At 39.2% G+C, this 114,708-nt stretch overlaps 3 protein-coding genes across 7 annotated transcripts; 1 reads left to right on the top strand and 2 right to left on the bottom strand.

Annotated features, from left to right (window-relative positions):
* Window positions 1-18,372: 18,372 nt before the first annotated feature.
* LOC121726391 lies at window positions 18,373-86,795 on the bottom strand. Of its 3 annotated transcripts, none has more exons than XM_042113737.1 (69): window positions 86,652-86,795; window positions 61,563-61,653; window positions 61,113-61,203; window positions 60,599-60,728; window positions 53,258-53,400; window positions 52,016-52,143; window positions 50,156-50,335; window positions 49,026-49,192; window positions 48,656-48,934; window positions 48,137-48,389; window positions 47,868-48,050; window positions 46,982-47,214; window positions 46,681-46,894; window positions 46,404-46,580; window positions 46,085-46,317; window positions 45,848-45,993; window positions 45,640-45,770; window positions 45,281-45,469; window positions 45,000-45,211; window positions 44,684-44,916; window positions 44,459-44,589; window positions 44,138-44,326; window positions 43,316-44,058; window positions 42,959-43,211; window positions 42,698-42,880; window positions 42,313-42,572; window positions 42,066-42,237; window positions 41,602-41,768; window positions 41,034-41,280; window positions 34,880-35,017; window positions 34,586-34,797; window positions 34,317-34,450; window positions 34,103-34,233; window positions 33,789-34,007; window positions 33,363-33,708; window positions 33,112-33,251; window positions 32,788-33,015; window positions 32,213-32,348; window positions 32,017-32,128; window positions 31,708-31,926; window positions 31,478-31,598; window positions 31,177-31,367; window positions 30,926-31,064; window positions 30,637-30,838; window positions 30,360-30,555; window positions 30,006-30,203; window positions 29,739-29,900; window positions 29,299-29,410; window positions 28,874-29,124; window positions 28,504-28,652; window positions 27,941-28,085; window positions 27,074-27,217; window positions 26,861-26,960; window positions 26,528-26,673; window positions 26,079-26,285; window positions 25,553-25,733; window positions 24,936-25,048; window positions 24,536-24,683; window positions 24,254-24,361; window positions 23,498-23,649; window positions 23,236-23,363; window positions 22,502-22,716; window positions 21,619-21,760; window positions 21,296-21,393; window positions 20,918-21,066; window positions 20,528-20,710; window positions 20,142-20,287; window positions 19,786-19,898; window positions 18,373-19,399 (listed from the first exon to the last, which is right to left on the bottom strand). In XM_042113737.1, the coding sequence occupies exons 2-69, from the start codon at window positions 61,626-61,628 to the stop codon at window positions 19,208-19,210; spliced, it is 12,279 nt and encodes a 4,092-aa protein (XP_041969671.1). In that variant the 5' UTR covers window positions 61,629-61,653; window positions 86,652-86,795; the 3' UTR covers window positions 18,373-19,207. The 3 variants fall into 3 exon arrangements, with proteins under 3 accessions (XP_041969671.1, XP_041969672.1, XP_041969673.1); XM_042113738.1 differs by having other exon boundaries at window positions 42,066-42,234; XM_042113739.1 differs by lacking the exons at window positions 53,258-53,400; window positions 60,599-60,728; window positions 61,113-61,203; window positions 61,563-61,653; window positions 86,652-86,795 and adding an exon at window positions 52,579-52,673.
* A 5,884-nt stretch (window positions 86,796-92,679) lies between these two features.
* Window positions 92,680-107,156, top strand: LOC121726392 (TNF receptor-associated factor 5). Its single transcript, XM_042113740.1, has 10 exons — window positions 92,680-93,136; window positions 100,959-101,072; window positions 103,049-103,179; window positions 103,563-103,776; window positions 103,945-104,086; window positions 104,474-104,640; window positions 104,944-105,139; window positions 105,800-105,915; window positions 106,227-106,382; window positions 106,869-107,156. Exons 1-10 carry the CDS (start codon window positions 93,071-93,073, stop codon window positions 107,073-107,075), a joined length of 1,509 nt encoding a protein of 502 aa, XP_041969674.1. The 5' UTR covers window positions 92,680-93,070; the 3' UTR covers window positions 107,076-107,156.
* Window positions 107,157-108,110: 954 nt separating this feature from the next.
* On the bottom strand, window positions 108,111-114,412 carry LOC121726339 (NEDD8 ultimate buster 1). Of its 3 annotated transcripts, none has more exons than XM_042113656.1 (12): window positions 114,011-114,412; window positions 113,601-113,860; window positions 113,100-113,182; window positions 112,872-112,993; window positions 112,138-112,295; window positions 111,711-111,907; window positions 111,226-111,350; window positions 110,177-110,497; window positions 109,776-109,856; window positions 109,107-109,212; window positions 108,951-109,020; window positions 108,111-108,635 (listed from the first exon to the last, which is right to left on the bottom strand). In XM_042113656.1, the coding sequence occupies exons 1-12, from the start codon at window positions 114,137-114,139 to the stop codon at window positions 108,509-108,511; spliced, it is 1,779 nt and encodes a 592-aa protein (XP_041969590.1). In that variant the 5' UTR covers window positions 114,140-114,412; the 3' UTR covers window positions 108,111-108,508. The 3 variants fall into 3 exon arrangements, with proteins under 3 accessions (XP_041969590.1, XP_041969589.1, XP_041969591.1); XM_042113655.1 differs by having other exon boundaries at window positions 113,100-113,200; window positions 114,011-114,410; XM_042113657.1 differs by lacking the exon at window positions 109,107-109,212 and having other exon boundaries at window positions 108,504-108,635; window positions 113,100-113,200; window positions 114,011-114,411.
* Window positions 114,413-114,708: the final 296 nt, after the last annotated feature.

Here is a 114,708-nt window from a genome sequence, read left to right as displayed (position 1 = left end):
ACTAATATGTATTCAGTATTTGTTGTTATAGCGGCAACAAATATACACAATCTGTGAAAATTTCAGAAGTCTAGCTATATCGGTTTTTGAGATACAGCCTGGAGACAGACAGACGGACAGACAAACGGACAGACAACGAAGTCTTAGTAATAGGGTTCCGTTTTTACCTTTTGGGTACGGAACCCTAACAAGATGACAAAATAAAAAAACCCTGCCAAGTGCGTGTCGGGGCCACGCGCAATATAGTAGTACCGGGTTCCGTAGTACCGCTAGTTTTTGATAATTTCTGTATGGTCAATGAATATACATTCATAACGTGTTTTACACTACTAACATTAACATCGTCTCAGTTACTTTAAAGGAATTTGAACGAAAAGTTCCTTTATACGTAGCCGAATACATTTTTTTAGTTGATCGACTATTACTCAATGAAATTACTTATGAAGTCTTCTTAGCCGTGATAATTTTCCTTTTAAATTCAGCATATTTCCTAGTCCCGTGAATTTTTTCACATTTCCAGAAATGTGAAAAAATTCACGGGACGGGGGGACGGGGAAAAATAATGATTTTTTCACTTTAAAACTTCATATTTCACAAATGCATCCCTAAATCGGTATCTCTAAATCGGAACTATCTAATAATATTCATTATGTTTTTTTAAAAACCTATCCAACGATACCTCACACGGTGGGGTGGGCGTGAAAATAAAATGATCCCCGCTTCATGTGTAGCGGTGGTACCTTAAATAAAAACCGGCCAAGTGCGAGTCGGACTCGCGCACCGAGGGTTCCGACAGCTTAAAGGTATTATAGACCTGAGTATTTAGTATGAATTTCAATTTAATACCTCTACGCGTTTATGAGGAAATGGGTAGTAAGTTTAAAATTATTAAAAAAAAATATATTATGTGATGTAACTAAAAATTTATGGTTTTCGTAATTTTTCCTTTATCTATGCTATAAGACGTTGCTTCGTACCAAATTTCAAGATTCTGAGTTCACGGGAAGCACCCTGTAGGTTTTGATTCCTTTGCAAGTGTCGAAAATTTGCGGCATAAACGGCTGTATCTTTTGATTGCGTTGGCTTAGAAGTTTGATTTTTTCACATCTTCAAGGGACAGTAGACCTGAGTAATTGATATAAATTTCAGCTTCATGCCTCCACGCGTTCCTGAGAAAAATGGTCTTGACAGACGGACAGACGGACAACAAAGTGATCCTATAAGGGTTCCGTTTTTTCCTTTTGAGGTACGGAACCCTAAAAATGGTTTTTAAGAGGATACCACAGCGGCTAGAGAAATGAAAAAAAAGTACGTGTAATATCTATAGCTGTCTCCCTTACCTCAAGCCTATACCGCAGAACGCGATAGAGACAACTGCAGAAAATCCAGAAAATCAACGATTCGTTGTCCCCTGATTCCTTCTCCAAAACTTAACCGATTTAAGTACTTTTTTCATTAAAGATTAAAAAAAGGCTTGAGCTGTGTTCCTATGTTTTGCTTTTTTTGTATAATCTATCCAAATCTGTTTTCTGGACGTTTGAACACAGTGGAAAATTTGGCCATTTTTTTGGGTTTTTGAACGTTCATATCTTATTTAATAATTAAATTATGAAAAAAAAGAAAACATAGGGACATTGTATTAGTGGCCGTAGATATTCAGGAAAAAAATTATAACTCTACTAGCATTATCCAGGGAGGAAACAGGGGACAACGTTTGTATGGAAAAAATGGCGGTGTGGAATCCTCTTAAGATTTTATATAAGTACCAGACGTACCGTGCGGCGCAAATAAGATATTTTACTGACAAATTAATCCACAAAAAATAGCCTATGATCCTTTAACGGCCGTTCCCAATATTTGATCTATCTCTGGTTTTGCCCTACTAGAGATAGGAATAGCTCACAATTGACATAAAATATATGTCTCTAATGTCTAATGTGAGCTATTCCTATCTCTAGTAGGGCCAAACCAGAGATGGATCAAATATTGGGAACCGCCGTAAGTGGTCTACTTCTTATCTGTGCCAAATAACATAAAAATTGCTCCTGTAGTTCGTGAGATAATAATAATAATAATAATAATAATAATAATATCTATGGACGCTTCACACCACGTCAGTCTGGCCCCGTGGTAAGTACCTGATGGACTTGTGTTACAGGTACCAGACAACGGAAATATATTTAATACTTTTATACTATACACATATTTAAGATTTTTTTATTATAAGATACACATATTTAATACACATCCATGACCCAGGAACTTTGAAAACTTTTTTTTTTGTTCCGTCGGCGGGATTCGAACCCGCGACCCCCGGCTTGAGCCACCAACGCGCTCACCGCTGAGCCACAGAGGTCGTCAAAGCCCTTTCAAATAATTTCCTCCGTTTTTTCCACATTTTCCTCTATTTATTCGCTCCTATTAGTCTTAGCGTGATAAAATATAGCCTACTAGATGACGTCCGCAACTCCGTTGCGCCAAAACTCGTTTATCGCGACGGAACCGTACATTTTTCCGGGATAAAAATGTCCTTTCCAGGGACTCAAAATATTCTCATACCAAGTTTTAGCAAAATCGGTTCAGCGGTTTGGCCGTGAAGAAGTAACAGACAGATAGACACACTTTCGTATTTATAATATTAGTATGGATAGCCTTTCTCGATAAATGGACTATCTAACACTGAAATAATTTTTCAAATCAGACCAGTAGTTTCTGAGATTAGCGCGTTCAAATAATCCCTTTTTAATAATTTCCCCCGTCTTTTTCTAAATTTTCCTCTATAACTTCGCTCCTATTAGTCTTAGCGTGATAAAATATTGCCTATAGTCTTCCTCGATAAATGGGCTATCTAACACTGAAATTATTTTTCAAATCGGACCAGTAGTTCCTGAGATTAGCGCGTTCAAATAAGCCCTAGCAAATAATTTCCTCCGGTTTTTCCACATTTTCCTCTTTTTCTTCGCTCCTATTAGTCTTAGCGTGATAAAATATAGCCTGTTTATAGCCTTCTTCGATAAATGGGCTATCTAACACTGAAATAATTTTTCAAATCGGACCAGTAGTTCCTGAGATTAGCGCGTTCAAACAAACAAACAAACTCTTCAGAATTATAATATTAAAGTATAGAAGTACCATTTTGTTGACATCCTACTTCCTACTAATATTATAAAGGCGAAAGTTTGTTTTAATGTATAGATGTGTTGATGTGTGGATGTATGGATATTTTTTACTCTTTCACGCAAAAACTTATAACTTTCTTATATTCAAAGATTACTCCGCCGTTCGTGAACCGGTTTTCAAAATTTTTCTTTTGTTGTATAGGGTGTAATCCCAATGTGGTATTATATTCACAAAAGTGGTGACTTGATGAAGGGATCCATAAGTAATCGAGGGAACTCCTCAAAATTTATTTGGTAACTGGTGGTAAGTGCTTAGAATACTTCTCACAAAACCGAAGTCGGTTTCTACTTCTCACGAAACCGACTTCGGTTTTGTAAGAAGTAGTATCTAAGCATACGCTACCAACAAGTAAGATTTTGCACCGAGGTATACCATGGTTCGGAAGCTTCGGAAAGTGCTCCTGATTCTTTATAGATACAAGTTTGTAAGTTTCGGCGTTGTTTTAAGAATGGAGAGCATACGCTACTTCGCAAATTACATTCATCATCATCATCATTATCATCACCATCACTACCATATTATACCATGCGTCGTCGTGATTATGTCGAGCCTATTATGACCCTATTATTGGTACTTTTCATAGTCTTTTAGATTGAGACTCGAGTTTGCCAAGCGATAAAAAATCAATTCTAATATTATAAAGCTGAAGATATTGTTTCTTTGTTTACTTGAACGCGCTAATCTCAGGAATCTGGTAAGATTTAAAAAAATCTTTCAGTGTTAGATAACTCATTTATCCAGGTAGGAAAATGTGGAAAAAAAACGGAGAAATTTATTAGAAAGGGAACGAACTACTGGAGCAATTTTTATGTTATTTGGCACAGATATAGAGTAGACCACGTGAAGGGACAAAATATTTTAAGCCATTATTTTGCGGAAATTATACGGTTTTCATAAAATTCCTAATTTAAGCGGGCGAAGCCGCGCGGGTCATCTAGTCATTAATATGTACAATGTACATTCATGCTTGCTTGCAGCTCTTCTGATGCTGCGAGTGTCCATGGGCGATGGAAGTTGCTTTCCATCAGGTGACCCGTTTGCTCGTTTGCCCCCTTATTTCATAAAAAAAATGCTGATTTACAGCTTTGGAGGTCTAATAGTCTCTGAGCAAAACCGCGGACAGACAGATCGAAATTGATCGAAAATTATTCGAAAACGTATTCACTATAAACAAACACTTCGGTTGAAGGAATGTATTTTACACATGAATAATAATTGTGGTTACTAAAATCTCAATTAATTTCGATACTGCATTCGGACATCATTCAAAATAATTAAATAAGTACTTAGTACATTTATTTATTTTAATATTATACATCGAAAAGCATACAGATACATTCGCTGTCTGGTTAACATGAAAATTGAAAACATATTGAAATGTAGTAATAAAAGTTCCATGTGTTTTCATTTGCTGATAATTTTGGTAACTAAGTACTATATTGTAACTATAGTAACTAGATGACGCCTGATGAAAATTCATTTCCGCGCGGGGACTGTAGTTTTTAACGCTAGCGAAGCCGCGGGCAAAAGCTACTTAAAGATAAGACATCATATCAGAAAGTCAAAAAACAATAATAAACGACAAAGTCACATTTTTACTGCCCTGTTGATAAATTATGCGAAGTAGCGGGAGTAAGTGCGCGGAAACGGCGCGACGTAAGCAAATAAAATATTATAATTAATATTAAAATTATAATTAAACATACTTAATAAATTAAAAATATTATATTGTAATGTATTATAATTATTATAACTAAAATCTATTTTTAGTGTCTTAAGAGTGCTATGGGACTACGGCAAAGCCAACAATAAGGGCCGAATATAAAATTCCGATGATTGATTATAATAATACTAGTGACCCGCCCCGGCTTCGCATCGGGTATAAAATATATAGCCACTGAAAAAATGATTAAAATCGATTCAGCAGTTTTGACTTGTATTCATTATTACTACCAGTGGTCCGCATTGGTCGGTACCGCCGCAAAAGCTACTTCCCGCAATTTTGTAATCTGTAATATCTTCGAAAATTTTCATTTAAATCATATGCTGTAAAGGGCCATATAGATCTACATTAAATCAAAAATGTATTTGAGTTATTTAATTGGATAAGGATTAATGCTGTCTTTATTAAAATTGATTCGAAAATTAGCCGCCATTATTTGTCGTAAAAAGAAAATGACAAAAAAATGTTATTGTGGATATCCATATGAGATAGACATAATATACTATCGCGGAGTTTTCTGTAGACCTTTGCAATATGTACAATACTTAGTACATTATTTTGATAAATCTCGTAGGGTTCAGCTTGTGTTTGCAATGTAAGCGGAAAAAAATGTAATAATTATTTACTACATCACATTATGCATTAGAAACCCCAACAATAACAGTATTTCTCCACTATTTAATGAATGTTATTATTTTTTTTATTTTATTTATTTAAACATTTATTGCACACAAGACAGTATTTACATAGAAATTGACACAGAAAAACGACACAAAGGACTGCTTATTTCCAAAGAAATTTCTTACAGCAGCCCTACGGAGAGAGATGTGACATAAGACATCAGATAGGGCGTGCACAAATACAAAATTAAACTTTGAATCTATGTTATATACTTACATAACTAATTATATACTTTCATAATTATTATACCTATAACCTTTCTGTTGAATCACTCAATCTATTAAACCGCATCAAAATCCGTTGCGTAGTTTTAAAGATTAAAGGGAACAAATTAACATGAGGGAAAAAGGCGACTTTGTTTTATAATATGTATAGATAGATCATAGTATAGCCTAAACTAGGTACCTACTGATCTGATTTCACTGAAAAGGGTGTTAATTTGGTAGCGGCGCTCCCCAGCCCGATATTAATCTATTTTCACTCATGCTACATCCTAAATAATATAATTTCAAAACTAGTATCGTCTTATTGGTTATTGCAAAGCCACAACCTTCAGTCGACTGTCGAGTTCAGTTTGAGTTTGGTCCGCAATTTCGATTCAGTATGAAGCTGAATCGTCAGTCGTCACCGAATATTCAGTATTGAATACAGTATTACATAAATTGCATTTGGTCCAATGCGACCTCATTTCTTACTTGTCAGACAATCAGATAGTCAGCTTGCATTGTCCTTATTTTTTTTAATGAAATATGGGGCAAACGAGTAAACGGGTCACCTGATGGAAAGAAACTTCCGTCGCCCATGGACACTCGCAGCATCAGAAGAGCTGCAGGTGCGTTGCCGGCTTTTTAAGACGGAATAGGGTAATAGGGGAGTTTAGGGAAGGGAAGGGAATAGGGGAGGGTAGTGAAGGGAATAGGGTAGGGGATTGGGCCTCCGGTAAACTCACTCACTCGGCGAAACACAGCGCAAGCGCTGTTTCACGCCGGTTTTCTGTGAGAACGTGGCATTTCTCCGGTCGAGCCGGCCCATTCGTGCCGAAGCATGGCTCACCCACGTATAAACTGTTGTGGACCTTATGATATTGTCCGAAAGTGACCACTCTTAAAAAAAGTTGCCAATTTGAGAGCGATCGATCGCGCCGGTGTCTCGTTTGCGCTGTAAGTACTTAAAATAAAGTAATATTCTAACATTGCAACACTGTATTCTCTAGTTACCTAGCTGTTACCCATGTGAGCGGAATCAAATTCAAATTGTTTATTAAGCATACAATTATAATATACAATAGTATAAAAGCTAGGTAGCGTACATCACGTCGTCTAATCCCATGCTAAGTAAAAACTTGTGTTATGGCAATCAGACAACAGATGCACGCCGAACAATTTTATCCTAGTATATATTATTTACACATTCACACACACAATCACACTACACTTTATCACGTAAAGTCTCTTTCGGCGACGCGATGCGCGCTTCGTTCGGGAGCCTCCCCCGGAACCTCCGGTAAACTACACCGGCGGGCCAGAACTCCTCCACCTCAAAGATGGATAAAACTTGAGTCGGCACTCTCACCACAAACGTAAACAAACCCGAAACACGGGTAAGTAACATTTGCCAACAAAGACACCTCTTGAATTTTAGCTGAATGTTGATTAAAGAAATATTAGTTTAATGCGATCTTTATACAACTTGTGCCTGTTAAGTATAATATCAGAAAAGGGACAAGATCTTAACTAGGAAAATAAATTGGTGAATACTAATAATATTATTTTGTTTTAATATTATTAGTTATTACCTTGGCCCGTTTTAATTGAACACAATATACCTACTGTAGCGTACTATAAACAATCTGGCAATGACACACAATTTTTGCATTCTGTGATAGACCAATAGATACGTAAATCTATTTATATCGACCCCCACAGAATATTAATTGCTGGTGGGAGACAACCAAAATAATCACAGTGATTTGGCGTAGACGGACGACTAGCACAGCGAGAGTAGGTGCTGATTAACTGTCATACTATTTTCAAACCGACTTCCAAAAAGGAGTAGGTTAAATGTTCGTCTGTATACTGCGTGAAATTTTAATGGTTGTTTTCCCGCAGTAAAATGATTCTATCTTAGATTAACGGTCGTATGAATAAAAACTTAACGAAGGTTTACAACAGCTTTATAAGCCTGTTGTAAAATTTAATATGAATAAAGGTTCTCTAACAGTGCTCTAACACCTTTTTAAGGTGACAGCTGTCAAAAAATAGCGCGCCTGTTTTAAACCTATTTTAAGAACATTTTAAGCATAATCGATATGAATAAACGTTTGCTAACAGTTGTTTAGGCGCGAAACGTCAAATAGGAGTTCGCAAACTTTAGTGAAGCCTCGGACCTACTTTAAGACCATTTTAAGAGACTGAAAATGGACGCAATATCGAGTATTATCGCGATTTCTGACATTATTGCAATTTCAAGAATCAGTAAGGGTCTCTACAGACGGACCGCATTTCAACTGCAATCCAACCGCAAATTGCAGTTCAAGTGCAGTTTAAATCCAGTTGACACGATTACGGGTCTACACAGATGGATCGCGTTTCAACTGCAATCCAACCGCAAATTGCAGTTCAAGTGCAGTTTGAATGCAGTTGACACGATTGCAATTCGACTGCAATAGAACTGCAAACCATACAGTTTACTCGACTGCACGCCAACTGCAACTGAACTGCAATCCGACTGCGCGTTTAGTTTGCAGTTCTATTGCAGTCGTATTGCAGTCGTGTCAACTGCATTCAAGCTGCACTTGAACTGCAATTTGCGGTTGGATTGCAGTTGAAATGCGGTCCATCTGTGTAGACCTTACAATAGAACTGCAAACCAAACGCGCAGTCGGATTGCAGTTCAGTTGCAGACTTGCAGTTGGCGTGCAGTCGTGTGAACTGCATACTGACTGCATCTAAACTGCACCATCCTACCCGCCCGCACAGTCCGCTCTCCAGCAGTGCAGTTTGGATGCAGTCGGTATGCAGTTCACGCGACTGCACGCCAACTGCAAATGAACTGCAATCCAACTGCGCGTTTGGTTTGCAGTTCTATTGCAGTCGTGTCAACTGCATTCAAACTGCACTTGAACTGCAATTTGCGGTTGGATTGCAGTTGAAATGCGGTCCGTCTGTATAGACCCTTAGATACATTGTGTCAAATGCACTAATTGTAGGCCTCAAAAGTAAAACAGAATAAAATAGTATTTTTAGTTATCTTCTCCTTCTTTTCATTATTCTTTTTCTTCTTTTATTATGGCGGCCTTAGTGAGTTGCCAATGTCAAAGTCTACTTTGCTCTATGATTTATAAAATCCATAAAGTACATTTATTTTTTCTTTACTCTTTATTTTTGACACATTGAATACAATTTTTAATCTGTGGAATACAATAAATTGACACACTGCCAACATTACCAAAAAAAATTCTTATAAAACGTCATCTAAAGGTATTTTACTTAGCGAAGGCTTAGCGAGCGTTTATTCATATGGAGTGTTATAAGACGGTTTTTAACTTTAGTGAACATTTTAGTTAGAAAGCTGTTAAAACGTTCACTAAGATTTTTTTATTCATACCACCGTTAGGATGTATTTTTTATTCAAGCCATAAAAATTCGGCCGGGTCATAGCCGCTCGCGTCTATCGGCATATAGTTGCCATAGTACGTCATACAAAATTTTTTTTTTTCAAAAAATTACATGCAGCATGATTCGATACTATAGGTAAATCGTTCTTGTAGCATCCTAGAGACACTGGCTCACCAACACACCCAGTACCACTGCGGAGCGCACGTCTATCCACCGTCACTGTCACTATGCAACTGAGAGGTATTGACTACTTGACAGATGATTTATATAGACTGCATCCCTACTACTGGTGTTTATGAGACAATGTTAAGTATCTACTATGTAGATACACTGCGCATACACTACAGTTCTGCTGCGGGAAAACAACCACTAAAATTTCACGTTGTATAATATTATAGTAGGGTATATACGTACATATTTTTTATTAAATGGTTTACAATATTGACGAGAAAATGAGCAATTGTCAATGATATATATATGTCATTGACAATTGCTCATTTTCTCGTCAATATTGTGAACCATTTAATAAAAAATATGAACGTATATACCCTACTATAATATTTGCATTGGCATCACTGAAGTTGTGAAAGTGTTTTTGCAGTGGTCAAAATCCCGGGCTAAATACTTAGGTACGCTGAATTGAATAATGCAGCAAAACTCAACGCAAGCATAATTTTACGCCAATTTTTTGTGAGACGGACACTTATTGATGAATAAAAATACTAATAATATCTATGAACGCTTCACACCACGTCAGTCTGGCCCCGTGATAAGTACCTAAAGGACTTGTGTTACAGGTACCAGACTACGGAAATATATTTAATACTTTTATACTATACATATTATATTTAAGATTTTTTTATATCATACACATATTTTAATACACATCCAGACCCGGGAACATTGAAAACTTTTTGTTCCGTCGCCGGGATTCGAACTCGCGACCCCCGGCTTGAGCTACCAACGCGCTCACCACTGAGCCACAGAGGTCGTCAATATCGTCGTCAATATAATAAAAATACTCTTTTACGTACGCCACAGAGGTCGTCAATATCGTCGTCAATATAATAAAAATACTCTTTTACGTATGCCAAAAAGCGTCAGTGGATTTGCATTATTTAAATGTCCGTTGTCAGTGGCTCGTTTGCGCACAACCCAAAATAAGAGGAATCGCTCGCTAACTGCAGGTGACGACGTAGAATTTGCATGCTAAATGAACGTTGTATGAATTAAACACAAATATTTCAGCTCCAACTCTTTACGGAATGTTGGAGCATAATGTAATTAAAGCAAATACTTTCAAATTAAGTATATTAAGTATTACATTACGCTGTTTAATTTATTTATACTGTTATTTTATAATGTACCATGAGTATTTCCCCGGCTACGGCAAAGGCAAAATATAAACAATTCAAAATGTAATCCTTAAGTACTAATAAAAGTACTTACACTGACTGTAACTATTTAAGGTCCACTACCTTTGTCTGTTATGTGACTTTTCAATGTACCGGAGAAAGACAAGCAAACCTTGTATCCGGTAGCGCCTACTGATCCGCTCTATTTAAGTGAATATTTTAAATAGAGTTTAAGTGATGTTTTGCCCTAATCATTTATACGTGGTAGATCATAGCTTATGTCCATTATACTTTGCTAAATATCACATTCTGGTCAAGACTTTTTAAAAATAACTGAAATAATAATCGGCCAAGTGAGAGTTGGACTCGTGCATGAAGGGTTCCGTACCATTATAGAGCAAAAATAGACCAAAAATTGTGTTTTTTTTATGGGAGCCTTAATTTTTTATGTTATTTTAATATTATTATTATATTATTAATTATTGAATTTTATATTATATTGAATTTTATTTTAAATTATAATTGATTGAAGTAGACATAATATAATTAAGGCTTTTGTGAAAATATCAAGTGCCTACCTGTTGCCATTATTGATATCGAGTAAAAAAGGCCAATAAAATCACGTTTATTGTATGGGAGCCCCCAATATTCATTTTATTTTGTTTTTAGTATTTGTTGTTAGAGCGGCAACAGATATACGTACACAATCTGTTAAAATTTCAGAAGTCTAGCTATGACGGTTCTTGAGATACCGCCTGGAGACATACAGACGGACGGGCAGACGGACAGACAGACGGACAGACAGACGGACAGACAGACGGACAGACAGACGGACAGACAGACGGACAGACAGACGGACAGACAGACGGACAGACAGACGGACAGACAGACGGACAGACAGACATCGAAGTCTCATGAATAGGGTCCCGTTTTCACCCTTTGGGTACGGAAATATTATCTGAAATAGCTCATAAGATTAAGTTGTCAGTCTCAAAGTGGCTTGCCACTCACGTAAAGAAGCGGAGAATCAGGACCGAAACTGTAACTTATAAAATATGCAAATGTTTTATGCTCCCACTAACCTACAGCTGATAAGTGCCGGATAGGCTACTTATTTATCCATTACTTATCAGCTGTAAACTGTAAAGACCAACATTTTTTTTCACTTTTGTACGGGGAAACTTGTGACGTTGGGGCGCTTGCCTATACAAGAATGAAAAAAAAAATGGTCTTTCAGCGCTGCTACTTTCAGTCTTTCACAGTGACCTCTTTACAAAGAACACGTACACAACCTAAAGTACTTATTTTTGTTACATTCTGTATAGTATAGCATATTATAACATGTCTGTATAGCAGTCTTTGCCGTCCCGTTACCGCGTCATCGGTAAGTAAAAGAACGTAGCAATAAACATATTTTTTTTCTTTTAAGTTTAAAAAAATTGTGCGAACTTGAGTATAACTTATGGGATTTGCATCTGTGTCTTGTAAAAAACGTGAGAGAGCCATGCTTCGGCATGAATGGGCCGGCTCGACCGGAGAAATACCACGTTCTCACAGAAAACCGGCGTGAAACAGCGCTTGCGCTGTGTTTCGCCGAGTGAGTGAGTTTACCGGAGGCCCAATCCCCTACCCTATTCCCTTCCCTACCCTCCTCTATTCCCTTCCCTTCCCTTCCCATCCCTACCCTCCCCTATTACCCTATTCCCTCTTTATAAAGGCCGGCAACGCACCTGCAGCTTTTCTGATGCTGCGTGTCCATGGGCGACGGAAGTTGCTTCCCATCAGGTGACCCGTTTGCTCGTTTGCCTCCTTATTTCATTAAAAAAAACTCCCTTGTTTCTTACGAGAGTACAAGGGTCTAAAGGTGCCTATTTTCGTTTTACCGTATTTAACGTTACGGCGCCGGATCGTTGCCGGGCCGGTGGCCTGGTAAATGGAAAAGCGGCAAATTAATATATTCCGCAATAAATGTTCAAACTTCTAATATTATGTCTGAATATCTTGTCCTTAATCACGCGAGACGGCTGCGAAAACTTAGGTTGTGGAATACACCTACGAAGTTTTCAAAGTAAATTTAACGAACAATATGACATTTTGAGTAATGACTGGAGACAATTTTGAATTACTTTGGGTATGTAGTGAGTAATTTTGCCACAATAGCGAGCATCGAACGAGTGTTGGAGACTTCTAGAAAACTACTATAGTCTCTACTATGTACTCTACGCCAGTCGTTCTAAGTGTGCTCCGCGAAGCCCTGGAGCTCCGCCAATGCCTTGTAGACGCTTCGCGAGCGATACCTACATAAATTGTTTTTAGGAATATCCTCAGTCACTAACTCGGAGACAATAATAAATCATTCAAAGACAAAACATTTTTTTTTTTACTGGACCCGGGTCCGTCAAATAGTGTGGCTTCTGATTCGTGGAATCAGAAGCTTGTAATTGGTTTTCTTTTTAGGATTCTAATTAGGACATTCAAATTTAGTAAGGTGAAATAAGCCCTTCAGCTAAAAGTTCAACTACACTGATTTGCAAGGCTGTTTAGCTACAACCGCAATCAGAAAAATTCAATGATTATAGATACTTAACTTCAGTTTTAATTAAGCTTTGACATGAACTCCATACACTTCTGAAACATAAACACTTAATTAAAATAAACTTGTATAATTCCTCTAGGGTAATCATTAAATGACAAATCTCTCTAAAGGCGAAACTTCACTATAGTCAGGACAATTCAAAGTGGCACCAGCGGTCATTGACCTTTCTAGTCGAAGATCTATATGAAAAATACTCGCATTGCATTCTGTTAACTTAAGAATAAAAATCTTGTAAAGAAACAGACTATTATTTTTTCATCGGAACACGTCATATGGTTACCTCTTCGTATGATAATCTCCAACTATTTATGAGTTTCAAGTGGTATAATTCATACTGTGTTCAGTGTTCACATCGTGTGTGCAAAATACGATATCACCCTTAGGCTAGAAACATCTGTCACTTCATTGTCAATCGCGGTTCGTATAAAAAAATTACAAGTTTTTTTGACAGGGAGTCAATGACCGCTACATACAGAATTCCGCGATTTGAGAATAGTGCGTCACTACACGACGCAACACTTCATTTCCATAGAATGTCTGTAAAACGTCAGATTCACGTTTGTATAACGTCAGTTCTATGGAAGTGAAGAGTCGAGCCTTGTCGTGTCGCACTATAGTGACATAGTGATATCAGCCAGTCTTCCGTAGCGGTTATTGACCTTTTAAGTCTAGGAGCTATATGAGAAAATATTATCGCACTGTGCTTAGTTAACTTAAAAAAGTTAACTCTTCTAAAGACACAGACTAATGACTATTAAAGATTCATCGAAAAACCTCTTGGTAACCCGAAGAATGATAATATTATCAACTTCTTATGAGTTCGAAGTGATATGCTTCATACTCAGTTCTCATCGATTATGCAAAATACAATATCGCCCTTAGGGTTGATTCAGACCGCGACGCTTAGATGCATATTTTCTAAATTTATATGGATTTGACAGATTCGCAAGACGTCTGTCATATCCATACAAATTTATGCCGCGCCGCGCCTCGCCTCGCCTCGTCGCGTTGCGGTCTGAATTGACTCGACTAGAAACATCTGTCACTTCATTTTAGTGTCCGACCGAAGGTATATTTTTGGTCGAAGCCGAAGCCGATCAATCGGCAATCGCTACAACCTTCGGCCGAAGCCGAAGGTTTATTATCTAATAAATAAATCACGAAATCACAAACTTTTATCACCTTCAATATCGAAGTTTTGTATTGAAGGTATATTGAACATAACTGTATTTTAAAAAGATAAAACCGACTTCAAAACGACCGACCTATACGTAATTGAGAATTAAACTCCATACCTCCAAAACTACTAAACCGATTTTGATTAAACTTGCACTATTCTCTAAGTTGAACAATACGTACCTAATACAACAAAAAAATAATTACTGAAATCGGAACGGTAGTTCCAGAGATATGCGAACACAAACATAAAACCATACATACATACACTTGTAATTTGGCACAATTGTTCAGACGCTGACACAGATTACAGACTAACTTAGATAAAAATTGGGCTGTTCTAGAAATATTAAATACATATGCGTCGAATTGATAACCTCCTTTTTTAAGTCGGTTAAAAATTAATAACTGAGAGTCGAACGATTAATAATTAGTGGACTACAAATAATTAATTAAGTTTAAGGAATGACTCAAATGTGTAGTTCGAAAACGGATGAGAATTCGGAAAAAGTGTATTGAATCAAAATTATACAAAATGTAATAAGTTTTTTTCGTCGTAGAATGTTTTTTGTTTCAACGCATCGTTTTTAGTTATTAGCCAAAAACCAAAAATTGAGACTTTTTCCATGCTTTTGTCACTTTCCTATCACTCCAGCTCACCTCCTAGACTTCAGGACTTTTAGTATGTTTTGTCCCTAAGACCCTTGAATAAGTTCCAGCAAAAATCTCTGAGGTTCCCGTTCACGCATTCTACAACTACTTTATTGACTAAACTATTGTAAAAAAAAAAATCTTTATTATTTCACAAATAACAATAATTGGACCAATCAATCAGTCTTTGTTTTACTCGACTAGACCAAAACTAGAGTAATAAAATATAAAATAAACAAATACTTAACTTCTTAATAAATAATTGAATGATTTATTAAGAAGTTAGTGTTTGTTTATTGTATTTGACAGTGACTCCTAGACCCCAGTGGCCTCTGTCCTCTGCATACACGACCGGTCCGTCGCTCTCTCACGGCTCACTCAGTCTTTCGTTCAATTTCGACGGTTGCTCGGACCTTCAGCAAAGCTTTCACCGAAGAAGGTTTCACCGAAGGTGTTTTTTTTGGCCGAAGGCAGCCGAAGCCGAAGCCGAAGTTCCGGTCGGACAATACTTCATTCTCAATCGCGGTTTGTATAGAAAACGATGAAATATGACAAGTTTTTGGGCGGGGGAGGATTCCTCAATACGAGAATAGTGCGGTAAATGCGACTGTGTTTACAGTATATTATATTATTATCAATATATTTATTTACTTATTTGTGTACTTACCCACGTTATATTTCTGATTTTATTATCCATATGAGCGTCATATTTTGTGTGTACAAGTCAATTTAATTTTAAGTCCAAGATTATAATTAACTGTGACACGACGCGCGACGATTAGTTATTGCGTCATAAAATTAATTAATTACACAATAATCTTCAAGGTTTAGATGCTTCATGCTTTGTTATGTAATTTAAATAATATTAGGTATATTTTAAAACAGATATTAAAACTATCTATAGAAATAAGGACAATGATTTTATAACGACTTTAGCTTATTAGTTATTTATGTTACGTTATGTTTTTAATAAAGTAAGTAGAAAATCTAACATTTATTTATTAAATTAATTGGAATGGGCTGGCTCGACCGAAGTAATACCACGGGCTCACAAAAAACCAGCGTGAAACAGCGCTTGTGCTGTGTTTCGCCGAGTGAGTGAGTTTACCGGAGGCCCACTCCCCTACCCTTTTCCCTTCTCTACCCTCACCTATTACCCTATTCCCTCCTAAAAGGCCGGCAACCTGCAGCTCTTCTGATGCTGCGAGTGTCCAGTGGCGACGTAAGTTGCTTTCCATCAGGTGACCCGTTTGAGCGTTTGCCCCCTTATTTCAATAAAAAAAAATTAATTAATGACTAGAAAATCTAATAATCTGAGAAAATCGCTAAAACGTAAAATTTTAATTTTTAACTTTTCGCAACCACTAACCAAAGCATTAATACTGGCATGCGCTGGCAACAAGGAAGAGAAGTTAAAATACTCGTAACTCAAATTGAAGCGATCTAACAATTACTTAATTAGTTTGGTGCCCATTTCACCGACGTCTGTTAAAATTAATAGTTGATTAAACCAGCTTAGCCCTTTAAGGTAATGAAAAAGAGGGTACGATGTTCACACAAAGTACAATAAACATTAGCAGGCGTTGGGAAATTGGCCTTCAACGAGTTACAATGAGCGCTTCCCTCGATTAAACTTTCCAATTAACACTTCCAATAATGTTTGGATAAAATATTTCAATAAGAAAAGCGATAATAGATTTCACGAAGTAATTTTAACGTTCAAGTTATAGAAATACGCTGAACATTTCGAGGAATAAGGTCAGTGAACGTTTTTCTTATTGAACAAATATGTTTAACCTTAGTTTGACCTTCAATGGCGTTAAAAAAAAAAATATACGTTTATTGCAGACTATCACAGCCCATAGAGGTTAGTGTTAACAATAATCTTATTCCTATGTTAGTTAAAATATAAAGTTTTTATTTAAGTATCTATATGCCGTATTTACGCCACGGTACCGGCGCACTGGGGACATGGACATGGACGTGCTCCCAGTGCGCTGCTATCGCGCCGTCGGCTTGCCCACATATCGCCTTCAGTATGCTGTTGTCACTCCCGCTAACCCTGTACATCAGTGACGCGGTACGCTTGCGTAAAACTGACGGAAAGTCGTCAGTTCTAGCGTCAGCGAACATGCCAGATGCACTGCAGTATCGCGGGAGTGCCAGCAGCATCCTGAAAGCGTTATTGTATTGGACACGAAGAGCGTCAAACGCCCGCCTCGTATATGCCACCCACAGGGCGCATGTATACAGTGGTTGACAAAAAGCTTTAAAAAGTGCAATTTTGACCTCCACTGTACACCGCGCAAACCGGCGGGCTAGCATATTGCAGCGCACGGCTAACGCTCTTCTTGCCCTCTCAATATCATCATCATCTCGGAGGTCCTCGTTTATGATATGTCCCAGGTATTTAAATTTCGATACTATTTTAAGCGCGGCCCCATTTAAAGTAACAGGTGGAACATGCACAGGTTTTGCTTTACCCACCTTAAAAACCAAAAGCTCACTCTTGGAGACGTTATATCCGAAGGTCGTGTACACTCGCGTAGGTCTCACAAATAGATAGCAGGCGCCTGAGCGCGCTGATTGACGGGCTAAGCAGCGCCATGTCGTCCGCGTAACTGATGCTGTTCATGCAAACACCATCAATCGAGCAGCCGACACCGGTACTGCTCAGCTCCTTAATCAGATCGTTCATGTAGATGTTAAATAGGGAAGGCGAAGTGACCTTGTCTCAAGCCACACTCAAGCTTGTACACCTCGGATAGCTCTCTACCCCACCTAACCTGGTTAGTTTGCTCGCTATACCAATATTCGAAAGTGCAGATGAGCGATTCGGGTACTCCTGCCTTTCGCAATTTAGTCCAGAGGACCTTGTATTTGACTAAATCAAACGCCTTTGATAGGTCTAGAAAGGCTGCGTACACTGGAGTCTTTCTATGTGTATAATACCTAACGGTGTGTTTGAGGGACAATCACGTGGGCTCCGGCCTGACCAAGTATAACATCTCGCTCGGTCGGAAGATCTTCCTTTGCGCCCGCCACGCATTCCCACATTGGTGACCCTCGACAGAACACGCCTCCTTCATCATCATCACTCCCCGCCCCTCCGCACTGGATCCCGTGCAGCAGCTTCACAGTTCCGACTCACTGGGACTCCCTGGCACCGGCGACTCTAGCGACAAGACTTCAAGATTCGACCTCCGGTCTTCGGGGGGGAGTTATATGGCGGTACCCACAATCAGCCCAACATTCCTGCATCGCGCTATCGAAGTTTTCTAAGCGCGTCAGTATATACAGAGTGTAACAAAACTAAGTGATAATACTTTAGGGTGTGTATGTGTTCTTCGTGCACAAATCGTCATTGTGATTGGTACAAAAATAATAGTCATCTTTCCGATACCAAAAATGTTTTAATTTAAACACAATGTAAAACATATAAGTACATATCACAGTCTCCTCGCTCTAGACAACATAATATTTTACAAGTGTTTTACACTTATATTATACTGGCTATAAAATATTATTTAGGTAACATTGGTCCACGTACGTATTTTTTTATAAAAAATCTTAAGATATCTTGTTCATTATTCTCTGTCATGTCTTCCCTATCTACATTAAGTCTACTATATTAAATCTAAGAGAATTTTTGGTCGTTGTTGAAGATGAAACCAAAGTTATATTATGATTTTTAAGTTATAAATAATGTTCAAAATGTAGCTAAAAAAAATAACTTATTAATTGTAATAATAAAACGAAAATATCTAAAATAAAGAGGATTGCACGTTATATCAGTAAAATAAAATCAGTATACAGGGCCTGAGATTCATAAAACGATTGAGCAAACATTATCTATCTATTCACTCCAGCAGCTTGTATCTATCTCAATTTTCTAAAATATAATACGTTGACACCAAAGATCTAAAGTGCGGCCGCGGAGCACGCGGATTCAACTCATACGTTCTCATTTTATGGTTTATGGTTTTGTGGTTTGACACACAAATTATGTATTTATTCTCACTCTTTCACTCGCATACGCATATTTTTTGTGTCAATGAGATAGGAATAATATAACATTTATGTGTGACTACGACGACCGCACTTTAGAAGGCTATTTACAACCTCGGAAAAGTCAGTTTCGGAAAAAAATAAATAATCATTTTTATTTTCCTAGTCGGTGTGAATAACTGCTGGAGTGGTCGTCATAATCCTAGTCACAGCGGCGTAATCACAGAGCCGTGACCACGTCGTCGTCGCGAGTGCCGTAGGGGCCGACGCAGGGGCCGTCACGGGGGCCGTCGTGGAGGCCGTCGTGGGGGCCGTCGTGGGGGCCGTCGTGGGGGCCATCGTGGGGGCCGTCGTGGGGGCCGTCCCACTCCTCGAGCGCCACCGTCTGCTTGTCCGAGTAGCTCAGGAACATCTGCAATTCGTGTTAAATATTTAACGTTTCTACAGCTGTTGTCTTCACAAAGTTTTAACTTTGGGTGGCAGCATCTGGCATCAAAAAGTCAAGCGGCAAGTTAAGTCACCTAAGAGATTGTATTGGAGTGACTGTTTTGTGTGTACGGAACTTTTGGAGAAGATTTTTGCCAAATTATACCGTTAAGTGTCGCGACTACTATAATCCGCTTAGCTTATCCGTGATTTTTTTACGTGTGACGTGTTATCGGATATGTGCGTCTGTGTATAATATTATTATAGTGTATAGGTACAAAATATAAAATATTCCCCATTTTAAAGTAAGTAGTAATCATCGAGGGTTTGAGTATATTATGAGTTATATCACTAGTACCAGTGGTATAGTACCTGGTCGAGGTCGGTGCGGTTGACGGTGTAGTCGCGCACGAGGCCGGCCGCCTGCAGCTCCGACAGCAGCCGGAACACCGCCGACAGCCGCGTGCGCACCTCCTTGCCCTCCACTGTTAGACAAGTTCATTCAGTTTAAAATTGCTTTAAAGCTAGTTTAAATTTAAATTCTATTAAACTCGACAAAGCAAACGACGGGGTTCTTTTATCTGATTCAATCAATAATAAAACTTAAAGAATATAATTCTATTATATTCTTTAAGTTTTTTTTAAATAAAATACCACAAAAGTTAATATAGCTTTGCTTAGCAGAATTATACAATATAATTCTGAAGAAAAAATGGTGGAGTACGTACCTGTGGCGACCTCCGGCAGCACGACGTGCAGCGCGGTGTCGTGCAGCAGCTGCAGCGAAGCAGGTGCGCGAGCCGCGATGCGCCGCCACGCTGCGCGCGCCGCACCCGCCGCCGTGCGGCAAGCGCACACCCAGCCGCCGCCGAACCTGATAAGTAAACACAAATTACTAAATGTTAATAACTAAATGTTAAAAAGTAGAGAGAATGGTTTTGAGAAGTTTCTGTTTTTGGTAAAGTGCACACCTGCTTATAATATCTAGTCAAGTGAAAATTCATAGCACCAACTCCCATGGGTCTCATCGTTCAAATGGTGGGGTGGCGTTGCCCTCCTTTCGGATGAATATTGAATCTTAATTATTAAGTTATGATTTGAAAAAAATAATTACTGTTTGAGACAGTGATCGAGCGGCGCGACGGCCCGAAGACGCGCGCGGCGCATGAGCGCGACTCGTGTGGCGGCGCGGCGAGCGTCCGCGAGCGCGTGCGTACTGAGCAACGCCGCGCGCCCCGCGCCGCACGCCGCCGACACGCCGCGCCACACGCACCCGCGAGAACCCGGGTCCATGCCGCTGTAAACATATTTTGCTGATGAGAAATTTAATGACTACGCGCTACGTTACAATAATTTACAAACGGATTTTATTTATAAACAATAACAATACCAGTATAATAAAAATTCTAAGTTTTAGGTGTACTAAGACAAATTCTACATTGATGTTATGTTATTGTTCTACTCAATACGTAAGTTTTAGATGAACTAGCACATTGCTTGTTACCTGGTGGGCTCGTCGAGCAGCACGAGCGGCGTGCGGCCCATGAAGGCGATGGCGGTGCACAGCTTGCGCTTGTTGCCGCCGCTCAGCGCGCCGCTTCGCACCCCCGTGTACTTGCTCAGGTCGAACATCTCCACCGTCCGCCTTATCACCTGCTCAAACATCAGCTAAAGTCACTATTTTGTGATATTAGGCTCACTAGCGTATGTCTGAGATATGCTAATATCATAAGATGTCAATATAATATTATCAAACATTTTCTTTCGTAACAACGAAATAAATAACATCTACGAAGTTTGAATTAAAGAAAATGTATATGACTTTAATTGACTACTATGTAATAAATACAATATGTATATTGTATAAGAAGAAATAACATACCTCATCAGCATTATCTATACCACGCAGCCGGCAGTAGAAGCGCAGCGTCTCGTGCACCGTCAACAGCGGATCGATCGCGTCCTGCTGCGGACAGTAACCTGCAGGAAAACATCAGGTTATAGATATTATGTGGGAAATAACCAGCAACTAAAACGGTGAGTATAAATAGTTGACTTGATTGTTGCTCGATCTTCTTTGCGTATAAATTCGTTTATCGTGCGATAATCGCACGTTTTTCACGATTAAAAAACGTGCTGTCTCAATATCATTATATCAAAAGCGGTTTGGAATGGAAACAGACAGACAAACTGCATGCTACTCACTAATAAGGCCGCGACACAGGTCCCTGGGCGTGGCAGGTACGCCGTCGAGGTGTATGAGGCCGGCGGTGGGGCGCAGCTCGCCCGTCAGCATCGCGAACGTCGTCGACTTGCCCGCGCCGTTCTCGCCCAGCAGCGCCGTGCACTGTAACACACATAATATCTCTTATTAGTAAAGTCCACACTCAGTATAGAGTAAGATTTTTGTTTGATAAGTTGGAAAAGTCGCTTCACGGATAAGGATAGAATATGTATAATATTATAACGTCTCTTTCAATATACGGTATTAGTAATATCATCGTATACCTTTACTGAAATATTAATTCAAAGAAATGATTTGACACTGCTCCTGACCTTTTGCTTATCTTTCGCCACACACACATACGTACACAAAGTTTGACTAAACAAGCTTTAAGCCGCGTCTCCACTAGGCAACATTTAGCGCGCGACACGTGACGCTCAACATGTACGGCAACGCTGCACAACAGCGCGCGATGTTGCCAGCTGACGCGCAACATGATGCGCGGCTTGTTGTTTGTTTAAAGAGAATTGCATCAATTGTCGTCAAGTGGAGAGAATGTCCGTAGTGTGGTCTAACGAACAAGTGCTCAAATTAAGCGAACTGTACCAAAACTATGAACGTCTATGGGATACTGCTCACAGATACTATAAAAAAAAATTATAACCACTGCCACTAAAATCAACACAAGTTCCTCTGGCGACATGTTGGCGACGACTGACGTAAAGTAGATGCGTAGACAGACAACGTTGTTCATCAAAAGTCCCGCGCTGACTTTCAACATGTTGGGCAACTTGTTGTCCAGCATGTTGCGCGTGAATTGTTGCTTAGTGGAAACGAGGCTTAAACCTAGAAGCTGGTATCTACCTGTCCGCGCGGTAGGCCGAGCGTGAGGTCCTTGACGGCGTGCTTGTGTCCGTCGCTGGTGCGGTACACGCGGCTGAGGTGCACGCAGGCGGCGGCGTCCCCGCCCCCCGCGCCAAGCCCCGCCCCCGCGCCGCTCCGCAGCGATGACGACGTCGTCCACCGCTTCAGCGATCCCGTCTTCGCGGGATCCATGTCAGTTTCTGTTACCACGTAACCTGTGACAATTTTTTTATGAATTAAGGGGCCACACGAGCAAACAGGTCACCTGATGGAAAGCAACTTCCGTCGCCCATGGACACTCGCAGCATCAGAAGAGCTACAGGTGCGTTGCCGGCCTTTTAAGAGGGAATAAGGTAATAGGGGAGGGTAGGGAAGGGAAAAGGGTAGTGGATTGGGCCTCAGGTAAACTCACTCGGCGAAACACAGCGCAAGCGCTGTTTCACGCCGGTTTTCTGTGAGAACGTGTTATTCCTCCGGTCAAGCCAGTCTATTCGTGCCGAAGCATGGCTCTCCCACGTAAAGCAAAATATTAATAATATGAGCAATGATTTGTTATCAAACAATTGGAGTGGAAAAAATCTTGCACTAAAATGCTCCTTCGTCACCACGTGCTGGGGCATTTACACATGCGTAATTTAGTGTTACATAATTATTTACATAAATATTGACCTTTCAAAGCATCATAAATCATTATTATTATTAGTTTTGTATTTGCAAGTGTATAGTGCAGTTACCCGCGTTGATGTTCCCGATGGTGCGCAGGCGCAGCGGCTCGAACGAGCAGCGCACGCGCTCCGCCTCCGCCCGCACCTCGTCACTGTCGATGGCGTACTCGTGCGCCGCCGTACGCTTGCGACGGAACCTGATACAAGACAGCTATTATTAGGAAAAATATTGCTCAGAAGGTATAGTCATATGCCGACAATTAGGTAGGTACTAATTTAATGTAAAAAAAAATATGAAACTTCTTAGAGCATTGTAAAAGCAATTGATTACCGCTGCATCAGGGAGTCGAAGCAGTCATACTCGACGGCAAGGTTGAGCGCGATGAGCGCGGTGCCCACCACCACCAGCGCCGACAGGTGCAGCGTCAGTAGATCTGACCACAGCGGGTCGCGGTACGTGTCCAGACCGAACTGGCCCAGCACCTATACGTGACACGTCATGTTAGCTCGGGAACGACAGAAAGGTTATAGGAGATGAGTTATTTATAGAACGATTCGAAAAACATTCCGACGTTCAAAACGACTATGTTTATACATACTTACTTTGAATAAAAATTATTGATTTGAAAAACTTTCGTGATATTTTGAATTGTAACAACAAGACGCCAAGACGAAAAGTTGTAAACATTTAGTGCAGTAGTAAACAAGGGCGTCGCCAGCCGATGGCGCAGGGTGGGGCAAGTTGACTTTACCTACTACAGTCTACAATTCATACTTTACTCACTCTCTATAAATGAGAAAAGTACGTATGAATTGTAGGTAAAGTCGACAGCACATGAAACTTTTCACTTGTACTACGAGCCTTACATCTATTACCAGATTTTAATATTATAGTGGTCGTTGCTTTTGCATTATATTTGGCAACGTTTTTTAGAGTCTCTAGGGGGGGGGGGGGGGGGCAGCTGCCCCTCCCTGCCCCCCCCCTGGCGACGCCCTTGGTAGTAAACGTATAAGTGGCGAGATAGGTTGACGGAATATTTGCGTAATAATATCCAATAGCATAATATTATTTTATGTGGAGACTAACCTGTGCCTGAATGGTGTTCTTGGCGACCTCTAGCAGGCCGTCTGCGAGCGCGAACTGCGGGCTCAGCATGAACACCTTGTGCAACACCCAGCGCGCGTTGTCCGTCGCCTGAAATCAAACGCCCAATCAATTCATGTCAAGTTTGCTGATTTATTTCAAAACGTACCCATGTAGCACATTGGCTGTTGCATTGCTTTGCGAGGGTTCGCAATCGTATGTGTTTGTTTTATGTTATCGTAAGCTCAAAAAGGATTTAATTTTGTTATATAGCTCTATACTCACGTCAGAATCCGATATGATGTCCAATATGAGCAGCACGGTGATGCCGGCCAGGCCGACGAAGCAGTTGCCGCAGAACAGCATCATGTTAGCCAGGCTCGGCTCTGAGAACAGCTTCTCCAGCAGGTGCACCAGACCGGAGCACGCGTATCTGGATACACATGTATTAATTACTTGGGTGTCCTTGAATTCTATCATAAAACTCTATGTATACCTTAGGAAGCTATAGGCTGGGGTCAAATTAACTAAAGATTTGTTTTATGCATTTCTCTCGTTCTTCGACAAAATATGATTACCAAAACCTAGGCTAACGTAAGTGGACCTTTTTCCTATCATGAAATTAGATATCTGCAAAGTGTGGAGAAATCAGTAGCACAGCGAGGTCTGGTACAAGAAACCTTACCCATACAAGAAGATGAGTATACAGATGGCGGGCAGGTTGTTGCGCTCCACGAACACCGGGAAGTGGAACAGCTCCAGGATGAGCGCGCTGATCGCGATGTTCACTAGGATCATCTGCGGAACAAAAAAAGATCTTTACACCTCTAGTATACCGACGCTGCGAATCGCCAAATATCTGCGAAACAGGAATAGAGCGAAATGCAATATAAGCCATTGTCGTGTGGCGAGTGAGACAGCATATCGATTCACCGCTGTTTGGCGTTTCGCAGCGTCGGTGTATCATAGAGGCGTTAAACCTCAAGAACCCCCTTGGCTATCATTTGGCTTATCATAAAGACGCGTAGACATATTATAGACATTAATAATTCTATTAGTCCCTATATTCCTACGTCTTAATTCACACATCATAAAGGTTTCTTTGTATAAATTGTGTTCTGCCAGTAATAAATTGCGATATTGAATATCCTAATTTAGGATTGCGGTGCTCTAATAGGATCGCCACAGCTACATTTCTCGTTTCATCATGAGCGTAATAAGAGGAAAAAAGCTCCCGATTTTGTCGCAATGATGTCACTTTTATCAAATATTATCATCGCGTTGAAGGCTCAGCCAACTAACCAGCAGATCCCAAATAAGCGCGGCGGCCCAGTAGAGCGCGGGGCTGACGCCGGCCAGCAGCTGCAGGCGCTTCTCGCGGGAGCGGCGCGCGGTGACCAGGTACACGGCGCCGCCCGCCGACACCAGCGAGTACCCCACCACCAGCATCGCCGAGATGCCCGCGTCCGCCACGTGCTGGTAACTACCGGGAATGAGGAACATATTGTTAGGAAGTTTATTTTTTATTTTCGCGTCTTACTCACTGGCAATACACACTAATTATAATATATATAGTTTAGAACCGGCGGAATCACTTATCGAGCATAGCATTCTCCTTCCATTTTTGCCGATTGTGATTGCCATTTTAAAGTTGTGTAGACTGTAGCCTATAGTCTATATACAGTATACAACTTACCGCCGATAAATTGGCGCCCGTTTCTGTAACGTTCTTCTCAGGACCGCCTCTATGTACGAACTCTGCCGCCCATAGGCCATGGCCTATACTATTCTGCCTATACATAAATCCATAACTGGTTCCTCTACTCACACAGTGTCCTTATTGATCTGCTCCTCTGATATCTTGAGCGGGTGCGTGTGCAGCGCTATGTCGGCGTCGGCGTCGCCGGTGAGCGCGCGGCGTGCGGCGGCGTGCAGCGCGTTCACGTACGCCGGCATCGCGTGGTGACCCTTGTTGTTGTACCACGCCACCAGCGACGTGCTCCCGTTGCGTATCGCGCCAGAGAAACCTCCGTAGCTGTGTAAGCAGAAAATTGGCAAATTGTAGACTTTTTGAAATCAGTCATAGGATAGTGTTTAGTATATTAATTAGTTTATTAACATATTTTTTGAGTTTTAATTATTTCTACCTATACTAGTCTAATGCTGGTGCAAACCTGGTATCGCCTAGATTTATTTTATTAATTAACTTTTTTTCATTTAAATTTTAGTTAAGCTAAGCAGTAAACAGCAAATTTTGTGAGATGTCACATTTTTTACCGCTTGTTGATGTACAGCTGCTGTGAGTCGACGAGCCAGCGGTTGAGCGTGTGCACGTCGGGTAACACCATCGTCTGCGGGCGCGCCGGCTCCTCCGTCACGTCACAGAGCTGCGTCGTGTTCATACACTTGCACACGGGCGAGTCCTGGTGAGTCAAGGTCAATAATAGATTAAGTAAAAAGTAAGCTCTTAAGAGTTAAAAAAAGTGTTTTGTCGCTACCAGATATTTTTGAAAAGTAGTTTACCAGACAATAACTTCAATAGTAAGATTAAGTTAGGTAGGTTTCATAATAACTATATTATGCAATTTTGATAACGTTTGATTTTGTTACCTTTTCCGTCCAGTTTCTGAACTCTGTGTCGAATCTGAGCGTATCCAAAATTTTCTGTGCCATTGTCGAGTCGCCGTCTCCTTGTATCGACGGATTCATCCTGTGTTTAAAATGCATTCGATCTATTATTATCATAATTAAGTGTATTACTATTTACTAGTGAGTTTGAACATCTATAGACTGCAGGAGCTCCAGCGGTATAGTCATACTTACACTACAAAGTCAGTTGTCGGCTCGTACAAGTGTCTGTCGAGGCGGAGAGACAGTTCGATGTCGGCGGGCGGCCGCACCGTCGAGAACGCCATCGCCAGCGTCACGAAGATGCTCGGTAGCCCCACCAGCAGGAACAGCAGCCATCTGAACAACACGATGGATATTAGCAACTATTATAGTCACCAAACTCACCATTTAGTAACTACTCCTTGACTCGCTTACGAAAATAAAGATCTTGCGCTCTAATCTCCTATTTTTTCTGTGGAAACGAGTCTTTGCCTTACCAATATAGCCATAGCATTAATATATACGAGCGCGAGTGAAGGAGTCACCTTCTCTCTCTTCTCTCTTCTCTCTTGCTTCTCTTTTTACACGCTTTATATTAGCTTCACTAATTGTAACTAAATATGTATGTAAGAAAACAAAATCTTAATTTGACCCACTTCCCGGTCTTCGATTTGTATGAAATTTTGCACTCGTTCTGAGTTCTGATGACAATACGTCATGACTAGCTAAGAAATGTCATTACAAATCCAATATGGCGGCCTGCCCTGCCAAGATGGTGGACAGGCTATTTAAAATATAGCCGGCGCCAGACATGGGCTTCAAAGTTTGAGCAAACTTTGCACAAATAGGAAAATGCCAGCAATAACTTTGCATAAATAGGCAAATGTCAGTGCCACACTTGGCGAATTTGCGTATTTGATCACATGTCTGGCGCCCGCATATGATATTGGTATCAAATGAAAGGGTCCTGACAGAATTGAGAATACGAAAAAATAGTCACGTGACTTAAATCCAATATGGCGGCTTAGTGCGTGCTAAAAGCGTGAGTAAAATTTTTAAACTATTAATTAATTTCTTTACCTGTTCCGTGTGTAGTGCAGGAAACGTATGTGCAGCAGCGCGGCGAGCTGCTTGGTGGCGGGCGCGCGCAGCGGCCCGTCCGCCGGCACCAGCGGCGTGCGGTCGCTGCGCACGCTCGACGTCGACGCGCTCTTCGATGACACTTCTGAGGGAATAACGGTATGTTTTAAACTTAGCTCCTAGTTTATCGTATATTTCGCTGTTTTGGCTTGGTTGTCTTTTATAACAGCTTTCTCGCAAAATCGGCATTAACGTATTTTTGCCGAAATATGAGTGGCGGCCACAAAGGAAGATCTTCCGATCGTGCGAAGTGTTATATTGATTTCAGCTTTCGTTTTTCAAATTTTAATTTAATACCAACGGACTTACAAAAATTCGATAGCGCGATGTAGGTCTGTGGCAGCAGTTATAACTTGTGCCGCCAAAAAAATTAAAACGTGGCGCCGCCACGTTTTAATTTTTTGCAGTCTTTTGGCAAACTACAAAACCTAACTGCTGTTTTGAGAAATGTATAGATGTTTAATGGCTAATGGGACAGATACAAGGGTCAAGGCATTTTGTACCGTTATCCGTTGGCACGCTGGCGGCGGCGGCGTCGGCCTGGTTGCAGATGTTGTAGAACACCTGCTCCAGGCTGCTGCACTCCATGTCGTAGCTGGCGAACTCCAGCGCCACCTGCTGCTCCTCCAGCGTGCAGCACAGCTGGGGGAAACTGCAACACAATAAAATTTCATACAAGAATTTGAGAACAAAATTGTAAATAAGACGAACTTATTCAGAAGACTAAAGGCATAATATTATTATATTGCCTTCTGAATAAGTTCGTCCCGGGTCCCAAGGCAAGCTTAGCATGCCACTACGGATTAGAGATCACCCGCCATAAAATCCTATAAATACGAATGCCATTACAAAAATACCACTGATGGTACTCACTCGTTGCTGACTCCATCTTGGTCATAGAAGGGGAGGTTGATCTCTACTTCGAGGCCGTTGGCGTCGACGAGGTTGGCGTTCCGGACGACGCTGCGCGCGGTCGCCAGCAGGTTCTTGGTCTTCTCTTCCAGGCAGACCTCCTCCGAGCTGTCCTCCTCGCTCCTCGTGTCGGAGTAGGTGACAGTCAGCTTGTACCCGCTGCCCAGGGACCGTTTTATTTCGATCGGGGATCCCGTTGTGTGGATTTGTCCCTGTAAAAATTACGCCATCGGTTGCGAATGCAGAAATTCTTTTGTATTGTATAGATGTTTCTAAAACCCAGCATAGTATGGAAAAGTCAATTATTTTACTTCTCCCGTTTCGGCATTCAACAGTGCAGATCATTATTAAATTTTTTAAATTGGTTTTGATTCTGGTCTGGGTACCTTGTGCATGATGACGATCTGGTCGCTGAGCAGCTCGGCCTCGTCCAGGTGGTGCGTGGTCAGCAGGATGGTGCGGTCCGCGCGCAGACGCGTTATCATCGTCCAAATGTCCCTGGGAGATTAGAAAATACTTGAACAAAAATAATAATTATGGAGTATATTCGAAGCCACCATATTTGATACTTGGAGCATCTAAGCACTTATTCTAGTGTTGCAGTTTTAACTTCCACTTTCCAGCACTGTATTAGTGGTATCCACAGGATCTTCTGCACGAGCCACTCAGCTCTAACAGACTGAGCAGATTCCATCTAAATAAAAACTGGCCTGGGTTAAACTTAATCGTGAATTGTAAAGAAAAAGAGAATGATTGATTTTTGACAACCGATAACTGGGTGACACTAGTCTGTGTGTGAAGTCCTGAAATGAGTCTTAACTCTTACCTCCTGGCGGCAGGGTCGACGCCAGCGGTGGGCTCGTCGAGCGACACGAGGTGCGGGCGCGCGACGAACGCCAGCGCGACGCACAGCCGCCGCCGCGTGCCGCCCGACAGACGGGACGCCGCCTCGCGACGCGCTTCGCCCAGCGACAACACATCCAGCAGACTGCGAACAAGGTCAGTAGATTACAACTAGTTATAATAGAAGGGCTGTTATTGACATATGAAATCTATCAATATAACATTTACATTCCCTTCGTAATGTATTTACCTGTCGACCTCGTCCTGCACCTCACTCAGCGGCCGCCCGCTCTTGAGCTGCGCGTACAGCGCCACGTGCTCCTCCGCCGTCATGTACTCGTACAGCACGTCGCGCTGCGGGCACACGCCCAGCGTCGTCCGCGATCCGTCCGCTGATCGCACGATCACGTGACCCGATGTCGGCTTCAGCATACCTGTTAGGATTTTCCTGTGAAAAAAAATTAGAAATGAGAATTAAAGCAACTGAAATTAAGATAAAATAGGCTGCATGGGTAGGACCCCTGGTGTCGACAAGTTTGGAATATGTTATATGAGCAGCGATTTATGTGTGTCAATTTGAAAACTATTTTGCTAAATGGCTTACACTAGAGTGGTTTTCCCAGCTCCATTGTGCCCCAGCAGGGCTGTGATCTGTCCCTTGACCAGCTCCATGGAGACGCCATCCAGGGCGAGCTTCCCACTGCGCGAGTTCCCGTACACTTTGGTCACGTTAACTATACTGACCCCCGGCTTCTCGTCGACCGCTCGGCAAGTCGTTATGTTGCTCTCTGTTCGTATACCTGAGAAGCAAAAAACTTGAAATTAGTACCATGATTCGTGTCTGTAGCAGTGGAATTCAATTTCTAGAAATAATGATTTACCGAGGAAGTGATCGAGTATCAGGCCGATGATAAAGTACAGGAAGGTGTCGAAGATGATCATGCAGGTGGCGATGCCGATGCTCATGTTGTCGCCGCCGTCGGGTGAGTCCCACACCTGCGGCCAGCCCGCGCCCGCGTTCGTCGCCTCGTACCGCGCCAGGTACAGCAGCGCGTAGCACACGGAAGATGAGGACGATAGACTCTAAAATTGAAGCAAGCGAGAGCAATTTAGTGACGTAATCTTACTAAATATTGCAACGGATTTAAAAAGGTCTCGTTTTAAACTCACCACAATTATTTTCAATGAGTTAGTTAGAACGGCTTCCAAAGATAAAATGATGACGAAAGGCATGAATGTGCATAAAAAGGCAATCCCTGTGCAAACTGCTGCAAAACTGGCCGACGAAAATAACTTGGATATCATGTAGCTGAAAAAATAAATAAACAATTAGTTGTGACTTGAGCGTAATGAAAATTTAGCGTAAAGAAAATTTCTTATAATGAATAAAAAACTTTAAAGAGGAACTTTTAAAAACAAACCAAAAACTAAGTGCAGAGCAGCCATAGATGAGGAACAAGGCGAACACGAGGCTGGGGTCGGTGCGCGGTAAGACGTTGCCGAAATATAAAATGGCGGTCATGACGGCAACCGTCACCGACATCTCCAGCGCGCACGCCACGAACCACGACAGCGTGTGGTAGCTCAGGTTCACACCCATCACTGACATTAGCTGAAATACAGAAGATAGTTAATTACTAAAGAATGCAACTGCATAAGTTACCTGATGTTTATGCTTGTGAAACTGGTTAAGGTTAAATGAAGGAAGGAACAGAAGTTTACCATGGTATTGCCTGTCTCCTTGTCCATCACGATGAACCTCACAGCAGACGACACCGTCAGAAGTAGGGAGAAGAAGAACGCGACGATGAGAGCTTGAGACGCGTACAGGGAAGTTTGGAAACTGCAACGATAAAATCAAATTGGTTGAGTTTGAAAAGATTTGATAGCAAAATATAATTCAAAAGGCGTTAGAATAAAGTGATGAGTTAGTAAATTACACGAAAACTTACAAGTCCTGCATATAACACGGATACGGCATCTGCTGAGTGTACGTTGCCCAACTCATCGGCGTTTGTTCGTTACCTTCTGCTGCTCTCTTCTGGATCCTTCTAGACTGATTGATGGATAGTTCTATGATTGCCTTTTCTATCGTATCCTGTATTTGTATGAACCCGCGGAAATATCTCATGTCTTCCAAAAAGTTTGCCTCGGGTCCCGGGATCCATAGACTGCACGGAACATCAAAAATGTTATTAAAATTAATTTAAACCTTCTTCAAAGCACAATATAATTCCTTTATAATAGGAGTTTTTACTTACTAGTTTTTCAGTCTTCTAGTGGTTGGTGCATTCTCAATGTCCATCCTTATTTTGTATTCTATATTAGAAGGTATTTTTGTATCTTTCTCAGATATGTTCATGAAGACGAGACCTGAAATAATAAAACAATTAATGGAAATTTCCTTAATATTTTGTAACTTCTTATGTATTGCATTAAATCCTGATAATATCATACCAGCAGAAAATTCTCGGACTCGCGTTAGTTTTCCTGCTTCATGACCTAGTTCAGTTTCGTTGGAGACAGCCCTGAAGCGGTTCAAGTCGAAACATCTCAGCATGTTTGAGGCTTTCTTTATCATACCTGTGATGTCCTGCAAATTGAATTATATTTAGTTACAGAATACTTTTGGCTATAAAATATTTATATTTTATATTTTTTATATTTATATTTTATACGTGGGAGAGTCATGCTTCGGCACGAATGGGCCGGCTCGACCGGAGAAATACCACGTTCTCACAGAAAACCGGCGTGAAACGGCGCTTGCGCTGTGTTTCGCCGAGTGAGTGAGTTTACCGGAGGCCCAATCCCCTACCCTATTCCCTTCCCTACCCTCCCCTATTTCCTTCCCTTCCCATCCCCACCCTCCCCTATTACCCTATTCCCTCTTAAAAGGCCGGCAACGCACCTGCAGCTCTTCTGATGCTGCGAGTGTCTAAAGGCGACGGTAGTTGCTTTCCATCAGGTGACCCGTTTACTCGTTTGCCCCCTTATTTCATAAAAAAAATATCATCAAAATAGGTTATTCTTACATTTATATCGCCAAAGCTTTCAAACAATTTTTCGACGTCGACGTCTGGGGCCGACACGTTGCCTATGACATTGCTCAGGAGCTCCGAGTATTGCGGTGACGAGAGGAGATCCGTGAGGCCTTTGAGTCCGTCGCGGTGATCGCTCAACTTCTCCAGAGCCGGGACTGTGTTGGCGAAGGAGTGGACTATGCTTACTAGTTTAAACATAGGAGCGAAAGTAGAATTCGCCTGAAACAAGGGAAATAAAATGAAGAAGACTTTACCAAGTCTGAAGAGGTCTTGATATGCAATTCTGTTTATTATTATTAGAAGCATCCTTTATACCTTCTGTATGATTTCCTTTACAACTGGAACATCAGGAGTGTATAAAATCTTGCCGAAGAGCAGCGGCTTCGCGTAACTCCATACTATCTTTCCACCGTCCATGCTCGTTACCTGTGTGTATAGATCTCGGCAGAAATCCGCTGATGAAAAGGAATTTTTGTATCAATAATTGTGTGTTATAAGTTATAACTTATATAACCATTAATTACCATATTACTACGAAGTTTAGTATTAAGTAAATGTTTACATACTTGGCATAATTTTAAGTTGCGCAGGGTCTGGCTTCGTGTTTTGATCTTTAAGTTGAACTATCGCCTTGTAGAAGCGTCCTAGTTCCGTTCGAAAAGGCTTGCCGCACATCATTTTCCCTGTGTTTGCTAGTAAATCAGATCCCGATAGCAAATCGCCGAAAGATCCACCGCTCTTCAATTGCATCATCAGCGGCTCTTTAGATAGTGAGTCCGCAACATTGCCGAGCTTATTTTGAACTGTTGGTATTATTTCCGTCATTTCACCAAACTTGTTAAAAACTTTGTCGCCTTCCTCTTGTGTTAGGTTTGATACTTTATATAGTTTCGACAGCAGATTCGTTTTTAGCTACAAGTAAAAAATAGTTAATAAGCTATCGTTCTGGCCAAACACAAGTATTATATTTCATTCGCCTATTTTCTATATACCTTGTCAAATATGTAGGTGTAGTTAAAATTCTCCAGCAGCACCGGTATCATCTGCTTGGCTTGGGCGTCGGATATTCCGCACAGCTGATCGGCAACCGCCCCGTACACGTCGTCTACGGTCACCACGTCGATGTTACCTGGTACGATCACTGAAGCCATCTTGTCTACTTGACACACGAAGCTCTTAATTTGGTACTTCCCTGATTTGGGTGCAAATATCTGAGGAGGTAGTTCTATGTTATAAATAGTTACTCCTTTACTGCCTATTTACTGAAGCTTCAAATACAAGGTATTATAGCTTCCGGAATATTTACCGGTTTTAGTCGAATGTAGCCAGCGTGTATTCTCGGAGCAGCGATTGACCAGAAATTGGTATTGTTGATTCCTATTTGACTGAAACCCTTTTCGATGCCTTCTGAATTTGAGAATATCTGTGACAGATTGACTAAAAAAAGAAATACATTGAAATCTACTTCTGAACAGCAACGGATTTAATTTCAAATGAGGCCTTTACGGCTTTATATTTACCCTTCATGTCTTGTTCAATGACATATCGCTTGAGGTCACGTATTATGGTCAGGCCCGCTGCGATGGCGTTTATATCGTGCTCCAGCGTTGTGTTGTGGAAGATCACTTGCAGCTCATCCAGCAAACCTACAATACTGCAAAGGTGTGAAAGTGATAGTCAAATCGTATTGCGTTGATTACCATGATGGTTTAGAGATGGTTTTAGACTTTAGGCTTTACTTTTCATTTTTTAGCATCATTTTTTTTTTCTCAATTGAATATCCTTTTACCTGTACAGCAAGCTGTTGAGAGAATCGTCCATCATGATCTGTATGCCGGTATCTATCATTGAGGTGAGGTTTCCCGCCAGAACTCCCTCGAAGTCCAGCTGGCTCGCCACGCCCATGAGCCTCGCTAGATGGTCTAGCACCACTTCCACGTGGTAGAATATGTTCGATATGAAATTGAATTGCCAAAATTCTTGCTGCTGCAGTTTTGGTAGCTGGGGAAAAAGTATAACGTGGTTATAGTAATGTTTTGTACAAATTATCAAAAACGCTGCTTATAAAATAGATTCTTCTTACATTATTTTGTATAAGCGTCTTGTTGAGATTGTCTGAGATGATGTAGGAGAGCTTGCTACAATTGTACTTTTGACAAACATCAATCCAAGAATCTCCTTCCAGCGTTAAATATTCTTGAACCGGTTGCTGCATCGACATCTACAGAAATAAAATCATTTAAACATATAGATGTAATAGAATTAAAAATTCTCAAACGAGAGATATATACAGGTTGTAACAAAACTAAGTGATAATATTTTAGTGTGTGTATGTGCTTCTTGTAGAGAGTTCACGGTGAAAGTAGCAACGCTGAAAGACCAAATTCTTTTTCACTTTTGTATGGGCAAGCGCCCCACCGCCACGAGATTCCCCATAAAAATGTGAAAACAATTGGTCTTTCAGCGCTGCTACTTTCATAGTGAACTCTCTACAAGGAACACACGTACACCCTAAAGTACTATCGCTTAGTTTTGTTACAACCTGTATAATCCCAGTCTGGGTTTGCGCCCGTCACGTTCGGACGCGCTCCGTGTTACGATCTCTGTGACGTCAATTTTCATTTCATATTTGCGAGTTTTTTTTTGTTTCCGAGTTTAAATATTCTGAAGTATGATTATTTCGTTTATAATTATTAATAATTATCAAATCAAAAGTGAACTTATGTGAATAGTTTTGTTTCTTTAACAAACTTTCGTATTATTATTTTTTTCGATCTACCCGCATTGTGTTGTAATTATGAGTGAAACTGAGGAAGAAGGTACGATGGAGCCTGCACACAATGAGATGGCTGCGGAGGCTGTTAACATAATAGTGCTGGAATCTGGAGAATATGAAGGAGAGGTAGACTTAGAGTGGGATGATGCAGGTATGTCAGTAGGTCATAATAATCTCGACGATGTTGGAAGTGAAGCGATGTTGCAGCCAGGCAACAAAAGGCGACTAGCAGGTAGTTCTCCAGAGCCGCTAGCTGATGATGGCTTTACACTGGTCACGAGATATAAGCGCAGGAACCTGCAGAGAACCCCTCCATCTGCATCACCTAATCCGCCAGCTAATTTACGTAATAATTTTGAAGTTTCTATAACCGCCAAGACCGATTTTCTACCGAAGCAGTTAGCGTTTGCAAAACTATTGGCTAAATACAATATTCAGGGCATAGAAACTATCAAATATAAAAGTCCTTTCAAACTTTTAATTAAATTTAAATCCGAGCTAGACGCAAACAATTTTCTGAATAATAAGATTACACAGGATTATGAGTGGGTTTGTAGAAATACTAATGAGTTGCATTACTGTTATGGCGTGGTCCGGGATATTGACATTGATATAGAAGATAAGGAATTGAAAGAGATTTTCGAATGTGACACGAAGATTTTATCCATTAAGAGGTTGTTACGGAAAGATTCGGATGGTAAATGGATAAAGTCTGAAACCGTTCGAATAGGGTTCGAAGGTTCAAATCTTCCAGAATTTATAAAAGCTTATGGGTGTCGAATGGCCGTAGATTCTTACATGTATCCTGTGACTCAATGCTCTAAATGTTGGCGATACGGTCACGTCAATCAGATTTGTCCATCTAAGACCCCAATTTGTCCTAAGTGTAGCGGGAAACATGAAAACTGCGAAACGAAAAGTTATAGATGTGTTAACTGCAAAGGGAATCACTTATCTTTTATGAAATCTGCTTGTCCTGTATTTAAGAAAGAAAGAAATATTCGGATGTATATGGGAAATCATATGTGCTCTTATAAGTTTGCATTAAATAAGATGAAGGAAGAGACACTGAATAAGACTTCGACCAGATTGGAACCCGAGATGCTTTTTGTTAAACCTATTATTTCCCACGCCAGGACCGACGGGGCTTCGGCTCCCACTTACAGAGATGTTACTGTTGGCGACTATGCAGCCGTTGAAACTTTACATGATAGTGATGATGACATTATGGAATTAGATGAGTGTGTTTCTTCGATGCCTAATCAAGAGTCGTCTACCACAACTGAGTTCAAGAAAAAGAACAAAAATAAATCAAGGAAAAAAAGTCTAGACGTCAGACGCGATAACGAGGATGTTTTTCATACATTTCAGATAACTAGTGCTGAAATCCATACTGAAAATAAGCAAGTTTTAAAGTCTAGCTCTAGTACTAATCGCAAGGAAAGGAAACGTTTGCTAGAAAGGATTTTGGATAAAATAAGAGAAGTTTTTGTAGCAGAAGGAAGTTTAAAAGATAAGTTTAAAATGTTGATTGAATTTTTCTGGTCCGAAGTAGTAGATGTTTTACAAGAATATTTGAATTTTGAGACGGTGCTTAAGTTTATGGGAAGAAACAATAATGGCCAGTAATATCAATTCTTTACACAGCGGTATCAACATTTTTCAATGGAATGCTAACAGTTTAAAACGTAAGGCCAGTGACTTTGAACTTTTGATGTCACAAGACAAAATACATATGGCTTTTGTGAGTGAAACGTGGCTTTCATCTAGTGTAAACCTGAAATTTTCTGGTTATAATATAGTGAGAGCAGACAGAGACGATTCATATGGTGGTTTGTGCGCCATAATACATAAATCAATAAACTATTCTGAACGAGTTTCTAATATTTCTAACTCTGATATCCAGATAATCAATATTGAAATTTTTAACGTACCTACATTAAAGCACGTGATTGCTGTGTATTGTCCGCCTTCAATTTCTACAAGTCAACAGGATTGGGATGCGATTTTCAATACATTCAAAACAGGTTGTCTTATAATCGGAGATTTTAATGCGCATCACACTCTATGGTCTTGCAAGTCCGATAGAAGAGGTGAAGCTGTTTATAAAGCTATGTTTGAAAATGATTTTATATGTCTTAATGACGGTGCGCCTACTAGAGTGAAGTGGGTTAACGGTAGCCTTCAAAAAACCTCGCCTGATATATCATTTGCTTCCACAGACATTGCTGTCAATATGAGTTGGCAGGTTACAAATGAATCCTTAGGCAGTGATCATCTAGTGTTAAAGTTAAGTTGTGGTTTTTATAAAACGAACAGATACATTAAAAAAAGAAATTATAAAGCAGCTAACTGGGTAGAATATACTAAAGAAGCAACGACAATGTTTATTCATGAAGAGGTGAATGATGTCCAAACGAGCTATGATAGTTTTACAAATCAAATTAAATATTTGGCTGATAAGCACATCCCTTGGATTAAAATTTGTCAAGACCCCACATCAAACTTCAAACCCAAACATTATTGGAATAAGGATCTTTCAAAGGCAGTTGCTGAACGGCGTCTTTCATTGGCGCAGTTACGGCGTAATCCTACACCTTCTAATTTGCTTCCATGGAAAAACAAAGTATCCCAAGCCAAATTACTTATAAGAAAAGAAAAATCTAAGTCGTGGAGAGAATTTTGTTCCAGTATCAACCACGAAACATCAGCACCCGTTATGTGGAGAAAGATGCGATGGATCAAAGGCAACACTGGACGCAGAGATACTGTAGATCCTCTTAATGCTGAAAAGCTATTGCATTCCTTGACCCCTGATTATGTTGCCGAGCAGGAGCCAACTTTGCCAGAAAGACAACCTTCCATTATAGAATCACCCATCACTCTCGCGGAGCTTCGTAACTGTTTAAAAAAGAAAGATACATCTCCAGGAATGGATAATATATCATATACTATGATCTATTATCTTCCAAATAATGCTAAGTGTATGCTTTTAAAAATTTTCAATTTAATTTTAATGTCAAGTAATGTACCTGATCAGTGGAGAGACATACAAATAGTCCCTATTCTTAAACCGGGAATGGATCCCACTCTTGCCTCCTCATTACGTCCTATCTCATTAATGTCTTGTCCGTGTAAGATATTCCATTTGATTCTATTAAGAAGATTGGAGTGGTTTATTGAAAGCCAGGGCCTCCTTCCCGGCACGTCGACTGGTTTTAGACGTGGACAATCTTGTGTTGATAACCTAGCTTTACTTACATCACATATACAATTAGGTTTTGCCAGAAGAGAGCCAACAATCGCTTGCTTCATAGACATTGAGAATGCCTACAACAATGTAAATATAACTGCATTAATTCATATCTTGCAGGAAATTGGAATCGGTAATTTTATTTGTAAATATTTATTTAATTTTTTGTCTAATCGTCGTTGTACAATTGTTTTAGATGATCTAAGTAAAGTAGTAGCATTATTAATTAGATGTACAAACCAGGGACTAGCTCAAGGGGACCCCCTTTCTCCTAGTTTATTTAATATTGCAACTAGAGGTATTTCTAGAATTATTGTAAATAATAATGTTTATAACTCCCAATACGCTGATGATTTCGTGTTATACAAAACAGTTGTAAATGGTAATACTCTAGAAACAGTTTGCTCTCTTAAGTTAGCTATAAAGGCCGTGATTAACTATTTAGATAGTATTGGTCTCCAATTATCCGTATCTAAATCTAATATTTGTGTATTTAATAGAACTAGAAGAAGTTTTTATATTGATATTGAGATTAACGGTTCATCTCTTAACGTGGTGGATAAAGTTAAATACTTAGGTTTATGGCTGGACTCGTCCTTAAGATGGAGTCTTCATGTAAATGAATTGTGTGCTAAAAGCTATAAATGTTTGAACGTCTTAAAAGTTTTATCGGGTAGGTCGTGGGGAGTTCACCCTCAATATATTCGCCGTCTTTATATTTCTCTTGTAAGGAGCCGACTTGACTATGCTAGTTTTATATATGGTAGTTGTGCTAAAACACATCTTAAAAAGCTCGATATTCTACAAAACAGAGCGTTGAGAATATGTGGCTCTTTTATACGTAGCACTCCAGTGTTTGTTATGCAGAGTGAACTCTCCATTCCTCCCTTACATATACGTAGGTACGTGTTGGCGAGTAGGTTCTTGCTTAAATTTAAGTCTAGACTAGGCAACGATTTGTTATATTCTTTAGATCAGTTAAATTTAGTACGAAATTATTTTAGGAATACTAATCTCCCAATTCTAGCACAAATTAACTCTGAATGGAGTAATATTAATGTATATGTAAGTGAAAAGTTAGAGGCGTATTCATTAAACACATGGGTGTCTTCAATAGATGTCGAAGAACTCATTGTACATAAAGTTGGCGACATGGCTCCAAAACGGAGCTTATCTGATTGTGAACTTAAAAATTATTTTTTGCAATTCATATCTGATAATTATTCTGATTGTTATAAGTTATATACGGATGGCTCTAAATGTACTCAAGGTGTCGGAGCTGCCTTCTTCGATCCCCAATTAGACGTTTCACAGAAGTTTAAATTACATAGAGATAATAATATAATGACTGCTGAACTTCTTGCTATTAAGGAATCACTAACTTATGTTAATAACTTGAACAACAATAACAGTATAGTTATTTTATCAGACTCGAGAAGTGCTCTCCAACACCTTCGTCGGTGCGCCACGAAGCAACGTGGCTCTCCGATAGCCTTCGAAGCTTTGGATTTACTCCGGCATGTTTCTGGAAAAGTTTCAATTAAACTGCAATGGGTTCCAGCCCATGTCGGTTTAATTGGAAACGAAACTGCGGATGCGCTTGCCAAGAGTGCAGTTATGGATGGTCCCGTGGTCTGTTCTAAACCTTTTGTAAATGAGCTTCGTCATCAGATTAAGGAAAAGGCGCTCGAGAAATGGGAATACCATTTCGGCGAGGAATTACAAAGAGGTGTTGGAGTTTGGTACGGAACCATCCAGAATAAACCAGTATGGGAGCCTTGGTTTATTTCGTGTAATTTATCGAGAAAGTTGTTGGTGTCAGCCTTTAGATTACGATCTGGGCACATTCCAGCAAATAAATTTTGCTACTTGGTTGGAATTAAGCCTTCGCCTAATTGCGATGTGTGCGACAAGCCCGAAGACCTGTATCATGTTTTGCTGGAGTGTGCTCGGACTGCAGAGCTAAGATCAAGGCTCTTAGGTGACTTTGGCTGCCTGCACAATGGACGGATCAATAGTGTACTTTCGGAGCCGTTGTCCCCAGAGGCAATAAAATTATATAGTTTTTTGGATTTGTCCCTTATGTAGGGAACACTGTATTCACCTATGAGGCTGACATTAACACTGAGTGTTAAAAGCCTCTGTAAAATAAAAAGATTAAAAAAAAAAAAAAAAAAAACCTGTATAATTACATTATTATGTACGCACCGCTTGTAGATTTATTCTCGAGTTTTCAATGCTGGTCAACAGCTTTTGATCCCTGACCAGCGCAGACAGATGTGTGGTGAAGTTGTTCAGGACGTATTTGTTGAAGGCATCTTGTGCTCGAAGGTTGTGCGCGACGTCGGCGTAGAGCTGCTGCAGGAAGGGCACGTCGTTCATGCCGGCGATCTCCCGCAGGTGCGCCAGCTGCGAGCGGATCAGTTTCGCCGCTGACGATACTACTCGGGCTGACCTGGGTAGTTCGTGAATGATACCAACCATTATAAAGGATTCACCTATTTTAGAACCCTAAGAATTGCAGTATACCTACATAATAATAATAATAATAAACTTTTAATTTGTGTTCTTATGTACTTACTAGAAGAAAAAACATAAAAACACATAAAAAAGACAAAAACAAAATAAATAACAACAAAAATATATATAAAAATTACAAAAATGTGCAAAATGGGCGGTCTTACTGCTTTAAGCAGTTTTTTCCAGACAACAAACTTACATAATGAAAACTCAAGGTCAAATTAAGGTAGATTGGATAATGTTGTAGGTTACTTACAATGTAATGTTACCGAATATATTCCTGGTGGCATTCGCGGCTAAGCAGTTTGTGATCTTGGTGGTGCCGGCGGTCATATCCTCCAGGAGATGCAGTTTGAACTGTTCCAGGAACTCGTTGATGGATTTGTTCAGTTCGTGGTTCGTGTAGTTTCTTGTAGATATTAACTAAGAAGAGAAAATCCATACTTCCATACTTAATATTATAATTGCGAAAGTGTGTCTGTGATTCTGTCTGTTCACGCCTAAACCGCTGAACCGATTTTGCTGAAATTTGGCATGAAGATACTTTGAATCCCAGGAAAGGATATAGGATACTTTCTATCTCAGAAAAATGAACGGTTCCTGCGCGATAAGCGAGTTTTGGCGCAACGGAGTTGTGGGCGTCATCTAGTTCTAATATAATGTATATAGCCATTTAAAATGTAATATATATGAATTGGCGTTTAAATTAAGTTACATTACCTCCGAGAAAGCCATATCCCAGTGGAATTCGTATTTGAGCGTATTGTGTATCTCCTCTAGACTCATGTGGTCAGACATCTGACAGAGCAAGTTGTCGTACTCCTGCTTCTTGTACAGTTGCAGGTTGATCTGCTTGAACCACGTCGTCAGCTTCGAGCAGAGAGTGCAGCGACTGAATTATTAAAAAAGTTCTTTGTTGTTTTTTACCAATAACTTAATATTTTGCATACTTAAATCCGGTATTTACCTGCTATTCAGAAACAGTGTGCCAGCATCGACGAAATTGCTGATGACCCCAAAAGATATTCTCGTGAACGACTCTTTCGTTATCATTTGTAGCATCTTCTCCTTCAAGCTGTACAGTTTGTTATCAGTTATCCACTGCGGGCGCGTGGGATCCTTCGCACCGTCTTCGATATCTTTTATCCTCGCGCTTATTTTGTCAACATCGGATTCTATCTGGTCATAGTTTACTTCGTTGGAGAACTTTATTTTATCGATAAAATCCTGCAATCAATCAAAAATTTCACTATTGGTAATTACAAAAATGTATTAAAAAATATCTATTATCCATAAAAAGAACTACTAGATATGAGCATTGAGCAACCCTATTGGCAAGGGTTGTACGGTACCTGTGCAGCGAAGTGTAGCGGCGGTATGGCGGTGATGATCTCGTTGCGGTCCGTGTCACAGATGTGTCGGTGCAGGTGGCGCAGTGCGCGCGTGTTATCCGGCAGGTAGTCAGCTACTGAAATGTTCGCCCGACAGAACGTTGCCGTGTTATTTACGTTTATGTCGTGCATGAATCTCGCTATCTGCAAATGTATATTAGAAACATTATGATAATCAATTTTGGTTACAATATCTTCTTAACTATTTACAACATTACTTACGTGTATTCTATCTACGTTAGCGATGATGTCTTCAGCAATGGGAAAGATATTTTCAATGGTATCTAGAACTTCGTTTACAACTGCCTCCGTATTGTACAAGCTCCGGAACTCCGACCACCAGTCGCCGCCCGACAAGAAGCTCACGATTACATTGTAATGTCTCAGTTTGTTATGTAAATATTTCAAATACACGGGTATTTTGAGGTCGTGCGCATAGTTAACTGATGTTTGCAACGCATCGATCACTTCTGTCCTGAAAATAAAACAACGAGATAATAATAACATCCAGTAAGATTTAAATAAAAAGATGAATAATAGATGTAGAGGTAAATTCTCGAGAGTAAATATTAATTATACCTTGATTTTAAAAACTCCGATATTTCTCCAATGTCAGCGTTCGATTTGTCCTTGTTTAGAACCCAAACAAAATTAACTAAACTATTTCTCGCTTTTTCTGTGTTTTCGTCGAACATGTCGCTTACTGGTTCGTAAAGTATAGTATAATTCTTTGAACAGATTTGAGCTTTGATCCTGTCGTTGTCGAGCACAATATTTGTATTATTGGCTTTGTTTTTCCAGCTTTCACAGGTGTATTTCAAAGCATCTAAGATTGTATAGTTTCCGTTATTTTCCCAAAGCATGTAAGTGATCAAGTCAAAATGGAAAGCTATAAAATGATGCGGGTTTCGAATCGGTATTTTCTTTATAATATTTAGCTCGTAAGCGATAGTGCGTGCATCTTCCTCTGTAGCATTCAACGAGTCAATAACATCTGTAACATTGAGCTTGTCTATGTAGTCCGCGAATTTGTTAGCTACAGTTGCGATATGCGTTAAATAGATCGTTGCATATGTTTGGATTTCGGTAACGTTGGCAAAGGACACATACGAATCATCAGTTTTGTTAATCTTAAATGTGAATATAGGGTCTAGAGTACTTTCCATTTTTGCTCTCATTTTATCTAATGTAATCTTTTCTTTGAATACGTTCGTATTTAAAGAGAGTTCTTTAGCGTAGTCGGTGAGATCCATAGCTTTATCGTACGCTTCTTCGAAGGCACTGGAGAAGCTCGATATGTTCGATTTAAAAAGGAAATATTGCTGGAAAAAATTAAATATAGGGTTTAATAATGGAGTTTCGGATAAAATAAAGTGATAAAATGAAGTGTTAATCACTTACCGGTTTAGCAATAAGATCTAGCAATATGTTGTCTCCGATGGGAGTGGAGAGCCAGTAGAACAGCGACGGACAGAGGAAGGGCTCCAGATGTCTTATGACCGCCTTGTCGATGGCGCTCCCGGGGCCCGGCCTGATCGACCTCGTCACGTCCTCGCAGTCCCAAAACTCAAGTTGGGAGGCGCGATAAACCTTAAAATTAAATAAGGCGTCATGCTGTCTTCAAATTTTTTTAAAAGAGTTTGAATTCTTCTCACATTTAAATTTCAGTACCTTAAAAGATTTTTACACCATTCCTATAAATAAAAATTGGTCTCCACTTACCTGGGACATAAATCCCAAATCCAGATAAGAATTGACTAGAATAGAAACAAAGTCTCCAAATCTGTCGTACAGCATAAACATGCCAGTGTTACTTGTAAATCCTAACATTTTTAGGATTGAAGCGTTCGGTTCTAAAACAAATATTTTTTTATGTAGTTTGGCATGTTTCAAGCTCAATGTTGTAATATGAATTACTTAATTATTGTACAAACAAAACAAACGTACCATTTGCTTCTGTTAAATATCTGTGTAGATCTTCGGAGAAGGCTCCGAAAGTCATAGAGACAAACTGCATCGAGCGCACTACACTCAGCCGCAACAGTCCTCTACATTGCTCGAAACCTTCATCATCAACACAAGTAAAGTATTTCTTCCATAGTTTGTTCAGAGTTATATTCGTTTCTAGCAAAGGAGTGTCTATTATGTTCATAACTTTGTCAACTTTAGTTAAAAGCTTTCTGAAAAGTAGTTTAAAAAATTATTATTTTACTATAATACATGCAAAAGTATGTAAAAGTAGGTGAGGTTTTATAGTACTTGCCTAAAATGAGCTCTGTCAGTATTGTTAACAGCGGTAATGATGTATTCCAGAGCAGCTGCGAAATCTATATTATCGTCATCTTTGTCCACTAAAAACGTTTCCTTGATTATTGAATTTATACTACTCAAATCCTTTACGAATAAATCGAAAGTAGCCGAGAACTTCAGAAATACGTGATCGGGGTAGACGATGGTTGAGTTCCACGGTTTTATCTGAAGTAAAATAAAATTTGTTAATCCTGATTCTACTTTTATATTATGTAAGGTGCTTTATTTACTTACAGTAGATATATTTTTGTCTGTTGTGTATTTGGCCCACTCTTCTTGCAAGGTGCTGTTGAAACAAGAAAGAGCTTCTACGGATTGTAAAGTCTTCGCTGATGTCTTGTTGAAGGTCAGTATCTCGTACATACTAGTGACCGAACATGGCCACGACGGTGACGCATTTAATATTGTTATCACTGGTTCAATCTAAATAATTAAAGCATTTTATTTCATTAACTACGTATATTAAATTCCTAATTACGTATATTATACTTGTGATATCTTTGGATTTTAAAAACGAAGTGATTAATAACTGCAAAATAACCTTCCCCTAGAGCGTTAAGGTATGTTACAATAGAATCGTTCAATATACTTACATCTAAATCATATCTAGTCATTAGGTCTGCCATATCGTACACCAGTCGTGGGACGTTGGGTGCAATTTCTTTTACCAGTGCAGCTGTGAGTGGCGGCATATCTGAGTGAACATCCGACTTCGTTAACGTGTCTGTACCAATAAAATATGGATTAATAAAACGAATGATGAGGCATTCATTTCAAAATTTATCATGAGTTAAAACTTACTAGAGATCACACTGATGACGTCATGGGCGATCTGCACAGGACCTTCTACTATACCGAGGCCATATTTCATTTTCAGCCAAATCTCGTGCGTCATGTTGAAAGCTGCGTGGTCCATAACGTCCAACAGACGAAACCCGAATTTTAGTCTAAAACGTTTCGAAATGAAGTATAAAAATCTATGAAAATATCTTTAATTATATTTTATTAAATAGGTAATGTAAAAAGTAAATAACTTACACGACATGCATAAGACGATCGAGATTTCTTATATTGAACCAAAAGTTTATCGCCTGCTTTAATTCCATCTTAATTTTTTTATGTAGCTCCTCATCCATACCAAAGTTGTTGTACTCGAATATGTAAGTATAATCATTATAAAGTTTTCCATAGAGCTCATTTAGCCCTGTTATTAGTCTATTCCAATCTACGTCATCAAGTGAATCTTCCTTCATGTTTTCCAATTTTTCAATCTGGTAAAAAGTGATTTTACAGTTAATGACCAATTATTAGAACAATCATTTTATAACAGTTTTACTATAACTAAAAAAATACCTACAGTTTTTGCAATAATAGACTTATTTGTCAATCCTTTTTCTATAGCTATCGCTATATCACATAAAGCAGCAGATACTTTTTCCCCGTTAACGTTGGCACCAAATTCCAGGTATTTAGAAGCATTTTCTTCGCCATTACAAAATATTTCCTCCCAAGGGGTAGATAAAGATAGATAGGACTGAAAAAGATGTTACTTAAATAATATCGTTGATTGATTTATTTACATTTCTTTATTTTCATATTTTAATATTATTATATTTTAATTTAATTAACAGTACCTTCTCTTCATTGCGAGCTGTAGCTATCACTGTTTGTAGAATCTCAGGGTACAGCTGTTTCGCTCGGGTTGTTACATTGCTTGGTACGGTATTTAGTTGTTCTTTTAACGCCTCTATTACGACTGTAGCCTTCTTGAGATGTGTTGCAATTTTAAAACTCAGTAGGGGATTCTGCGTCACCACTTCCTTTGCAAAGGTTCCGTGCATGGTTATACTGTATAAGATAAAATAATAGTGACTAGAAATAATGTACTTTATAAATATAATTTTAAACCCGTGTTTAAAAAATGTTTTTACTTACAGCATATGCTTGGAAAGCCTAGCTTTTTCCGTTATAACTTTCATAATCTCTGAATTTTTGGACACATTTAACACTTTACTCCAATCTAGTTTTGGTTTTTCAGCGCGATCCATTTTAGTCAGTGCAGTTGTGAAGTTTTTCAGTACTTCGAAATCTTTGTCTATTGTATAAAGATAATCAGTGGTGTCCTTTCCGAGTGCTTCTAATATAAATATTGCTGCCATATTGTTAATCTGCAATGAAAGGTTTTATTTTTTTCTCAGATTTAATAATAATATAATCATAGAATATAATATATATATACAACTTGATGAGTGGCAGTCTTCCACAGTGCGTTTTTCGCGTAACTTTCTGCCGCGCACTGTAAAACTATGGAATGGGCTGTCACCAGCAGTATTTCCGGACCGATACGACCTGCAAACCTTCAAGAAAAGAGCGTATACCCTCTTAAAAGGCCGGCAACGCACCTGCAGCTCTTCTGATGTTGCGAGTGTCCATGGGCGACGGTAGTTGCTTACCATCAGGTGACCCGTTTGCTCGTTTGCCCCCTTATTTAATAAAAAAAAAAAAAAAAAAAAAAATATATAATATCTGGACGCTTCACACCACGTCAGTCTGGCCCCGTGCTAAGTACCTGAAGGACTTGTGTTACATGTACCAGACAACGGAAATATATTTAATACTTTTATACTTACTACACATATATTTAAGATTTTTATTATATCATACACATATTTAATACACATCCAGACCCGGGAACATTGAAAACTTTTTGTTCCGTCGGCGGGATTCGAACCCGCGATCTTCAGCTTGAGCTGCCACACACTCAACCTATTGAGCCACAGAGGTCGTCAAGAGATTTACATTTGACTTTAACTATACTTACATTATTCTTAACCTCCTTGATTCCAAAGGATTGAAGCAAGTCATTGGTGAAGTTGGCCCACGCGTCGGTACAAAGCTGAGTCTTTAGCTGCGTTGAAGTATCATGTGATACCAAAAAGAACTTCTCAATACGATCTGTGTCACAAAACATCTGTCGCGGGCTGCCTAGCTTGGTTACCATTATCTGTAAAATATGTTTTATTATTATTTTTACTTTCTTCTGTCGGTAAATGTAATTTATATAATATATTTCTGTCGTTGTTTTCATACCTGAGTTCTGTCCACATCAGCAAGGGCTTCTAGTCCATTTCCAAGCACCGCCGCGGGCAAGTTAAGTAAAATTTTAACACCCTCGGGGTTCCGCAAGGACGCGTTGTAGAGCCACTGTTCTATGTTTATGTTAATGTCAATAACTTTTTCTGCGCCTTGCAACAGCTTGGCAAGCATCGTGGAGTACAATATTACCTCATGTTTGGCGTCGTTGGACAACCATTTGATGAAAACATTTGCCACTTGGGGTAATCTGAAATCAAGTTAACGTGTTATCTAATAGTTTCTTGCATTTCGATGCAATTATTGATACTCTTCAACACTTACTTGAATATGTTAATTTATTGAAACAATATCGTTATTATTTAGTTCTGATTCAGAACTTTGCAGGGCTCGAAATCACTGCGCACTCAAAAGCCCTGCAAAGTTCAAAGATACCTTTAGAAAAACTAAATTCTATATTCTTATCTACACACGCAAACGCAGTGATATGTACCTATTTACAAATTGAGTACTCACATTTTAAAAATGTCAAAAGTATCGCTCTCAATCAAATCAGTGATAGCATTTCCTATACTGTCTACCGTCTGATATATTTTCCCAACTTGCGCCTTAATCTGTGATCTGATACTAGTCTTGACCTCAGTATCCTCGTCATCCGCGTTCGTTCTCGATTTCCTTACAAAGCTACTCAAGTACTGCATGCCAATGATAGTGGTGTCGGCGACCTCTCGTATAGATTTGTAGGATTCGGTTTCACCAAAGGTGGGTTTGAAGGCCTCCAACAACCTTGTAATCCTGCAATAGATTTTTTGATAATAAAAAGCAATTTTGTGACTGATACAATCTTCTCGGTATGAAATATCATAATGCCTTTATTTTTGCTTACATAGTCAGGTTGATGTAACTGAAGTCGACGTCTCGACCGGAGAAGATCATGGGCAGCTCGGAGGGCAGGAAGCTGTCCAGCGACGTCATCCGCAGCGCGCCCGCCACCATCTCCGCGATCCGCACGAGACGGTCGTCCTCCGATAGCTTGTAGTACATCTCGCCGAGCTACAATACATGATGGTGATACTATACATTGTGATGCTAAAGTACCTACCATCGAGGAAATTGACCTCCACTGACCTCCATTATTTAATTCACATTGTATAATGGAGGTCAGTGTTTGCCGGCTGTGTTTGATGTAACGCGACCAAATTACGTAGGTCCCCCATCTGCCTTTCCTAGGAATCAACTTCTCTGATACATAGTTTGATACATAGACTCTGATACATAATGATGTTTGATGAGCCAAACTGACAATTCCCGAAGCTGGTGTGCATCAAGTTTTACGTTCATGTGAAATGGAATGTCATCTGTGTATAAACAGAAACTAAGATGACTTTAGCTAATAATAAAACATCTAATGATGGTAATAAACTATTATGATATTTCATAATAGTGTAAAATACAAAATATTATAATGAAAATGCCAAATTGAAACAGGTAAAGCCAGTCATAGGTATCAAATGGTTTTTATATTCAATTAGCATGTCTATTGACGATCACGGATCAATATATAATATTATTCCAAGACAATAAAGGAGGTGACAAAATATGTTAAATAAACTAACTATTATGTCCTAATCGAATTAGTATGAGATAATTATGTTGTTTTGTAATTTTCATATTTGAAAATTCTCGAAAAAATTTGCAAAAATCGACATGAACAAAAATCGATTAGATAACCGCAGCTTTGCTTAGAGTTCTAGTGCTAATCATGGACGTAAAAAAGTGTGTTAGTAAAATTGACGGATTGCCATGATAAAGTGCATGATACATTAGTATGTAGATTAGTTAGGTTTTTTTGTTTTAATCATTATTTTTAATTATAATTTATAACATCATAATATTAAATCAATATTCAATTTTGAAAGAAATCAAGAAAGAAGATTATAATACTTTCAGCTCATGTATAGCTTAGATTTCTTTCGAGCTTTTTTAGCGCATAGTTCAAGAGGTATAAACATTTACCATCTGCACGTATTTGCCCAGGTCCATCTCGAACAGCAGGTCCATGACGAGGTCCTGCAGCAGGCCCTTGTCCGCCTCGCACAGCCGCCCCACCAACACCTGCAGATGCTGCCCGTCCTTCACCTTGAGAGCCCGAGACATGGACCCTCTGTCGCATACTTCGATGCCCCCTTTGAAGAGCTATAAATGCAAAGACTCATAAATTATATTAAGGGGCGACTAACCCTAAAGTGTCGATTTTATAATTCATTTTTATACTTGAAAATAAGTCCCGAATTGTTTCATTTTATAAAATTAGATACTACATTATATTTCCGAGAATTCGATCTGAGCAAAAACACAATATCTTAAAATTTTCTCGATAGAAAAAAATCACAAAGATGCATCTAATTTTCAAGAATTTTTCATTTATTGCCATAACCGTGCATTGAACTAAGTTAATATTTTAACACATTGTATAAAATTCTATCATTGAGAGATCGACCTAGCGGATTTTTAAAATGTTGTATATTTATCGAGTTAATGAGAAAAAAACTAATTTGGCGATGAATCCGCGTCGTTCTTCTTCACCTGGCATATGAAAGACGGGCGTGAGTATGACGATGTTTGATTTTTGGGGTTAGTCGCCCTCTTAAATTTAATAAAAAAACGTTTTGCTTCGCCACGATTCGGTGGTTTCTATTCAAAATCTACCCCTAAATTACCTTTTAACTGTCGTTAAACACGTAAGGGAGCATACCCATACTACGTGACCTACTTTTTAAGATTTTTTGACCCCCCCCCTCCCGAAGCGATTTCGCTTCGAAAATTAGCCATTATAATATTTTGTCGTTAAAAGTAAATGACAAAAAACTGTTATTGTGGGATATCCATAAGAGGTCCATAACCATTGCGGAGTTTTCTGTAGACCTTTTCAATGTGTACAGTACTTGGTACATTATTTTGATAAATCTCGTAGGGTTCAGCTTGCGTTTGCAATGTAAGCGTAATAAATGTAATTATTTACGACATCACATTATGCATTAGAAACCCCAACAATAACAGCATTTCCCCACTACTTAAGAAATGTTATTAAACATTCCTCTTGAATAACAACAATAAAACCGCATCAAAATCCGTTGCGTAGTTTTAAAAATTAAAGGGAACAAAGGGGCATGAGGGTAAAAACGTTGTTTTATAATATTTAGTGATAGTCTAAAATTACAATAGAACAATCAGAGAAATTAATTTCTAGGCAGATGGCGGACCTAAGTAATTTGGTCGCGTTTAAAGTTAAACCCAACCGACAGATCACAATTAACATTGAATTGACATGATCCGACTACATGACGTTGGTCTGTCAACTGCTTAGGAATCAATTTCCTCGATGATAGGTACCTACTATTTTAGTCACGACTGTAGTTCAAATTGTAATCGAACACCAAATATAGTAAATGTGATCACCAAACATCAATATGTCTGAAAAGTGACAACAGTGCCTGTTTTTTTAATGGCTGTTGGCTATAAATAACCATAATAAATGCCAGTGTCCAGTATTAAATGACGAGAAAACAATTTTTCGTATGACGTTTCGCTCGGCGAAATTGACTACGTGACAAAACTCTAGACCCCCTCCCCCTTCTCGTGACCGAGCGTAGTATTTTGAAGACCCCCCTACCCCCCCTAAATAGGTCACGTAGTATGGGTATGTTCCCTAAGGTACGCAACATCTTCGTCTCGGCAGTTACTGTCGGTAGGCCTAAGGCATTTTAATTGTGGCAAATAAAAAAAATTTTGTTCAAATTATGTGACTAACGTTGGTATCGTGAATAACACTCAAATTTTTTAACAAACAAAAGAGGAATTTAAGTTAATACTCACAGCATCAATACCAATCTCGGCGTCCATGATACTGCCCATAACATATTCGGGCACGCCGAGCTTCTGCGACAGGTAGCGCTTCACCCGCGTGGGGTTGCGGAACAAGTCCTTCACGAACAAACCCTTTCCTGAAAATTATGTTATCTTTTTTATAACATTCTACTGAACCATATATTTACACCTGTGATTTACACCAACCGGCAACCACTTCTTAAACTGTTTCCTAAAAATATGTTTTTTTTTGGACCTTTATATCATCAGAAGAGCAAAGAATTCCTTAGTATTCTTATGTTTTAACTTTTTTTTAAGTTTTTACGCTTGAACATAACCATATAATTATTATGTAACTTGGTTAAGTATTCTTATGTTTTAACTTTATAAGTTTTTACGCTTGAATGTTACCATAATATGTAACTAAGCATCTGCACTTCTTCCTTCCTTACGGTTCTCTACCCGTCGGCCATTTATTCATACTAAGATGCTTTAGAGAGATCCCTACTGCAATACGCTCACTTCACATCGATCGATGAAATTATAAAGTATTTAAATATCTTGGTACTCACTGACGATGTGCAGGAAGGCGGGCGTGTCGGTGACGTCGGCCAGCGTGGCCAGCAGCTTGAGCGCGTCGGGCACCGTCGCCGCCATCCCCGTGACGGTCGCGTTGTCGATCAGCGGTGTTATATGTCGCGGTACTCACTGACGATGTGCAGGAAGGCGGGCATGTCGGCGACTTCGGCCAGCGTGGCCAGCAGCTTGAGCGCGTCGGGCACCGTCGCCGCCGTCCCCGTGACGGTCGCGTTGTCGATCAGCGGTGTTATATGTCGCGGTACTCACTGACGATGTGCAGGAAGGCGGGCGTGTCGGTGACGTCGGCCAGCGTGGCCAGCAGCTTGAGTGCGTCGGGCACCGTCGCCGCCGTCCCCGTGACGGTCGCGTTGTCGATTGGCGGTGTTATATGCCGCGGTACTCACTGACGATGTGCAGGAAGGCGGGCGCGTCGGCGACGTCGGCCAGCGTGGCCAGCAGCTTGAGCGCGTCGGGCACCGTCGTCGCCGCCGACCGCGTGACGGTCGCGTTGTCGATCAGCGGTGTTATATGTCGCGGTACTCACTGACGATGAGCAGGAAGGCGGGCGTGTCGGCGACGTCGGCCAGCAGCTTGAGCGCGTCGGGCACCGTCGCCGCCGTCCCCGTGACGGTCGCGTTGTCGATTGGCGGTGTTATATGCCGCGGTACTCACTGACGATGTGCAGGAAGGCGGGCGTGTCGGCGACGTCGGCCAGCGTGGCCAGCAGCTTGAGCGCGTCGGGCACCGTCGCCGCCGACCCCGTGACGGTCGCGTTATTGATCAGCGGCGATATCTCCCGGTAGATCTGCGTGAAACTGTACAAATGACTGATTAGAAAAAGAAATCCTCCGATTCCAGTCACATGAAGAGAAATCTCGAAATATCGAGAAAAAAATCTAACAGGCTTGGTATTTCTTGTACATGGAATCTCGGAATCGGCTGCAACGATTTTCATGAAATTTAGTATATAGGGGGTTTCGGGGGCGATATATCGATCTGGCTAGGAATCAATTTTATAAAATGTCTTTTTATTCGTGTTTTATCGATAATCGATAAACTGAAAAATAAAAAATATGACTCTCCCTAACATCTATTGGTGAACAATAATACTATTTTGTGAGCAACTAATTGCTTTAACGACACAACAACAGCTAAAGCTATTCCAGCAGATGGCGTTGTTAAGTAACACGAAGTCAATGAGTGTTTGCTATACCGAGCAAAGCTCGGCAAACCAAAGTGTTACATCAAGCTTCGCGTTGAATTACCTTATTAGTATATTCTAAAGGACAAGGAGAAATTTTAGTACACACCATAATATTGTTCAGAATTTAACTAGATTACAGGCATGGGTGTACAGGTGTAGTTTGCAAGTTTTCTTTAGTTATAAATACTGATAAACACGGTTATCATAACTCTTTATAATAGTAGAGGAGGGGAGGGTGCTATTTTTGTAGTCACTCGAGCGTCATGGAGACTTAGTAGGTTTTGTACATTAGATAAAACTTATTAAAAAAATAATAAGGTTCAGAAACTGCAGCCATTTTAAAGTTTTGTAAAAGAAAATATATTCAGAAAATTCCTTATTTAAGTCAGTTATAAATATATTTTAGACAGCAAGGACATCATTTAGTTTAGTGCAAAATATAACATCTGCGAAGCTTAGTTAGGAAAATATAAAACTTTACTTTTTTATATTTTAAAATGTACCTACAGGCTTACCAACCCTTTGAATCGTCAGTGCTTTATATGGAAACTTCTTTGGGGTATACTGAACATCCAGTCTTAATCTGACAGATCCGATGACATTTCAATGTAAAAAAAAAAACCCACCACATGAGAAATCTGATTTCTATACCATGATAACTAGACATGTCGGACGCCTATACAAGCTTAATCTGACACGCTGGAGCTACTCCCGAAATCCCCTCTTCCCCTCCCCAACTATAACGAAGATTTTAGATAATATCTATGACTGCAGCTACGTCCTCTAGCCACATAATATTATCAATTATTGTATTTCTTCATAATATATTTTTGTTTGACGCTTTCTATTAACCGCATCGTGATATTTTGTGGTTTTACGGAAACTGAGAATCAAATGTCTGCATTGGAGGTTTAATAATATCTCTCGTATAGCCGCAACTGGTATTAGTATACATTAAAATATGGATGAATTAAGTAAATTTAAAATTGTAGTACCTATTAAACAATGTCTTTGAGATGCGTTATAATCCTACTAATATTATAAAGGTGAAAGTTTGGATGTATGTATGGATATAATATGGATGTATGGATGTTTGTTACTCTTTCACGCAAAAACTTCTGAACGGATTTTAATGAAACTTTACAATAATATAGCTTAATACACATCAGAATAATATAAGCTACAATAATTTTCTTAACATTCAAAATGGAGGAGGTGTTATGTTGGTTCTTTTTATGTTCAACGATTACTCCGCCGTTTGTGAACTGATTTTCAAAATTTTTCTTTTGGTATATAAGTTATCATCCCAATTTGGTACTATATGCACAAAAGTGGTGACCTGATGAAGGGATCCATTAGAAATCGAGGGAACTCCTCAAAATTTATATGGAAACATATGGCGACTTAGGTTTCGTGAGAAGTATTTTAAGCATATGCTACCAACAAGTAATATTTTGCACCAAGTTATACTATTGTTCGGAAGGTGCTGAGAGAACTCCTGACTCTTTACAGATACAAGGAGTTTTGACGTTGTTTTAAGAACGGAAAGCATATGCTATCATGCAAATTATATTCATCATCATCATCACTATCATAAACCATTATAGAACCATGTATCGTCTCGTTTTGACCCTATTATTGGTACTTTTCATAGTCTTTTATTCTGTCTGTCTATGTCTTTTATTAAACGCTAGACGTATAAATATACATTTCCACACACCTTTAGACCAAGACTTTTCATTTCGTCTTATCACACAGCATAATCCAAACACAACAATTTTTACATTGTAATTTGGAACTAAACAGGATAAAATATTTGTTGTTCTTAAGGCCCTGTATTCCCAAAAACGGACGATTTTCAAGATTTAAAAGTGACAGTAGACACAAAAATATAGTAATTTAAATTCTGAAAAAAATATATGCGTTAGTTAAGGATCTAACACAGTGGAATTTATATTCCATTACACAATATCATGAATTTCACTCGATAGAAAAAAATCCCAAACTTGCCTCTTCTTTTATCGAATTTTCCATACTATGTCCAAATTATTTGGAATTTTCAGATAATTTTTGCACTGAATTAAAGACAAAGAATATATCTAGGGTGATTCGTTTTTTTCACTCGATTTAATTGACGTATAAAAAAACGACGATCAAAAAACTATACAATAGCAGGCGCAAAGGTTCGGCTGGTACGCTTTCAGTCACACACTTTTTTGGGAATACAGGGCCTTAAGAGGATTCCACACCGCCACTTTTTCCATACAAACGTTGTCCCCTGTTTCCTCCCTGGATAATGCTAGTAGAGTTATAATTTTTTTCCTGAATATCTACGGCCACTAATACAATGTCCCTATGTTTTCTTTTTTTTCATAATTTAATTATTAAATAAGATATGAACGTTCAAAAACCCAAAAAAATGGCCAGATTTTCCACTGTGTTCAAACGTCCAGAAAACAGATTTGGATAGATTATACAAAAAAAGCAAAACATAGGAACACAGCTCAAGCCTTTTTTTAATCTTTAATGAAAAAAGTACTTAAATCGGTTAAGTTTTAGAGAAGGAATCAGGGGACAACGAATCGTTGATTTTCTGGATTTTCTGCAGTTGTCTCTATCGCGTTCTGCGGTATAGGCTTGAGGTAAGGGAGACAGCTATAGATATTACACGTACTTTTTTTTCATTTCTCTAGCCGCTGTGGTATCCTCTTAATTCAAAGTTCAAATTATTTTAATCCGCGAACGTGCAATTTTTTTTTGTACATTGAGGGGCACAGGCTTAGCTAGAGCCCAAAATGATGTACAAAACAAGTATCACCAAGGTAGATAAACTACAAAATTGAACAATAAATCACAATACGATGTTGATTAATATAAAAATAATAGTCATAAAAGTTTCCCAGAGGCAATAAACAAGACGAAAGGAAATGACGTTAGACGATTCTCAGTGCTGATAGATGTTAATTGATATGTTACAATTATTTATAACAACTGTGTAACAATTTAACGTGGTACCTATAATACCATCAGAAAAAAAAATTGTTTTCAATCGTGTTTCATTAAACAACAGAGAAAACCATCTGTTGCGCCAAAATAATGATTAAAACAGTGGAGCGCCCTGAATCAAATATTCTCACTCTAAATCACCCTTTCCCACAGTGGGCGATAACGCTCCCTAGTGGGTGCTAAAAGCCTAAAGGGGGGCGGTGTGGGACCCAGAGAAAATATCGGCCAAGTGCGAGTTGGACTCGCGCACGAAGGGTTCCATGCTATTATCGAGAAAAAATAGGAAAAAGTAAAAGTCCCTTACTTTTAATAAAGATAAGAAAGTAGGTAAAACAATGGGGGGGGGGGGGGGGTATAAAATAATATTTTGTTCTTAAAGTGGGCAGTAGACAAATTAGTTTGGGAACCCCTGCTCTAAATTGTTGTTCTTATTTAAAATTCATTCGAGTAATTTATTTTACGGTGGTGCAGGAGCGAGAAAAATGGTTGATCTTGAGAAGTCCTTCTGGATGAAGGACCTCTCAGGATCAACCATTTTTTAGGACTAATATTGAATGACAAAGAAAATCAAAACCGTGTTAGCACTCGCCTATTCAATAGGTATTATTTAAATATCTGTCAATTACAATTTACTAAATACAAACATTTTATATTTAAAACTAAATTATTTATTTTAAAGTTCCTGTAAACAAAAGCAGGCTTTTAGGTTAATTGTGTTAACTATCTCTGGGTCTACGTTAGACCGTCATTACTCATTACGGATATGAATTATTTCTTTTTAATTGTTTTATAACAAAGCCTTTGAAATTATTTAAATTATTCACGTGCTTAGAGCTAAACAATAAACATCATCTTTCAAACATGACCAATGTTAAATTAAATCTGCGGACCACTAACTTAAGGTAAATAAAGACCTAAGGAATTTGACAAGGCTATAATCTAACTACAACAATGTCTAAAACTGTCTCTCTTTTGTTTAATTCCAATCAATCACAAAATATTTATAAAAATGATGACCGTCTCACTTGTTATTACACAATGCCACTCCCATATTTTAACGTCTGGCATAATTTGTGGATCTCCCCTGGAACCCATACTAATCTTAATATATATATTTCTTGTGTGCGTGTGTATGTGACTGAACTCCTCCTAAACGACTGGACCAATTTTGATGAAATTTTTTGTGTGTGTTCGTGGAGATTCGAGAATGGTTTAGATTTACAGTTTGGTCTACTGGAAAATGTTTTTTCAATTAATTTCTTATTTATAAGGAGTTGTTGATTTTGGAATGTTTTACATTAGATCCGGCGGACGGCGCTATCATCGCATTCAATATTATTCTATTTCAATTTTAGTTTGTCCTGACAGATGGTGCTACGATTAATTTGAAAAAAATTTTGTTATTCAATTCATGTGCTGATTAAAATATTAAATGTAATTATTTTTTAAAGAGTTTTGAAGTGTGTATAAATAATTTTGTGAATTCAGATGTTTTTTTAGTTAATTTTTATTTGTAAGGAGTTTTTGATTTTGGAATGTTTTACATCAGATTCGACGGATGGCGCTTACTCCGCCATTTGTTAACCGATTTTCAAAATTTTTCTTTTGGTATATAGGGTATCATCTCAATTTAGTATTATATTCACAAAAGTGGTGATCTGATGAAGGATCCATAAGTAATGAGGGAACTCCTCAATATTTATAGGAAAACATGTGGTGACTTCGGTTTCGTGAGAAGTATTCTAAGCATATGCTACCAACAAGTAAGATTTTGCACCGAGGTATACCTGGTATACCGTGGTTCGGAAGGTGCTGAGAGAACTCCTGATTCTTTATAGATACAAGTTTGGGAGTTTTGGCGTTGTGTTAAGAACGGAAAACATATGCTACTATGCAAATTACATTCATCATCATCATCACTACCATATTATACTATGGATCGTCCCAATATTATTATAAACCTGAAGAGTATGTTTGCTTGAACGCGCTAATCTCAGGAACTACAGGTCCGATTTAAAAACTTATTTAAGTGTTAGATAGCTCATTTATCGAGTAAGGCTATAGGCTATATCTCTATCTTAGCGTGATAATTCACGCTAAGACTAATTCGACCGAAGAAACTCAGGAAAATGTGGGGAAAACGGGGGAAATATTACAAAGGGTTTATCTCACGAACTACTAGAGCAATTTTTATGGCAATATTTGGCACAGATATAGAGTAGACCACGTGAAGGGAGTAGGGGCATAAGCTATTTTTTATGGGAAAATGTACGGTTTCCGTAAAATTCCTAATTTACGCGGGCGAAGCCGCGCGGGACATCTAGTATATATATATATATATATATATATATATATATATATATATATATATATATATATATATATATATATATATATATATATATATATATATATATATATATATATATATATATTTTAAAAGCTTGTCGCGAGACTTTACAATCTATCAGTACTTGATAAATTTATTAAAATAAAAATATAATATCAATTTACTCAGTTAACCTTTACGCCGAGTGAACCATTTATTTATTTACAAATCGCGCGACAAGCTTTTATTATCATGCAAATTGTATAATATATTGAGGATTATAACTTAATAGCTAAAATTTTTAAGGAGTTTATTTTCTTCTTTTTAGACTATTTAAATAAAAGCTTTTTTTTTAAGTTTTTTGTATATTATTTATTACAAAATATAGGTAGTAGTCCTAATGTCGTTGCAAGTAAGGTCGAATTTCGACCATTGGGCGATCTCTAGTATTTTATATGTCTGTCTGTCTGTTACCTCTTCACGCCCAAACCGCTTAACCGATTTTGCTGAAATTTGGTACGGAGATACTGGGAGTCCCGGAAAGGACATAGGATACTTTTTTTTTAAATGTACGGTTCCGCGAGATAAACGAATTCTGGCACAACGGAGTTGCGGGTATCGACTATCGACATAGTTAACTATAAACAATGAAAGATAATATGAGAATGCTGCTGGGGATTCCGAGTGTTTCAACATCTAGCATCACGCGCTAATGTTGCGAGTGATTTTCCACTACCAGTGGAGGTCAAATTCTATAATTTATTGATAACACCATTTTTGTTTTTGCTTCACAAGTTTTTATGCGTTGTGACGTGTTCAGACTATTTTACATTTAAAACGTTTACTCCCATAATCCATTAACTTCTATGTACCATAAATGGAAGCGTAACTTACATTCACATGATTATTATTGGTGTTAGTTCTTTTTTTTATTATTTAATGGTTTTATTTGCTGCATATTAATTTTACAACGTCTTACAAAAGCTTTAACTTTTCAATTTTGTATTGCTTTTAAATCTTGTGCTACGTCAAGTCAAGCCTGAGTACTGAGTCAAATGCCTTCGCCAGTTTCGATAGCGAAGTAAGATTTGACTAACAACTTCACTATACAAACTGGCGAATGCACTTTGAGTAGGGATCCTGTTTTGTCTCGCTCCGATGTCAATCTATCCGGGACTCGGGATCGGGACTGTGCCTGCCTATATACTAAGTTTGTTGATACCACACTTACAGCACTGCATTGCATTATTTAAAACAGAATAACGCGACAGTCTTAAGTTTCCGGAGTGCCTACTGGAGCGCGGAATACGCCTGTGCCCAGTGCTCTGTATCATACAATTTCGTACACTTCAAGTATCCTACTGCAGTTCCTAGTAGGTAAGTATCCTACTGCAGTTCCTAGTAGGTAAGTATCCTACTTCAGGTATCCTAGTGTAGTTACCGTAATGCGAAGTGTGAACAATGATTAGTTTACCTGGCATTCTCATAGGGGGGTATTTCCTCATACTGGTCCAAGGGCTCGCATTCGTTGTTGACGCTACACACGAACGACTGCAGGAACGGCAGAACTCCAGCGCTGGGCAGCGCACGCGCAGCGAACTGACCTGCACAACACCACAGAATACATATTAGTACACACCACACACATTTTCACCAAGAACAGGACAAATGTAAGAACTTATGGACAAGTGTCAGTGATGTTAAATTTCGCGTTGAATGTCCAGACAGTAACCGATACCGATGTGACTTGAAAGAAGACTTGAAGAGGACTTATAACCAGTTCCGGGTGTTTATAATCAGCAGCGCCTGGACATCAAGACACATCGGTATATTGAGTACCTCTGCCCCGTACCAAAAACCAGATCATGATGAGATGTGATCAGATGGATTCACCATCCAATAATTTATTTATAAAACAATGTTCAACTTTCATAATAATAGTAGGAGTAGCCTTGTAAACTTTAAAACTAGGCTAGTGAGCTACTCACATGTGGGATGCTGTACGTTGTCGATGTTGGAGCGCACTATGTACAGCGACATGAGCACCAGCGCCGCCCACACCACGCCCGCTAGCGTGATCTGACAGTTGACACACACATTTATAATTATTAATTACCAAACAATGCACATAATATGAATAATCGTAAATACTCTTAAAAGTTAATCGACTTTTTTATGAAGACAAGAGAATCTTAGTCCTCGTAGTCACTAAAACCTCAATCATATCAAACCCTTGAAGCAAACTTGCGCTAGTTTGGCTTAAACCGATTTTATTTGCCACATTTTTTCAGGGCCCGGTTAGTTAGGGAAGCCAGATGGCTGATGGCACCTTGCAATGTCAATAGATGCCCAAAATACGTACACATACACTGCTCTGAATACAATGTATAATCCCTCAAATGACGTACGTTAAGGTGTAAGAAGGGTAAGGTACTGACCGGTTTCCTCCTCCGTATGAGGTAGTCCTTCCACAGCAGCAGTCGCACCTGCTGCGCCGCCGCCATCCTGGCCGCGCTTGCCCCACCATCACTGCAAAGTTACCATAACGTTCTTATTTTATATTTTGTTGTACAGGGTACAGGCTAGATACGAAGTTATTGTACTGTACCAATAACTTTATGTTGGTAGACTGAATAAACTTATACTAGAAAGTAAGGCGTAGTTAAGTTGCATGTGTGTGCGTGACGCTGTGTATTTACAGGGGCGAAGTGTAGTCAGCGGCCTCAGTTTGTGGTTCGCAAAGCTGATGTTTATGTTCTTACGTGGCCTAAACTTAAGATACCTAGTCAGGTTCTAGGTAGGTACTAAGATTTTATAAGTTTTATCGTCATCTAAGGTCTTCTAGTACATAATTATTATTATATTATATATATATATATATACTTTATTGCAGTTACATACACCAGTATGTTACTGCTAGCGACAGGCTACCGTATAATTACACTACAATGTGTGTTTAACGATGCACGTTAATCTTTAATTATTGATATTGTTTCATCTCGTCTGTGTTATATCAGGTGCATGGCGTAATGAGGAGCAACTATAATGTAAATAAAGAAAGATACGGACCAAATAAATATCAATGTATCTACATTTATTTACTCGTACCTCGTTGAGTCCTGTACTTAATCAATTTTAAAATTTTTATTTTAGAAATATGCTGTAAATTAACCAAATTATTTTTAAAAATAATAAAACTATAATTTAACGTTAATTTGAACAGCAGAACAAAGTTTTTGGGTCAGCATTATTATTTAAAAATTTGATTTTAGACATCATCTAAGATGCCTACAGACTTTTTACATTATCATAAGTAATTAGTATGTTTGTGGGTTTGTGTTGTGCAAACAATCGAAGTAATTAAGTTTCTGCTAACAATACAATGGTTCTCAGGTTACAATTTATCGGCTGCCTCTGGTCAACGACCAAGCGACATTCGTGGTTTTTTTATTTATTTTTATCATTAAAATATCAATATTTAATACATAATGCTATTAGGGACCTAGTAGCTAGGCGGGACGAAAAGGATTTAAAATAGCATAAAAACTGTTCAATTTCCTTTTGACAAAATATTACTTAAATATGATTACAACTCACAATCCTTGAAATGAATACTTTTGTAATTTTTGTCAATTAATTGTTACTAGCTGTTTGACCGAGCTTTGCTCGGTATCCGATGAAAATGACATTTTCTAGAAATGATTCCTAGCTAGATCGATTTATCGCCCCCGAAACCCCCTATATATATACCCCCATATATATATATACAAGAATTGCTCGTTTAAAGATATAAGATAATAAGCGACAGAAGCTAACTAATAAATAATAATGAACAGAGCGCCGGAAGATGTAGATAATACTAGATATATCGAGATGACCGAAGGTCTCCCTCCAAGCGAAACACTCCCAGCTAACTAGGTATACCTAGTATTTACGTCCATATCTAAGATTATAGGCAATAATGATATCATAGCTGCAGCTCTACATCTTGGTGCATATGGAACAGGCTGTATATTCAAGTTTGTTTGTTAGTTAACATTAAATACGCCGAAAACTACTGGACTGATTGCGCTAGATCCATACATTTTATTTCATTTTTTTATTTTTTTAATAAAATAAGGGGGCAAAGTCAAGCGAGCAAACGGGTCACCTGATAGTAAGCAACTACCGTCACTCCCGACATCAGAAGAGCTGCAGGTGCGTTGCCGGCCTTTAAACGGCGACATAGTCTATGTAGAGTTACATAAGAAGAGGAAAAATGGTAGGCGATATCATAACACGTGAGTCGTTACATTTTCATGCGGAAGTCGGCACCTACTACACGACAAAATTGAAGAAAAGAGTGGTAGAGGTAGAGGGGTATACCAAGAAAAACTATAGATTAGTCAACTATTAGAGAATGCTAATGTCATAAATATAGAGAACTGAAAGTGCTAACGGAGGACACAGAGAAGTGGGAGCAGCTACATCGTTATGGGTTTTGGGAAGAAGATATAGAGATTGAAGATAAAGTGTACTACGTGTAAACGTGCGCGGAAAAAACCTTTTTATCGCCAAAAATGTGACGGTTTGCACAAAATTTTATTTTTCCGCGAACGGAGTCACGTGAGACGTCTATGCTTAATGAATTACCTATTTATGAATTGAGTATCACAACTCATATTTGATTAGTTCCGGTGATGACATAACTCTAATGGTCGTTTACAAAAACGCCGTGACTTGCATCAAAATCATCAAATAGGTAGCGATGACGGCGTGTTATGATCATAATAATTAATAATAATAATAATAATAATTTATTTATTTTCTCCTTCAATTACTAGCTAGGTATTAGGCTTTGTGATAATTCGGTTATTTCCTGGTATTTTCGGTTCATTATTGTGTTACAATACCTATAGTTTTTATTAGCTTCCACACTAATTTCGTATTTTGCACATAATATTATTACCAACTTTGTACGAGTAAGTATATAGATTTTATCAAAGAACACGAACATAAAATCATACATACATACACTTTTGAAATTTGGCACAAATTATGTTCGGAGTTTGGACACTGATAAAAACTAACGTCCTTTTTTGAAGTCGGTTATAATATTGCTAATTACAAAAACTTGCAATTTTGGGAGAAAAAAATTACACGAACGTCAGCAGAAAACGATTTCCGCCACCTCCAAGCGCCGCGCTGTTAGTTATTACCTACGTTATTACACATCTCCGTTTGGCTTCTGTCACGCAAATTCATATTTAAAAGGTCAAAACGCCAGTAGATGATAATTTATCGCCACTATATCTCCAAAATTTCGCCACAATGCAGCCACCGAAAACATCGAGAACACGTCGCACTCCGAACTCATCACAACATCTAGCGTGCCCCCGACTCTACCTGCCTGAAATCCCGCCCCTTGTCGCTGGCAGCCTTCGCTAGGCCTTCCCCGGGGTAACCAGGGATCTCACCTGGTAGGGTAGACCGCCAGGGGTGACTCAGGTGAGTTAAGAAAGGCCGGCAACGCTGAAAGTAGAGGTGACTCTACCGGTCACCCAACCTAGGGACTCGTCCCGCCCCAATACCGCCTCATCTTTAAGAGGTGCAGAAGATCCCTCGGCAGGGGCTTAGCCCCGATATCGATTCCCCATTTCTCCCCTTAGGGGGAAGTGAGACATTTTCCCACGAGATACCTATAACCTCCTCGAAGTCGGTTTAAACGATCTGACCGTCTAAGTCGCGTCGCGTTTTTGAATAGGAACCTATTAAAAAACATATTTATTACTTTTGGAACAATTTTGATTACATTTGACATGGATAATAGAGAAGAGAAGCGGTCTGAAGACTCCTCCTTCGGACTGCTTCTCTTCTCTATTATCTATGTCATTCGTCTAGTGTTTTTCGCTATAAAGTATACCGCAGTTTATTTTGGGTACACAGACTCTCGGCTTAGATCTAGTAGATATCCATACTTTAATAATATTAGATATAAATGTGAAATTATGTCTGTCTGTTTGTTACCTCTTCATGCTTAAACCGTAATGAATCGATTTTGGTGTAATTTGGTATGGAGATTTAATATTTCGATTTGATGGTTATTAAATATGGATTGTTCTATTTGTAGGACAATGTTACCAGTTCCGGCCGATTAACGAATTTTGGCGCAACGGAGTTGCGGGCGTCATCTAGTAGTTAGTCCTACATGAGAATGACTTAACTGCGTTTAATTAATAAGTGATTGTAAAAATTGACCGGAAAAACATCGACATGTGTGTAGATTGTGGAAATTAGCGGCGATCACGTAGCGACGTACCTCACGTTGTGGTAACGGCAGGTTTACGTGTCTCGCCGTCATTCCATCTAATTCTTTAGATAAAGAAAGCAACCTACTATATTTTATTTACTCATCAGTAAACAATTTATCCGCCTTTTGTCTAAAAATTATTCTATAAATGCGATGAGACCATATCAAGTAGTAGAAGATAATTTATAATGTTTATTATAATAATAGATTATTGGTGTCTATTATAAAAATCATTACTCATCAGGTCAGAACATACTGATTAATGATTATACGTCTCAGTTAGTTAAAAGCGATGTCAATTACTTTGCAATTAGCAGTTGCTCTTCGTAGAGTTCTCTACTGTTACCACGTAGTTGATTTACGAAGTGCTAATTTACTTAAGCTCGACAAGGTTAATCGATAATTTTATGTTTATCCCTCTCATTTTTCCTATTAAAGAAAGAGGAAGCAAAAAGAGGTTTGAATTGAAACTAAACTGTGCAGTTTGACCTCACGATTTAAATCGATAGCCTCTTGCAGAAGTCTCGTGCAATTTTAAGTATTACCGCGTATTTCGTAACGTTTATTTGCGATAAAAACCTAAATACTGCTTATTAACCAAATATTTCAGAGAAACAATTTAAATATACATAAAATAAGCGTTAACAAGCTCCGAAGTGCTTCCTGTTGACGGCGACAACTCGAGCCGAGTTTCAAACAAGCGTTGCAGGAAGAGGTTTTAAGTTTAATGCTTTTTTTAACCGACTTCCAAAAAGGAGGAGGTTATATGTTCGTCTGTATATATTTTTTTGTATGTTCAACGATCACTTCGCCGTTTGTTGACCGATTTTCAAGATTCTTCGCTATTGTTTAGGGTATAATCTGAATTTGGTACCATGTTCATAAAAGTGGTAACATGATGATGGGATCCTTATGTAATCGAGGAAATTCCTCGCTATTTATATTAAAAACCATAATTTACCTGAATGAAATTGTGATTTCGATTCGGCTGAAGTATTTCAATTTAATAGAAAACATATTATTATGGGCTTTTGGATAGTAAATTTCACCAAAAAGTTAGATTTTGCAACAAGATATCTGATATACCATGGTTCGAACTTCGAAGGTGGTGAACAGATCTCCGGCCTCCTCATACTCGTAGATACATGTTTGGGGGTTTCGACGTTGTTTCAAGAATTTAAGGCATATGCTATATAAACATAAGATTAATCATCATCATCGTCACTACCTTTATACCTTGCAAAATCACATTACGACTATTATTATTAGTATTATTAGTGTTTTTCATAGTTTTATACATCGAGGCAGATGTCTTTGATCATTATTCCGCTGTTTGTTGAACGATTTCGAAAATTCTTTTGTTGTATAGAGTATAGATGTGATATTGAATGTACTGTCACTTCTTGGTGGAAATTCATCTTCAATTAAATAATTATACACTTTCTTGCACTTATTCCACTTTATTTTAATATATTTATTACAAAATTGTTAAATACACGACCGGTTTCGAAAAAATCATCATCAAATCGCATTTTATGAATTGTTATTATTATTATTATATTAATTATGGTTATAGGACATTTAATTGATTTACTGATATATTTAATGTAATAATTGTTTTTAGTTTATCAATTTTATAGATTCCAATACATTTAAAATTTAATTTGCGATTTTTGGTAGAAAATATTTTTTATGGTATAAAATGGTACTGAATGGTAGAAAAATTTCGTGATCCTGACAACCCATTTTTTGTTCACAAATTTTTTAAAAATTTAAAATTACCTGCAGTACACCTGATGATGATTTTTTCGAAACCGGTCGTGTATTTAGCAATTTTATAATAAATATATTAAAATAAAGTGGAATAAGTGCAAGGAAAGTGTATAATTATTTAATTGAGGCATAGAGTATAATCCGAATTTGGTACAATGATTACGAAGGTGATCATCTGATTATGGGATCTATGAGCGATCGAGGGAAATTCTTGAAATTTATTAAAACACACGTGGTGGTTAAGATGTTGTTTCTAGTAACTCAAACATGAGTTCCAAGCAAGTGAAATTTCATACGAAGGTGTTTCTGGATCCAAAGGCACTGAACAGAACTCCTGAACCTTTAAAGATAAAACTTTGGAAATTTCAGTATCGCTTAGATAACATTTGCCACAATTATGCTTAGATAACATTTGCCACAATGCTTACAGAAATAATATAATGTGAATAGTTAACTTTCGTAGTGGTTGTTTAGGTACGCATAAGGTGGTCTTGTAGATAACCAAAAAGAGTAAAATTATTATTTTTTAACAAAAAATTGAAACCGGTTTCCAAGGTAAAAACAATATTCTTCAAATGATCTAAACAGTATGAAATAATTCTTATACTTCATTAGTGCCTTTTTCAAAATTCGACTAAAACTACTACTATTTCTGCACCCAATTTTCATTCTTTTGAAGTCGGTACCGGCGAAGTTCTATGTCAAGGATCTCAGTTCTGAGCTGGTACCGACTTCAAAAAAATGAAAATACATATTTCAATCATCATAAATCATAATCATCATCATAATAATATCTATTAAGCGACTTCTTGTTTGTTTTTAGTTGATAGTTAAAACGAAAGTTTTTCGGGTACAGTCGTATTAGACATCCGAAATAACAATTTCGGATGTCTAATACGACTTGCGAGTAGAACGAAAAATGTAAATAAAACGAACTTGACCTACTGTGTAATGCGATGTTATGTCATGTCAGTGACCTTTCCCATGTTCGCGGGCCTGCATGCTAAGTCAAAATTTTACACATAATATTTAGCGTGGCGTCTACTTTTACATACGTTTAACAATTTATATTAGCCAGCCATTTATATAACCGGTTTCTTAAATAGTTAAATTGAATATCTAAACGGTTTCTTTTGCCGGAGACTAATTTATGTACATTTGATCACGGACACCGCGTTCGAGTGAAAAAAAATTATGCCCCTGAGAAATCACATTATGGAACTTACATAAATTATTTATCATGTTAACTCTGGGTTTTTTCATTCTCCACTCACAATCTTTTATTTATCGCTGGCCGCCAATTAGTTAACTATAGTAAACAGACGCAGCACATTGAAATGTCAAAATAACCTGTCGTGGCAATTTCTATACACTCAGTTTTTTGCAGCACGTAGGCGTATTTCACTTACTTATAGCTTTTGATTTGATTCCTAGAAACCTAAGCTCAAGAATACTCCCATCATGTAAGTTGTTTGTCGCTGGTTTTTAATAAGACGTTATGCAATGATTTTAATAATGTAATGATTCTACAGAGGTTGTCGTGAGCCAGCCACGATCGTGTCAATTCGACCCTCGGAATCTAATGATCGAATTAAAACCACCATTATTGTTCTGCGAATCTGTGCTGAGCATTTTCCTTCTTTGTCTTGAAGAGCTAGTTATGATAATACCTAAAAATGTACCTGCTACTGCATCGAAGCTAGAGAATAATTTAGTGGAATTTGCCACGGCAATAACAAATAATAACGATTAGCAAAAATAAATTTGACAAAAATGTTATTCCAGTATAAGCTCCGAACAGAGCTTATAGAATATAGTTAAAAAGCTTATTTTCTTATATTTTATATGAAGCAAATCAGTAATAAAGATATTAAGTATTAACACAGCCAAAAGATTATAAAATGATTATAGAAGCTCACTCCCCCTATCTCTATCGAAAAAGTCAGCAACCCTTCTCTCTTTTCAAATGCCATTAAATACACTCTCTTCAGTTCTGGAAAAAGGAGAGGCCGTTTAATTCATTTGAGCTCGCACGTGGAGGAAATTTACTCCATCGTAGACCTTTGGTGGTCATCAAAATTGGCCTGAGATTTTTAGGCCTAGAAACGCCAGTAACAACATAATTTGTAGCATAAACTCTTAAAGTTCTAATAATGAAGTGTTTTACCTCACTATCTAAAATACCGAACTTTGTAATCGGCCTTAATAACATATCGAGCGTAAATAATTAGAATCATGTCTATCAATATAGCCATATTATAACATGTATTGATCCAGCCGGCAGCCGCTTCATTGTAAACGATTACACCGTGTAGTGAGGCCATACCTATTGGTATTGTATGAGTACTAACTGCTAGTGAAGTATGAAGCTCGATTCTTGTAATTTACCAATTATTACCTACCGTAATTACCGTATATTTCAATATCAATAAGTGCATAAATCTTTAGTATGTTTATAAGAATTGTACAAGCGTTGACCGAAACTAAAGGACACAGTCAAGTTTGTAGAGAAAGGTGTTGCCCAAGTTTTTTTAATTAAATACTTCCCTAAGGGTGAGGCCAAACGAGCGTAATTTTGTGAGGCGTGAGTCGCAGAATTTCGGTTGGCGGAAATATTCTACTACATTCAGTTTCATAGAAAATTCTTACTTCACACGAGCGTAATTTTGTGCCCTGTAAACGATCACAATGACAAGCGCTTCGAACAAAGCTGTACACTATCAAATTGTTTGACAAACACGTAAAATTTGACAAACAATTAATTATTGAACGTTTACAGGGCATTCGAAAAATACTAATTACGGGGAGAGGCCCCGTAATTAGTATTTTTCCAAAAATACTAGTTTAACTTTTTGCAAACAAACGGCATTCAATCAATGAACCACGTGTAGCTATTGTATTATGCGTAGGTTGTTTACCGCGAAGCCTGCACCGCAAACTGTAATTTAGTAATTAGGGCGGATGGAACAAATTTGATGATGTTCACAATAGCTTGTTGTGTATTGCGATCTAATTAGAGTTTTGTACTTATTTATGACAAACGCGCTCGTTGCCGGCCATTGGTACATAATATAATAATATCTATGGACGCTTCACACCACGTCAGTCTGGCCCCATCCTAAGTACCTGAAGGACTTGTGTTACGGGTACCAGACAAGAAATATATTTAATACTTTTATACTATACATATATTTAAGATTTTTACTATATGAAACACATATTTAATACACATCCATGACCCAGGAACTTTTGAAAATGTTTTGTTTCTTCGGCGGGATTCGAACCCGCGACGCCCGGCTTGCGCTGCCAACACGCCCACCAACTGAGCCACAGACGTCGATATTGGTACATTGGTACAGTTTTTCGGGGTAAAAACTATCCTTTGTCCTTTCTCGGGACTCAAAGTATTAGCATACCAAATTTTATCAAAATCGGACGTTCGTTCGCGGATTCTTGGAAATCTATTGTTATTCTATTGTTCTCGCGGTCGCCGGTGTCCTTCTGGGGGTTGATAGGTTACGAGTGAAGAGGTAACAGATAGACAGACACACTTTCGCAGTTATAATTTAAGTATGGATAATGCTTGTCAGCCTTAACAGCCTATTACATAAAACCGAAAGATTTATTCCTCTAACTCATAGGTTCTCAACGTGGGCGATAACGCCCCCTTGTGGGCGTTTGAGACTTTCGGGGGGCAGTAGAAGACTTAAGGCAGTAGAATTGGGATGGCGCAGATGGGGCGTGGGTAGATTAAAAAATATAGTTTAATAAGACAAAAAAATACATTCAAATCACGTACTAAAGTAAAATAAAAATTAATATCGTTTAATTTTTATTAATGTAGGTATTGTAATCATTTTTATTACGTGTGCACGTATTTTAGCAGGGCGAGCAATGGATTAAAATCATCATTACTAAAAACTATAAATTAAAATGTACCACAATCGAGGTTAAAGTACAGAAATTAACATTAAATAAATTTTAATTTCCAAAAGATACTTAATATTTGTTGAAATTATAATAAAATAAACATAAGTATACAAAACATTAATTAATAATTATTAATCGATGTTTTGTGTATGTGTATAATATAAACTGGCAAGCGAACCGGTTTGGGGCCGCGGTCAACCCCTACCATGAAATTTCAGATTTATTTCACTAAAGTCTAAAATGGCTTATTACGAATGGTTTTTATTATTTCAAGATGAAATAGATTAAATTAAATTATTTTTTGTAATATCTTACATTTAAATAATAATTTAATCGTGGCTGTTTTAAATTCGCGACAGATGGTAATTAAAATTAAGATGGGGGGCTCTAGAAAAAAACATATTCTCAAAGTGGGCGGGGAGCAAAATAAGGTATAGAAACTATGTTCTAACTGATGTTGAGAGTTCATACCTAATTAATATTTTAAATTTTTTGCACAGATATAAGTAAATAATTTTCGGTTTTCGACTCGCTTGACTGGTTTATAAGATCGATTTTAATTTGTTTACTAGTTAAGTAGACGTTAACGATAGCTCGCTGGCATCATAATTCGTACCTAATATTTTTTTTTTGCAACCGCGATAAAATTCCAAGGTAATGTTTTTACGATGCAAATTACTGGGTACGTACACAACGCTAAATTCTGCACCGCTCATCCGAAGTAAGGATTATTTATTAAAGTTATTTTAAATAAAATTATGGATGTTCATATTATGATAATAACTGAATCTTATATCATTAAACGAGCAATTCTTGTATATGTATATGTATACATATATATATATATATATATATATATATATATATATATATATATATATATATATATATATATATATATATATATATATATATATATATATATATGAGAGTTCACTGTGAAAGTAGCAGCGCTGAAAGACGAAAATTTTTTTTCACTTTTGTATGGGCAAGGGCCCGAGCGTCACGAGTTTCCCCATACAAAAGTGAAAAAAAAAATGGTCTTTCAGCGCAGCTACTTTCACAGTGAACTCTCTACAAGGAACGCGTACACACCCTAAAGTTTTATCACTTATTTTTGTTACACCCTGTATAATTAGAATCTCGGAATCGGCTCCAACGATTTTCATGAAATTTAGTATAGTATAGGGGGTTTCGGGGGCGATAAATCGATCTAGCTAGGCATCACTTTTAGAAAATGTCATTTCATTCGTGTTTTATCGAATACCGAGCAAAGCTCGGTCAAATAGCTAGTAATTTAAAAATGTGCACGGTGTGTTAACGACAGACAAGTATTCTGGCAATACTTCTCGACCCAAGTATTCTTGTAATTAAAAAAAGGGAACAACAACTAACATGAGTACCTACTTTAAGAACGGCCTTCTTAGAATTGAGCAAATGTCAGAAAAGGATAAATAAACCTAAACTGACAAGACTCTCCAACCGAAAAGCAAGTTGCATTTTGGGAGTGTCGGCAGAAGTTGGAAACGAAATATAGTTTACATAAATTTACGCCGCGTGTTAAAAAGAGGAGATAATATTACTTCTAATTATAGAAGCGAATTTACCTATTTTTACACATTACAAAAAGTTGCGATTCAACAAAGCTTTCTGGAGAACTTGATTGCAGTGTGAACAATGCTCGTAGAGGTTACACACCTCCGGTCTATCTATTAATTATTATTATTTACGTACCTATCTAATATATTAAAACTTGTTATCTATGACATTGATCGCAGGACAGAGCGAAACATCGTACAGCCAATAGCCATATTAGGCTGCCTTCACATTACGTCGCAAGCAGTGCGGCGCCGCGCGGCAGCAGTCCCACTGCTTGCGACGTAATCTGAGGGCGCTCTTACGGTCAATTCAGACCGCAACGCGACGCGTAGATGCAATTCTAAAGTATGGATTTGACAGATTTCAATTGCGTCAGACGTCTTGCGAATCTGTCAAATCCATACTAATTTAGAAATGCATATCTACGCGTCGCGCTGCGGTCAGAATCAACTCGGGTTGATTCTGACCGGAACGCAACGCGGAACGCGCAAAAGATTCATTTCTAAATATATATGGATTTGACAGAATCGCAAGACGTCTCACGCAATTGAAATCAGTCATGTCCATACAAATTTTTGCCGCGCCGCGCCTCGCCTCGCCTCGTCGCGTTGCGGTCTGAATTGACCGTAGTCAATTTGGTCTTTTTGGGTACTACGTAGTCGGGAGCCGCAGGGCGTCGCGTCAAATCTCACAATATGTGTATGACATCACGCTACATCTCACACAGGTTTGTAACAGCAGGACGTTCATATTCCATGAAGGCTTAATGAAAAAATATATATATAATATTATAATAATATTATATCAATCAATGTTCCGAGAATTAGCAATATAAATTACTAGATGTTCCGCGCGGCTTCGCCCGCGTAAATTAGGAATTTCACAGAAACCGTACATTTTCGAATAAAAATAGCTATAAATACACCTTTCACGTGGTCTACTCTATATAAGTGCCAAATATTGCTCCAGTAGTTCGTGAGATAATAAACCCTTTCTAATATTTTCCCGTTTTTACCACATTTTCCTGAGTTTCTTCGGTCGTATTAGTCTTAGCGTGATAATATAATATAATATAGCCTATAGCCTTACTCGATAAATGAGATATCTAACACTGAAATAACTTTTTAAATCGGACCTGTAGTTTCTGAGATTAGCGCATTCAAGCAAACATACTCTTCGGGCTTATAATATTAAGTATAGATTTTTTTTAATTATCGCTTGACAAACTCGAGCCGCGATCTAAAAGACTATGAAAAGGCTCATAATCATGGGACGATGCATGGTATAATATGGTAGTGATGATGATGATGATGAATGTAATTTGCATAGTAGCATATGCTTTTCGTTTTTAGAACAACGCCGAAACTCCCAAACTCGTATCTATAAAGAATCAGGAGTTCTGTCAGCACCTTCCGAACCACGGTATACCAGGTATACCTCGGTGCAAAATCTTACTTGTTTGTAGCATATGCTTAGAATACGTCTCACGAAACCGAAGTCACCACATGTTTCCCCATAAATTTTGAGGAGTTCCCTCGATTACTTATGGATGCTTCATCAGATCACCACTTTTGTGAATATAATACCAAATTAGGATGATACCCTACATACCAAAAGAAAATTTTTGAAAATCGGTTAACAAACGGCGGAGTAATCGTTGAACATAAGAAAACGAACATAACACCTCCCCCATTTTGAATCCCCCATAATCACAAAAAAATTGTCCTTTTAGCGCTGTTACTTTTTCAGTGAACTCTTTATTATTTATATAAGGGACACATACACAGTACATCACCCCACAAGTGATAATACCCAAAAGTATTATCACTTAGTTTTGTTACTCCCTGTATAATAATACAGAATGCAACAAAACAAAGTTTAAAACAAAACAGAAATATACATCCCATCCAAACATTTCTTGTAAAATGTAGCCGAGATGACCACATAAAGTTTATCCTGTGAAAAAGATATGAGATCTCATGTATATTCTACACGGCCTAATCTACCGACCCTAACTTCAACAAATTCTACATACAAGTAAATAATATGTATGTATGGCTTCGCCGTTTAGCTACCGTCATGAAGGTGAAGCGAATATTTAGTTTCTGATCTGAAGTTAGTAACGAAACAGCCGAGCTTGTTTAAGTTATGGTCAGTAGATTTAGGCCGTGTAGATTCAGAAGCTTGGCTCTACTTGAGATCTCATATCTTTATCTCAGGGTAGACCTTAATATGTGGTCGTCTAGGCTACATTTTACAAGAAATTTCAGTTTTTCAGTTTTTTTAGGGTTCCGTAGTCAACCTTGTTGACTACGGAACTCTTATAGTTTCGGTCTGTCCATCCGTCTGTCTGTCCATCTGTCCATCTGTCTGTCCGCGGTTTTGCTCAGAGACTATAGGACGTACAAAGCAGTAATTTGGCATCAATGAACATATTATTGATGCCGACAAAATGATACTTACATGAAATAAAAAAAAAAAAAATTATGGTGCCTTCCCTGACATATCAAGTGGGGAGGAATTTTCGCGTCCACCCCATCGTGAGGGGTGTCATTAGATATGTTTTTTAGAAATATAATGAATATTCATAGATCATTTTCCGATTTAGGGATCTGTTTGTGAAATATTAAGTTTTAAAGTGAAAGAAAAATCAGCTGTACGATTGCTTCTGGAAATCTGAAAAAATTCACGGGATTAGGAAATATGCTAAATTTAAAAGGAAAACTATCACGGCTAAGAAGACTTCACAAGTTATTGAGATATAGACTATAGTCGATCAACTAAAAAAATGTATTCGGCGAAGTATAAAAGAACTTTTCGTTTAAATTCATTTGAACACAACTGAGATGATGTTGTTAGTAGTGTAAAACACGTTATAAAATATGTACATTCATTGACACATACAAAAATTATCAAAAACTAGCGGTTCTACGGAACCCTAATATATTGCGCGTGGCCCGACACGCACTTGGCCGGTTTTGTTTTTTGGTTCTTGTAAGTACTTAATAACATAACATAATAATAATAACATAACAACATATCTATGGACGCTTCACACCACGTCAGTCTGGCCCCGTGGTAAGTACCTGAAGGACTTGTGTTACAGGTACCAGACAACGGAAATATATTTACTTTTATACTATACATAATATACTTCAGATTTTTGTTATATGATACACATATTTAATACACATCCATGGACCATGACCCAGGAACTTTGAAAACTTTTGGATTCGAACCCGCAACCCCCGGCTTGAGCTACCAACAGCCCATAAACTGAGCCACAGAGGACTTATTAATAGGTTTTTTAGATTCTGTCTGTAATTCCCATGTAAACTCTTATGTCCCAATTCATAAAATTGTATTATAAGGTTATGACTTTATAAGTTTACGAGCTTTTGCCCGCGGCTTCGCTCGCGTTAAGAAGTATTATTATATACAAATTTCATCCCCTATTTGAACCCCTTGGGGTTGGAATTTATCAAAATCCTTTCTTAGGGGATGCCTACGTCATAACATCTTCCTGCATGCCAAATTTCAGCCCGATCCGTCCAGTGGTTTGGGATGTGCGTTGATAGATCACTATGTCAATCAGTCAGTCAGTCACCTACTTTATACTAGTTATATTACCTACACCAAATTTCAGCTTCCTAGCACTTCAGGAAGTAGCCAAACATTTCGATCGAGTCAGTGACGAAATCGGTGTATTTTAAATATCAATAAAATCTAAAGTATTAAAACTATTCAATTGAGACTTTGTATGTTGTATAATAAGTCTATTATTGACATCATAATATTATCCTGAGAATATGAACTATCTGGTACATCGGAAACCAACTCTATGAGGGTTCAAAAAAAAAACGACGAAACACTTTGAGAAAAGGCAGGTAGCGCCTTTGTGCTTCGTTTGGCTCGTCTCGGCGGATAACAATTCTTACACATTGCTATTTATTGTTGCGATTACGAGTATTTACCATCTTTTACGTCAACAATATTTCATTAATACTGCAGCCAGCAGAGAAACGTTTTCCATCTTTTATGGTGCTCCCTCATTGGGAGTATTCGCTTGCAATGTAACGTTGCAGAGTCGAGCATTACATCAGTGAGGGAGGAGAGCCGAGTATTACAAATTACAATGCGCACCTTCATGGGCGTACCGAGGGGTGGCAGGGGGGGCAGCGGCCCCCCCTGGATCATGTTGACATCTCTACTAAGTATATTATCTAGTACTTTTATCAATAAAAATAAAAAAAAAGAAAACGAATTTTTGCCATTTGTTTGCAACTAAAAATTATTAATTTTGTATTCTTTATAAACACCTTATAAAAAAATCTGATTTGCCCCCCCCCCCCCCCCCCCTCCCCCCCCCACCCTCCTGGCCAAGAACCTGGGTAGTTTGCCCCCCCCCCCCCCCCCCCCCGGTCCAGAATCTGGGTAATTTGCCCCACCCCTGACCCAGAACCTGGGTACGCCCATGCACCTTGTAATGATACAGTGTGTAATATCTTGATACAACTAATTGTAATATCAATCTGCAATTATGGAATCAACTAGCTATGGAATGCTCAAAGTCGAATGTTACATTACACGGTACACGCAAATGCTCGTCAGTCAGGGAGGTATGTTTGTAATGTAATGCTCAAAAACGAATCTATAATGTTACATTACTTGTGAATGCTCCCGGTGAGGGAGCATCTTTTCGTATACAAAAGGTAGGTGATGTTATATGTGGGTATAGACTATAGACTGTAGGTATATGAACACAATCTGAACAAAAAAAATAGTGCCAATAGCTGAAACTTGATAGTAATGAAGAGTGTGGCGATAATGTCCCCGATTGATGAAAAAAACCGGTGGCAGCGCGGGACCCTGACACAATGTTCCGATTTGATCGCATAAATTGTATTCAAAACGTTCTCGTAACCTGTTCCATGCGGTAATGCGCGGCGGCCTGCGTCAGACTGTATTGAAATGATGCTGATTGTTGCTATCGCGTTGAGCGGTCGTTTTTTACAATAATGTTTTCAAAACAGAGCCCTTTTTCAGAATACTTATTCAAGTAAAAATAAAAGGCAACTATATTATTGAAGACATGAGTAAAGGAAGCAGGTAAGGAGCAGTTTAAAAATTTGCCGTTTACTGAGACCGGGGAAAATGATTTGAAATTAAAAAATGTGTGGATTTATGTATAGCCAGATATTTAGCCAGATAAAAGATATAAGGTTTATTTAAATTATAAGGAAAAAAATTGGCCAAGTGCGAGTTGGACTCACGCACAAAGAATTCCGTACCTACCATTAATATAGCAAAAATAGGTAAAAGAAATGATATTTTGTATGGGACCTTAATTATGAATTTATCACAGAATAGATAATAGTACAAGTAATTTTATTTAAATATTATTATTAATTATTACAGTCCAAATACAACTGAGTATTTTGTGAACATTTTAAGGGCTTGCCTTTTGCCATGTTATTAATATCGATTGAAATAGCAAAAAAATACGTCTTCTGTATATATAAAACTCAAAGGTGACTGACTGATTGACATAGTGATCTATCAACGCACAGCCCAAACCACTGGACGGATCGGGCTGAAATTTGGCATGCAGGTAGATGTTATAACGTAGGCATCTGCTAAGAAAGGATTTTGATAAATTCCAACCCCAAGGGGTTCAAATAGGGGATGAAAGTTTGTATTAATAATACTTATTAACGCGAGCGAAGCCGCGGGCAAAAGCTCGTTTTTTTTTAATGAAAGAAGGGGGCAAACGAGCAAACGGGTCACCTGATAGAAAGCAACTTCCGTCGCCCATGGACACTCGCAGCATCAGACGAGCTGCAGGTGCGTTGCCGGCCTTTTAAGAGGGAATAGGGTAATAGGGGAGGGTAGGGATGGGAAGGGAAGGGAATAGGGGAGGATAAGAAAGGGAATTGGGCCTCCGGTAAACTCACTCACTCAGCGAAACACAGCGCAAGCGCTGTTTCACGCCGGTTTTCTGTGAGAACGTGGTATTTCTCCGGTCGAACCGGCCCATTCGTGCCGAAGCATGGCTCTCCACGTAAAATCGTGCTCCACAATCCACATCGTTTGTTATAATATGGTAATTTGTTGTTATAACGGCAACAGATATTCACAATCTGTGAAAATTTCAGAAATCTAGCTAAAGCGGTTCTTGAGATACAGTCTGGAGACAGACAGACAGACGGACAGACATCAAAGTCTTAGTAATAGGGTTCTGTTTTTACCCTTTGAGTACGGAACCCTAAAAATGAGTAATTGTCCTGATGTCATAAAAATTATGTTTGTTATCTTGTTTTTTCACTCATATCTTTAATTATTAAGACAACTCAGAAGTGTAGGCAAATAAAACATTCCTTTATTTGAATTTCAGTGTTAGATAGCCCATTTCACAATGATTCATAACTTAACATAAATAAAGGGGATAGATTTAATGGGTATGTATGTGGGTAGGGACTTATTAATAATAAAACTTTTGTGGACTAATTTGTTTGTGAAATATTTAATTTACGCGAGCGGAGCCGCGCGGAACGTATAGTATTAAATAAACATTTAAATATAAATTAAGACAAACCGATCAACCTACAAAAGAAACCCATTATGGAAAACCAGCTCATTAAAATGACGTAAAAACTATAATTATTTATCCCATGTGATGATTTTTAATTTACGATGCGAAGTATGTAATTTTTTCGAATGAGGTATAAATTATAATGTGCTGAGTGCCGAGTGCTGACGTCACGTCGTTATCCGACCTGTGCTCGTAAACCAGCCGTTAAAAGTATCATAATAACCGACTACAAATATATATTATACATGTATTACATTAAGTCATCTTTATTTTAGCCAATATTCAGATCACTTCAGGAGACTGCGCGTACACGGTGACCCGCACTTGTTCTCCGCAGTCTGATATTTTTTTATTTTATTTCATTTAACTATTTGTTGCACATACAAATTATTATTTAAGTACATGAAAAATGAAAATATATTATACAACCGAACGTATTACCTTCTCCTTTTTGGAAGTTGGTTAAGAATATAAGTAGGTACATAGAAAGTTGACAAAACAGGTTGATATTACAATATTAATTTACTATTGTGAAAATATTAGCGTTCTTGTTCTGTAGATCGGCAGATACTAAGAACTACGTCCTTATTTCGAAAGCAAAAATATCTACTGAAGCCCTAAAGAGCTATCGCCGCGGGAGTAGAGGTGGCAGTAGCAAACACAATCTAAGCCGATCCAACTGCATTCGAGTAAAAAAACCTGTATGGTATCGAGATGGAGATACAAGATAGCTAGATAGGCAATTGAAAGGAAGAGCCGCGGTCCTTGAGTGCGGTTCCCACGCCGGCGGCGACTCTCGCAACAGTTCACACTAAATACCTGCTGTTCGGTGATTGTTTACATAAACCACAGTCTTGTAAGACTAATTTGGTATGGCTAAAACTTGGTGCCCTTATGATGGTGGACCCCTTATGAGGTAGACTGGCCGGTCGGTGTCCCGTGTTAGATCCGGGGCACTCTCCGTTCAACAGCTGATAGTAAACCGCAGGTTGTTTCGTGGGTACGGCTTAAACATGGCTCGGCTAGTATAGCAAGTATAAGGTTAGGTAGGTGTTGCTAAGCCTGTTGGCTGTTGTATTATAATTTATAATGTATAACGTTACCTGTGTATATTATCTGAAGGACGACAGCAAAATATTTACATAAATATGATACAATCAGCAAAAATTTACACATGATTTTTGTTTTTGATTTTTATGTTTAACTTGAGTCTCGAGTCTTGCGTCTTAACTAACTCTTGAGCCTTATATTTAAAAATTATCGAGCGGCCCGCCCACACGGGGTCGTTAGACTTTACGATTTACGAAGTGATATTTTTAATAAAGGTAATTTATTAAACGAAGCAAAAAATAATAAGTTTGCTTTTAAACTGCTGAAGTTATCGAAAGTAGTGGGTCAACGACCGCAGAGTTGACATAACACATCATATTTGTAAATGAAAAATAATTATTATTGTAATAGATTAAAAGACAACTTCAATAAAACATGATGACAGGTTTTAATCGATGTCTAACTGCTATACTAGCTGTAAATTACTATTCTATGATGGTATCTACAAAAATACACGAATACATTAAAATTTAATTGGATTTTTTACCATATTATACCTTGTTAATATACCTACTTGAACTTGATTAATATAATTATATAAAAAACGTGATTTTCTTCCTCGCGTCATTTCCTTACGTGATTACTCCTGAGTCCTGACTCCTGGCTCATACGGTTCACATTAAACAAATATATTATAATGTTTATGATTTGCCTAAATAGCACAATCAAATTTATTGAATGGACCCGTGTACTACATAACATGTAATAAAGTGCGTTAACGCTTTGGAGTTAAGGTTAAATTTGTCATGTTCAGTTTTATTAATTCGCTTCGATGCGCTTCGACCACAGAAATGGATATAGTCATTTTCTGTGGCTTCGACTCTGCGCTAGTATAAATTGACCCTTATATTATAGAATTAGTGTGCGAGAAGGAACCGAATTCAAAACGATTGAAGTATGGGAGTTACGTATCCTAAGTTTTTATTATTCGTAGGTTGTGACCAGTGCCGTAAACAGTATTTTTTGCGCCCTGTGCGAGCTTCTACAACTGCGCCTTTGCTTTTTTGGATATTATATTACCCAAAGCAATGTATAGGTCTATTTTACTGTTGGAATCGTGCTCTAGGGGCGCAGCGGGAACTGTTATCGGGAGCAAACCGAAAAAATAAAACTCCTGGCTGGTTTGGCCATTATTGCGCCCCGCCAGAGTCTACGCCCTGTGCTTGGGCACCGGTGGCACCGCCCTATTTACGGCACTGGTTGTGATGTACGAATTGATTAATAATAATATTACGTTCGCGAGTTCATATGACGTACCTACACAATACTAAGAAATATAAAAAGATCTAAGAGATTATCTTACTCGTGTTTGAAATCAAAGGACATTAAAAATAATAATTAATAATATTAGAAAAAATAAGGAAACTTTATTCGTTTAAATGCAAATTAAGTTTTTTGCGTTGTTAATGACGTGTCTTTAGAGTTTAATTCATCGAGGTATTTAAATAGTATTTCATCCCTTTAATTTATGTCTTTTATTAATAACTATTTTATTAATAAAATATACATATAATTATTATATTGCTAGAAAACTATTAATAAAAGACGTAAGTACAGAATCGAGTAAACTGTTCCAAATTTCGAGTAAATCGCGTTTAAAGTTTTGAAAAATCTTTTTATAATTTTTAATCACAAATCAAGTACTATTTAGCTTTTGTTTTTAAATAATAATTGTTAACTACATTGTTTCTTACTTCTTTCATAAAACGGGACTTTTTCTAAAGCTGCAGAATACACTTGGACAGAGTGAACTTTGATGTTACTTTGATAGATATTATTCGTATCACTTATTATTATATAGGTTCCAGGCACGGGAGCGAGTGTACGTTTTTTTTGATGCGCAGGGGAAATCCATCATGGGTGCCCCGGGTTGGGGCTGTGCCTCAGAGCTGAAGCACCCGGGGTGCGGGTATGGGAGACTCTTACCTACTAAATCACCTGTGGTTTGCCTTCAGCCGTATACGGAGGGATGTCCTGGACCTGTCTAACATAGGACTCCCTCCACAACCGGCCGGTCTACCTCACAAGGGCCGGACAAGGGAACGCTTAGGCAAACTGAAGCGTTCACGGGAGTGATAGCTATCCAAGTTACATCCTCCAACTGCACTTTGTGCCAAAGCAGCCAGACCTTAGTTCTACGAACTTGTTTTGTTTGTCGAACTCGAGTATTGCGTAAATGCCCTACATTTATGTTTATTAACAAGTAATATTCGCTGATTCGAATATGTGACATAGTCGTAAGTCGCGCAGTTCCGATGCCGTGACGCAACAGCAGCTGCAGGTAATAATATAGCACTGTTGTAATAATTGCTCAGACAACCACCGCCGACGTCAGTATTGCAGCCTTATGGCCTTTGATTTTTATGCAAGTGCGTGTCAACTGCCATTAATAATATATAAATCACTATTAAAATATTTTAAGAAAACAACCACCTTGTTTTTGGCAGTCGGTCAAAAAATTAAAGCCGACCGGAATAAAGTTCTTTGAACCCAGCGCCCAGTATATATAATAATTAATAAATAATTAGAAGTTAGGTAAGTGCTAAAAAAGTCGTGAATAATAATAATTTAAGTATTAGGTACATAATATGAATTAAGAGCTAGATCTCTTTTTAAAAAAATGTCCAGGCGAGTTATCAAAATACAGTAGAAAATCGATTATCCGGCGCTCAGTCATGGGGACTCGCGATTATCCAGACTGCCGTCGGAAAACTTAAACCTTAGTAATTATTATTGACTTTGTGTTATTTTTAAATAGCATAGCATCGAACCCGATTTTCTTCATACATTCGATTATCTCCGAATATTATATCCGAATGCCTAACAAAAATAATAATTAGTCCTGTCTATCGATATCCTACTGTAAATATATACTTTGTTTTACTAATTCTAAGATAAAACAGTTAGTAACATTAGTTTTATTAGGATTTGAATTAAAAAACACAACATCATATTGAATTCGTGTAGGTATTGTTTCGACCACAGACTATAGACGGTTTCGACCGTCATCAACATAATACATTACTACTCTTATTTTCCTTCATAAAAAAGACAATATAAAAATAATAAAAATAAGTAACAAGTTTAACACGACCACGAGTAATGGCTAGTTTATACGTATTAAGTTGATAAGTAGTTAAAGTCAGCTCAAAGTGGCCACCTTAACTTTCAATAAAAAAAAAACGAAATATTTTATATTTAAAAATAAAAAATGCACTACCAGATCACGGATTCTGCTATGTACAATTAATATTAACCCAAATCCTCAAAATATTAGCTCATAATTCACATTTTACGACAACCTGTCAAAAAACCGCTTCGCCCGAGGGCCCGCCTAAAGCGGCCATAAGGGTATGGGCAACGTAGCCAGCCCAAATGTTCATACGAAAAGGAATTCTTTTCTTATATATAAATGTATTTTTTGATAAAATGAATGCTAAATATGTAGGAAAAAAAGGTATTTATTAAAAATAAATAAACAAGTGGTATGAAGTTGGTCTCACTCTCCAAAATATCATAACTATTCTTTAAACTGCTATCTATATCGCTTCAGAGTTTACAGCTTCAGTCTTAAATGTATTTCTTTTTCAAATGTCTCCTTAACGTATTGCGATGTAGAATATTTTTTTAGCCCGATTTTATTGAACATCTTGCTCGCGCCATCGTAGTATCTTTTATCTACCATGACCCCGGGTTAGTTTTCCTTTTACAGTTTGTTCACCATCTAAAAAATATTCATAAGTATAAAATTATCATTTAACTCAGCGATCAATTGGCCACTATGCCCGGTCCACTTTGCCTTTTGGCAACCGTTCTGTTTTAAACATGATCTTCTTTCGCATTTTTATCATACTCCAGAATAAAAACAACATAGATAAAGCTAAATAGATAAGCAACAACACCGGGACAATAGAAGCATTAAAATATACAAGAACCTTGCATTTTTTTAAATAAAACGTGCAATTCTAATATTTTTGTCGCTACAAGCTCGCGCCTTCCCCAACCGCTACCGCAGCATTGCGCGGGGCGGGGCGAGATGTTCACTATGCGCCATGGCAGCAACGTCACTCTGCCTTTATAAATAACAGAAATATTAAGCGGGGCCGCTTTACCTTCTATGGCCGCGTTGAGCTGGGCTCCCCTAATTTTTTAAATCATGATAAGTATGAAAGTTGGAACATAATTTACGCGACGAAATTCTGCGACTCACTCACAAAATGACGCTCGTTTGGCTTCGCCTATAAGCACGAAGTAGGAGCCTCGTCCGCGTTGAACTCGTATCTACGTACCGCGGCGGCCGACACTCACCTGTGACTTATGAAGGCTTCTCGGACTTCCTCCATCTATCTACAGACTACAAGATGTAACAAAACTATGTGATTATACTTAAGAGTAACTATTTTTTACTTTTGTTTGGGAAAATTTATGACGCTCGGGCGCTTGCATATACTGCAATGCAATGCTTGCATACTGCAAGCGCTGCTACTTTCACAGTAAACTCTATACAAGGGACACATACAAACTCTGAAGTTTAATAATAATAATAATATCTATGGACGCTTTACACCACGTCAGTCTGGCCCCGTGCTAAGTACCTGAAGGACTTATGTTACGGCCTACGGATACCAGACAACGGAAATATATTTAATACTTTTATACTATACATATATTTAAGATTTTTATTATATAATACTCATATTTAATACACATTCATGACCCAGGAACTTTGAAAACTTTTTGTTCCGTCGTCGGCGGGATTCGAACCCGCGACCCCCGGTTAGAGCTACCGACAGCCCACCCACTGAGCCACAGAGGTCGTCGTTATCAATTAGTTTTGTTACACCTTGTAGATTATAATTTATAACAGCTTGGAAGATTTTTTCCTGATGATCAAATTCGAGATTGTACAATAACAATAAAAATAGGAGGTGTTGTTTTTATAACAAAATGAAGGTCGAAATCTATAAAAACGCATAATTTAGATACAAAATTAGGTATTGTATAAAAATAATACATAATATAAAATTTGCATCTTCCCAAGGCTCTCGGCTGTGGTTTTATATACTTAATTAGCGGAGACAGTACTAATTGTACTTTGTTTGCATTCATTAAAACTAGCTGGTGCCCGCGACTTCGTCCGCGTTAGCATAGTAGATCACGTCCCAATTATTATTTTTCAAAAATATTCAATGTACAGTCTGTCAAAAAAGTCATGAAATTAAAAAGTGGCAACATCGTAGTGTCATCCCTTTTTTCTTAGATTGATTTGAAAGAGATGACACTACGATGTTGCCACTTTTTAATTTCATGACTTTTTTGACAGACTGTACAGAATTGAGTTGCCTACGATTTTATTGTATGTACTCTTATGTACTTATAGATGTGTTTTATTTACAACTAGACGACGCCTGCAACTTCGTTGCCCTAAAACTCGTGTATGACGCCGCACGCACGCGGAAAACCGTTCATTTTTTCATTATAAAAAGTATCCTATGTCATTTCCCGGGACTGAAAGTATCTCCATACCAAATATAATATCAGGAAAAATTGATTCAGCGGTTCGGACGTGAAGAGGACAGAGATACGTACTTCCGCATTTATAACATTAGTATGTATAGATTATTAAGTAAAGTAACTCTAAATATAAGATATTTGATCTTTAGCCGACCGCTTCGAGACCTAGCCCGGTGAGAGAGACTGACGTAATAAACTCGGCCGGGCCACATTTTGGTGTTGATCAACAGAGCCGGCGCTCGGTGCCCGACGCCCGTGCACTCACAGGACAGAGCCTTCCTTCAAGGCTTCACTTTCATTTACGTCGCGACTCTTGCGAGTATGAGCTTTTACTTAGGTATTAATCCAAGCACAAACATTTTGCGAAGTTTTCGTAACGTTATCGAATTAAAATTGCCGCATGTCTTCCATACTTTCAAAAATATATTATTTGAAAATTTGCGATTATAAAAGACCCTCATGGTAGATACGACATAAAATTTGAGACGGAGTTCAGATTGGGTTTGCTAAAATCTTAAAATTCGTTGAATAATAATACCAACATATTATACCGAAAGAAACTTGTGTTTTATCTTCAAAAATATCAGCAGTTGTCTTGTCTTTCGACATCTGTAGGTATCAGTATTTAATAAATAAGATGTAATTATTATTGCAATCCTAAGGTAAAGTCCTCAAACACGCAGACTCGGAAACAGACAAAATATATTTAAATGCACTTACATTGCCAAAACTCCGAGTTATATTCCGGCACTTCACAATGTATAGAACCTCACAAACACTAGGTACTCGATCCCGAATATGTATATGACTGTCGACGACGAGAACGGCGTGCACGCACCACGACCAGCGGACACTCACTGACTGCTGCCGCCGATGGAGGACTGTCTACAGTCTGCAGTGTCTGCACTCAGCTGATCCTCGCTTAATTATTTTTGCCCGAGCTAAACATTGAATGACAATTTATACCTACATAATTTATTTACTCGTCTGGTTTCCTCCAAATGATTTTTATGCCTCGTCCATAAAAAATACGAAACTACATACGGTTATAGCCTATAGGTCAATCGTTTAGACTTTAGAAATGACGTGGAGTTCCAAAATTACATATTTCCTTAATGAATCTATCATTCTGTCTGCAACTCCGTAGAAAGTAATAATTTACATAGTGGACAAACAGCGCTGTAATACGGCGTCGAATAGCACTGCGTAGTATTTTGGGAAATGTATGCTGTGGAAGTTCAGAAGATGAAGGAATCCCTTCTTGTTTTAGGCAGCGAATATTGATCCCTTTATAAGAAGAGCCTAAGCTAGGATAAGATGCTCGAGGACTATTGTCCTCGACCCCCGTCATGTCACGTCCTCGGGCCTCCTATTGAAGGTCCACGAGGACGTGACATGACGGGGTTCATGCTACATGTGACATGACCCCTAAAAAGTAAAATCGACAGCCGGACCCCAGAGGCCATAGGAAGCCTCGGGTCTAATAAGCAGCTTAAAGGACTTAGGAGGCTAAGGGCCTGTTTCACCACTTCCTGATAAGGCTATCCATCACTTAACTTGATAGATGAAGTATGGAGAATCTGTGAATTGCCTAGTCAGCACTTTATCAGAGAGTGGTGAAACAGGCCCTAAGTGTAGCAAAAAATGCAATAAAATAACAATAACAACTTATTTTTGCCTCACCTAGATGTCCTAAAAGCCATAGCCCCATGAAGGTATAATTCTATTGGCCTTATATTTTGACAGTTGATAATGTTACTCTTTCTTACTAACGATGCAGTAAGTTGAGAGTGAAAGAGAAAGCTCATATCGGTGTATAAACGTCAAAAGCCTGTAATGTTATGTCCGACCGAGTAGAACATAACAAAGGAGTCGGTCTGCATATTTCATATTTTAAAAGTACTAATAAAAGTGTTTAGTGAACGTTAAATGCAATATCTTGTTGGGTTTTGTGGTTCCGCTAAATAATAAACCATAAAACGGCCAAGGAATGCCTCAAACACGTGGATTTAAGATAGCATACGTAAGTTTTCAACAACGTTTTTTGGGCTTATCAATTGGTATTTTTTGTAAGTTAAAAAGAAAATTTATAAATGTAATAATCGCTTAATCATGCTGTTTATGCCATTAGTGATAAAAATGTCACATCAAGTAATAATTTGGCTACAAATATGGCATAGATTTTTACGTGTGCTTTAGGGATGCACCTTGCTTGAAGTATAAATTTATATCGATACAAATATTGTCATGGACTAAATGTTTTTTTTTCAGGATTTGAAAATGCTTCAAAATGACGACGAACGACGAAATATTTAGAGGCAAGTTTCATGCAAGTTTTTAATCCTTACTCCCTTATGAAGGCATCACAATATTGGGATTATCATTTCAAACGTAAGTTTGGAACAATGATTTTATTGAAATCAAAAAGTTCTAACGGAGAGTAAAATGATCAACAGCTCTTACACCTCCCCCCTGTAAGTACCCAAATCGTTACTTGGATTTACTTTTTGGAATTTTATCCTGGCATTACTCTTTTTCAATAAATACCAGACACAATAGATATTCAGTTGTTATGCGGCACCTGGGTTCCGCTTGGGGCTTGATGGGTTAAGTATGGAAAACATACATAAAGCATATTGCCCCGTATACAATACTATAATATGTATATATTATATAGTATTAAGTATGCAAATTGCGAATCGAGGTGCATACACGTGACCGTAGACCTAGCACATAAAATGACGGAAAACGTCACACCCCCATTCTCCACGCGTGTCACCGACGCCGGCCGTGGGCCGAGCAGTGAGCACACACAATGCGGAGGATTCGCCGTGAAACGGCTATACAAATATTGACGGCTGACGAGTGCGAGGTCTCCGCAGCCGCTGCTGGTGTTGACGTCAGGTCGGCGCTAGCAACGACGCGACGTGTTCATTAGTGAGGACGACCGGTAGTCTTCGCCGATTGTATCGGGAGGTTTTTATGCCACTTGAAGTCATTTTCCGCCAGTGTTTTTGCTCGTGGGAAATATTATTTAATATTCCGCCGAACCACAAGGATAATAATTATTTAGTTAGTCTATGATTTATTTTTTGCGCTGCCGCTTTAACTTATTAAACTACGTTTGAATATCCCTGACATATTAAAGAATTAAAATACGCGTTTTATGCTTTAAATTCAAGAAGGTTATTGAAATATATCGGCGTATTATATTTCACGGCGGTACAGTAGGTAAGTATTTACTTAAATAGTTAAATCTAATGTTATCTACACGTGTGGATTTCAAAGTTGCTCTTCTATAATAGCATTAGGAATGTGCAGAATTATTGCAATTTGCATATGAGACCGCCAAATGGCGTCACGCGTCGGAGTTGAATTTGATGAGTGCGCACTGCATGCGTCTGCAAATTACAACATAAACATTTGTTCAATTATGTACCAACGTCATATCACATAAGCAACTAGTCATCATGTAAGTCACATGTAAAATAATTATTACGTTAAACCTAGTTATCTATCCAACTAGAATAAATTTAACTGTTTCTTTCTTTGTATGAAATAAGTGCCTAAAGTTTTTCACTCCGATTTATCAATGTACCAAAATATGTAGAAAACTAGAGGTAATTTATTGCGGCAAAAAGTAGAGGTATGGGATCCTGGGAATAATAAGATAATGAGAGAAATAATGAGCTCGTCTATTCCTCACCTCCCACTTCCCAGCACCATTAGTGAGCTCACGGACACAATACCATGACAATGAAAATGTGATTGATTGTGGCGCATAATAGAGGCAGGCATGAGGCAGCGGTCACCCATCCATCACCGCCGAACTGGACGCGCCTTAACCCTGACCCCCTTTAACTGTTAAATATAACTTTGGTAAATAGCTGATGAGTCGTTTACTCTACTATGTTAATTTGTTATTGAGCCTCGCACGTCACGAGGTCTGCGCGGGTTTTGTAAGAATATTTTAATTAATGCTTGTTAATGACAGGGGCGTAGCGACCGCCGTAAATGCCGTATATAATTGATATATACGGCATTTGCGGCGGGGTATAATTTAGTGTCAGTGTTAGTTTTAGTATAAATGTATGTATGTTAGTCTATAAGGTATTTATTAATATGGGCCAAGATGCCTGACTTAAATAAATGAATAAAATAAAAAATATATATAACTGAGTCGTGAGTCGTGAGAGCCCGCACGCGAGATGATTGATTCGGGATATTCATCAATAACCTCAAAAGCTGCAGACACCGCAGTACATTTGTTCGTCACTCAGTTAGCCTCTATGTACTAATAATAAAGTTACTGATACGTAAGGACGATGCAAAAGTTAGAAGCATTGTTTTAGTCGTATTTATCCTAGGCCTACTTGCGCAGATCGGAGCTTAAATTGAGCATTGGTTAAACAATTTATAACACATAAAACATGTTATCTCATGTCACAAAAACGGAGGATGATAAAGATGATAATATGATTAGTAAAGAGATAAATAATTATTGTTGTTGTCATTCTTTATTATTCGGTCCTATAGAATCTTCGTACTTGGTCTGTCAGCAATGCATTATAAATTATAAATAATAATCCTAAATACGATAATTAATACTAGAAGACGCCCGCAACTCCGGTGCATCGAAATTCGTTTGTCGCGCGGGAAAATGTATCCTAGATGTCCTTTCCCGGGAATCAAAGTATCTCCGTACCCAGCAAAATCGGTACTGTGGTTTGGTCGTGCAGAGGTAACAGACAGACAGACAGACATACACATTTTCTCATTTGCAATATTAGTATGGATTTGTAACAACTAACACAACTAACAACTAACGATATTATGTTTCACAACCCGCGGTATCACGTGTGACTGTGTGTCAACACCAGTTGTCGGTATCTCGCGCGGCCCGCGGTATTAAGGAGAGAGCACACTGAGACGGGCCGTGCCGGGGCTCAGCGTGCCGGGGCTCATCGCAAAAATCCGCCTCCATACAATTTGTATGAAAGCGGAAATCCGCTGCGCCCCGACACAGTGTGCGATACGCGCATCCGCTTCCATACAAATTGTATGGAGACGGATTTTTGCGATGAGCCCCGGCACGCTGAGCCTCGGCACGGCCCGTCTCAGTGTTCTCACTCCTTTAGGAGTCAATTCACATTGCAAAAGGCGATGCGAATTGCGATGCGTTTTCAAACGAGGTTTTCAAATTTGTTACAGGCAGCCTAGGCTGGCACCGCGAGCGGTAACACTTCAATGTGTATCTTTTTGTTTTAAAATTAGGTTCAGTTTTGAATAAGTCATTAAAAATGCATCGCCGTTCGCAATGAACCGACGTGCCTCGTTGCAATGGGACCTGACCTTTACCCGCGTTTTGTCGTTTGTCGCAATTCGTTGGAGAGTGGAGTACAATGTACAAGTGTGCAAAAAAAATCTCAATTACACCGTGACGGAGTTCTTATTTAAATATTTTTCCAATTTGTATTTGTATTCGGTAGTCGATATACGCAAGTGCAAAAAAACGATCGCAGAATTTTAAATAATTTTTGTATCGACTTTATTGTATTCTTCACGATTTGAGATTTTACTTATAATTTATTCAGTGTACACAACATTTTTATCATGGTGAAGTACACGAACGAACAACGTCTGCAAATCTAAAAAAAATACTACAGAAAATCGGAGTTGGTGGCCGCTACTTTAAGAGCGTTAGCTCCGATTTTCGATCGTAATTCTCGACTTTGTAGACAGCCAGATTGGCCACGATTATGGATTATTTTTGGCCCGGATTGGAAGATGTCTTGGGCATAGGACGGCGCCACAGGCCACACAACACACGTTACAATCGATTTATTGAAGAGCACGTTTGATGAGCGTTTTATCTCAAAAAATATCGACCAGTCGATTAACCGCCTCCTTCATGCGATTTAGCGCCTCTTGATTGTATTGTTTGGGGCTGCGTCAAGTTGTTGGGTAAACCGACGACGTTGGAAGAACTAGCCGAAAACGAGAAATAGCCGAAATGTGTGGCCGAATCATAGAACTAGGGGTTCAACAACAAAACAACAAACTAAAATTTTGGAATGTCTAAAATGGTTTTTATTTCATAAAAAAAAGTTATAAAGTCCCCATTGAAAAACCCCTTATATATGTATGTACTTAAATAATGATTATAAATGATATACAACATAAATTATTATCAATTATAAATTATAATATACAACATAAATATAATAAATAAATATATAATAAACTAGTCAAGTGCACACCAGGCCATGCAAGTAAAAAGGTTTCGGAGGGAGTTTTTTTATCGTTTAGTTAGTTTGTCAAGTTTTTTATATTGAAATATCGAAGCATTTTTCAAGCAGGAATCTACAACAATAAGTCTCAGAAACGAATAATAATTACCTACTTGTAATTAAGGCCCATGCATTAACAATCGAACTCTTCATTTAATTAAAATTTTAAAAATATGACTTTTATTCACCCATCAAAACTGAAAAAAGCAGAAGACTCGTAACTACAACTAAAAAAACATGGCACGTATAATATAAACACATTAGGAATGTAGTTGGTGAGTCGATAAGAAGAAAATATCGAAAGAACGAAATCGAACAGTTTATTTATTTGGAGCACGCTGACCTACTCGTGGTGGCAAATACAGGACCGTCAATAGCATTATCATGTTATCAGCGTATCAGGTGTCTGATAACGGCTGACTGCGGCTGACTCACCGCGCAGACGCCAGAGTGTGTGATACTGTGCTGTGATGTCCAGGGGATTATTCTATTATTGCTGGTTAATTCGCTATTAAATTCAGTGTTACATGTCTAAAATATTCTTCTATTCAGTTCACAATCCCTGTCGAGCAAAGTTGTGAGTGAGAGTGCCGTACCACGGTCCACGACTAGTGGTAACTGTTTAGGAGCAAAACTTCAGTCGGTTTGACAGCTGCGTTCAGAGGCATTTACTCTGACAGGGCCATCCTGCCAACGCCATAAAGCATTTTATCACTCGCATAAAACCCTTAGTGTGAAAGAACTACAGTGACCGAGGCCTCAAGCAGGGCAGGCCAAGGACTGGTGAGCGTGGGATGATAGCCAGTGACCATAGGGTGTAGATGGTGCTGGCGGCGGCTGCTGGCCACGATGGGTGACCACAAGGAGAGCGCGTGCTACTTCTGCAATGAGATGTTCGAGATGGGGAAGCTGCAGGTACTATCGGAGAAGTTGATTCCTAGGCAGATGGCGGACCTACGGTCGCGTTACGTCAAATCCAGCCGACCGATCACAGCTGACATTGACACAAGCCGACCAAACGACGTAGATCTGTCAATTGCCTAGGAATCAATTTCCCCGGGTATACACGACGATACAACTTACGAGGCCATGGCGAAACGAGAAAAGTTCAAAAGTAACGTGTAGGTATGTTAGCACGCGTCTTATGTTGTTAGTGTGCGAGTAAATTCTGAGAAGGACGCATCATTCTTAGTCTAAGTACTTACATGCGGTTTTGCTCGATAGTTTTACTCCAAATTGAGTAATAATTACTGTGTGGATCGCAAAACTGACAGCTCCTGACAGCTCGAAGGCTCGCATCGAGCCGCTCGAATCCTCGCATCGAGCCAGCTCGATGGAATTAAACATATTATCGATTTAGAATAAAACTATCGAGCAATGCTGAATGTGTGGACGAAATCCCGAGCCGCGGGTTTTGCTCGACGTGATTGCTCGTGAAGCCGTATGTGAGTACTTAGCATTATGTTGACGCCCACAAATCCTGTTGATTATAATGATACTAGTTGACGCCCGCAACTCTGTTGCGTCTAAACTCAACTCAACTGTACATATTTGTCGGCGTTAAAAGTATCCTATGCCCAGTGCCGGTTTTAGCACTACCGGCGCTCTGGATGAGAATTCTTCGGCGCCCAGGATGCTGGTATTGTTAAAAAAAATTGGCGTCCCTTTTGTTTGCCTTCAGTGTCCTTTTCTATCCGGTGTCCTGGGCGGTCGCCCAACGTCACTAACACCAACAGCGCTATTGCCTATGCCCTTTCCCGGGAAAGTATCCCCATATTAAATTCCAGCAAAATCGGTCCAGCGGTTTGGGCATGAAGAGGTAACAGACAGTCAGACAGACAGACGGACAGACAGACAGACACACTTTCGCATTTATAATATTAGTATGGATAATAAAACAAAAAATATATTATATCGCAAATTGAAGTGGCGTTTAAAATCAACATTTTAATAAATTGAGCCTTAAACTCATATTATATATACTCACTAGCTGTTGCCCGCGACTTCGTCCGCGTGGACTTCAGTTTATAGCGCGCGATGTCAACAAAATTGGTGTCAAAAGCTTTTATAAAAAAACCCTGGTACCCATTAAATCAATACAGCTGTGCAGTGTGCAAACAATAAGTACTTCATTTTTGTATGTTAAACTTTATATATTATGCCAAATTTTAAAGCTTATTTAGCCCCCCAATTACACAACTTTACCCATAAACTATTTATCATTGATAGGTTTAGCCCCAATTTCACCAACGTCTGTTAGTGTTAACAGCTTGTTAAAATATCCTGTCTTCTCTTTCATACATATGAAAAACGAAACAGCTAACGTGATACTAATTCGAGCATTAACTTTAACAGTCGTTGGTGAAATTTGGTATTAAGGTTACGTCACTGCCTGCACAGATAAAGTACTGAGTTATTTAATACCGTAGAATAGATATAACAATCGAAAAAAATCGAGACTTAAATGTAAGATGATACCACCTCTTATAGAAAGACTTTTGAGCAAGCGTCAGCGCGATGTAGAAGACGCACGGCGCCATCTATTATGAATTTTTTGAACAAATTTACGACCCTTACAACCCTTTTTTCCAGTAAAAAAGTAGCCTATGTCCTTTCTCAGGCTTTAGACTATCAGTATACAAAATTTCATTACAATCGGTTCGGTAGTTTTGGCGTTTGGCGTGAAAGCGAGACTGACAGACAGACAGACAGACAGAGATACTTTCGCATTCATAATATTAGTACAGATTATGTGCACACTGCACAGCTGTTTTTGGGTATTTTGATTAATTAAGAGGATTCCACACCGCCCTTTTTTCCATACAAACGTTGTCCCTGTTTCCTCCCTGGATAATGCTAGTAGAGTTATATTTTTTTTCCTGAATATCTACGGCCACTAATACAATGTCCCTATGTTTTTTTTTTTTTTCATAATTTAATTATTAAATAAGATATGAACGTTCAAAAACACAAAGAAATGGCCAGATTTTCCACTGTGTTCAAACGTCCAGAAAACAGATTTGGCTAGATTATACAAAAAAAGCAAAACAGGAACACAGCTCAAGCCTTTTTTTAATCTTTAATGAAAAAAGTACTTAAATCGGTTAAGTTTTGGAGAAGGAATCAGGGGACAACGAATCGTTGATTTTCTGGATTTTCTGCAGTTGTCTCTATCGCGTTCTGCGGTATAGGCTTGAGGTAAGGGAGACAGCTATAGATATTACACGTACTTTTTTTTCATTTCTCTAGCCGCTGTTGTATCCTCTTAAGGGCCGCGCTACACCGGAATGGCAGCGGCGAGGCGAGCACTTTCAGCGCTGCCATTCCGGTGTAGCGCGCTGCGCGGCCCTAAGAGGGGTACCACTTACCAGGGTTTTAAAAAGTTTTTAAATTTGACACAAATTTTGTTGACACCGCGCGCTATAAACTAAAGTCCACGCGGACGAAGTCGCGGGCAACAGCTAGTTATGAATAAAAACAATAATATATAATAAAGTAGGTATGATTAGTTCTGTTATAATAATGAAGTAAAAAATAAAGCGCCATCTGTTTTCATATATTAGAATTAAAATGTTGATTGCATTGATATATTTTCTGGATGGAATATAGGCCAACACAACACACTCGAACTCCTTAGAAATGCAGTAGGAGTTCTATAAGATAAGATAGATTGATTATTATTATAGCAAGTGATAATATTATTAAACATAATATTCTAACGTATTAAAAACTATAAACAAAAACATAATAACTAATAAGTATGATTAGTTCTATGTTACAACGAAGTAAAAAAGCGCCATCTGTTGAATCGTATTAGAACTAAAATGTTCATATTGCATCGCGTCGATATATTTCTGGATTTTTTATAATATTATACATAAAATATATTTAAGATTTTTGAAATATTATTTTAATACACATCCAAGACCCAGGAACATTGAAAACTTTTTGTTCCGCCTGCGGGACTCGAACCCAGGACCCCCGGGATGAGCGCTTTCCACGCGCAATGCGAAGTAATTTTCATCGATATTTTCATGGAAATAAGATATTTTCCCACATCAAAATGTAGCCTATGTCCTTTCTCAGACTCTAGAATAACTGTGTACAAAATTTCATTGCAATCGGTTCAGTAGTTTTGGCGTGAAAGCGAGACAGACAGACAGACAGACAGACAGACAGACAGACAGAGATACTTTCGCATTTATAATATTAGTATAGATATAAAAATATTATTTATTGTTGTCGAGCTATGGTTTTGTTTCTTTTATTACTACTTTTTCTACTTCAAAAATAATGTAAAAAGAATTCAAAAGTAGAGTCAGAGCAACTAACTCATTTAAAACTAATCGGGCAAAGGGAAATAATTTCCCACCCGTAAAAACATAATTATTTTCAGTTTCAGTAATTTATAATCGATTTTATGTACATAGTATCCTAATTGACCTAAGAATATCTTGAGCCCTGCAAAACTGTTTTTTTCGTTATTAATCGTTAATCCGCTACAAAAAAAGTTTAAATTTTAATTTGTTATTATTTTTAGCAATATTCCGCGAAAACATTTTGTTTTCGCGGAATATTGCTATAACGTTAAAGCGTTACATTTCGGAAGAATTAACGCAAGTTAACGTTAATCGTTAATCCCTAAAGTGTAAACTTGCAGTTTTATATCGTTGGGTTAGTTAACTTATAAAACGGTTTAGGTTCTGGAAGTTAACAGGTTAGCTAAACAAAACAAATAATAATATCATTTCTCTGTATTCTAATAATACCCATTACTCAGATTTAGTACTTTTGGAACAGATTTGAATACAAACAATGTACCCAATATTCGTACAAATATTGAAGATAAAACCATCGTCATGAAATTCAAGGCTGATATTATTCAGTAATCCTATGCTGATCCCAGCGGGGCTAAAATGGTCGCTTTGAAGAATCATGATATGAATCATAATATGATTCATTTTTCTAAAATCGCAAAATGCAACTCTGCTTGCAATTCATTTCTGTATTTTTGTACTGATTTGACATTTCTCAGTTTGACAGTTTTGACAATCCATTTGCTGAATTGATTGAGAGGAATTGCTAAATGTGACCATTTTATCCCCGCAGCTCATCATTAACACCTACTTAATCGCATCTTCAATCAAAATATTATGTAAGTACTAGTACTACAAACTATATAGGTCCAACATACTATAAGACCTAGTCTTATAGTATGTTGGATGCTCTATAGCAGAGTTTTTCAACCTTTTATATATGAATGTGATGCGACCCCTAATATGAAAAAATATTTCACGCCGACCTTTGCTTTTTATCATGTACCCTATGTATGTTTATTAAAATCCTACTTATCCTATTATAATAGTTATCCTTAACTTAATCGTCTTTTTCTATCTATATTATTTTTTTTATAAAATAGTTCTCTCGACCTCTGGCGAACCCCAACCCGAAGGTTGAAAAACACTGCTTTGTTTTTTTTTAAATAACGAGCAAACGGGTCACCTGATGGAAAGCAACTTCCGTCGCCCATGGACACTCGCAGCATCAGAAGAGCTACAGGTACGTTGCCGGCCTTTGAAGGTAGGGAAGGGAATAGGGTAGGGGATTGGGCCTCCGGTAAACTCGCTCACTAACCGGCGTGAAACAGCGCTTGACCTGTTTCACGCCGGTTTTCTGTGGGAACGTGGTATTTCTCCGGTCGAGCCGGCCCATTCGTGCCGAAGCATGGCTCTCCCACGTATAAAATTTATTTTTTAGTAGATGTAGGTACTATAAAATAATATTATGTTACTATGAACTAGGAAGTTTATTGTTAATTAAAACTTCATCGTTGAAACAATACTAAACTGTAGAATTTCCCAAGCCGTATATATTCTATATTTTTTGCCAATTTTAACGAAATATTAGCGGAAATATTTCGGTACAGAATCATTGTCATTATAATATTGTTCTAGTGGCCTTCCAAATTATTATCAAACTAAACTAACTATAAAACTAAGTACTAATATAAAATGTTGCTCGCGACCACATGTCCGCCAAATAAAATCCCGAAAACCGTACATTTTATTTATTTATTTATTTTATTTATTAAAAACTTTATGCACATACAAGACGTACAAAGGTGGACTTAATGCCTTAAGGCATTATCTGCCAGTCAACCTTTGGGCGATACAGAAACAAAATTGTATAGGTGCCAGTCAAGCTACAAAAATAAGAAAAAAGAACTGAACTAACTTACTAAAAATACAACATTATATTACATTAATTATACTAATAGAATATAATATATTAAACTATACTAATATCATAGATACACTGATATTATATAAGATAATATATATAAATAATAAGACTATAAATATATTGAGTATATACTTAAATATAATATACTATATTATATACTTACATCAATAAATATAGTAAAAATATTTGCCAAGATATTATGGGTATTAGATAAAAATAATGAAATATGAATATACTTACTGTAGAATATCAAAACTAAGAGTCCGCCAACTGCTTCAAGTAGAAGTCACGTACTCTGCGCTTAAAAGTGTCTCTGGTTTTTGACATCCTGATTTCCGGAGGAAGAGCGTTCCAGAGGAGAATAGCCTGGATATTAAAAGAAGAGTGGACGAAACTTGACTTATGGGAAGGACAACTTAAAAGCTGATTTGAAGTGGATCGGAGGTTTTTATCGTGCCTGCTACAACGGTATTCAAAATGAGTGGCGAGATATTCAGGAGTATTAGGATGATGCAGCAGAGAATATAGCACACATAGCGCTCGCATGGAGCGGCGCTGGCGTACTGGTAACCAGTGCAGCTTAGAGCGGTACGAAGAAACGTGATCGTATTTCCGAAGGTTGAATATGAATCGAAGACAGTTATTTAACAATCGATCGAGTTTGTTGAGTTTGTCGGCATTAAGATCAAAACAGCACACGTCACCATAGTCGATTATAGGGAAAATGAGGGTCTGGACCAGCAAAGTCTTGACCGGAGTAGGAAGGAAATTTTTGAGACGGTAAAGGGATCGCAGCGTAATTGTGACTTTACTTGACACATTAGAAATATGGGATTGCCAAGTTAGAGAGGGATCAATATGTAAACCAAGGTCTTTTACGCTTGTACTAAAAGTAATAACAGAACCGTTATAGATAACCGGTGGAAGAGCGCCTATGTTCACTTTACATAAGCATCTCGGGCTACCTAACAAAATTGCCTGGCATTTTGTGGGATTTACTAATAATCCGAAGTTACTGCACCAGTCTTTTATTGCTCTTAAAACCTCGTTTAATTCCGCAATGGCTGCTGATAGCTGCTCCAATCCTGCCTGGATATAAAGTTGCAGGTCATCGGCATATAGATGATACGCAATATGAAGTCTTTTAGTGAGCAGATTTATAAAAATACAGAAAAGTAGTGGAGATAAAATACCGCCTTGTGGAACGCCAGCGTCAAGGTTCTGCCACTTGGAGGATGAGCTCTCCGTGCGTACCGACTGCTGACGACCACGAATTTTCCCGTGGTAATCCACATCGCACAATGCATTTGGCACATGCTTAGGTACATTAAGCATGTGCCAAATGCATTGTGCGATGTGGTCAACTCTATATCTGTTACATTTCACAATCCAGAAGATGCAAACAATCAAATCACTTAATTAAAATACTAATTCCTTTTCTCCGGTATTAAAGTATCAGCTGTCCTTGCCCTGGACTCAAAGTATCTCCGCAAAAAATTTCAGCAAAACCTGTTTAGCGGTTTGGGCGTGACAGGCAGACAGACACACTTTCGTATTTATGTTTTAGTATATATTAAAGCTAGTGACAATAATAGTAAGTAACTAACGATGAGGCAATAAGTTAGATCATAGATGGCATATACCTACCTACCTCGTGTTGATTTTCCAGTTAGTCTGGTTTTTATTGCCCACAAGTAATATTTTAAATTAAATTTACATACGAGCAAAAAGTTAAATCAACTTTTAACTCCTAATATTAATAGGTTGTATTAATTTTAAACATAAAATATTAAATTGTGCACATAATTCATAAATTAAGTACACACAATACACCGAATAGTTATAGCTAAAGCCGGGTCCAGACGAGTGTAACGTGTAATGTAATTCACCGTGTAATGTAACACGAATTCTACGTGTGGACGGCACTACGAGCATTACATGTAACGCTCGGGGTTTATTCATCGGCTGTCGGTTTTCGCGCGAGCACAAAGGCTCGTTTGGACAATTCGCTTTGAGTTCGTGTGCCACAGTGTTGACGCTAAATTACACGTAATCTTACATTACACGTTACACTCGTCTGGACCCGGCTTAGCTACATGTAGCACGATTGCATAATTTTGCAGACAATGCAAAATAGTTTACTATGTGAATGTAAGTCCGTCTAAATTGCAATATCCTAATTAATAATTATTCAGCAGATTTTTTGGTCTTAATAAATGTCAAAGTTAACAGTGGTCTGGTGTAACGTTTAAATATTCTTAGCGTCAGATTTAGGGGGGGGGCACGCTGGAGTTTATACTTTATGCCCCGTTCGGCAACTTAGATAACTTAACTAAACTAAGCAATAAAGTAGGTAAGTAAATAAAGGTCCTCTAAGCTCCCAACAGTCTTTGAGCTACGTAAGGATTTTAACGATTTTAACTACTTATGAAGTATTGGGTAAAAGAAACTCATTTTTTTGTGGAAATTGGAATAAAACACTTTATTTTTCCAGAATCATCTGAAGCAGTGTGGCAGCATCCTGGAGCAGTGTCCACTGCGGTGCGGCGCGTGGATACAGCGCAAACACCGCGACAACCACGTCGCAGACTGCCCGCAGATGGAGAAGGTAATAGAAGGACGGAAAATTACATCCAACGGGATACCGGGATAGGATATCGCTAGATACAACGGTGACGGTGGCCGGTTTCATCGAAACATAATATACCAGCTAATTAAGGAGTCAATTTTATAGTGACCACGTGTGTGCGCAGAACAAAAGATACTCACTTCCTTCAGGGTGAAGCCAAACGAGCGTAATTTGTGAGTTGCGAGTCGCAGAATTTCTGCTACATTCACTTTCATACAAGTCCTGTTTGATTCACACGAGCGTAATTTTGTGAGTTATGATTTGTATGAAAAGATATTTACGCGGCAGAAATTCTGCGACTCACGACTCACAAAATTACGCTCGTTTGGCTTCACCCTTTGGGAGATTGCAGACGGCACACCTTTTGTGTGATCGAGTCTCCGGCGCACATACAGTCTGCATGGCCGCGCCTGCAGACTGTATGTGATCTGATATCTCCCCTACTCTCAAACCTAGTGGGACGGACGACCGACACGACTGGCGAGAGATCAGGCGCAGGACCGATTTCTTACATGACCATCCGACGCATGGATCATCTAAACTTGCCAGACAATCAAGTGATCAGCCTTCATTGTCATAACCAAACGTGGAAATAACATAATATTGTTTCCAACGTGGAATTGAACCCACCACGGTCAAGAGCCATGCTCTAAACCACTGGACACAGAGTAAGACTATATACAGCTGCTCTACACACACCTAGGCTGCAATCTGTATTTAAGATCGCCTGCATCGTCCTCCTTGCAATTTAAACCATGGAGAGCTAGTTTTTAATTTTAATTAATGTTATGTTAATGTGTAGGTTGTAGGAATAACTAATATAGTGAATATAAAGCGGGTTTATACAATAAGCTTTTTGTGTTGAAATTTTACGAGGCTTTTTTGCAATTTTTGCCGGTGCTTACCTACCAGGATGTACTTTTTATGGTTAAAAAAGGTTACAACGAAGACAACAATAACAAAGATTCAACATAACATTTTTATGTAAAAATGTTACTTAAGTACCTACTTATCATTTACGTTAAGTTTATGTTACCTACCATACGACCTCTACACCACGATTACGTTGGGCCATAGTGGACCACACACAAAGCCACGAGTATATTATAGTATAAAGTTAAGTATATTTAGTTGTCATCTAGAACTACCATGTACTATCAGAGAAGTTGATTCCTAGGCAGATGGCGGACCATTTCACCTAAGGTAATTTGGTCGCGTTAAGTCAAACCCATCCGACAGATCCATAAAGTTAATATACCTAGCGGAATAGTGCCCCCGCGCATTAGGTGGCCAGGCCGCGCGGCCAGCCCGCGCACTCTGCGGCCAACATTGCGGCCATTTTTGCGACCACAGTCAGTCGAGTTCACATCGTGCTCCAAAATGGACGTTGAAGAAGAAATTATTGTTGCGCTAGTTTGTTCATTATTAACAAAAGATAAAGAAAAAAAGGACCAAGAAATTTTAGATTCATCCATTGTTACGGGAGAGGCTTACGAAAGGAATATCATATTATCACTTATAATTTCCAGACGAACTGCAATATTTTACTATATGAGAATGTCTAAAAAAACTTTTTACGAGATCTTCAACATACTTAAACCCCATATTACTGAATACTGGATACAAAAAAAGTTTGGCCGCGGCGACCAGTGCGCGCACACTGAGTATAATTTCATACAAATTCCCGTATCTCGTTGGCCGCGTGTGTGTCGTGGTCGCGATGCTTTTCGTTGGCCGCGCGGTCAAAGCGTGGCCGCTGGCCGCTGGTCGCGTAATGCGCGCACCATATTATATTAACATGGAGTTGGCCGCGCGGCTAATGCGCGGGGTATGGACAGATCACAGCATTGAATTGACATACGCCGACCAAATGACGTAGGTCTGTCTGCTGCCTAGGAATCAATTTCCTCGATGATACATTGAAGAAGTTATCTAAAACAAGGTACTCTGTACAGAGCCGATCATCGTCGTCACCGACGCACGCGCGCGCGTCGGAGCCGGCGCCGCCGCACACGTGGACGCCGCGCGACGCCCCGCCGTTCTCCGACGCCCTCACCTTCCTCGAGAAAGAGGTCGCCGCCATCAAGTGAGTACCATCCTGGAGTGATAATAGACCTAAAGGATGTTGGAGAAGGAAGAGCACAACTGTCCAATCATGTAAGGTACATTAAATTTCGACCTCAGATGATGTGTGACTGTGTGATTATCCATTCATTTCAACTAATGCCCAATTCAAAAACCCGATGCCCAATTCTCGAAAGTATAACTTGACACTTTTTACATGCGTTTCCACTCTCCAGCTTGTTAATATTGGCTGCACCGCATAATAATAACGCAGCTTTACATACGTACCTACTGGCTACTTCTGTAAATTATTACGAAAATTGACTTCCTCGATAACTAATATTTGAAACGTCAAAAATAAGAAAAAACTATTCGCGACAAAACCCTTACTCTGCCAATACCCAGGCTGGTGGTATCGGAGGAGGCGGGCGCGCGCGAGGTGCAGGCGACGGAGCTGGAAACCGTGCGCGCGCGGCTGGTGCTGCTGGAGGAGCGGTCCGCGCACTTCCTGCAGGCGGTCACGGCGCTGCGGGCCGCGGCCGACGGCGAGGCGGCGCGCGCGGCAGACCTGGCGGCGCAGTTCAAGCACGACCTGGCTAATGTGCAGCTGGCGGTGCAGGTGGGCCTTTACATGCTGTAACAGCAACAGCATTGCTGTTAGATGGTATGGTTTCTGAACGACGCATTTGACTTCAATTCCAAGGATGGCTAAATAAGTACCTACCGACTACTTACAATTAAATGTCACCATAATAAACTGACGGTTAACTGGACCACGAATCCCCAGGAGGTGCAAAGCCAGCAGCTGTCGATGGCCCTGCGGTTGGAGGGCGCGGAATGCGGGCTGGCGCGGGAAGAGCGGGAGCGCGAGCTGCTGGAGCAGGCGCTCACGCACCAGGATGGCAGGATCCGCAGCATGCTCCAGCTCGGTAAACATAACCTAACTATTTAAAGAATGTTGCTGTAATGTAGACTTTACCTGTAATGGGCATTCATGTACGATTCTAGTATACATATCTACTGCAGTAGGCCAATACGATCTGGCTAGTAAGGAACCTGTAGCGGTACTCACAATTCGCCTAACAATCCTGCATCGCGCTATCGCTTAGCAAACTTTGCTAAGTACGTCGGCATACGACAGCTGAAATGTATCACGTGGGCTCCGGCCTGACCGAGCATAACATCTCGCTAAGTTCGCTCGGTCGGAAGATCTTCCTTTAGGGTCGCCACGGATAATATCCCCACAAACCAACGAAGTCTATAGTAAATCGAACTGGCCAATAAACAGAACGGTAAACAGCATACCCTAATTTCAGAGGAAGTGATCGAGTACATAAAGCAGACGGTAGAGGAGGAGAGCAAGCGGAACGCGGAGAGCCGCGCGACGCTGGAGGCTGAACTGGCGGAGGCGCGCCGCTCGTCCGCGCAGCTGGCCGACCTCGCCGCGCTCCGACACCAGATACAAACCGCCGCAGAGAGACCGGTCAGTCTTTCTCATTAAACACAATCCCCATGCCGTGTAGATATCGCGAAGGCTCTATACGATCAATCCGACGATCCAGGCAACGACTCTACGGCGTACAGTAGGTATGCGGCACGTCGGTTGGAATGAAAGATAAATAATAAACTCCAACATCAAATATGTCGATTGTCAAAGCGTTTCAATTATTTTTGATGTAAGCTTTCACACTAAAACCACAGTGCGGTTAACTGTGATGCAATAAGTCACAAGACACAGCCTGTTAAAGTCACTACTTGTGCTTGTAAATTGTAACTTGTTGTTTAGGGTGTGGACCGTGTGTCGGTGCTGGAGGTGTCTGTGGCGCAGGCGCGGGCGGAGGCGGAGGAGCAGGCGGCGCGCGCGGAGCTGCTGGGCCGCGACCTGCGCGCGCTCGCCAAGTCCTACCACAAGCTGCGCCAGGAGCTCGCCGACTTCCAGCACGCCGCCACGCTTGACAACCCGCTCTACGGCGGCGACGACGGTGGGTGATTGGCGAATCGTGCCCAGTTCCGGATTTTTTGACAGGAGTTTGTTTTCAATATCGTTGTTTATTGCAGGTTACTTCAAGACGTCACCCATTAAAAGCGCTAGTAAAAAGATAAACTTCTTTAAAAAACCTCCGCCTTGGAGAAACCGAGCATTAGATGGCATTAGTTTACATAATCGATCATTACGCTTGAAATTGTTTTGTTCTCAAAATAGTCGACTCCACCAAATTTTGAAGAATTTTGGAACAGCAAGTGGTACAATATGAAAAGATTGAACTCCTTAGTATCTATGTAGGTGTTACTCAGTAGTTCAATAGGTAGTTATGTAACGAATACATATTAATTATAATATTATTTTCCTACGTGACATTGTACGGTCGGATGATTCGAGATAAGTTCAAATTGAGGGGTCTAGGAACGCGGAGTCACTAACTACACATGTACAATGTATGTTATTACACCTACGATAGCACATCTTTAGCAAAGATCTTGACTCTTGGGCTTATTAAATCATAATTACAGACGCAGGCAGAGCTTCACTCATGGTATATTATTTAAAATTGTTATAAAAGTACAATTATCTTTGTGCGTAAGTTCAAGTGAGGCTTGCAATTACAATAATCACGTATTATATTGGTGCCCTTTGATTACAGGTCATCTAATTTGGAGAATCGACAACTTCTCCGCGAGAATGAAGGACGCGAAGGAGAACGACACCGTACTGAGCAGCCCGCTGTTCAGGACGTGCAAATACGGATACACACTCAAGGTTATTGTTTCCGTAGATTTGACATTAGACCGATTTGATATCGCGCTGTTTGTAAAACGGATGTATAAATAATCAATAATCAACAAAAAAGTTAAATTAAAAGGTTTATATCCGAATTATTGTGTTTCACAATAACGCTTTTTGGAAAGTCAACCACTTTTTTTTATAAGCAAACTGTGGTGATATATCATGTACCTAAAACAGTTTCAAAAATATAAGCTACGCATTGAGTGCGAAAAAAAATGTTTCATCAGCAAATAAAATACCTATAATAATATTATGTTATCGGCACCGTTGGCTTTGTGTTGCAGGCGGAGGTGCACCTGAACGGCATCGGCAAGTGGAAGGGTCGGCACGTGACGGCGACGGCGCGCTGCGTCAGCGGCCCCTACGACGCGCTGCTCGCCTGGCCCGCGGACCTCACGCTCAGCATCGTGCTGCGCGACCAGCCCGCCACCAGACAACAGGTCAGATAGACGGTACTAGGGTTACTAGCTATGTATACTCTCTCTTTCTCTATACTCATCCACTGAAGAAATTCGTGACACCAATTCCGACCACATCGTTCAATTTATGAGCAGACGCAATGGGTTGGGGATGGTACTCTAATGCGAAGAAGTCGCAATAGATTCTCAAGGGTCGCGCTGATATCTATAGGGCTACTACCTATGACCTGCCTTCAGGATAAAAAGACTAGCTATGTTGAAATGCTAGCCCGATGACCTTGTCAGCGACTCTCAGTCAAGTCATCCTACTCAAGCACATAGCTGGATTAATTATTACAGACGATAATTTACTTAAAATTATTGTAAGCACCACTATAACCTATCCTTATGCAGGGGTTCGAAACGATGGTTTACAAATTTCTTCGCTTCTGCTCTACTGGTCTAAGCCGGGCACATTGTTTATCTTTGTTCCACAAAAAGGTAACTTTAATGAACGAACCTTTTCAGGCCATGGACATAGTAAAGACGCTGGAGATCCGGCGCAAGGCCCCGTCCCGGCGGCGCGAGTCGGACGCGGACGAGGGGCAGGCGGGGGCGGACGCGGGCGCGCTGCAGCTCAAGCGGCAGTACGTGTTCATCCCGCACACCAGCCTCGACAAGTTCGACTACGTTAAGGGCGACGTCATGTTCCTAGAGTTCACTGTTGTCAACTAAAGTGACCTAAAGAACTCGTAATCGAAGGACTCACACACATAACTGCGAATTCGCATCGCATCGCAAATTACTGCGACAAAATTCATAATAATAATAACAATTGACATTACGATGCGATGCGAAGCCTATAGGCTTCTTCACTTGCGTACTAAAATATTAAGTATTCTCGCGCTCCTATCGAGTATGATATGTAGAAATGAAATAGCTATTTGGCGCAAGTGAAAAAGGCAAGCGATACGAATTTCTACGCTGTACGGGACCGAACTATGTATGAGTTTCTTCCTAGAGAGTTATATAGAGTTAGACTTTTCTACGCCTACGTTTGAAGGACGGGACTCAAGTTATGCGTCGCGCTTGCTATAGGTTAAGTTAATAAATGAGCCAAATTACAAAGTACAAAAACTACTACTATGTTTATGAACTAAACACCGATAAGTATACATATGTTATGTATTATTTAAATAAATTAAAAGTATTATATACCTAATACGTTTTTTTATTTATACCAGTAAAGATAATGAGCACATTGAGATGTTCCAAGTAACAGACAGGAACCTCTTTCCGAGACGTACGAGAAGCGACTTAATTAATAATTAGCGAAATCCGGGAGAAGGAAGTATCCTGTGACATATCCAAATAAACACGCTTCAAGTGGCCCCTTGGGAAATATCCAGGAGACGGAAGCATATTTATCCGACGAATGTATTTTTATTGTATTAAAGCTTACTTGTGCGTTTTTTGTAACGGAGGTTGTTCATTAACACATCGAGCCTTGGTGTTATGTTAATTTTCATTACAATCTCGGGGCCGACGCTATGATTTGGTCGTAAACATGTTAAAATTTGTACTTACATGCTAAAATCATTTAGTTTTATCTAAGTATAGTAAATGGTTTTTCTTAAGTTGCGAAGTTTTTTCTAACTACTTAAAAACTTGTAATTAGAAAAAACTTCGCAACTTAAATTTTATCAAAAGGTGTTTTTGTCACCTAATAAGTATAATTTAATGTTAGATAATTTATTTAAAACCACAAAAGTTATATCACACGTTTATTGCACTTGATACTTCAGGGGTGAACAGGCAGAGAGGAGCGGAGGTCTACTTCGTAGAGAGTCCACTTATAGAAACTCTGACGGGAAATTAATATTTCTGTTACATTATGTCAGCCCGAGGTATTGTAACTGTGAACGCACTGGTGGGTACCGCCCCCTACCGCTCGCGCCCCGCCCCCCGTCCACTGCGGCGTGCGGGCGCAGTGCAGGCGCGGTACGTGCTAGAGCAGCGCGGAGTAGTGCACCAGTAGCCGCTCCTCGTCGCTGAGTGAGGCACCGAGGTAGTCCTCCTCGCCGCCCGTGATGCCGGCGCGCAGCCGCCCCCCGCCGCCCGCCCCCCGCCCCCTGCGGCGTGCGGGCGCAGTGCAGGCGCGGTGCGTGCTAGAGCAGCGCGGAGTAGTGCGCCAGTAGCCGCTCCTCGTCGCTGAGTGAGGCGCCGAGGTAGTCCTCCTCGTCGCCCGTGATGCCGGCGCGCAGCCGCGCCAGCGACGCCTCGCGCACCTTCTTCCTGCGAATTATATTTATCGAGAATAAGAAAAAAATCTCTGTCACTCTTTCGTAACCGTAGCCGTAGCCGATTAATTTGTGAGGACTTTATACTTTACCGCAAGAGGAGGTAGTAGCGACACCTCACTACAGATTAAAAACAATATATCTACGATTTATGTTTTTCTCTTTTTACAGATTAGACTTGCCTAAGACTGGCGATGCTCCAGGTTAATTGGTTGTAGAGGATTCGATCCCGGGATCCCGTGATCCCGGTTAAGTCTTGTCCCGAAAATCCCGGGATTTAATTTAATATTTGATCGTTATTGTTACTTACATTTTTTTCTTCTCCTTCTTTTGTCTCTTCCTGGCACTCTCTTCGCTGGTACTCGGGTTTTCGGATTCGTCTGCAAACCATCATACATACTATTGCAATGTACAAATCACTTATTAAGCTGATTATGTGACAACTTAAGTTGAGATGATTGTATACCTTGCGGCGGGTGTCGCAGCAGGCGCGTGACGGCGGCGTCGAGGCGGTTGTGCGAGCGCGCCAGGGCGTCCCGCGCCGTCGCCGCCTCGTACCCCATGCTCACCAGCTGCCCGGAGTACAGTTGGTGGTGTTAGTGAATTAAAATAATTTCTCAAAAATTCACATATACACTGGAGGAAATTGATTCATAGGCAGGTGACAGGTTTTTCAGATTCGTCCTAAATCAGGCGAAATTGAGATGACCTATTGATGCTACCTGCCTATGAATCAACTTACTCGATAGTGCTCGATAGTAGCATAAAGCTAGACAATTTTTTAAAAAAAGGAAACGTGTCAATTTTTTTTTCATAAAACACCGCGCAAAAACAATTAAAAGTCTGCTACGTTGCCGTTTAATACAACGGATAATTATTTATTTTGATGATTGGCCAGATGATATTTTGATTGTGTACAGTGTCATAAATCACACCATAGCAGTTTTCACTTCACTATGCATTTTACCGTCAGTACGCGTTTATAATCAGTAAGCACCGCGCGGGCTCCCTAGCATCTTTGTATATCAATCTTATGTGGGACATTTAATAAAATCATATGTTCGCGAACACATTTGGTTTCATTAGCCCAACCCCCACAGATTGTGTGTATCGAAAGTAAAAATATCAATATAACCTCTGCGACGAGCGCGCTGTCGGGCTCCACCAGCGACTCGTTGGAGCTCCCCGCGTCCGACCGCTCCCCCTCGCTCTCCAGCTGAAACACACATCATTTTACCAAAATATACGCTTCATTGCAAAAACACTTATATTTAAAAGTAGCAAGTAAGTTTTTTCAACATTAAAAGTATAGGCTGATTAAATATTAGACTGCCTAAAACATTAGGCCGCCACTAGTACGGTAGCAGCGCGATAACTGGCCACTTAATGTGGAGGCACTGTTTTATATTTTTTGTAATCAAGTGTCAAACCAAGGCTAAAACCGTTTTGTGTGGTCCACTCGGTTAAAAATCAAGACAACACGTTTATAATAGTTAATTGAAATGAAATTGATTCCGAAGTGTCGGAAACGCTCACCATCTCGGGATGGTCGTGTATGAGCCGCACGGCGTCGGTGACGTTGTTGTTGGCGTTGCGGAGCGCGGCGAGGGAGCGGGGGCGGGGGAAGCCCATGTCGAGCAGCGAGCGCAGCGCCGCGCCGCTCACCGCGCTGCCGTCCGCGCACGCACCGAGGCGCCGCCGCTCGCGCCGCTCCGCCCGCTCGCGCCGCCGCGACTCGCGCAGCTCCTCCAGCCGCGCGTGCGCCGCCGCCGCCCCGCCCCCCGCCCGCAGACCCCACCGCGCCTGCGCCGCCGACCACCCCAGAGACACCAGCTCCGACAACGCTGCAGGATCCACCTGCAACACGGTACACATAAGGCCGGTATAAATAGTCAGTACTCAAGATGCATCTCGGTTTCAAGACACGGTGGCCCACGGTGGTGGTCAGTCTCTGTGATTGGTTGGCTGTCAAAATTTGTACCAATCACAGAGCCGAACCGCGTCTTGAGCCGGTCTCAATTCGCATCTTAAGTACTGGCTATTTATACCGGCCTAAGTGTCTAAACATTAAACACACCATGCCGAAGATACGCGGCCGAAGTTCGGCAAGATTACGCCATTTTAAATTACCGATGACACACCATGCCGAAATTACGTCGCGTTATATTGTATGCGTAGTGCATTGCAAGCGTAATTATGCCGAACTTCAGCCGAACTTTTTTCGGCCTAGTGTGTTTAGACACTAACTGTACCGTCAAATTTTAATTGTCTAACACAAAATTCCAGATCGGCATACCAAAAGGTTTCTGTGAAATTCACTTTTTAGAATATGAAATAATATAATAGAAGCAGGCTTATTAATCTAGACACGCAGAAGCGTGGCCGAGCCTAGTTCGAGAACTGGCGGTCTTTTCCCAATGTTGGCAACATTGGAACCCGTAATCAGGATTGGATGTGACAAATCACGTGATCAATATAATGTTACGCCGTAAGTTATTGACTCTGCCTAACACTCGTCTTCACACTCCACCCGCTACCCATAAGTCAATTAAACACACACGCTGTGTTATCTGTGGTGAACCAACCCGCAAGGCGTCGAGGTGCTGCCGGGCCTGTGCGAGCGCGGCGGCGGCGTCGTCGCGGCGGTTCTGGTGGTACGCCACCACGCCCTGCAGCAGGTGCAGCCGGCAGAACATCACGCGCTCGTTCTCTACACACACACAAACAGGGTTATACCAGAAAAAGAGAAATTGTCAAAGAAACATAATAATTAATATGAGACAGAATAATTGATAAAGAGCGGATATCTACGTCTCCGTCGTTTTGCTCTTTTATCAAAGGTGCGCCCAATTAAAATTAAACCGTTCAAAAGCATTTTGTTCAAATGTTTGCAAATTGTTAGTGCTCAGTTTACTATAACACGTTATATTACATTGGACAGTAAAAAAATATCCACAGCCGAACTTAGCACCTCCTCCTTTTTGGAAGTCGGTGAAAAATATGATATGATACAATGAATCTTTATAAGTTCTAATTATTTTTAACAGAACTACATAGTTCTCCGAAATACCAGCGTTGCCCTTGAGCGCGAGTACTCGGCTGCAGCTGTCGCCGTACGCCTGTCGCAGGCGGTGGGCGGCGCGCTGCAGGCGGACGGCGGCGTCGGGTGCGGCGCGCAGAAGCCGCAGCCGCACGTAGCTCCACACCACGTCCAGCTGCAGACCCGCCCAGTTGTCCACCGCAGATAACGTCGCCGACCCGCAGCTCCTGGCGGGACAGACTATTGTTGGCACACGAAAATGACATACTAACTTCTCTCATACTATGTTTAAGAGAGAAACTGATATATAGACAGAGGGTATAATTATATATAATGTAATTGGATCTAGTGATCTAAGTTCACAACTAACATTGACATCACTCAACCATAATATAACGATCTACAGTTATAATGGCCCCGACTGGTCATAGGTAATGACTTAATGAGCAATACCCACTCGAACTGTCGGTCGGCCTCGAGCAGCAGCAGCAGCGCCAGCGCGTGGTCGCCGGCGGCGGCGGCGGCGCGGCCGCGCTCGTGCAGCGCCAGGCCCACCAGCAGCGCGCGCCGCTCCGCAGCCGGCACCTTCACCTCGCGCCCCGACTGGTCCTCCAACTGCCATGATAATATAAGTTATCAAATGGATAACTAAGATACTGTGTGTAAAGTCCCCAGCAATTTAACAGCAGACGAACTCTCTCACAGTACTCACTACTCATCCACAGAGGAAATTCGTAGCACCAACCCCAACCACATCGTTCAATTTATGAGCAGCATTAGGTTGGGAACAGTACTCTAATGCGAAGGAGTCACAATAGATCCTCAAGGGTTGCAGTGACACTAACAAGATACTGTGTATTCGTTCTTTGTGCAGTAAATATTTAGCATTGTCTACATATCCACTACACACAGTTGATCTGTTTCTGATGCTTAATAATTATACAATTTGTTCGTTTTCCAAAAATATCCTGGGGGCGTCGGCAACACCTTTTCTTTATTTCTTATGAAATATTGCTGACCAAAAATGAATGAAAAGATATAAGCATATTAGGATAATATAAATTCGACATTTGACTCTATAAAGATGAGATAAAGAAAATATGATGACTAAGCCACCTGACTTATTTGAGTCAATAACAAATCAAAACATAAATTAAAAGAAAAATCTTAATCGCTAAATTTAATTTTTACCTTCATATAATCATCCTCATCATCATCATCAGCAACATGTTCCGACAACAGCATGGCATCCTCCAGTGTGGTCTTCATCTCTGTGTACCGGCTGTCTTCCGCTTGTAATTGTTCGGGAGTTTCTGTAATTACCACCAAAGAGTTTTAAACTACAAACTGTCCATTGATATTTAAAAAATGATAATAAATGTATGTTTGACCTATGGTTTAACTAATAAAGTAACTCACCAGCCATAATCAGAGCCATCATTAGGGCACCATTTTTGACACCCTGCTCCTCCAAACTGCTGGTAGCCTTAATCACCTTCCCACTGTGTATTAATTTCACTCTGAAAAAAATAAGGCCAAACTACAGGCCAAAGAGTATAGGAATCTAACCTAAAATGGCTGGACTGGAGAAATACCACATTCTCACAGAAAACCGGCGTGAAACAGCGCTTGCGCTGTGTTTCGCTGAGTGAGTGAGTTTACCGGAGGCCCAATCCCCTACCCTATTCCCTTTCCTACCCTCCCCTATTCCCTTCCCTTCCCTACCCTACCCTCCCCTATTCCCTTCCCTAACCTCCCCTATTACCCTATTCCCTCTTAAAAGGCCGGCAACGTACAAGCAGCTCTTCTGATGCTGCGAGTGTCCATGGGCGACGGAAGTTGCTTTCCATCAAGTGACCCGTTTGCTCATTTGCCCCCTTATTTTATTAAAAAAAAATCCAATTTTCATATTTAACATACCTGCATGATTGAACATGGAGGCTCTCAGCAACTGAGTCAATCAACTCTTCTCCCGTCACGGACAATGGTTTTGTGATTTTAATCTCAGCGTGGCGTTCACTTGCACCAGTGACTCTAACTCTGAAGGTAGCCTGACCTGTCTCCTTGTACTTCTCGTTATCTTTCAGCCTGTCTAAAGAATGTTGTTGCAGTTCTTGAAGACCTTGAAGGATTTTACTTGCGTCTATATTCAGTGACTGGGAAAATTTACTTGCGAGTTCCTGAAACGGAATTAAACACAAATTTAATGATAATAATTACTAGCATCCACAAAAAAAGTTCTATTTGAGAATAGGTACAGTGACATTGATTTTAGTGCATAAAAAAGTAAAATATAATTAAAAATTATAACATAAATACATAAAACAAACCTGTAAGCTTTCAGTGTTGCTGGTGTCTTCATTGTTTAAGTATGGAGGTTCCCACAATTTGATTTTTTCCTCGTTCAATTTTGCACGCAACTTTATAAGCAAATCCTCATGTTCCAGATTTGAATCCATTATTTTTCAAATGCTCAAATATGTGCTAAATATACCTACTTGGAAGTCTTTGTTTACTTTATCACAACGCACAACAATGCAGAATGACATGCACTTTACTTTCAAATAATTAATCTCTGTGGAAGACTTTACTTGTACTAAACGGGATTAATATACAAGGAAGACTAGAATTTAAAATAATTTAAAATGCCATTTATAAAAATACGATGCGCAATATTTATCAAGAATCAAAGTAGGTATACATTGAAATTATTCTTGAACAATGACAATTGACGCCTGACGCCTCCGGCCTCACTCCTCAGCTGTTTCTGTCATCTGTCATAATATGTGCCACTTGTCAATATGACATTACGTTTTTTTATTATGGCGTAGGTTATAGGTAGCACCACGTATGTAACGGTTATAGGGACCGTGCAGAAACTATAGAGGGCGTCGTAATTCGACAGCAGCGACACGATGCGAGTAAAAGAAGTAACTTGTGAGTGACTTTGGCTTCGCATTCTCTTTGACCCCGGCTAGTTTATAAGTAATTTTTTAATGTTTTAGACTATATAAAATGATTTAATACT

This window comes from Aricia agestis, chromosome 4, assembly GCF_905147365.1.
Source record: "Aricia agestis chromosome 4, ilAriAges1.1, whole genome shotgun sequence".
NCBI lineage: Eukaryota > Metazoa > Arthropoda > Insecta > Lepidoptera > Lycaenidae > Aricia > Aricia agestis.
This window is presented reverse-complemented; position numbering and strand designations above follow the sequence as displayed.

What these genes read in the sequence shown, in the direction of transcription:
- LOC121726339 (XM_042113655.1), bottom strand. Translation starts at nt 114,139, where the DNA reads ATGGATTCAAATCTGGAACATGAGGATTTGCTTATAAAGTTGCGTGCA. An exon ending in ATGAGGATGATTATATGAAG is followed by an intron (nt 112,296 to 112,871) that starts GTAAAAATTAAA and finishes TTATCATGGCAG; the next exon opens with TTGGAGGACCAGTCGGGGCG. An exon ending in GCTGCGACACCCGCCGCAAG is followed by an intron (nt 109,021 to 109,106) that starts GTATACAATCAT and finishes GATGGTTTGCAG; the next exon opens with ACGAATCCGAAAACCCGAGT.
- LOC121726391 (XM_042113737.1), bottom strand. Translation starts at nt 61,628, where the DNA reads ATGGCGGCGGCGCAGCAGGTGCGACTGCTGCTGTGGAAGGACTACCTC. An exon ending in CCCCCCTATGAGAATGCCAG is followed by an intron (nt 53,401 to 60,598) that starts GTAAACTAATCA and finishes TCATTTGTACAG; the next exon opens with TTTCACGCAGATCTACCGGG. An exon ending in CATTGAACAAGACATGAAGG is followed by an intron (nt 34,234 to 34,316) that starts GTAAATATAAAG and finishes TTCTTTTTTTAG; the next exon opens with TCAATCTGTCACAGATATTC.
- LOC121726392 (XM_042113740.1), top strand. Translation starts at nt 93,071, where the DNA reads ATGGGTGACCACAAGGAGAGCGCGTGCTACTTCTGCAATGAGATGTTC. An exon ending in GCTCTACGGCGGCGACGACG is followed by an intron (nt 105,140 to 105,799) that starts GTGGGTGATTGG and finishes CTTTGATTACAG; the next exon opens with GTCATCTAATTTGGAGAATC. An exon ending in AATACGGATACACACTCAAG is followed by an intron (nt 105,916 to 106,226) that starts GTTATTGTTTCC and finishes TTTGTGTTGCAG; the next exon opens with GCGGAGGTGCACCTGAACGG.